This window comes from Rhyacophila brunnea, unplaced genomic scaffold (genome assembly GCF_057557595.1).
Source record: "Rhyacophila brunnea isolate RB1 unplaced genomic scaffold, BYU_Rbru_1.0 scaffold_2, whole genome shotgun sequence".
In the NCBI taxonomy this organism is placed as follows: domain Eukaryota; kingdom Metazoa; phylum Arthropoda; class Insecta; order Trichoptera; family Rhyacophilidae; genus Rhyacophila; species Rhyacophila brunnea.
Window position 1 is genome coordinate 365,963 of NW_028232859.1, and position 144,179 is coordinate 510,141.

Genomic DNA, 144,179 nt, shown 5'->3' on the forward strand with positions numbered 1-144,179 from the left:
ACCCCTACACTGCATGGATTTACTGTTAACAGTACGTATTATCAGGGCCATAAAAAAAATGTACATGTAAACACGTATTATCGTGCAAATTGCAAGATTGTATCATTAATCAAAAAAGTTCAGAAGCTTCTGAATTTTCACGAGATAATTGGACCGTGCAATATCTGCGCCTGCTCAGCAGAACGATAGTAGAGAACCTGCCGGAAAAAAAATGAACTACACCCAGAGACTCATTTTGAGACTAACCGATTTTCACGACCTGTCATATAGTAAATCTATGCACGCGTGTACAGGCGCTATAATCCTGAGATCCCAGGATTCGAAAAATTTCATTTCCAAGATATTCTAGTCCGGGCTCCTTGAAATTGAAATCTTAAACCGTAAATACCATTCGATTTCACTTGGATGATAAATGATCGGGTGAAAGCAATAACTATTAAAACAATTCATTTTTTTTACACACAGATTTATTTATTGGCAAAGATACAGACATGTAAAGCAGAAATAAACAACCCATAAAACCACACTAGTACAATTTTTATTTCATAATAATGTATCATTATCATTTCATAAATATTTTAAACAGCGGCATCTGTCAAAGTATTACTGACTTTTAGAATACCATATTATATGGAGTATAAAAAGATATAAAAATGAATGGTGAGATGTTAATCTGTCAACCTGACCTGATGTTAGCCTGACCGGTTTATGTATTGCATTGCAGAGAAGACAGTGTTTATATAAAAGAATACCCTTTTAAAAAGTTTTAAATTTTAAATAAACATAAATAATTATCATGAAGCTATTAATTTATTCGAAAGAGTAAATAATAAAGCCATGCATATTTATTTCAATGACAAACATTATCTACACTCTAGAGCAAAAATTTATCTGAGTATATTGAAATCAAGTCAACAACTTTAACAATTTTATTGCAGGGTTACACATTTACATAGTTCTAGAATCTAGATACACAGTGACAAGAAGGATCTTTACATAGAAATCAACAGGGAGGCTGTTAAATATTGTTTCACAGCGAACATTGAAGCGAAAGATATTCCCTTAAATAAAACCGGGAAAATTTAATTGATTCACAAAAACTTGCGTCGACCCCTTCGGCACCTGCATACTTCAAATATGCTTACAATTCGAGGTCAACAGGGTCACGGGGATATGTAATATTATGATTTTCAATCTGCCACGTAACATTAACGCAAAAACTGTCGAGCGATATGCCAAAGGGAGATACGCAGGCCAATCAGCGGCCGAACGTCTCACTGAGAAATTCATCGGGCTTCTCTCTGACGGGAAGCGGCAGCCGGGCGACATCGCACCATTCGGCGAATGAGGCGCACGGCAGAAACTGCTCTGTGAAAGCGGCCAAAATCTTCTCTGAACTGCGAAGCACCGCCTCATCGCCGTGTCGGATGGCCTCTGCCAGCTTCACCGGCCACTGGTCTGCGGGCGTCGATGACACCTGCTGCGAAGACGATAAACCAACAGATTATAAAAGTCCGCAGTCCTCTCGAAATATGAAATCAGACAGGTAATAAGGAAAATTTTTGAAAATCTAAATATGTAAATTCATCATTTTCTTTAGGAATTATTTACTCTACTTTTTTACTAGGTTATGGGTATTCACTAGGCGTGCGCCCGATTCTTGTAATCGAACATGTGTTATTTTTAGCTGACTACGAGAAATTCATTTCAATTTTTTTATAAATTTCCTAGTTTTGTTGTATTAAATTGAAATATGTAAGACTTATGAAAATAAAAAATCCAGCAAAATTTAATTTTGAACAGTCACTGCACAATGGTGGAATCAACATACCTCCAAATTTAGTGGCTTGAGAAAATTTATAAGCGGTAGAAAAGGCGAAACAAACCAAACATACATTAATAAATAAATAGATCCACAAGTGAAGTAGAATAGAGAATAGGCCTAACTCACCTTGAACATGATGTCATAGAGCATCTGAAGGAGAGAGAAGAACATCAGGTACGGCTTGTAGTCTCGGTACGGTCGGATTTCTCGATGCTGCGGCTCCAGCGTCTTGAGGGCAGGGCCCCCGGGGGAGACGGCACGCGCTTGCGCCAGCCGCAGCAAGCGTCGTAAGTGCTCAATCTTCTCTTCCGCCCATCTATTGTCGAAAATAAAACGGTCAGTCGACATCGTCCCGCAGAGCGGACAAAACAAATACATACTATGAAAGGTATCTCACATTTCAGGAGGCTGGAGAAGCAGAGCGAGCGCCGCATAGTAGAGCGGACCTTCGGCATCGTGGGCTGACTCCAGCTGCTTGGCGAGCGGCCACTCCATGTAGCCCTGGATTGCCGTCAATTCTCGAGCAGCCACCCGGGTGCTGCGAAATGATCCACATTAGTGTTTTCCATCCAGAGAACACAGTATAGGAGTGTAGGAGGAGGACGTCATATCGACACACAGTATCAGTATTGTATCAAAAGAAAAGTATCAACATTGCAATGCACTATTATAATAATATAATATACAACGTACTATTTTATAAAAGAAAACATCACTCAATGCAGGATGTCGGTCGGTCGGTTCATATAGATAAATAAGTGGAATGCGATCCATCCTGTAGATGTAGAGCATTCACAGAAATATTCAATAGATTACTATGTAATAATATTATGTATTTATTGCACGATTGCATGCCCGATAACCGACATCATATCATATTGATTGAAAAGTATCAAAGGATATTTTTCTGACATCCCCAGATGTGGAACACCTTCCGCCGATTGCATGGGAACGATACTCACGTGTTGATGACGTAGAGCGCCATGTGGGCGAGACAAGGCACAAGTTGCATGTTGGAGAGCGGGCCGCCGCCGCCCGTGTCTTCGTGGAAAGACTTCTCGCGGGCGAACCTCAAGAGAAGGAGCTTGAGATCGTGCACTGTGCACTGGTAGCCGATGTCGCGATGCCCTGTGCACTCCTGAAACATTGAAAATATCAAAACATCATGTCACTCGACACGCCTTGATCGGTTTACGTGAGACATGAAAATGGAATGGAAAACGGAAAGGTGGCAGACCTGCAGGTAAGTGTTGTGTCTGGCGAGGCAGCTGGCAAAGGCGGACTCGGGCACGTGCGGGCCCCACAGCGGTAGAAGTCCGTTGCAACGAGTGGACGCGTTCTGGAGGGCAGCACTTTCCCATTCGTCTCTATAATCGTAATGGTTAATTATCATTTAAAGATTTATCAAACTGCTCAAATACCCCGAACGACATTGAGCGGTTATTATGTGGTTACAGTAAGACCTCGTTAATAAGAACCCACAGATAATTCGAATTTCGCCGTAATTCAAAATTTTCGCAAAAAAAAGTCTCTTGAACATTATTTTCATATTTATTGCTCAAAATGATATTGCATAATTATAATCTTGAATTGCTTACTTACTTACTCTGCCAAGTTAGATCCTGAGAGGATAATATGGGCCTCCAGAGTGGAGGTTGTATTACCAGATTTTGTTTTTACGACAAATAGATGTCAGCCACTCGTTCAACCTATTAGGTCCATACAGACTCAAAACACAAATTTAAAAACAATACAGTAATTAATAATTTCATTTCCGATCATAGATGTGCCTACCGAATTCGGTCATAAAATCTCAGGATTATTTTTATTACCTTTATAAGTCATTTTTGATGTTTTAAGAAAAGTCTGTCACAATTTTCAATGACTGGCTCATGAAATAGTGTACTTTATTACGATTTATTGAATATTTTTATATGCCAGGACTCGAATTCGAATTAAAGTTTTGGTTTTATATGAAAAAAATGTTCAAGGGACTATTTTTTCAAGAAAATTTTGAATAACGGCGAATTTCGAATTATCAGTGTTCTTAGTAACGAGGTTTTACTGTATGTCTATTTGCCAGACCCACGACATTATAAGCCGACGCTTTCTTCATTATAAATTTTCTCTGATTCATTTATAAAGCATTTATTATTCAGTCTTTGTAAAGTCAAATAATTTATTCACTAGGACTAGAGTACCATTTAAAAAGTATATGGCTAAAACTGCACTCACTGCAATTTGTATGAAAGGAAAGTAGTATAGGGCAATAGTATGCAATATGTCACAAACGCTAGCTATATACATCAGGTGCTTCTTTGGGTCGGGTATGTGAAGTAACAGGGAGGATTTTTAATCTCCAGATTGACATGATGATGCCTCCGTAGTAATATAAAAGTCACACCATAGTAATGTATGTGAATTTGTAAGATTTCAACATCAATGATGTAACAAATATCACAAAAAATTATATAGTCACTCACCGAACACGCGCAAGTCGCACAGCAGCCATATGACACTCCACGTGAACCACGTTGAAATGAGTGACAGTGGCGTAACCAAGTGTTTTCCGTGGCTTCACTTCAAACTCATCCACGCCGCACCGCTTCGTAAACGTGTAAATGCCCAGCACCTAAAAGAAGAATGTTTACTTTAATTTCACAATTGTGTACGAGCAAAAACTGTCCTATCTCAAATGGCATTAGGACATGACTGACAAGAGAGATAATAAAAATAAAAAGCTGACAAATTAGCAGCAGTAGCAGGAAAGTAGGGAGTCACCTTGGTAGGCTGGTACTTGTAGCCCTCGCGGCAGATGCAGCAGACGGCTCCGGCCTCCTCCCCCAGCTCTTGCACCTGCTGCGTGAGGCTGCAGTGTGCGGTCACCTGCCCCTTGTCATTGGTGCGCATACCCAGTGCGCCCAGTTGCTTTTCGCGCATTGCCATGGCCAGCCGCTTCTTCTCCTGCCGTGTATAATCGCGCGCTTCGCGCACGCGGGCCGCCGCCTCCGGTTCCGATGCCAATGCCTCCAGCAGGTTCTCCGCCAGGCTTCCCACATGCTCGTCCGACGACACCTGTTCCAGCCGGTGGACGATCGGGATGGCCCTCTCGCACACCGCCATCTGTCGGGAACACAAAACAAGCCCGTCAGTGACCGGTAAATTTCACCTGGATATCCGGGGGCTGTTCTGAATGCTCACCTGCGTCGGTTCGTGGTGGGCAGCGAGGCCAGTCAGGAATCGCAGGACATACTTGAGTGCCGGCTTGGAGATGAACTCCTTCAGCTCGTCCGAGTCTGTCCGCAGGAGTGTCGGCTTCACGCACGGTGCGTGCATCTGAAATTCAATCGGACGATTCGGTCAGTTGCGCGGGGTTCGGGGCAATGGAAAAGGATGCACTGTTGAAATGTAAGAGACTCACAGTGATGTAGTGGAGGGCGTCACGGACGATGCCCAGCGAGATGATGTAGTCCTTGAGGGTTCCCCCGATTGAGTTGCGCTCGATGCCGCCACACAGCACGCAAAATAGCTCCAACCGAAATTCATCCTCTGCCCAACGCTCTGCGTCAAACTTGTTCAAGTCCAGTACCTGCACCGCAGTCGCTCATCATTAATTGCATTCATTTATAATGGAGTAATAACATAGAGGTAGTCAAAAACATTTGGCAACTCACCGATTTGAAATGTTGACAGAGGTGTGCCATCTTCAAATCGTTTCCGTAAACGAGGGCCGCCAGCACTCGGGTGAGATGCGCTAATGCTTCAGAATTATTACGGATACCTGAAATGGGTGAATTCTAGAATTAAAATTCATCATTGAAAGGTAGATAGATCTTGTATACAAATTATCAATCACACCTGCAGAGTACAAATACCGTTTTCTGTAAATAGTTACCTGGACATTCCGTGCAGTTGAGAAGAGCCTGAACGTACTCGGGCCCTCCGAAGGTGAGAGAAAACTGAAGGAAGGACTCCAGAGACTCGCCGGCTGCAACCGATAGGATGCGGTCCATTATCTGTCGACAAAGCATAATACGGTATCATTATTTACATATAGCACTTATTTCATTGCAATAGTGTGTTAAAATTAAGCGTCATCTGCATTCGTGTAGTCTCTCGTATTCTTGAAATTTCTCTCGAATCGTCTAGCTAGACGGCCTCGTCCACAGTAACAGAATTCATTTAGGCCAATGTTTATCTCTAAAAGTTTGGACAATTACTAGTGACCAGAGGTTCACTTTGAGCTACTAGTATTATATTTGTTTTGACGGTGTTTCCATTGAAAACATTCTGTGTTTATGAATTGACAATCAAAGAATACAAAGGTTGGCGAAGGATTTTTTTTTTTACTATAAACTACGTATTGTTTTTAGTCGCCATGATCGGCAGCCGTTTTGACATTACAGTATTACATACATCTGTGGTTTAGCGCTCATATCTATATGGAGATTAATAAAACCAAACCATTCACAACACATTCAAATTTCACTTTTGAGAAACATTATCTAGGCAATATCGGCGAATCTAATAATTTTTCGTTTTAGACAGATGAGGTGTTATTGTGTGAATGCAAATGAATACCTAACTCTCAACTAATTTAATCACATTCATATATTTAGACACAATCAATACAGAAAAGGGTTTCTACAACAACCTATGACTATGGCTTTTTTATTTGGCCGGAAAATTGTTGAGAAACAGACAATGTTTATCTTATTCTTTAATGGATTTAATGGATATTCTTGATATTTTTTTCCTTTTTCCCCATAGTGCTTAGTGCTTCTACTGATGTCCATATATTGGTACTAATCGAACAAATGAATTGAAGTGAATTGAGTGAAGTATTATCATTGCAATATTAGGTTGTCCCATGTCCCAGATATAAACACTGTAAAATGCTCAGGAAACGACAAAACCACAATTGTGATTGCCATTCAAAAACTAGTACTAGCCTGTACTATGTTTGATATTTGATACTTGTACAAATTGTTTTGTAATAACTATATTGTCTTGTATTTTTAAACAATTATGTGAAACCTATAATACCCTGTTTACACGTGCATGGATTTACTGCTGATAGTACGTATTATCGCGGAAATAACAATAAAATGCACGTGTAAACATGTATTATCATGCAAGTTGCAAGATTGCATACATGAATCAAAAAAGTTCGGAAGCTTCTGAATTTTCACGCGACAGTTGAGATTTGTTCTATACCTGGGTGGGTATGTTAGAACTTGCGAGTCGTGTGGTCGAAAACTGTGCGGTATGACAAGTTAGTATCGCCCGTTTCATACCGTATACGATAATACCTATTTTTGAAGCCACTCGCTACGGACTATTTTAACTCGCGAGTGTCCAGTTGGCAACATCGCCAAAACCGAGAAAATCGATGTCTATGGTACGAGATGAAACGTCAAAAATGAAATGTCAAAAATGAAATGTCTAACGAAATCATTATTTTTGTTGGTTATGTTTGTGTATAATTCCTATAATATTCGATTGATTTAGTATAATATGATATAGATATATGTACGTAGAATATAACCTTACATAAATGCGAAACCATATAATATTATTACACTGTAAAACAAGATTTAACAAAATAAACACAGTGTCTTCAATAACATTTATTTTTATGTAGGCATTTATTCATTACAAACCATTATAAAACATTAACATAATTAATTGAACTCAAGATAACAGAATATTAAGTAACATTGTGAATGATATAATAATTTGGCATCTTTATTGTTTATAAATTGGTAATTGCCGTGTTCTTTCCGTGAGCGAACTCCTTCATTTTGACGTTTTGATTTTCAAGGTCACTGTCACATACGAAACGAAATATCAAAATAAACATGGAAATCGGGAAATAGGTACATGAATTCACGTCATTTGTCGTGCAAAAGTAGCAAAAGAAAGGAGAGGTTTCAATTAAGTGATCTTAATTGAAATCAGGTAAGGTTATGTCCGTCTCAACATTATATCTACCTACGACTTTTTAATTCTCCATGGATATAAGATGATAAACGTCATAATGTGTCAAAATATAACATACATCTTCTGTCTTTGATTAATTTTAAGCTATTCAACCATATTCATTTTTTCGCATTGTAAACTCTTCACGCTTGTAGATAGTAACATTAAACTTACGATAATATACCTATATGGCGTGAGAATTTGTAAAATATATCTCACAAGCTCTTTGTTTACCCGGAAATTACCTATAAATAGTGCATCACTGAGTGAAAAAGCATTTTGACATAAGTTAGCATAATTATTTGATCTGTTTCGCGGATGATTACGTGATCCTAAAAGTGCAGCAAAAGTAACTATTTATGGGATTGACATATTTTACAATAATTGGGTGAACGATACAAATATATAGCAATGCATTGGCAAAATATAAAATAATAATATGTAGGTAATTATTCTCGCGAGCCCAATAATAAAATACTATCTTTTCGCAGCCTAGCCTTTCACTTTTATTTGACAGTTCAAAACTAAACTACGTTATCGGCGCGAGACATCAGTGCGCATGCTCACATACTCAAGTCGTATGAGCGACTATGGTCACGAGTGCCCTTTGGTATGGGCAATAATGTCGACACGGATTATGACTAATTCAGGTAGTGATAAGTTTCGACATGCCATATTTCGATAACCTACGTCACGTTCGCGAATAACTACGATGTTTCACACGACTCGCAAGTTCTAACACAGGGCCCCTGCGCCTGCACAGTAGAACGATGGTGGCGAATCTGCCGGTAAAAAAATTAACTACACCACGCAGATTCATTTTGAGCGGATTTTCACTTCCTATAAAACGACAACATCGTGTCTCGCTTACTCTTGAAGAATGAGATTGGCGAGATAGTTGGCACTTTTACATGTAAATATTTATTATCGCGAAAGATTAAAATACACACTATTACTGAAAGTAAATCCATGCACATGTACAGGCACTATAATGCTTAAATCGACTGGAGTTTGGGGCGGTTTAAGCATGTACAGTGTTTATACATGGCAATGGTTAATCATAATAATTATACAGTATGATAAACAATCTATCAAACAGAACACTGTATGTACATCCTATTTACAATAAACTTCTTATATTTTACAGCCGACAATAATTTTAGTGTGGGAAAAAAATTACAATTTTGTTTTTGACATTTAATCACATACCTACTGTTACACCCCCCAATGGTCCCCATTTGGGGATGTCTCTGTGTATCTGGAGAGGCCCGAGTCGGTATCAAACCAACATATAGTAAGGATTGATTGCGAAAATAAATAAATAATAAAACTGACAATAGTATTGTAATGTGTAATTTAACAAGAATGGCAACATACCATTTTGCGCATTGCTTTCTTCGCCGGATCTTGGCGCGCATGAGCAGAAGAGGGAAGAAGGATTTTGATAGTAAAATAAAAAACATGTTTATTCGAGCTCCTCAAAAGATTGAAATTATATAAAATGTAGCCCCAAATATTCACGTAAATAAACCTCGTCGTTTCCACCACAATTCCGTTGTGTTAATTGTCCACCTCCAAATCCCGAATCCAGACGAAAAACTATACAAAAATAAAAGTGACAGCATGTTTTCACAACCCGAAAATGGAGGGAATTGACACTACCTACCAATTTAATTTTGTTTACAAAAAAAGTTTAAAAAGATTTACATGCTTTTAAAACAAAATTAATAACAGACCTACATAACATTAACTAACCATATACATAACCATATTGATGGACTAAATCCTATACCCTATCACTTTAGCAAAATTTTCGCCTGTTTTGAGGCATTTGAGTGACAATTTTATTGATTTTTATGAGTCCAAGATTCTTACTTCTTATAATACCACATTCAGCATTAACATCAAGTATTTTTTTAAATCAAATTTTACTTCTCCATAATCATTCTTGAATTTTAATAATTTTGATCCTCTTGTAAACAATGCTTCCTGCTTCCACTACCAGAGACAACTTAAAAGTTTTCATCTTTCATTTATATATGTTACTACTAATTGACTATTACATGAAATGGGCAAAATTTTGCCTAAATCATGAAAAACGCAAGCCCGTTGCCTTAGTCATGAATTAATATCTGCCAAGTGCGTAAATTCAGCAGTAATTTTTCTGCCTAGTTCATGCATTGGACAAATTAGATAGTAGCGCTACGGTGGTGTTTCTTGCAACTAAACCAAATGTGTCAAATGCTCATGCATTGGTCAAAATAGATGGTCGCGCACCGGTGATGTTTTTTGCAACTAATCAAACTAACCAAATGTGTCAAATGTCATTGATTATATAAAAATATACCAATCAATAACTACAATGACGTTAATATCCATTCACTATGCCCAAAAAAAATCTAGAACTATAATATGATAACGGAAGAATTTTATTAAAAGGTATTTTCGCGATTTGATTCGTGCTTGGGTATCAATCGTGCAATGGTCGATTGTTTGTTTGTGATAGTATGATTTGATAGTTTGTTGACACTTGTTAGCTAACCTCAAAATAGACATTCAGTTGAATTCAAAATTACAAAACCTAACCTAACCTAACCTAATAATAATAATATTATATTATGTCCAATTATTTACTATTAACTTTAATTATTATTAATTATAATTAACTAATAAAACCATCCGTATTAAATTTACTTTTTCTACTGTCATGTTGACAGTTTTAGAATTCCATACCCTGGTGAATTCACGCACTCGGTAGATAATTTACCTAATTCATGAATAAGGCAATGGGCTTGACTATTACATGAATTAGGCAAAATTTTGCCCATTTCATGTAATAGTCAATTTCGCACATTCGGCGTAACATAATATACATTATGCTGTACAACAATTTTTATATTCTTATCTTTGATTCATATCAATAAATGATTTTGCCCATGTGAGCTCATATCCTGCATACATATAGTGTTCAAAATTAAATTACAAATTCAAATTCAAAGTCATGTTGGAAAAAATGGTTTATACAATGTTTCTACTTGGCGTATAGGACATAACTAAGAGCTCTACAATCCCTTCCAAGGAGAATTTATCTCCGCATTCATTAGACTCGATAGATTTAATGTACAGTGACCGATCGCCGAGGGGCATCCTAGATACCAGACCGACGGTCGAATATTGACTGGCAGACCCAGTCCATCTGGCAAAAATTGATGAAGATGATGATTATTATTTGTCGCAACTATATGATTATGTTTGATGAAATCTCATGATTATAAGTACTATTTTTACAAGTCAAGAATAATTACAGATATCCAGATATCCGAGCAAGCAAACATGGACGGGGTAAAAAACGTCATCAAATAAGAATCGCTCACCTCCAAAAGCTGACAAGTCAATTCGGGTCGGGGCAGGGTGGCCTCATCCTCGGCGGCAATCTGCGCGGCTTTGAGAAGTGCAGGCAGGGCGGCAGTGGAGGCTTGCGTCAGCAGCGCTACGCACCGCCGTGCGCGTGTGCAAAGCGACAACAAACGCAGCAACGTTTTGGCCAATGGGCGCGCTGCCCCTCCGGCTCCGCCCGCTTCCGCCAACCGCTCCAGCATCACCTCTAAGCCGCCTGCAACATTATTCAATTAGGTCACCGCCTAACTTCGCACTCGCATCGAGCGTAATAAGAAACCAACTGACTGAACGATCGAAATTCAACAATGAATGAAGAAATCGGTAGAAAGTGCCCTGTTTCTCATATAGCAATCTCATTAAGGACCGAATGAGAAAACAAGATAAATAATAATATCTTCAGCAAACATAGGAAATTGTCAAACCACAATCGGCAAGGACGTTGGCCATCTTGTAGAGCTGCTCGTCGTCAACCTCCTGGGCGCTGGCGGCCGTGAGTGTCTCCACGAACTCTTCTGTGGCGTCGCCCAGCAGTCCCCGCATGCGATACACCACACGCATTGCGTCGCCCTCACCTGACACTGCCCACACCTAATGTCAGAAAACAAAATTTTAGCTGTACTCAACACCGAAGGGAAGAAGGAGAAGAATCATTATTTTTTTAAATGATATCTATTTATGAAAAGAGAAACATATTGACATTATAACAAATATCAATTAATTTGGTTAGATATTTTTTCATTTTAGCCACAAATTATAAATTATAACCAATATAACCCTAAACACCAGTTTTTTCTCACAAATGAAAATCGTCAATTATCACAAATTTGGATAATATCCCAATATAAAACTAGACAGGTGTCAAGGTAAGTGGATAAAAATAAAAAAATGGCCCACAAAATTATAAATATATACAATATTTCATTGAAGGAGAGTGGTATCGCTCACCTTCTTGTAGACGTCTTTGACTGGTAGGTCGAGCGACATGATCTTGTTGTTGACCAGCAGTTCCATGCCATTGTCATCCTCCAACAGTGCCACCAGCTCGCAGTCAGCGCAGATCTTGTTCTTCACGTCGCGCATCAGCGGGCCCAGCCCTGCCTCCGCCGAAGAGTATGGGTTGCCCAACATGCGACCCTGAAATTCAACAATTTCACTTTGTTGAATTTCATACCTCACGAGCAAACAAAATTATGAATGTCTCCGAAAACTTTCCATCAACGGAGAGGTTCGGTAATAATTGAAGCGTTTCATATCACCTGCAAGAAGTCCTCCTGCTGAGGGTCCTTCTCCAGCGTGAGGAAGAACTCTCCGACGTCGTTCTCTTCGGGATGGATAATAGAGCACAGCCTCTCGAAAATGAACACGGGCGTTCGGAAGTCGCGGAGGGGGTATTTCTTCACAGTCTCTATGCAGACTGCCATGAATTCGGCCGTTTCCGCTTCCGTTCCTGAAATTACAGAGATATCGTGACATTTGAAGACGATTTCATAAAACTGTTTCGCGGTGAGAATATAAATGGCGATTGTGCATTTAAAATATGCACACATGCACGCGTAGCTCACCGGTGGTCATCTCTTCGAGCAGTTCCAGGAGCTTTTCCTGTGTGTCGTCGATGAGTCGGGTGCGTTGGACGACGAGGCGACGCAGCGACAGGTATCCGCCGAGCACCGCTCCCATCAACCGGCCTTTGTATGCCCGCCTCACCCCGCCATCCTCCAAGAACATAGCCAGCAACTCCGTCAGCCGCTTCAGCGCGTAACCTGATGCATAAATGTCATCATTTATCAATGAGGGTATTATCATTTATACGAGGATTCAACCGAGCAAATATATTGTAAAGGTCACCTTGAGCCATGTCGGAAGTGAGAGTGTTCTCTTCCAATTTGTGCAGATGATCGATCTCTTTGGTGAGCAGGTCGGCCAGCAGGGAGAGAACTCCCCGCAGAGCCAACAGTTGTTTCCAAGGGGCTTCCGATGCTAGACCTGCAAACATTTGAAGAATGTAGATTAAAATAATTAACCCAAGAGAATATTCCTGAAAGAAGTGGTTTTCCGTCGATGCGAAATAATGAAACGCATATTTACTTTGATAGAGTTGCAGAAACTGTTCGCTAGATTCTCCGGCGGCACCGATTTCCGGAAGGAAGTTTGTCAGAAGCAATAGAACCTAAAAATATTTTCCAAATATTCACAGGGCGATTTTATAGACATATTCATATATGTATGAAATTGTTCAAGATTTGTATTTGAATATTAAAAAGCAAAAGGTTTGAACTCACCGCTTTGGTCCGCTCGTATCCAGTGCAGAGGGACTTGACCATCTGGCAAGCAGTGTCCCGGGCCATCTTGCTGCTAGGGCTGAAGACCACGGGTCGCAGCCAGCCCCCGTCTCCCAAACTCAGGCTTCCCGACCCGTAGATTTTCAGAGTCTGCAACACCATCGAGATACCCATCAGATTGATAGTAGAAAATAAATACAGTTGTGGATATTTGCAAAACAAAACAACTGGCTATTTTATCATCATTATATAATATATACATATTATATCAACTATTTTGGCACACCCTATTTCTCATATACAGCAAATGAAAGAAGTAAAAGAATAGGATTTTGAAAGAAGAATACCTTTTCCCTCCAGCGGGCGGTGTACTTGAGTGCGAGACGCGCATCCCTGAAGTGGGCTGGGCCGGCAGATGCAGGTGGCGGCGGCGGGCGGGGCGTCGAAGTGAGGCGCTTCCACTCGGCGTACGACACCTTGCCGGCCAGCCACGCCCCCAGATCTAACGCTGAGCTAGCGCGCGAATCATCACCTTCCGCAGGAACACGCGCCACCTGCTCTTCTGGCTGCTCTGGGGCGGATGATTTCTCCTGCGGTCACAATGTTCATCCGTCGTTAACATAACACAAAATATAAAGGTAAGTGATGCACTCGATTATTATAATATATCATAACATTTGATGAACTGCGAATAGAATAAGTGTGAACGTGCCTTAGCGGGTGGAGGCGGGGGCAGGGCGGGCTGCATGAGGTGGTGCAAGTACTGCAAGCAGGGCAACGCCACCTGCTGCAGGGCATGAGGGTCCTGCTCGCGCTTCTCTCCCTTGCTCTCAGTCCCGGCGCCCAATGGTGCCGGGCTCCCTGAATCCTCCTCCTCTATGCCGCCCAGGGCCTCTGACAAATAAGGACAGCACCTGCAAACACATTTTCCATAGGTCATAAGAAAGTCATAATGAAAATAAAGTACATAATTACAAATTGAGTGTGCACTAAAGAGACATAAATTCTATTTCGGCAAGACAAGAGAATAAAAATGACTGACTGACGAGTGAAATTTGAAAGAAATATTTTACCAAATCCAAAGTCGGACGACGCATCTGAGCCTTACTTCCCAGCACTCCACCGAGTCTTGGATCTTCACCAGACCTCCCAGCAGTAGCACCAGGGGACGGACCTGCCGAGGGAAAATTATCAACTTATATTCATTGTCAAAGGTAACTTCCGAATGCTTGACGTGAAGGAAAATCGAGAGAACTCACAGCGTTGGTGTGGTCCTGAGCGGCGGCGTGCCCCACCAGCCCTAGAGTGATCCTCTGGGTGACGAGCCGGCAGAGGCTCTTGGTTGCTTCCAGGTTGTCTCTTGTTACCACGCAGATTAGCTGCCGCACCTCCTCTTGGCTCTACGCAATATTACAAAAAGTCATGTCACATGATAACTCATTTTATAAAATGGGCAGAGCGGGATGAAAAGGCAAGAAATATCACCTGCGGAGTACCCCTTCTGAGGTTGTGCTGGACGAGTTCCTGAACGAGGCCGAGATGGCACAGCTTGCGGCGGTGGTCAGGGGAGGAGGCCAGCGCCCGCAGCAGAGTGAGGCAGTGCGATGCCGCCGACAATGCGCACCCATAGCAGTTTCCGTCATCGGCTGTGATAGAGATTTGCATATAGCATTAGTAAAGAAATAACTCCATCGACATGGCCTGCAGTAATGAAAAAACGGGAAGAGAAAGAGATTACCTTCAGTTTTGACGGGTTCATATCTGAGAGACGCGCCGACGGGGCGGGTTTCTCCCCTCTGTTGCTCGCTCTGGGCGCGGTCATAGGCCACCAGTTCGCGCCTGAAAAGTGAAAAACGAATTAGGCGACCTATCGCGACAGAGGAACCATACTGGCAGTTCAGAAAGCCAGTGAATACATACCTGCAGGTGAGCACACGCTGGATGATCTTGGAGAGATCATCGAAGTGGTTCTTGCTATCCACGCAGTACTTGTGGGCGACATACTGAATGACCCGATTGACTTGTGCTGGAGCGGCCTGGGCCGCTGCCGCCGCTCCGCTTGAGCCTCCGGGAGGATCCTCAGCCCCGCGAGACATCCCCCCTTCCAGACGGTGTTCTGTTATCTTGTGGAGCATGTTCTGCAAAAGAGACGATCGTACAGGACAAGTTGACGAAATCAATTGCAAAGTTAAATATGAGATTGTTACAGACACTATTATTATTATTCCAAGATTATTTCAGGAGGTATTTCTTTGTTCATCAAGTTTTAGCGGTTATATCGTAAATATCGTCAATAATCGAAATATATCCGAAATATAAAATAGTCAAAAACATCATCAAAATTTTTCTTAAAACTGTTAATGTGTCGATCGTTTAAAAATTATTAATGGTTGAAATTGCATGTAAAAAACCCAAGGTTTGTGAAGTCACTAGGTACCTACCAGCGTTCATTACAATAAACAACTTCTTTTGTAGTTTGAATGCCATGCTTGTTTCAGGGAAAAATTCAAATTGTGTATTTTTGTGTTATGTGACCGCTCATTTAAAAATACCTATTCTCTGATATAACGAATAACGCTTATAACGAGCAAATTCAGTGGGTCCCATCTTCCTCGTAATAACCAAGTTCGACTGTATATATTTCAGATTTACTTCACAATTATATTAGACCCTAAATTAAAATGTAGCTATGGGTTTCTTAGCAACCAGTAGTATCCATTTGCTTCAATGATTTTGTAATAGGTCCGTCTTTCTTTTGTACAACATCTTTGTTATGAACTGGTTTCTTACTAATATGTCACTTGTACGTTATGATCCCAATGTATGTATGTATGATTATTAGGGCCAGGATTTATATGCTAGTGCATGTTTTGTTAGGGTGTATGCACAGTTATGAGAGTTGCACAGAAATCCGTTTTGAAAGACACAGAATCCAAAAATAAAATTTTATTGTGCATATAAATGCATATTTGAGACGATAGAGCATATTTGAGACATTAGTGCATATTTCATAAATATATGCATATTTAAGGGCTTTTGCATTTATAATTTTCGTTTTTTTAAATTATTTTATTGAAATATTACTAAATTAGGTTAGATAGTTTAGATGCAATTGCATGTTTTAACGGCATCCTCAAGCTGTGGATTTACCAGAAAACAGAAGTCAACTCGGGCACCTTAAATTTTGCGCAATCACAGGTCTGTGGACGTTGAGAGGTCGTTTTCCGCATATGAACAAAATACTGACAGATTTGCGGAAAATTTAATGCCAGAGCACAATATTGAAAAAAATATTGTAACCTTTTTTCGGAGAAAAAAAACAGTAAATAATAGTACAGTATAACCCCTATTTTACGTTTTTTAAGGGACTGAAGAAAAAAAACGTAATTGGAGGGAAAATGTAAAAGGGGGGTATTGAAAAAAAGAACATTTAAATTTTATGTTTCTAAAAAAATAATGTTTTATTAAAAAACAACATTCAATTAAATTTTTTATTGAAAAATCGTTCGAATGTCACGACCCAATCATTGTCAAGTGCGCGTAACTCGCATATTTTGAATATTTCCGACGTAAATCGCGGGAAAGAAAAACGTAAATGCGGCTATTAACCCGATCGCCGCGGATGGGACATATGTTGTTTTTTACATAAGCTCTGATACTGGGCGGATGTCGCAACAGTTGATATCGAAAATTGAAATTTCGGTAAAGTACGAAATACTTCACGCATAGTATTGATTTTTGTATTGAAAAATGCTCTGATTCGTGTTCGTACCGCCATATTGATAACTTTGTCAAAAATATGTTGTTTTAATTTCATAAACATCGATCTTTCGAACCCCCTCGATCTATTGAGATTCGCCGGTACGATTGCATCAGTTCAAATCTACGCGGTATTTTTCGCGGCTGCGCAGTAGGTATACAAAATATATTTCATTCGAGTTGAGTGTGCGCCGAGTATTTACCGTGTAAAGTTGAATATGCACCGCGATTTTTACATCATGTGCAAGAATACGAAAAAGACAACCAAAAAACGAAAAGAAATTAGTCGTAATATTTCTAAAAATGTACTTGAACTTGTGTTCTGGATTATGTCATTTATTACTCATGTGTCTCCCCAATTGTTTCAAAGTCATAAATCGAGCTCATTATTGAAAGTCGTAAATATTTAGTAAAGATGCGTCCACACGGAATGAAAAAATATATATTATATTTTAGAGGATTGCAAGTTTTACCAATAAATTACGAATTACTATGAAGGAATATATAAAACTTATAAATTTTTGATAAAAAAACACACGGGTAGGTATACAATATAATATATAAATCATGGAATATTGACTTTTCAACTATATTACATAATATTATCTTCGCGTGCAATTTAATGCTTATAAATTTTTAAAACCTTACCCAAAAAAAAGTTTTTATAGCAATATAAAAAATAAATGTTGTTTTTTTTATAAAACATAAAATGACAATCACTAACATAACACAATGCTCAATAAAACTGAAAAGTAATCTACAAAATCCAAGTTTCACTAAAAAAAAAATAACAAAAAAATTATTATAATATTTTCAACCAGTGTGGACTCACCTTTACGCTAAAATTAGAATGGCCCATAAAACATGTAAAATGCTGACACAATCTATGCCACGAAATAAAACTGGTGACTACCATCCAATTTTAATGGATTTGTCATCAATAAAACTTACACTAATTAACAATAATTCATAAGTAACCAATAAAAGCTATTATTTTCAATAATTTTTATGGCATTTTTAAGTGTTTTTAACACGAGTAAAATAAAATTAGTCAGTGATTAATGTCTTCATCGGCGCACTTGTTTTGAAGTCGAGTGGTTTGTCATCGAAAATGGCGACGAATTTATCGGAACAAAGCAATACGGTAGATTTTATTAAAGGAAACACAGCTAAATTCAACACTCCATTATGTGTTTTAGTGTGGCACTTGAATCCTTATGTATCTAGGCATGATAACAGTTGTACCCACAATTTTTAACTGCCGTATTTATTATAAAACAGCGAAGAATAACATTTCGAAAAACCTACCGCGGACAGTATATCTTTTGTATGGAAACTTTACGCGCCGATCGGGTTAAATGTACTGAAATACATCGGGACTGAAAAAAATACACGCAATTGCCGGGAAAACGTGAATTCCGGGCACGTAAAAACGAGGTTATACTGTATTTAGGAATAGTTAAGTGTGTCGTTTTTGTTTTTTACAGTTGTGTATAGTTTACATTGCATTTCTTATTCAATTATTTGTACTTGTAAACAAACTATTTTGAAAATTGTAATTGATTAACTTTATATTGATTATTTGTGTTTTTTTGCTGTTGTATTGAGATTATTAATTTGTTATTCGATTTTTTTTTCCATAAAAATATAAATTTTTAACTGCATATTTCTTTGGTTTTACTGCATATTTTAATGACTTTCAGTGCATATAATCATGTTTTTTACTCCCTAATGATTATGTACCCCTATGATCATTACGTCAAGAGTGATATCCATATTATAAGGTGCAAGATAATAGAAGCGAGCGCTATACCTCGATGAGGGGTTTGTTGGCGACGAGCTGTCGGTAGACTCTGTCGGCCTTGTCGAGCAGCAGGCCGATGGCGGCAACCATTTTTTTGCGGTCGTCATCGCTCTCGATAGCGTCCACAGCACAGCAGGCGCGTCCCGTCAGCGTGTATTCAAACTTAGCGTACTTGCAGAAGCCACACGCGTGGCACAGGAACGGGTCCTTCTCATCGTAGTTTATAGCTCTGCAATGCGACAATATCAATACATGACATTTGTCTCGAGCGCCCTCGACTGTGTCATAAGTGAACTAGTATACAAACCTAGAGATCAGTCTGTTTAGATAACACATTGGAATGCAATTTTATGGGGAAAACTAAAAGATCAGCTGAGCTGTTGGCATATTATTTTAATTAATTTGTGCATCTGGATTCAGTACGTGGACGTTTCCTATCTTTTCCCCCTCTATTGTTATCCTTTAAATGGGCGTTGAGCGAACAGCGTACAACCGATCCTCGTAAAACAAGTCTGTTAAATCACTTCAGACATACTGGGGGTCCATATGCTTTAAATCGAAGCATGTTACAGATGGGCACGATAGTGGAAACTTATTTCAATTATTGTAAGATATATAGAAAAGGGTGGCACCTGCACTTGTGGCACTGGAAGACGTTCTCTCCACAGTTGGCGCACACTCCGGGGTTGGCGGGTACGGCTGCAGAGCACCGCGGACATTGTAGAGATTCTCCTGCAAAACAAAAGCTCTACACATTAGCACTCGCTATCGGGTCGTGAGAAACTACCGATGCAAAGAATAAATTGCAGGCACTGACCGGAAGCTTGCGCATTCTCGTAGAAGTCGGCGTACTCCATCATGAGGTTGCAGGCCACAACCGGTAGCTGGAAGTCGATCCTCACCTCCGTCTGTCCCGACTGCAGCGTCACCTGTTTGGCCTTGTGCCACATTCCTGAAACGACACCCCAAATTTAGTGCCATCCCTCTAGTCAAAAGACGACTATAAAACATGATTTACAATAAAAATGGTCGATTTGTTGTACTGTTGTACCGTACCATGATAATTTATAAATTTTATTCAGGAATAAATGTTTAACATAAAATCGGAACAATACAATTTGACATAACTTAAAAAGATCACATTTAAATTTGTACAGGTGGTAGATGGTAGTATCAATTTATTCAGATTTCGATATCCAATATAGGAAGGGTGGCACAATAGTATAAAATAATTTACCAGGTTTATTCTTGAGTTCTTGAACAGCCTGAACGGTCCTGTTGTTGTAGAAGACGTTGATAGCTCTCACCATTTTGCTTCTCTTCAGATCCCCGATGCGGAGGCCGATACGGCTGATGGTGTGGCTGCCCACCAACTTCACGATCTGAGTGGTCGTGGTGAACTTCGAGTCGATCTGCCGCCAAAAATTATGCTAATTTATCTGAACCATTTTAAAGCCAGGCGCGGACATAAACTATCAAATTAATATCTGAGATATCTAGCATTTCAAAATATTACATACACTTTTAATGAATAATATAATATTGTAAAAAATAAATTATCAAGACACAGAAGAGTAGGTCAGGGTCGGCGACTCACCCTGACGGTGGAAAGCTTGATGGTGGCCATGGGCACCTCGGGATTGTTGCAGACGAGGCACGGCTCCGACTCCAGATAGTAGCCATCCAGCTCCACGTAGTTGGAGAGGGCGGAGTAGATAGGGCCGTTCCCGTGAGACATCAGGAGACCGTTCTGCTTCTTCAGCAAGTCCACGGCCGAAGCCAGATATCCCTGAATGGCAAAAACAAAGCACTCGTGAGCGTACCGCGCTGCCGGGTTGACATTTAAGATAATATTGCAATTGAAATGAGGGGACTCACGTCTAAAGGAGTATGGGGAGTCTTAAGAGAGAAGTATCCGAGGAGGTCGACAAACTGTGAGCTCTTCCGGCCGTACTGCGGCAATCGTGGCCACAATCCCCACATCAGATTCACAAGTCGACTCTGCTCCTCCGCCGTAGAGTTCCTAATAAACAGAACCGTTCATCAATATTACTCAAATATATTTCAAAGTGAAAAACGGTATATGAAAAGTGAAACGGAGGAGACACTCACTCGTACATAGCTAGGAGAAGGGCGTGGACTTGCCAGCGCACGGCGGTAGAATTAGTCTCCAGCAGAAATACCCGGATGAAGTGACGGAAATCTTCAACAGAAATCTGCAAAGGCTCAAAAAATATTAGAACTAGTTTCGTGAGGACGACCACGTTACAGCAACAATACATTAAGATAAATAGTATACCTGTCGCTGAATCTGGGCCACGAGCTGCGGCACGACGTGCTCTTGGAACTTGCAGCTTACCGTGACGGAGGCGTCGCTGTCTGCGCTGCGCTCCCTCTCACTCCGCTCCTAAAATATGTTTATATACTTCACAGAAACAAAACAAAATATGCATGCCTCCAAAATGATTACTCATCATGTTTAAAAGGTATTAAAAAAATCGTTACATTTGAGCTATTGATATCGAAATAATTTAAAAATTTTGTCAATATTTTGGTGAATGGTTCATTCAAACTCCACTCCAACACACAAAACAGAAAGGTGATCAATTATTTTGTTCCAAATATTAACTGACACATCTTTTATGAGCCCACACGCATAGTCGGCTGTTATAGTTATTTTCTATCTGTAGTATTCTAGGATGGAGGCGGTGAAGTCTACTTGAAATAAAATATACTATCAGATAATCTTATTTCAATCGCAATCACATCGATAGACACATATGCTTTGGTAGCTGTTTCCATCGAGCGACAAATAAATATCGAAGTTGAAGTCGGCCGAACAGCCAATCGCCCTTCAGACTTGTAAAAAAGAAAGCTGTCAAAAATGATCTTTGAAGGGAAAATTGGATCCTCAGAAGAGAAAAAAAACTGTCTAGAACCTGATTCTGAAGGGAAAATTCTCAATTGATCGTTCAGAACACACATTTTTCAGGAAAGAATCTTTAGGCAAAGTTTGAAAACTGCCTACAGGTGAATGTAAAAAAAATTTCTATTCAATATAAACACGCAACACACAATATAAAAAGTAGACTGACATTGTTGGCGAGCTGGACAGTGAGGGCTTTGGGCTGCGCAGGCGGTGGGTCAGGCGGGCCGGCAGGGGGGCAGAGGGCACACTGGATGAGCTGCAGCACGGTGGGGGCCACGCCCTCCTCTAGGATGCATGCGGCGCCCATCAGGTACGAGAGCGTGCCCGGCGCGTTGGCCGTGCACAAGTGCTGCCAGTTGCCGGTGCGCGCCACTACAATCTCCGCGCACGCCTGCACAATAAATCGTTTACATTTCATCTAGCAACAAATGGTGTAATAAGACAATAACAATTCAATTCAAAACAAATAAAACAGATCAATGTGCATGTTGCGAAACAGAAAAGAAAGAAGACCTTGAGATGCTCCATGAGCTGCACCATGCTATCATAGGAGAAGTGCAGCGTCTCCACCACGTGGTGAACGCCTTCCAGGTGAACGCTGAGTGCGTGCACGTCTCTCAGCTGCCGGTATCGCTCTTTCGTTCCGCACATCATCAAGAGAAGTTTTCTCACTTGCTTCCTGATTAACATGTTAACGAGCAAAAATTACTTAATTACATTTCAAAACAATGTGCAGTGTTTGTCCCTCAATGTCCTCAGTGTCCCTCTACGACTCTAATTGAAAAGAAGTGACCTTATTCCCTGCACGCTCACTTACTTTTCTTCCAAGTCTTTAGTAAAATATTTTAGTGCGATTAATAAAATGACATACTGCTGAATACAGTGAAACTCTATTAATTTGAAATCAATGTAATCAATGCAATTGCATTCTAAAGTTAGACATTGAAAAAAAATCAAAAGGATATTTTTTTTGTAATATACATAATTTGTGATGCAATTTCTTTTAAGTTGTAACTATTTTAACAATCTGACATTATGTGTACACATTAAAATGCAACAGTACTGATTAAGTATTCGCCAACTAGAGCAGCTAGAATTATGCTCAAAAATCAAAATTCTATAGAAAGGTTTTGATTTGAGAAAGTATTGCCTCGATAACAAGAAAAAATATAGGTAATCAAGCATTTCTGGTGCAATGGAAAAACTGAAAAACTTTCAATTCTATAGCCAAATTAATTGTCAACAAAATAAAAATGTCAATATCATTTTGCCTTACTAATATTATAATATTATACCTATTGCCTAATGTATATTAGGTTACCCACGTCGGCCTAGTTTATGAAGTACGGGTTTGCAGGGTAGAACCCGTGTCTGGTTGATAAAATGCATATTGTATTTTCAATGTGCGTTTCGAACCGAATGGGTCGGGAGAATGGCTAACTATTTCTCATAAAAAAGTTTGTTAATACAACCCCCACTCTGTGAGGTCCATGTGCTATACTTAAGAGCATACATCAGTGAAACGGCAAATAATTTTCAACAATAGGTGTAACAAAATTTCGCACTCGTTGCCAATCGGAGAGAGGTAGTCGAGATGTGAGCATGTCAATTTGTTTTGTGATGGCGTTGGGAGGAATATATTCTTAAATCATGTAAAGATGACTAAAAAACGTCACACATGTATTCGAAAAAGTAAACATGTCAATGAATATATTACTATTATTACTAATATAACAATAAACATAACATTAAATGGACGCATGTTGAATTTTTATGACAAATTATGTTTTGTTTATCACGTGTCGTTTGCACAATCTGCGCGTCGCGTCGTCACGATCTTTTTAGACCATGCCTCAGCTGAAGTATAGCCTTTAGCTCGATCATGGTACGTATTTCAGTTAACTATTTTTTAATGGCTAAAACAACTCGACTATCCTATTGAGCATGATCGAATTTTCGTGGCGACTGCCATTGATGTCATTTGTGCCTGACCCAACAGACATAAATTATTTGTTTTTTTGACATAATTGTTTTTTCAATCAATACGCGAATTGGGATAAGTTGATAATATTTTATCTTTTCCTTCCCTTGTCTTTTTGCACCTTAACCCGATCGGCGCATTAAGTTTCCATACAAAAGATGTGCTGTCCGCGGTAGGTTTTTCGAAATGTTATTCTTCGCTGTATTATAATAAATACGGCAGTTAAAAATTGTCGCTACAACTGTTATCATGCCTAGATACATAAGGATCCAAGTGCCACACTAAAACACATAATGGAGTGTTGAATTTAGCTGTGTTTACTTTAACAAAACTACCGTATTGCTTTGTTCGGATAAACTCTGTAGCCATTTTCGATGACAAAGCATTCGACTTCAAAACAAGTGTAAAAACAAGTAACAAAATACAAAAATTAATACTATGCGTGAAGTATTTCCTACTTTACACTACATTTCAATTTTCGATATCAACAGTTGCGACATCCGCCCAGTATCAGAGCTTATGTAAAAAACAACATATCGTCGGTGTTTTGTAAAAAGGGCGAATCAACCAAAATGCTACTTTACAGGAGGAGGATTTTTAACTTTTGACATTAATTTGTTTTTTACCTGTAGATGATTATAAATATCTAACACGTTTATAATAAAGCTTAGAAATAATACTGTCATTATAATAGGTATTATTATATAATATTTTAAAAGGCCTAATATGTCACATTTGCTTTTTATTTCGTAATTTTAATTAATTTAATTTTAGTCGATTATCGTTTTTAAGTACTTTCCTGTGGAGATAAAAATTCACCGTTTTTACACAACAAAGCTAGTGGGGTACATATTGTATTTTCATTAAAATCTCGATTTCGCCAAAATGGTTGATTCGCCCTTTTTACAAAACACCGACGATATGTCCCATCCGCGGCGATCGGGTTAAATAAGGGATCGAACAAATGGATAATAGCCAATTTTCAATTTCAAGTAGAAGTAGTAAATAGAGATAAAGAAATAAGTAAAAAAAGGCATACTTGAGGAAGGGAGTCTGCTGGTTCATCATGTACTCGCAGAGCAGGTGGTGCCAGTGGGGAGCGAAGGGTGAGGCAGCGGGGTCGCAATGTTTGTGCACCTGGTACGGCAGCCGCAGTGCCATCTCCGTCAGAAGGTGCGCATAGTTCTCTAGCACGTCCCACGCGTGACCTGTCCATTCACGATGTGCCATCATTAATATTTCATATCTCATTAATAGCATTCCTGATACGTGTGCGAGACATACCTTTGACGTATTGGCGCAAGAAGAAAGGCTGCATGTCGGGCAGGGGGTGAGGGGGTTGAGGCCTGAGCAGCTGGGGCTGAGCAGCGGGAGCGTCGGCAGCGAGAGGCGGCGCATTGCGCTGCAACTGCTGCTGCCTCCAGTAGGGCAGCAGAGAGCGCAGCAAGCGGCAGCAGTGGGAGACGGAACCGGCCGCGGCCATGGCGGCAGCGGTGGCAGCCGCCGTGCGGTATTCCAGTGAGGCGGGGGCTGGAGACGCGCCGCCGTTGGCCGGTGGCTTCCAGCGAGACATCAGGACGCCTGCGTGCCAATTTTATTTTTATATTTCCATAGATTAATTCGCAGCAGGCAGATGGCCGGACCCAGAAATTCCTAGGTGACTGTGATATTACCGGCTATATGCCACAAGCTCAACAAATCCGTATATGCAAGGCCAACCATAGAAAATGAGTGTGTAGACACGCTGTACTTTACACTCACTACACTAGCCCCGGTCGGTTGTTTTAAATAAATAAATATATTGTACACAATATACTGCCATCCCTTGTAATCATGGTGGCATTCTTCACCGATATACAAGTCTTTATGATATACTTTTAATATAGAAATTTGTGGCCCGCCGGGTACCTCCGTTCTAATACCTCCCGTATGATGACAGAAGATATTGAATTTGAGTGTTCGTCGTGAATAGACAATTAAAAAATGTGAGTTTTTAAGAAACATTCCCTAATAATCAATAGGAATAGATGATTACCAATTACAAGATTAAAATACATGTACAATATAAAGGACTAATCAACCGATGGGGAAATCGTTACAGATGAAGTTTAATACATCACATGACATAATAATAGAAAGAGAAAGTGAAGCAACCCGAGCAGTATTTTGTTATTATGCAATTTGTTGGTAGTGTGGGAGTATAATTGCGGACTGACTGAGCAATCTCATGATGAGCAGCTGCATCTCGCGAGTGGGGGTTCGCATCTGCACAGGTTGGGCCTCATCTTCGGGCGGCGTGGCGGGCTCGTCAGCCACGGGGAGGGGGTTCATGTCCAGCTGGGAGACCAGCGCCGTCAGCAGCTGGCGTAGGGCGGCCTGCTCCGATTCTATGGACGTGTCGAGGCCGTTCGCCAGCATCAACAGCACCTGACGAAAACATTGTGTCACTTAAATTGCCGTGTGAATTGAAGATTGCATTCAATATAATCGAGGCGAATTAATGTAAGTGTGGCACAAACGGCATATAAACTAATGAGGCAATAAAATATCTTATGACTTCCAATACATTGTCATTTTGAAGCAGGTATTTCTGATCATTAACCCGATCACTGCCAGATACTAGATATCTCGTCAAATGGTCCAAGTTCGCTACGCCAGATACGAGATATATCGGTAGTACTAATACTTCGGTCAAAACAAATAATTTCAAAATAGGATAGGACACATACTGACATCTATCGCAATGTTCATAAAACATTTTACCATATTAGTTCATGATTTTACCATCGATTTACTTTGAATTTTGTCATGTTACAACTGAGATTTTAGAGATGTCATAGTTTTTTGATTTTTTTTTCGCAAATTATATTTGGCCTGTTAGGTACTGCCAAGGCCTTTTTTTACGGCAGCCAAAAGGATAAGCGTTCTACATCTAATTAAAGACATCTAGTTAAAACAGTCAATACTTTATTATGAATTTAGCATACAGGTAACTCATTATATCGCCATCAATTTATAATGACATTTCTTCGTCACACAAGTGTCTGGAATCGCTATAATCAGATTATTTGACTATAGACGAATTTTACAATAGAAGTGCAGACAGACCAAACAGACAATGTAGGCTCTTTTTTGTATTGCCAAACAAAATAAATGTAATTTTTTCAATTTATTGCATAGTTATATTACTTATATTTTTCATATATATTTATTTTGTTTGTGTTTCATATTTTAAATTGTTTTGTTTTATTTCACTTATCGCGACTATGTCAAAAATGTATCCCCCACGATCAGTCTGTCCATAAGATGCATTTAGACACACTTGAAAAGTCTAAAGAAAAATCTGCGAAGCTTCCACAAGCAGCAGAAGTGAAGCTTCTTTGCTATTAGTGCAGAGATGACCAATGGTTGTAACCAATTTTGCTAAATCACATAAAACTTAGATTTTCACAACTTAAAAAAAAGAACCAAACGGTTTATGTTTATATAAACATTCTCAATTGAAATAGATGTCTTTTCTAATGTGCTTTTTAGCCAAGAGGTAAACAATGACAGTGGGCTTTAAACGCAGTGAAGTACTACCTTGTTCGCATACGCGAGTCGTGAGTTAAACGAGATATACACTACTACAGACCATCTACACAATCGTTTCATAAACTATAATCACGCCAGTGGGGATAAATGTGAGACAAACTCACATCGCGCGCCAGTACTAGAGAAGCAGGGAGTGTATTTCATGACCAGCACATTTCTTTCATTCAGGAGAATTATGAGACCAGAGTTTTAGTTCACTGCACATCAGCAGGCCAGAGTGAGAGAACAATGTATATATACCTGGTATATTCTTGGGTTTTCACCGTGTCTCCTTCTTCCTTCTTTACTCGACGTTTCGGGCTTGATTAATAGGGATGATGGATTACGGTTAAAAACGTCATGGCTTCCGGCACTATCAGCAAAATCTAATATTCGAGCCGGTATCCCCGGTCGTAATGATTGACAGATTACTCTGAGTAACGTTTGCTCTTAGATAATCGGATTCCTTTTGACATTCTAAGAGCAACGTTTACATTCACATACCTACACTACATTTCATAATAAAACATATCTCTTGATAATGGCCTCTGCAACGAGCCCGAAACGTCGAGTAAAGAAGGAAGAAGGAGACACGGTGAAAACCCAAGAATATACTACGATAAAAAACAACCGTGAAAGCCTCAAACATTATATATATACCTGCATGAAAGGGATAGTTCGGAGACCGGGCAGGTCCCTGAGACGAGGCAGCTCAGCCAGCAGGACTTTGAGAAGCTCCAGCCTGAGACGGCGGAGACGAGCGGCGGCCTCCGCTCCGGTGGCACCGCCGGGAGCTCCGTCGGCTCCGCTTCCGGACGGGCCGGCCCAGCGGGAAGAGTCGCTGGCTCCCGCATCCGCCGCTTGCCGGGCCACAGCTTCACCTTAAATGGAAAATTTTAAATGCATTGAAATTGCCCATTCTGATGCCAGAGATGAGATCCCATATGGGGTTAAAATTTTGCCTTACCGTAGGCCGAACTCCTGCCGGAGACTCCACCGATACTATCAGCACCGGAACCGCTCTCACTGCCGGCTGAGCCTGGATGTTCCCCGGGACTTTCAGGAGGATTGGCGCCCACGCCCGCTCCTTCCTCGTCATCGGATCCGGCTGCAGAGGCGGTGGCGTCGGAGGCGGCCCCACTGCGGGGAGGCGCACGTTGCTGTGGGCGGCGCAGGCGTCGTGAGGCCGAAGGTGAGGGGGAGGGAGCCGCCTCACCGCCCTCCTGCAAAGACAGCACAATGGCTAGCTCGACCATGGTCTCGTCGTCAGCATCCGCAGGTATGCCCAACAGTGCCTCCAGACCTGCTGCGTAAATGAGAAACTCTTGTTACACGTCCTGAGACAAATAAATTTCTCAGTATGTATAATGTAGTGACTTTTCAGAGATCTGATTTCTTCCTTCTCCACTGATACCCTGACCGGGGATCTAATTGATCTAATGTTGATTTGTTAAGGACCGTCAGAGTGACGCTCTGCACCCAGGATTAGTATAGATACAGATGTGTTATACGTTGTTGACTCAAAAATTATTTTTAACAATACTGAAGCATAGCAGATAAAGAAGTAGAGTTGACAATAGTCACCTCCGTCGGCTCCAAGAAGTCGGCTCATGTCAACAACCTGATCAACGTGTGCAAAATGTCCGGGTTCATTGTCGTTGTGATCAGCAGGAGGGGTGGCGGGAGCCGCAGCGGCCCCCGGGCTGCCCGGCCGTCCTGTACCTTCTGGTGCTGCGCCTGCACATAATACGAGACATAAAAATTGTATTTTAACTCATCTTAACCTCATCTGCAACTAAAACTGTTATATTTCATATAATTTCATAATAATTATATCTACATATTCAGCTTTGGCGCGATGAATGGGCGAAATTTTATTGCCAGAATTTCTTTCTCAGTCCATTATTCTGTGGACTATTATTTTGTTGCATTCGTCGAGTGAAGTAAATATTTACCGGGTGTCGCAGGCGGCGATGGAATATAAACTCTCCGCTTCTTGATTCGAGGGCGGAGAGCCCTGACGATGGCGGCTTTGGCTCCGAAGCTGACGACCTGGTCTTTGGCCAGTAGGAGCGACAGATAAATACGGTTGCCCATTTCCACCTAGAAAATATATGCATCAATTTCCACAATTATGTTAACTTGAAAAGATGCAAAAATATGTTTAGACCAATTCATCTCAGAAAAGAGCGGAGGAGTGAAACGAATCCAAAAGTACCGCTCACCGCTCGCCCATAAAAAGTTATGGTACAATGTATGAATCATAACAACTATTTATTATTGCAATGTAAATAAACATATTAAGCAATTATTGTTACCATAGCGTCATCAGAGTTGATCATGAGAGCGTGCATAACATCGACAAAGGCGTGCAGCACATGCTCGGTGTGGCGTAGGCCACTGCGGTCGAGGGGGGCGAGGGACGGGGCGGGGGCAGAGGGAGAACGGACGCTCTCCATACGCCACAGCACTCCCGCCAGCAGTGGTGCCAAGTGGCGAGGTGCCCCGCCCGACGGCTCCGCTCCTTCCGACCAACATCTGTACCATTCACCTGACAAACAAAATATTGATAGTTAATCATAACGGCTATTTCTGCAATTTTCTGCCGAGATAAACAAAAAGAGAAAACGACATTTGCGGAGTATTTGTCATTTATGAAAGAAGCATCAATAGTAAATATGCAAACTTTTATGGACATTTTTAAAGCAGTAATTAGATTCAAAAATTTAATAAAACTTGATAAATTAAAGCAGTCGAGTATAAGAGGCGAGTGTGCAACCTGTCTGCAAAGGGGTGCCGGGTTGAGGTCCGGCATACTTGATTAAGTTGGTAGGGCGGGAGACGGCAACGCCGCGTGCCAACAGAACCAGGCGGAAGAAGTTTTCGGGATCTGCGTTGCGAGGGTCTGATATATCCCAAAGCTCGCGCAGCTGCTCCGTCACATGAGACAACATCGCTTCATCCTGCAACATCAAATATATAGTCCAGTTTAAAACTGCCCAATTGATAAACACTATACAATTTGATTATCTTTTTAACGATACATTTCCTTTCACCAAACATTCTTTTAGCATTTTTCATTACAGAAATAAATTATAGCCAATGACAAATTCACTGCGGTAAAAACATACCCTGTGGTGATGGTAGTCAGCTCCCAAAAGCGCCCGCAGCAAGGCCTTGGCGCGGGTATGGATGGGTGGAGGGCAGGGAGCGCACAGCAACCCCGTGGCCACTTCCAGAGAGCGCCCTGTCTCCCCTCGCCCGCCCGCTAAACACAGCTCCAGGGCCTCCAGCAAAGAGCATGCCAAACGCTCCACGCCCGGTGGCGTCCAAGCTGACTGGCCGCCTTCCGCCTCCTTTGCATGCCCACAGTATTAAGACAGTTGCATATGTGAAGTGAGCTCTTGTATTAACAACAACAATTCAAATTCGATAACCGAAATCAACTGGATAACCATTTTGAAACAAATTTAATTCAAAAACCAAGGCAATGTATGGCAAAAAAATGGTCAAATTTAAAGAAACTAGTGTTTCTCCTTATTTAAAATTCTTTCCATTTCAGATACTTAACCCATTGGTGACTGAGTTTATTTTTGTATATAGAATAGAAAATTGACTTCCAACAATCAAATTATTTTGATTTTTTGAACATAAATAAAAAAAGGATTCTATAATATGATTTAAAAGACAGAACAGAAAAAAAAATATTTAAAGCGAGGTAGGGAGGTTCAAAGTTCAACAAACAAAAATTTTCATTCATAAATGAAGCACCTGAGCGACTTTCCCATTGGAGTTACAAGCTCCCGAGTCCTCACTCTCTTCCGGCCATCCGAATGCTTCTTTGTTTCTTCCGTACACCTGAAAATATACAAAGTGAATTTAAGCTAACCGGTGATGAAATAAAAAAAATATATACATATATCAAAAGAGGAATAAACCGACGGACCTTAATGGAATCGACCATGATGACCCCTTCGGGGTCCTGCGAGGATCCGAAGGTGATGGAGAGTTTCTTGTCGGCCAGCAGCGACTCCTCGCGGGTGAGCGGGATGTCGTACCAGCGGCTACGACTCACCGGAGTCTGCACTACACGCCCGCACACCTTAACAAATCATAGTCACATTAAAATTATAATTCATTCCCCACTCAAATTGACCCGTTCTCATTTCACCAACTCTTTACATACAGCATTCAAAACATTCAAAAGAAGGTACCATCTCCTCATCGAGCGAGAAGTTCCTAAATATGATTTATTTTCATTTACCAATTCATTGTACATAAATATTTTCTCAATCTCCCTCAAGGTTTCATAAATTGTCACTCGTATTAGTGAAAAATTTCATAAAGCCGAGAACAACCAGTGATTGTCGGGTGTCGGGTCGCAAGTGGCAAGAGAAGAACAACCATTGAGGTTAGGTTAGGTTAAGAGGCCAATGATTGCAATGGGTACAAATAATTAAAAAGTGAGTTAGGAGCAGTTTTATCATTACCACATACTAATATAGAGCTGTGTTGTATGAATAGTTATAAGAATTTTATTCCTAACATCGGATTATCCTATAGTTATGGTATACAAAATATTATTTTTATTTTTATAGCAACACATATAATTGATGTTTTGGTCTGACTCGTCCTCATCCAAATACTGACATTAACCGCTACACTGGACTAGGTTCGTAAACATGTATGTACAAACTAATTGAGTATAAGTTGTGTTGGATATTTAAACTATTAATCTGCCACTATTAATCAATAAATTATAATATAATACTTGGTACATATCAAAAGACATAAAGGAATATCACGTGTTTGTAATATGTAATGGATGATTTGAGAACAATTAATAACAATTACATTTACTTGAACTACTATGTATCGGTTGAAAAGTTATGTATAATTTACAATCATATAGGTATTTAGATTTGAAGTCGATTTACTGAACTCAGTCACCAGTGCACTCGTATTCGTATAAACCTCAGCATCTCAATCATTGTTAAATAACTCTATTATAATGGTAACAATAAAAACTAGCATAAATGGTCGCTTGTAATCCTAGAATACAATGATTCATTTCTAAGCCCAAAAATCAAGAAGTAGATGCAGATATAAGAACAGCCTCGGGCACCTCTATGTAAGCAGGAGTGCGGTGCACGTCTTGATTTCCGAGGAGAACACGGATTCCTGTAATGACGGCCGCGGGATCGCTGTTTGTAACTTCCACCACGAAACCGCTGGGCTTGGTGGACACCACGTATAAACCTGAAAATTAACCAAATAATAATTGTATGATACAAAAATATGCGCATGGCACACTTTTCTATAGTAACTCAATCATTTCTGTGCACATAATATATTTTTACTATATATTCAGTGACAATTATTATGATTCAAAAAGATGATAAATGAATAATGTCGGTACTGACTGTTGGTGTTGAGGCGGTGTTTGATCTGGGCCGTGTTGTATACCTGCAGCAGGTCATTGCCCCCGAACTCCACGTCGGCCAAGCCGGCACAGTGCTCGAAGAAGTCGATCGGGAAAGAAAGGGCCGCTCCAGGTTTACCTGATGACTACATATACACATATATTTTTGATAAAAGCTCGAAAGAATGAAAAGTATAACTAATTTTATCTATTGTTATTTCTTGGTGGAAAGGGAAAGATAGACAATTTATTATGTCCGTTAAATATTTTTATCTAAAGTCAATTGGTCTGATTGATAATAAATATAATATGACAAAACTGACAAAACTGGTCACTATACATTATATTATAATATGTGGAAAAGTTATTAGAAATAACTATGAACTTCCTAGATATTTATTATATTGGCACAATGAATAAATAAAAAAATGAGTGTGTTGCAAGCAAATGCAAATGCAACAGATGGCAATTGGGTACAGAATTATCACCATCGCTGTAATCCAGTCCATCGTCACTTCCGCTAAGGTTTTCCGCATACATATGTATGTATATACCAGTGGCGAAGGGTGGAGGTAAGCTGTTAAGATTCGCTATAAATAGTGCACACTAAACTTGTCATAATATGTACAGTCGAACTCGGTTATTACGATCACGGATATAGCGAGATCTCGGATGTAATGAGGAAACATTCGTTGACATTTTATTAGTTCATGATTTTCCCATACATTTATTCACTTTTATAACGAGCAACTTATCGGATATGCTGAGCTAAAATATCGTCAAAAATTTTCTTAAAACTGTTAATGTGTCGATCGTTTAAAAACATTTCAACCCTAAGCAATAAAATCCGACTGGACAGTATGCCGCCGGGATCGGATTACGTTTATGACACTAGTTAAGTATATAATATATTGATATTGAAAAAGTATCCACTCATATGGTTGAAATAAGTAAAAAATCCAGGGTTTTTGAAGTCAGTAGGTACCTACCAGCGTTCATTACAATAAACTTCTTTTGTAGTTTATGAATGCCATGCTTGTTTCGGGGATTTTTACGATGGTTTTAAGATTTTTTATTTTTTTTTCGACTTTTTGTGTTATGTGACCGCTCATTTAAAAATACCTATTCTCTGATATAACGAGTAACGCTTATAACGAGCAAATTCAGTCGGTCCCATCTTCCTTGTAATAACCAAGTTCGACTGTATATGTTTTTATTGAAATAAGGCTACAATTTACAGATGATGTTGGTTAGTTTTTAAAATTCAATTAAACCCTGCGAAAACCTTGCCATAATAGATAATAGTCAAAAAATACTCGTCTGTCTATAAAATATCGATCATCCAGTTCATTAGTCAGACATCTCCAAATAACTAGTTTTGAGATAATGGCAAAAGCAATATTCTAATGGTCACCAAAAAATCAAATATTATTGATTTATGCCCGAATTGTATATATTTTATCAACAGGTGTTTAAAGATTAGGTACTTTTAGAGACATTTAGAAATATTCTTTTAAGGCTATACTTCAGTTGAGGCATGGTCTAAAAAGATCGTGGCTATGCGATGCGCGGATTATGCAAATGACGCGTGCCGAACGAAATATAATTTGTCATAAAAATCCAACATGCGTCCATTTAATGTTATGTTTATTGTTATATTACTAATAATAATAGTATATTCATTGACTTGTTTTCTTTTTTAAGTACATACATAAAGTTTTTTAGTCATCTTTTTCACATGATTTAAGAATATTTTCATCCGATGCCATGACAAAACAAATTGACGTGCGGACACCTCGACTGTCTGTCTCCGATTGGCGCCTAGTGAGAAATTTCATCGCACCTACTGTTGAAAATTACTTGCCGTTTCACTGAAGTACGCTCTTAATGAACCAGACAATATCAACATTTCGTTGAATTCTTCAGAAGTTTATCAGCATTAGCATTTTTATGGTAGCATTTTGGAAATATCTGAGTACTGAACCAGGTTGAGTGTAAAATTTTACACAAAACTGCATATTTAACTCAAATTTAATTTTTTTGGTGTTGACTGACAAATGAACTGGACGATCGATATCTATAAATCATACATAACTTTGAATATTTTATAGATAGAATAATATTTTTTATCCATTATAGTTTGGTTTAGGCAGGGCTGAATGAATTTAAAAAAATGAACCAACAATATGTGTAATCTTAATCCAACAAAAACAAATAAGTATGAATGAAAAAGTGTGCACAAGTTTGTCGTATCGCCCAAAATACACCAAAATTATTATGGTTTGGTAGGCAGGGTTTAATTGATTTTTAAAAACTAACCAATACCATCTGTGAATTGTAGTATTAATTCAATAAAAACAAATGCGTACGACTAACAAAGTTCAATGTGCACATTTATGGCGGATCTTAACAGCCTCCCTCCACCCTTTGCAACTGGTATATCATACATAATTAATGTACTTACTATATCACTCATCATGTAAAAGACAAAATAAACAAAGCAGGTAACAAGTGTTATGATTTCGAATGCTTTGTTGATGTTCGAGTGCATGATGTACAGAATTTAATTGTCAACCGGCAATTTCTACTTTATTGTTGAAATTTTCATAGCTACATGAGCGTCGAAGCAATAAAGGCAAGGGGTCACCCGATTCAAAAGCAAAGCAATACACGTTATCTACCCTATCAAGTAACTGTGTGTTCTCAACAATATTCAAATATGCCATGGCCTCAACGGCTGACTTTTAGCACTGTCAACTGTCAATAAAAAGGTTTCGTTTTGATTTTTTTGCATGTGTTACGCCGAATGTGCGAAATTGAATATTACATGAAATGGGCAAAATTTTGCCTAAATCATGAAAAATGCAAGCCCGTTGTCTTATTCATGAATTAGACAAAATATCTGGAGAGTGCGTGAAATCGGCAGTAATTTTTCTGCCTACTTCATGTCTTGGACAAATTAGATACTAGCGCTACGGTGGTATTTTTTGCAACTAAACTAAATGTGTGAAATGCTCGTGGATTGGTCAAAATATACGTATATTGTCTATGGTCGAAATAGGTGGTCGCGCTCCGGTGGTATTTTTTGCAACTAACCAAATTTGTGTCAAATGTCATTGATTATAATATAAAAATATACCAATCAATAACTAAAATGACGTTCATGTCCATTTACTATGCGCAAAAAAACTAGAACTATAATATGATAACGGATGAATTTTATTTAAAGGTATTTTCGCGATTTGATTCGTGCTTGGGTATCGTACATGCAATGGTCGATTGTATTGTTGACACTTGTTAGCTAACCTCAAAATGGACATTCAGTTGAATAATTCAGAATTTCAAAACCTAATCTAACCTAACCTAACCTAACCTAACCTAACCTAACCTAACCCAACCTAACCTAATAATATTATATTATGTCCAATTATAACTAATAAAATCATCCGTATTAAATTTACTTTTTCTGCTGTCATGTTGACAGTTTAAGAATTCCATGCCCTGGCGACTTCATGTACTCGGTAGAAAATTTACCTTATTCATGAATAAGGCAACAGGCTTGACTATTACATGAATTAGCCAAAATTTAGCCCATTTCATGTAATAGTCGATTTCGCACATTCGGTGTAACACATGTAAAAAAGTTTCACTTAAATACTACTACTACTTCACCATGTTTGATCCTTGGAGGCTCATAATATGGGCCTCCTCAGAATGGTGGTTGTATTGACAGATTTTGTTTTTACAGAAATAGATGTTAGCCACTTGCTCAACCTATTAGGTCGATACTCTGACTCCAAACACAAATTGAAAAACAATATGTATATTTGCCAGACCCAGGATTCGAACCTGGGACCTAAGTCGTCACTCACCATCACTTAACACATTGATTGCCAACTAGTTTTACATAAAATAGTTAAAAAATGATTATTTGTTTCTAAGGTATTATTTGATAGGTTATGAAAGAATATAATGTTTTTTTCATTTTCGTCCCATGTGTCCGTCGCGGCGCCAACAAGTTAATTTATTATATTGCGCCGGGCCGGCCATTTCGCCGGTCACCTGTGTTGACGAGAGCATGGTGCCATTTTGAGGTTGAATTATATTTAGATTTAGATAGTATAATAAACAGAAAAGGCACAAAGACGGAATAAAAGTTTTCAAACTGGGTAGTATAATACCTGGTTACACATAAACTAGAAATTTACGTATATTATATACATCAGGGGGGGGCAAACTGCGGCCCGCGGGTCGCATGTGGCCCGCTGGGTATTTTTTTGCGGCCCGCCATCATTAATTGTACTTCTGATTACGAATAACTTTTTTTTATATATTTTTAAAAAAATATTGACAATAGATTAAAATTTGAAGAATTTCTTGTTTCGTAAATGTATTATCTCAGTACGTCTTCCTTGCGTCTCGTCTCACACTATGTAACCACTATTTTCTACGTTGAACATCGATTTCAATAGATATTGATAGTGTGCCGACAGAGCTACAACTTGAGATTATTGATCTGCAGTGTGACACTGATTTAAGAGAATTGCATCGTCGTGAAGAAATCTCCAAATTTTACAATGCCCTTAATTCAGACAATTTCGACCAACTTAAAGATTATGAAAGAAAAATGTTCGTTATTTTTGGATCAACCTATATATGTGAACAAACATTTTCGATCATGAACCTCAATAAAAAATCTTTACGATCAAATATCTCCGATGCCCATTTAGAAGCAGCTTTGAGAATATCAACTACAAAATTAACACCGGAATTTAAAAAAATGTTAAAAAATGTACATCAGTTTCATTCTTCTCATTAATTTTTTGTAATGTTTATTTTTCGTGATAATAAATAGTGTATATCTAAAAATGGTATTTTACTTGCGGCCCGCCGCTCATTTTTAATTTTTGAATTTGGCCCTCCATCCAAAAAGTTTGCCCCCCCCCTGATATACAATTTAATTTTTATTTTTATATCAATAAAAACACATTTACAATTTAAAAGAACTTTTTTTTCATTATGTACATTCTTTACATTAGTGAGTCTATATTTTGTGACTGGGAAGACATATTTTCAGGCCAAGTGGCAGTAATATACAGAAGGGCCATGCCGGTCACCGCATATTGAAAAATTCACTGCGCGCGTGCCCGCCGGCGCTGTAGAACAACTCTAAGGTTGTCTTCTTTGCCGGTCACCGGTGACCCCCATGGCGATCAACGTGTTAAATAAATACTCTAAAACACCTTTTAAAGATTTCACAATGGAAAGGCGTTGAAATTACCTGAGCGGTCTTGGCTCTGTGATGTGGAGGGTGGCGTGCTCGACGGGCGCGGGCGGCGGGCTGAGGCGCAGGGGGAGCGGCAAGCGCAGGCGGGGCCACTGCCGGTGACAGCCAGAAACCCGTGTGGTCGGGCGAGGCGGCATAGATGCGCAGACTGCCGTCCTCGCACAGCAATATCAGAGTGGTCTTGTGCTCCTGCTGGCCGGACGAGTGACGCACCGCTACCATGTCCGTGATCTTCGCTTTGGCCGGTACTACCTGCCGTCCGAGGAGAAACATAACAATGTCATAAATTTTATTTTTCAAATGAGAATTTATCTACATACGGATGAAAAGAGGATACGCACCTTAATCTCCTGAACGGCTACACTTCCAGGTTTGAGCATGATAACGACGGGATTGTTGGAAGCCTGAAGGACGGCCGTCACCAGGCCAGGGTGGCCGGGCACCTCTTGCCACTGGCAGAGAGACTGAGCTCCCTTTCCTCCCCGCGCACCCTCCTTCTGAGTCCCACCTACAGCCATCAGAGACACTCCTGCAACAGGGAACGGTCCACATTCAATATCCACTAGAATGGCACGACACACATACGATTTCATTTCAACTATCAATTCAATATTGATATGTGAGCGAGAAAAGCATACCTTTAAGAGTGTCTTCCACAGAGACTAGGGGGGCCATGAAGCTTTTGCCTTGCGCATATGAGAAGAAAAGGATTTTGAGAGTGTGTGAATAGTAGATGGACACACCGCCGCCTCCCACTTGACCAGTCACGTCCTACAAAGAAAAAAACTATAATAATGGCTCAACCGAGTAGGGCTTTTCATTATAACAATAAGTAAACAGACACAAACCTTGATATCGTTGTGCTGGACATCGACAGTATTGGTGATGTAGAAAGGTCCGTTGCTGGCGTGCGAATCTCGGTTCATGGCCTGCCAGTAGATGTGTCCCGCGCTACCCATACACAACATGAATGTGCCACTCTCTTGAGTCACAAACGTCACGTCTCTGACCTGAAAACGATAATGCGAAACACATTCATACAGGTTTCTGTCGATGTTAAAAAAAGCGATATTTCTTCAATTATAAGTCGAGTGATGACCTTTCCGCTGGGAACCAAGAAGTGATACTCGGGCTGTGAAGCATCTTTGGAGAGGTCGTATATTTTGACAAAATCAGCCGTGACAAGTGCCAGCGCGGTCTGCTCTCCGGGAAGCCAGATTCCTCGGATTATGAAGTTGCCCGGGTCGAGAGCGGGCTGCATCACCAAGCGGTCATACACCGAACCTAAAATGGTAAAGTGAAACATCGGATTCAATAGACTGCCTCGCATTAAAGTGGCTTGCTTAGATGGAGATGTTACGGAATGGGGTCTCACCGCTTCCATTGAAGGTGATGACGTGACACTCCCTCAATCCGCAGACGGCCAAGACGTCTTCGTTCCAAGGATTGGCGCTCAGAGTGAGCACCGTGAAGGGGATGGGAGCCGATGTCAGCCTGGTCAGCGTCAACTTTCTTTTGGAAGAATCGGCTTGCTTCAGAAGGGCTGACAGCTGCAGTATGGTTACTTTTCCTGGGACATATTACACATTGTTACATCTTGTTCTAATATTATTATATTCTTTCTCATATTCAGCCAATTTTGATAGTAATAACACCAGGTAATAGGAAATATTATGGATAGGCTAAAAATCATACGCAATGAGGCCAGCCAAAGCAGACTCGAGTAAAAGGCAAAGCATTCGGAAACTTGCCGACAACGAGTGATCCTACCTCTCCTGCCCCTCCCGCTGCTGTCTATGGGTTTCCTATCATTGTTCTATACAGTGCTTATACAGACGTGTCTGTTGTGTTCACTTGTCAGAACATTTTTATTGATTTCGTTAAAAACTGATTATTTTAATATATCTTGGAGACCTAAGAATTCATGTGATTTAGTGGTTCTCTGTTATTAATAATTGGAAGTGACAATCAAAGTAAGTAAACTTCTTCTGTGTATAATATCATAATACAGAAGGACGCTTGATAAATTGAGAGTCAGTTCAAAACGACAATAACTAATAACTTATTAATTCTCTTCAGTCTACATTAAAGAATATCAAACTGTGCTAGTAAGTATGTTATCAATAGTATGAGAAACAGAATAGATAACTAATATTATTTTCAAGTTAGTACTTTGTTACAAATAATAATAATATTTTATCGTATTGCTTTTCAAATTGACAAACCTCGTCACGCAGATTTGATTGTCAAACAAACAATCAAAAATTATTTAAATGAGTTAATTGTTAAATATACCATATTTTCAGCCATCATCATAACCATTTATCGGCAATAAATATTATTTTAAGATATTGAAGTTCTGGTAAAATTATAAATGCTGATGAAGTCAGTTTGAGGTAATGTTTATGAAGTATTTCAGAAATTTCACTAAATTCACCTTAAATGAAATGCGTTATTTATATAAAATATGTTGAAAATTAAGTAATATAATTTAATTTTCAATTGAGAACTTACTTATGTAATGAAATTGGATTTGAGAGTGTGTAGTTTCCTGTACCTACTCATATTTTTTTGAGAAATCAAGTCGGTCTGAACTCTATCACCATAACAGTAACCAGTAGATACAATAAGATTATAGGTAGGTGTACGTTACCTAGTTAACTGTGCACTAGGAGTTATTATGAAAATAAATACCTTCATTGGAGTAGAAGAAAAAAATATTTATTCCTACACTATTCATATATGTATGGATTACATCGCTAATAAAAATATGAGTTTTAAAATGCTATTGCAAATCGATATTTCCAGCTGTCTTGGCACAGGGAATGGTTTGATTTTGATAAGACGAGTTATATGATAAATAATACACCAACATTAACACACCTTCCACAAATGTAATGTATAACTCAATGCAATATGTATAAGACAATTTTTGCAAATCGATGTTACCACCGGTTTTTGTATAAAGGAATAGGTAGTAGTCTGACTTTGACGGCTGATGAATAACAGGAATGTATATTTATAAATAACAACATACAATACATTTCGATTTATGAAATTTTTATAATTCAATTCGAAACGAGAAAGGGCTTATAATTATGTGGTTTTGCTAATCAATATGTCAGGCAATCTGGGATCTGATTTTGATAGCTGAACAGTGACGGTGGGACCACTCGTTTGAGAAATATGCTTTGTATCTTAAGATGGAGCTGGGCCAGCGTTTTTGCGACTACACAGTACGCCGTCGTACAGATAAAATTCAATCCCTTTGGGAAAAAAAACAAAACGACTATATCAGTACAATACGAGGGATGGGAAAGAATAACAATCGTGTGTCTGATGAAATGTCAAAAATAAGAGTAACTATTTTGTCACCTTTCTCATGCGATACGGCCAGATTTTGTCGTCTTCCGTGAGGTAAAGCCAAACAGCACATGGCAACACGCCGCACCATATGAGCACTGATGAGCTGCCTGATGGCCTGCCCTTGCTCGCCCGTATATGACATGCGTACATTTTCAAACGCACCCTCTTGAGAGCCTGCCAAAAGAGATTAACACATGATACACGATAACCAACATTTTCATATTTACCTGACTTTTTTGAATAAATGAATACCGTGACCATGACACAATGATTGTTATGGTTTATGAAGAGCGTGAACTATCTTTCACCCATTTCAATATACTAAAGGTATGAGAGGAAAGATAATATCGTGGGTATTCTGCGAAAAAGCACTAAGTCAAAATTTTGCTGTTTTGACTTAATGATGAGGTAATCTTATTAAGAGTACGCTCTATAGTATACAAAAACACACACAGTCATATCTATAAAACTGGCGAAGATAATTTATGTTATAAGTCAAAAAGACATACATCTATTCAGAGAAAAGGCACTAAAGAGACTTAGTGCATTTTCTTCTCTCAATCCAGGCTATATTCACAAAATTCTGCCTGCGAAACTGCACTAAGTCATACTCAAAGCAATATCGCAGACAGGAATTTGCATTTGTATGAAGTTATTTTTTTGTCTCATTCGTATTTTGACCGTTGACAGGATAAGTGTATTACTGATTTATAAACGTACCTAGCTAAAAATGAGGTCACGGGCTGCGAAAATATAAAAAATGGCAAAAAAAAGTGAAATGTTGAAGCTAAATGGTAAGTTTCTTTTTCTTATTTTAGTGTGTAACTGTAACATGCTTATTTACTATTATGTGGATACATAACTTAAAAATGTTTATTGCGTTTACTGTTTTGTTGAATATCATTGAAATCTTTTGTTTTAATATAACAAAACTTATATTACATTAAAGTATACCTACTGTAATAATTATGTGATTGTTGAATATCTACATGTTGTTTTGTCAGATACATCATAATTTTGCTTTTAATTGTTTGTCATAAATGTTATATTATTTATTGTTAATACGAGTACTATCTACAAAATCTACATTATACTTATTTTCATTTTCTAGTGACAACTACTACTTTTACGGATTTATCACAAAAAAACAAGTTGAATGGTACCCAAAATAAGAAGGAAATTAGATGTAGCCAGCACCTCAATGGACTTGCCAATTAATGAAGATAGTTTGTTGGATGATAGCCAAATACAGTTTTTTACAATGATGGAAACATTAAATTTGTAGACTTTAGTAACGATGACATTGCTGATGAAGATTACATTCCAAGCCCATCTGATTCTTTGGATCCTTTAATGGCATAGAAGACAATAATTCTGGAAATGCTATTATTCAACCTGACGAACAACAGCATGATACTTACGTCTATGATTTATACTGCTGAAGACAATAGTTCTAGTGATCCGTCTATCCAACCTCAGCATATAGATAAATGTACCATTGAAAGGTGTCCAAAAGAAAATGCTCGTTGGCGTCAATCTAAGCCAAGTACGTGGAAGATAAATGTGGAGAAAAAAAACGAGATGATTACCTACCATATTTGGGAAAGCATGATATCTTAAAGCAAGCAAAGCTCCCTAAAACAATCAATTGTGCTAAATGCCGCTATCAGTGTTCTGCTAAATTTTCAGAAAATGAGCGTCTGAATGTATGTAAAATGTATTAGGCAATTGGATCTCATGAGAGAAAAAAGGATTTCATTTTACGAAACTTTTCTTTTGAACAAACATGTATAAAAAAATATTACTAATAGGGACAAATATGTTTTTTCTGATTTTTATACTTTTGATAAAATACGTTTGTGAAACCATTGTAAATATTGCAAAATTGTATGAAAAAAAATATATGACATAGTCACCATATACTGTGTTTTCTGTTTTTGTACTTTAATTTGTCACCGAAAATGCACTAAGTCAAGTACTACCTTCATATTTTTTCCAAAAAGTAGCAAACCTGCGGTTATTTTTTAGTACCACATTAAGAAATTTGTAGCCAATAAAACGATCTGCAATTTGAAATGCATAACTACATGACCTTTTATATATATAAAAAAAGTTAAGAGCATGCAAACTTTCAAACTCGATTATCTCAAAACTAGTATTTTTGACTTAATGCTTATTCGCAGAATACCCACGATATATTATATCAAAATATATTTCGAATTCACCGGACTCACCCAAGGTGGGAACCATCAACTGATCTGTAGTGTGAAACCTCTTGTCTCCGTGGTGCAACTGAGCGAGGGCACGACGGGCGCGGCCGTGTCGACCGACGGCCGCGTGCCTCTCACATGACGCCTTCACGGGCGCGGCCAGGGCTGCCAGCAGACGCTGCAAAGATTCCACAGACTCTGCCCAACGAGGCTGGCTAGCTATCCAGTCTCGGGCCCCTAACAGGAAAATAGATGGTTGTCAACTGAAGACTATATAAGAATATAAATACATTACTGGAAATGTCCTGTCTGGCTGTCAGTCTATTAATTATTTATTGTCATCTTGTCAATCTTAATCTAAGGAAGAAAATCTCTGACCAAGTGTATCTGGATCTAAACTACCAACACAGGTATTTGTATTTGTACCATTCTTGCAAAAATTTATAATCTAATACTATATAATATATACACCCGATCCTCTTTTAACACGGCTTTTTTGGACGGTTTCGAAACAATACGTTTAGAAAAAGTACCGATTATTTTTTATTTACACTGATTTTTTTGCTTTAACACGGTTTAAAAAATCTAAAAAGAATAAAAATACGTATGTATGTACATATTTATCAAAAAATTGCGTTGCAATGGACCGCACGCCACTGGTGCATACACATGTTGTCACCGGATGCCGCCCAGACATACATACGTACATACATGGCGCCACTAGTCAGTTACTTCGGGTGCGATACGAGAGACGCGCCGCGTGCTTCGGCGTCAGCGTCATTTAATATTTCCAGCGATGAGGGTGATTTTTCGCCAGCGAAAAACAGCAGTAAACGGGCACATTTATTGTGAAGTAGCGACACTGAATGAATATATTTCTCTATGCTAAATTTAATTTAAATTGAAAACTATGTATTTTTATGTAGATATAAAAGATTATTAAAGATTTATTTTTAAGTTCAAGAATTTCGTATTTTGAGTTGATTTTAAGTAATGGAACCTATCTACCATTTTTGTATGGGCACCTTATCTTCTTTTACACGGTTTTGTTTTGCACGGTAGTCTTTGGAATGTATCCCCCGTGCAAAAAGAGGATCGGGTGTACTATATAATACATATAATGTATTATCATAGATAGATTATGTGCAACACAATGTACGATAAGTGGTGTGTTCGAATTCCACTCAGTAAAAGGTTTTATTCCCAGGAATTTTTTTTCAATCTAAACAAAAACCATGAAAATTATTATAAATATTTATTTGTTCAATAATTCAATACAGTACAAAGGGAGGCGCGCTCACCTTGAAGATTGGAAGCGTATGCAGGTCTCCTAGCAGTGGGTGGAGAAGCGGAGCGAGGCGGGCTGGATGGGCGCCGCCTCAGAGAGGAGCACGGCGGAACCCTCTCCGAAGAATCTGCTCCACGCCGCGACAGAGATTGGGAAGAACTGCGCTTCACCAGGGCTTGGCAGCTGAAGCATATCAGGGAATGTCAATATGGAGGAAAAAAATCGCACTGTCTTTTGAGCCGGCTATGTAGTGATAGAGTATTTACCTGGAGTCTTCCTTGGCTCCGCAGTCGCAGAAGAAGTTGCCAAACTTGGCATATGAGACGTCGTGGGAACGATGGCAGACGAGCGCGCACACAGTGCATACGCCCACCCCGTCCACCATCTTGCACGTGTGGCAGTGGTACCAGTGCTGGTTCATGAACTCTCTGGCTGTTGTGGTGAACGTGCATAACTTTAAGTGCAGCATCGAGTCCTCATCCTGGTAACAAATAAAACAAATTATTGTCTATACGGTTGTATTCCTACAGGCAAATTCTGAATACTTATTTCCTTATTACACTAAATTTATTGACATCCAACAATATATAGCAAAAAGTTTTGATGGTTTTAGTTACGAATTATTATCAGCTAAATTACCACTATTAGTTATTATTATCCACTAAAATTTAAAACCATTAAGGCAACAATTCAAGAAGAACAAATCGGAGGACTTATATTATCATTTGATTGCCAAAAAAATTAGTTGTGGCGAAGGTCCCAGATCAATGGCCGTATTGTTCCAGACAACTGTTTTTATACAATTTCACAATAAACCATAGTACATCCAAAGCACTTCAAAACAAGAATTCTGTGTGCAGTCATATTTGGCGAGAAAACGAAAGACCTAAAGGGTCTAATGCTAATGAAATAACATCTCTGTATTTTCATTTCTTAATATCCAAACTCGATTTAATTTCACGAGCAGAGTTGTTTTGCGATGAGTGTCCTGACCAGAACAAAAACAACGGCTATGGTTGGTATGCTTAGCTACTGGCTGTTTAAAGGTTCCCAAAAACGTTAGTAGTTAGAAGTAAGTCTTATATTTCCGCCTTGACGGTCACCAGACCGTGCTTTTTGGCCAAATAGAAAAAGAAATTCGTAGAAAAGAAGTTATTGCCCAGTCACAAGATTACGACGTTACGTTACAAGCGACTGAAATTCTTGAGAAAAAATTTTGTGGTTAAGGTGAAGCCTTTACTCAGCCTTTCTAAAAGAGGCACCTAGCGGAAAAATACAAAGCTTGCAATTTGAAACATTTTTTTGATAATTTACAATTTAAACTGTATTAATTAATAAATATGTATCTGAAAACATTAAAAAGAAAAATATTTTTTATTTTAAGTCAAAGATAAATCTACAATTTATAAAATGTGTATTTGGTGCAGGTCCCACATTATTATTACATATTATTTTATAGTCATATTTATTATTAAATTTAGTTTATTAAGTTTTCTATTTTTTGTGACAGAGATTTTTGACTAATTCATAGTTTTACTATTTTTTAAATTCATTTTAAAAAAACATCTCTACAAGACGTTCACAAAAATTTTCTCAAACCGTCTGCAAAATGTACTAGACAAGAACCAACCGAGAGAACAAGCCAGATTTAGAGGAGGATACAGCACTATGGACCATATCCAAGTCAGAGAAATCATAGAACGGTGCCAGGAATACAAACTGCCACTATGCATGGGTTTTATAGACTATCGAGAGGCGTTCGATTCCATAAAGAAAGGTTCAATATTCGATGCACTCAAAAATCAACGAATCCCTGGGCGCTATATAAATATTTTCAATAATATATACAGTAGCGCAACAGCATCTGTCAATCTCCATAAACCATCGCTCAGATTTCCTATCAGCAAAGGAGTCCGACAAGGTGATACAATCTCACCTAAACTATTTACAGCTACCCTTGAAGACTTATTCAGGCAACTTGACGGGAATGACAACGGGATCCCCATAAATGGAGAATACTTGAGTCATCTGCGCTTTGCTGATGACATAGTAATTTTCTCGCAAGACTCAGAAGACCTCCAAAGCAGAAAGCAGGAACTCGCTGAAGTAAGCAACAAAATAGGTTTGAAAATAAATGTAACATGAAAGATCCTCATCAATGGCACTCAGCTCGAACAGGTAAAAACTACATCTATCTAGGACAATAAATGTCATGGAGGTATATTTGATGAAATTGTTCGCGAGTTAAACTAGGCTGGAGTGCTTTTGACCGCCTGAATAATGTCTTCAAAAGTGACCTTCCACTGTGCCTAAAGCGCAAAGTGTTGTGTGATTCCCGTAATCACATATGCGTGTGAAACATGGACTCTAAGTAAAAGAGAACTTCTGCGGAAGTACGTGACAGCACAACGCTCAGGACCGAGAGAAGTAGAAGCAGCTCAGGCTGATGATGATGATAAATAAAACATCCTGGAAATCACATAACTGGACGGGATTCTCTATTTTTAGTATTCTTACTATGAGCATGTTAAGACATCTCCCATGACAACACTGTGGTGCTCCAAATACTGTTTTTGATGAATGAGATTCTATACAGAAATTGAAGAAGACATACAGAATCATCAGCGCTGGTGTCATCATCGTCCTGAGCGTCATCAGGCCAGTCGGCGTCGAGCGGCGGGACATCTCCGACATCCCAAGCGAGTCCCGCGGGGACAGAGTGTAAAGCCGCCGGGGCAGGAGCCAAACCGGCTTCGCCACCCCCTGCCGCATGTAGCGCGTCCGTTACGTACGCCAGCAGGTGGCACGCCGCATCCAGGTGTGATCGCTGGGACGGGGACGCGCCTCCTTCTTCAAGACGGTCCAAGACATCGGGGGCGCATAGAGATTCCACACTGCCAATGACACATTCGATATTAATAAGGATTAATGACATCTTAAAATACAGACAAGCCACTATAATGACAATCCAATCCATTCACGTGCTACTTATATTATACTGACTATATGTCGCATCAAATTCAGGAGCGGTGGCTAGTCATCGGAATCAAACAAAAGATAATAAAGAAGAACTGACCAGGTGTCGAGCCATTGCAAGGCAGCCGGAAAGAGAAGCCTGTGCCCCAGGCCCGAGTGGGCGTCGGCCAAGCGGGCCGCTTCCCGAAGCAACCTGGGGAGTGGCAGGCCTGCGTGGGACGGTCCCAACGCTTCGCCCGTCAACGACACCAAGGCCTGCAGAAGAGCCAGACTCGTCGCTCGATCGCTGTAAATAATTACAATACAGGGAAAGATTAGTATTATACTAGAGTACTAGACTATAGCCAAGTGTTCGGTTACGATTACGAACCGGTAACAATTTGATAAAATGATAACAATTTTAAAACTACGATATTTGCTTTATTTATGTTGACTAACTCATCTTTTGGGAGTGGGTCTAAGATGGATTTGTAACTTGAAACAGCTGTCAACATGAACATAAATAACTATAAACAATAACATTGTAGAATTAACAAAAAAATTTAAAATCATTACAATGTAGTCCTACCGCGTAATAATATAATTAATAAATACATTAGTCGACAATATCATTTAAACTCATGATTGGCTAATTGTTTTTGTGAATATTGTAATGTAGGATGTTCAATGAATTCCAGAAGAAATTTGAATCAATAAATCAATTATTACCTCCTCAGGCTGTGGATGAAATTAGATACAGATACGGTGAATTGAACACATGAAAAGAGAGAGAGGATATCCAATCCTTGTCGGCTTTGCTTTTTGCCTTAGTCTCAAGTGATGTCGTGAGACACACCAAAGGGTTTCAAATGAAACTGGGATAATTAAAAATATTGACAAAAAGCGGGGATCTAACCAATGGGCGATGGTGTGCTTGGTGAGGTTGGCGAGGAGAGTGGCGTTGTCCGTGTTGTCGGCAGCGTCGGCCATGAGCGCCACAGCCACGCTTTCCTTGCTATCGCTCGCCCCGCCCGACCAGCTGCAACTCTCTGAGAATAAGACCGATCACATTTTCATTTTGATACTTAATTACTTATTCTTCTCTTAAAGCCGTTACAAGTTTCAATCAAAATAAACATAATTTTATTTGACTAAATTTGACATTAACTTGGTCAACATGATACCTAACTAAGGATCAGAGTTATTGTAACTATAAATCTTTTCTTTGAGGTGTAAGGAGGTTAAATAAATGAACAAGCGGTTCTGCTGAACGTAATTCAGATAGACAACATGAGATGGATGTTTAACTTACAATAGCGAAATCAGTCAACTAATTTGGGTGAGAACAACGTAGCATAATATTATTTTTATTACTAGGCCTTTGCCTTTGCGGAGGTGTGAAAAAGAACATATTGTTATAAAATGTTTATCTATTTTAGCTATGCAATCTTTTAGCAAAGTATGGTTCCGCGTTAAGTCATTTTAGTCATTACGATCTAAGATTTTGATTTCATGTTTTGTTTTCTTTTTTGGATATATTGGATAAATTAATAGCACAAATAAGTCGGACGACGCATAAGCATGCATATGCGCCACATGATAAATTGGCGAACCTGATTGTTGAGTGGGGTCGGCGTGGCCGTTTCGAGGAGCCGGCGACCTGAAATGAGAAAATACATTTATAAAAACATTTACTGAATTCAATCATCCATTTGGACGGCTGTATTGTATCTGACTTTTATAGAAATGGGAGGTTACTCACGAGTCGTCGGATCCTTCGTTGGGTTCTCTGAGATCTCTGTTAGCGGGCTGCGAGACAGCAACGGATGCAGAAGGGGCGGGGGCGACAGGCGGAGCAGTGGGAGTGGCGGGGTCGCTGTCGCTGGGTGTGGAAGCTGCGGCACGCGGTGGCAGGGCCGCGCCCAGGCACAGATGCGACAGCCACGCCGGTGTTAGGCCGTCAGCCACGACGGCAGCCAACTCCAGATCGGCGTCGGTCGCATCGTCTCCTTCGGTGCCGGGCGAAAAGTCAGGACGGGCAGAAGCAGAAGCCGCTGCGCTCCGGCAGAGTCCACCGCAAATGGGAGAGGGGACGCCGTCAGACGAATCGCATGAAGCGAACAGCTTGTTCAGCAGTCTGTGGAGATAATTTTATTAACAATATAATAAACTTTTAACAAGATACAGTGATACAGAGAAGCATAGAAATATATGACCGGAGATACTGACTTGACGACTCGAGCTGCATATGGCTGACCGGCGTCATGAGCAGAGACGAGGATGCGACCGAGGAAGACTTCCCCATCCGTGTGCAAACTTTCCAGAGCCGACCGCCCCGCTGGTCTTTCGAGGACTTTCTCCCAATACTTAACCTGAAAATGTATGCCTCGTTTAATTATCAAATTCAATTGAAAGTGAGAGAAAGAGCGATAGAATAAAGTGAACTCACCATGCTGCGCAGTATCTTCTCGTTGGCGGGAGAGGGGCAGTCCCTCATGACGGGGTACATGCCACGGAGCACCTCTTCGTGCAACGCTTGCTCCACACGGTGAGCAGTGGGCAGCAGCGCGGACAAAGCCGCCCACGCCGTCTTCTGAAGGAACTCCAACCTAGCGTCTACCTGCAACATGGACAGATGATAAGAGCACGCCCTTACCAAGGTGTAGAACTAACTTGCGTTCGTACTTCACAAGTGTACAATACCACACATTGAAGATGCCAACTGAAATAGTAATAGGTAAATAGATGTGGTTTACCAAATTGGCTTGTATATTGTTATGCCACTTGCTGGAGATGTTGTTTCATAGATTTTGAAGACAAGGACTGTTGAACCCATTCAGCACAGTGGGTCTATTCTATACACAAGGCGGATATTGACGGCTAGGGTGATAAATATTATCACTTTTTCATATTAAGGTGTTATAATTGTTACAGTAAGTTAACCGTCTAAACTGTCAAAACTGTCTATCTCGCTCTAAAAGTTAACACAGCCAAGAGGGCCTGTTAAAACATAGCACTTTTTGACAGTTTGGGCATTTAACTTATTGCAACAATTAACCGCCTCAATACATAAATACTAGCAGAGCCAGCTGGCTATCGCCAGTCTGTTTTGCTAGGTCTTGCAGACAACTTGGCGTCCTAATGACATGGTGTTGGATTTTAATAAAAATGTGATGTAAACCTAATAAAAAACATACGCATAGACGGCGCCGTAGTCTTCCCTACGGTATGGATTTTCACTCTTCCCAGACAATTTGACATTTCGTCAATTTCTCATATTAAAAATGTTCAGGTTTTGAGGCTGTGAAGATCTGACATAAATAGAGCACATTAAACTTTGTCAGGCATACGTATCATTGTTCATTGAACGAAAAATACAAATTGCAGATCTTGTTGGTAAATTTTAAAATTCAATTAAACCCTGCTTAAATCAGTTTTTTAATTTATATGGCGGCACTCTTGATCGCAAAAAGTAACATTTGCTGTGTATCGCTAAAACTAATAATAACATAACTGTCTACAAGTTCATAATTAGTAACACTGAAATCTTTATGTCCATAATATTGAAAAATAAATAAATTGAAATTAAAGGGACTCACGGTGGCAGGTAACAGGAGTGAGACGGCTCGGTCTCTGTCGGCGGCCCTCTCGGGGTCTAGAAGGGAGGCTACTCTTGCAGCCAGCAGTTCTACGGCCCCTGATGCTAGCAGCTGCAGAGGAGGTCCGGAGCCCCCGTAACTCATCAGCTGGCAATGCAGGGTCAACAGCTGGAGGACTGCACTCTCCGATGGGATCGCGTCGTTCAAAAACGAATTCTGTCAGGGAAAACAGGCAATTCATTAAATTGAGATCATCCAAAAACGATGAACTGATTATTTTCACCGATAGGACTTACGGGGGACATGTCGGCGGCGGGTGCAGCAGCAATGCGGTCTAACGCGCTGCGAGTTGCAGGGGGCAGATGGGCGCGTAGCCAGGGGGCACCTCGCGTTCCACAGCACCGGAGAACTCCCTCAGCTGTCCTGGCCTCCGCCGAATCATCCGCGCCGCCAGACTCGCGTACCGAGCACGTCCTGCAACATTGTTATTTATTCAATTTTCAAACAAATCAATAGCAAACATTAATAGTTATCGGTTGTCCTTGAGGATTCCTTGCAATAGAGATTTTTTTACATTTGTCACGTTTTTAATTACCGTTTAGACATTTTAATCTAATTATATTAACCCTTTTACTCCTACGGGGCCGATATTTCGGCCCACCATACCTATGCGAAAACTCCATCTGGGCCGATCCATCGGCCGAAAGTTTGGAACCAAATTTACGATTTATTCCAAAATTTTCCCGTCATATTTCGTCTCATGTAGACAAAGCATTATATTCACTCTGTGTTGGGCATGACTAATATTTTTTATTTTAGTGCCGCACTTGTTTATAATTTGGCATACCCTAATAACTCACAAGTCATAATTGCTCTGCTGTCGAACTCGAGACCAAAGAGGGTCATAAAAATAATAAAACATTATTTTTATGACACACTTTAAATTCTGATATTTCTTTTAGTTGTTTTATGATTCATATATCACATTACAAATGAGTTTTGTAATTTTTGAACTAACAATGGATGCCACTGTACTTTTTGTAAGATGGTGAAAAAATACATGAATATAAATATTATTATAAATGATTTAGTGCTTTGAGACTTATTTTTTGAAATTACTTCATTCCCATATCAGTTAGTCGTCGATACTGTATCGAATTCTCTTGAGATTTCGTGAATTGAATAATATTCTTGAATACCTTGGACACTATACGATTTTTTTTGATTACTTTATAAAAATTCTATTTCATAGATAAATAATAATTTGTTTATTTTTTTTTCTGTTACTACATCGCACCGTGAGTGTAAAACCAACGTATGTGCAAATTACATAGTTTGGAGATATAAGGGTTTGAAGTTTTCATTTGGTCAGGATAAATAGAGTTTCTAAAATAAAACGATAATATTTGGTGTATGTATACATTATGACATGTTCTTTTATTAATTTTATTTTTTTTCATATAAATCCCTCAAGATTACAAGTTTTAGCAGTTGCTATGGTTTTACACTTTCATGATGCATAGAAAATGTTGATATTTCGCAGTTACCTGAATTGCAGTAAGATTTTTATTGGGAACTTTGGTAATACCATTATAATATATTATATTATATTATTATTAAATAAATCAAGAATGATATTTACCTATAATATTTTGATATTTTAAGCTTAGTAACTATAATTTATACAATTTTAAACCAAAATAAAAATAGCAAATTACAATAATTGTAATGTTTTTATAATTAATTTTATCAACGTCAATTATTATCTGAATCTGTATTTAAATGTGTAGATGAAAGTTTTTTTTATAAAAATTATGGTGTATTTCTGGTATCACTTTTGATGAACATAGGGAAATCAAGTCATTTAATTTTGCTTCGGAGATCCGAGGTGGTTTTATAAATGCTTTGTGTAGTTGAGGTTGTACTGATTGACGTCCGCCCTGACGTTTTCTAATATTTATTACATCAAACACTTCTGTTTCATACTTATTTTTATAGAACAGGCAATAAGGATTGTTTTTCCTCACTTCAATAACGCAAATGTCTACCCAACTAACCTTTTTACTATTTTCGTTGAGTTGAAAATTATTGCCCATTTCATTTGCTAACTTGTGAAAATCAAAAATCTCGTCAGTGCCAATTTCCAGTGAATCACTGGAATCCACTGTATTGGTATATAAATTGGACCTGACTTCAAGACTATTTTTTTGTTTCTCTATGCAAGAGTGTTAAAGAGTCACCCTCGTTCTAGGTGTGTCCTACGACCAAAAAGTTGTGTGTGATTTTTGGGATATTAAAATTCTGGAGGTCGTATAAATACATTGCTGTAATAAATTTATTTTTATTCTGTCCGGCACAATTATCCGAATAAAAAATGACTTCCTTCCCAATTGATTTATCTTCCAAAAATTTTACAACACAAGAACCAATTGCATTGGCCCCTTTGTTTGTAGTCCCTTCATGCTAAACAAAACAGTAACAATTTTTATTATTAATGTGTGTAAGATGGTAAAATTATAGGTTGAAAGCTTTCTTTTATAATATAGCACTGATATCTGGGCATTTGGTGTTGATAATACGGCCTGCAGATTATAGCAACATACTATTTTATTCGTCTTTCGCCTTCTGTGTTCTCAATAATTGTTTATTTTTTTTGATGAATGTCATATATTATTTAACTTGAATTATATTTTTCTCTTCGCTACTGCAATTTTTATATTTTTCACAAAAGTCACATAGGTCCTTGTTTGGTTGAAAAAAGCCTATATTATAATGGGTATTGTTCCTCTTGCAAACCAGCAGCATCCTTATCTATATCCAACATGGGTTCTTCAGCATCAGGAAATGTACTTGTCACATTTTTGAAAATCTGTAACATTGCAAAAACAAAAATATCATAGATCTGATTGATATACTGTTGTGTTAATTGAAAGAGTTTATTATTGTAGGTGCATAAAATAAATATATAGGTACATAAGATAAGTCGATATTAATAAGTTTCATAACAATAATAATATTAAGGTTAGTTTTGTATATCATTTTAGTATAATATTTATCACAAAGTCTTACCTTTTTAGAAGTTTTTCAGCTTTAGAAGCTTTTAAAGCTAACTCCACCATCATTCGAATCCTTAAACTTATATTTGATAAAAACAAAATACACTGCACTACATTACTTGAATCAAAGGAAACAATAATGTGTTGTAGAATACGTCTGGATGCGTTATCAAAGTCTTAACACTGAATCATTTCAATAATTGCCTGCTATCACAATAATAAAAACAATGCCACATTGCATTCACCAAAAGAATGCGTCTGATGCTCGGGTTTCACAATTAGTCATGGATAATCATTTGCAGATACTATGGTTTTACATTAACAATGGAAGTAAATCTTTGTATTGTAAAACCCAAATATCTGTCTTTTTTAATGAAAATTTTTAAGTTTGCAGTAACTTCAATTTTACATTATCAAGTTTATGACTTTTGCAGTTGTTTTGCATTTAAATCTCGAAATTGAAAAATTTGCACTTGCTATGGTTTTACACTCACGGTGCGACATAAGGATAGATTATATTATAAAATTTGATAAATCAATTATAAATAAAAAAATGTTCTCACACTTGTTTTGTTGTTCAAACATAGTTTTATCCGTTCATTTCTAAATAAATATTGATACATTATTTTTTTCTTTTGTTTTATTGATGTAAACTATCAATATTATTACTTATTATTGCTTTATACACCATTGAGAACACACAAAAAAAGTTTCAAATTTTTAAAACATGTGTAGAATTAGTTATTTAAAAAAAACTAAATCGACGATTTTTTGTCAAAAAACGCTTGGGAGTTTTCGCATATGCTAGGCTAAATCAGCTGGGAGTAAAAGAGTTAAACAGACATCTCTTCTAAAAGACTTAATTTATAGTATAATACTAGGTAGGTACCTACATCAAAATGTATGCAATAATATATGTGAGAGGCACACACACACAGACATATCGATAACTTCTTTAGCTGAAAGGTGACAATTCTAAATAGGTACAAATAAACAGCTATGAAATGTAACAAAAAAATTTACACAAATAACACTAAATAAAAATATTTACAATTGGAATAAAACTAGAAAATATAAACTCTCAAGCTAAAAAAAATATCTGTATTAATTGAATACCTCAGAGTTTAGTTGTCCTCAGAATAAGTCAAATAAAAATCAAAATCCTCATTATAGAGGTTGGTTCTAAGCTCATTCATCGATGCCAACTAAAGCGTGATGAGTTATGATATTTTTACTGAAGACAACCGCTGATGTTTCCTGCAATTAACGTTTGCTTGTATAAATACGTACAGTAAAACCTCATTAGTAAGAACACTGATAATTCGAAATTCGCCGTAATTCAAAATTTTCCCGAAAAAATAGTCCTATGAACATTATTTTTATATAAAACGATACCTTTAATTCGAATTTCGTAATTCGAAATGATTTCAGAGTCCTGGCATATAAAAATATTCAATAAATCGTAATAAAGTACACTATTTCATGAGCCAGTAATTGAAAATTGTGAGAGACTTTTCTTAAAACATCAAAAATTACTTATTTTATGAAGGTAACAAAAATAATCCAAACAATTTTTGACCCACTTCGGTAGGCACATTTATGATCAAAAACAAAATTAATGAAAATCAAAAAAAAAAAAAATTTCAAAATTTTAATATTTTTCCTCCATACATTCCATATTTCATAATTCGAATTTTTTTTTTGATTTTCGGTCCCATGGAATTCGTATTAACGAGGTTTTACTGTATCTCACCGAGGACCGTTACCATTGTGAGGGAAAAATTATTGAAAGAAGATAGATCAGATCAGTGTCGATGCGTGGGGAAATAGGAAAACTTACCGGCAGCACTCGAAGAGTGTCTCCATGAGGTCGAGCAGGTGCGGCATAAACTGTCGGGTGAGGTGAGCATCCGGCTGGGCAGCGGCGAGTGCGGCCACCTGCGCCTCATCACACAGCGACACGCGCAGTCGCATAAGCACGCAGTCTACCGTCATCACGTCCCACAGACACGGCAGACCCCATTCTGCAGATCACACAGCACAAACTTAACTTCATATAACAGTTGAATCGAATAATACAGTTGACGAGAGACCATCACCGATGAAATATATATGATGTATGTATGGTCCTATTTTTGCACCACCAATGCTTTCAAAAATTCTTCCAAGATAATAATATGGATAAATTAATTACATAAATTGAAATTCCGAGACAAAGATGAGTTTCTTGGTCTTGGTAGTGTATGGTAGGGTCTTGGTAGGTACAGAAGAAATGCGAATAATGCAAATTTAGAATGTATTCCATGGTCAATAATTCTTCCATTTGACATGTTTACGTAAACAAAGTTTTTATGTTTGTGGATGTGTGATGTGTAATCAGCATTAAAAATAAAAAAAATGCATGTACCATATACCAATTGCATGGTGAATGTGAATGTGCTTACCCATCCTACTAAATATCTGCTATTTTTATGGCACCGTAAAACGTCTGCTGTACGATTATTTTACGGTGATCTGAAAACTTCAAAGCTAAATAAGTACTACAGTCGAATAAATAAAACCTGTACCTCCAATATTGTCTCTCAGGTGTTGGATAGTCTGCGTGGCCAACCACACTGTGTACGAAATGTTATCGCAAGACGCGGCCACTCCGCTTAAAAGATTTTCTGCACTCTTAAAAGAAACAAATACAAAACATATTGGTGAATTTCTTTTACAGTACCAAGACATATATGAAAGCGTGGCAGTAAGAAGACCTCACCTGGGTATACATTCCCTGCTTGACGAGGGCGTCCTTGAGCCACGGGCCGAAGGTCTTGTGGTGAGCGGCGCGCGGGGCCCATACTAGCGCGTGTAGCGGTTCTCTCCCCTCTGACATGCGCTCTACATGTGGTGTGGACGGCGGTAAGGTGATAAGCAATCTGCAAATGTACAATCCCGGTATGAATCCGATGAACGGACAATTTGGTAATGAGTAAACGAAACGAGAGTAAAGAAGTGGTTTCAATTTGTGTTTCAATTTCAATTAAACAAAATCTGTCAATACAAACCTCCACTCGGTGGAGGCCCATATGATCCGATTAGGATCGGACATGGTCGAAATAAAGAAACGGAAAGGAGAAAAAATTACCTCCAGGCAGTCTGGAAGCAGTAGTGGGCGGCACAGGCGGCAGGTAACGCAGGCGGTGGCTGACGATCACACACCCCCGCGCAGCGTAGCAGGCCGAGTAGGCCGTCCAGCAACAGCGGGTATTTCAACTTGTCGGGAGTGCCTAACACAAAGTTGCAGGCCAGGCCGTCCAGCTTGGGCGTCTCCTGCACGATAATAATAACATTTCGTAGAATTATTCAAGTGACCCACGCCGCCTGGGTAATATTGCACCATTAATATTCGCTGGACGCTCACCTGATTGCTGAAGGTAGCATCGGCGACCGAGTAAAACTTGGGCCTCATGGAGACATCAGCATCTTGAGACACCCTCCTCCTGTACGCCTGTTCGATGTGAGGCACGGAGCAGTAGGTCCGGGAGGGAGCTGACGCCCCGGGAGGAGTCTGCCCTGCCTCCACTGGAACCAATCCGGGGGCCGCGGCGAGATTCCAGAAAATCTATAACCAATAAAGAGATGAGATCCGTTGATTTTTATTCCTATTTGCAGTTCTGCATTGACAGTGTGGACCTTGAAAAATTATTTAGTATACATTTAATGCCACAAATAAGGCAAATTATGTATGTGACTGTTATAAATCACTGCGATAACTAGTGACTAATTAAACAATTTTTTATCCATCGATCCTGTTTACGTTACTCCAACTGGTTTTCGGCACCAGGTAAATTTTTTCCAGGTCGATTTAATCATCGGTGATATTTAAACAAAATAAAGTATAATCACCTGATGAAGCAACCACGGAGGGGCGTCGTAGAGGTGTTTCATGAGATATTCAAACAGAAGCAAAAGGCGTGTCGTCAGCATCAATTGATGCGGGGCGACTTGAGAGGCGCGCTTCCCGTCAGGCATTCCCAATGCGTCGCTCACCTGAAAAAGTGTTAATGACGCAATAAATAAGTCTGTGGGAGACTGTGGACCAGAAACCGACAGCTACCTAAAAAAAACCAGAATTGAAAGAAGTGGAATTTGAAACATTGCCTGGCATTAAGGAAGAGGTTCACTATTGAAGGTATAAAACCCTATGTTCCCTTGCAATTTAAAGTCCAGCGACAACTGCAAAGTCATCACTGTGAATGCGTGCACAATGGTGAAAGATTAACAAACAAAATATAGAATCAAAGTACCTTAATGATAGCGTTGGCGGTCATGAGAAGAACCGATTTCTTCTGCATGAGGTTCAATGAATGGAACAAGTACACCAGCAGCTGTGCATGCTCGACGTTCATATCTGAAAGAATCAAGCAAGTTGTTACATCGAGGCGCAAGGTAAACATTTTGAATCTTCAAATGGTGAACTATAGATTTACGAGAAGTGACCTTCGTATTCATGGTCCTGGGATGGCTGAGGCTGCAGCGCGCACTCCACCACAGTACTGACGGTCCTATTCCACAGGGAGAGAATGGCAGTCTCCCGTTCGGCCACCGGTTTTGCCAGGATCACTGCTCCTATCAGCTTCACTACTCGGCATCCCACCTGCGGTCATCGGAAACAATATATTAATACCATACACGGTCTGAGTGATTCCCATATTCTTCATTTACTATGATACTATTGATGAGTTTAACTTAAAATGTCATTTTGTATTCTACGGTGTTATACGGCATAATATGTTATATATAAAAAACTATTCACAAGATGTGTTTCAGATGAGCTATTATAGCATTTCACTTATTTTTTTATTGGTTTTTAATTTCAATATAAGAACGGGCGGGGGTAACCTGCAATGGCATCAGTCCCGCCTGTTCCTGCGGGGCGGGAGGTGCAGCTCCCAGGTGTTCCAAAAGAATCTGGCGGAGGGCTCCAAGCTGCGAGGAGCCGGTCAAAGAATGGAGATACCTTACCAAAGCAGCACTGAATTCTCCATAGAGGGCTCCGAGCCTCGCACCGAAGCACGGAGATATCGTACCTGGAAGAGGAATCGCAATAAGTGAACCTTCGTCTTAAGGCTCACGGTTCAGTGTTAGCCATATTAAAGTGCAATATTTATGCATGGCTGCATGTTAAACTAAAATAAAAGAATTACCCGTGTCAGTTCTGGCTGTCTCCCGGTCAAGATCTCTGACGAGGGCAGCGAGCAACGCCACCTGTGACTCTTGAAGGGTTCCACCCACTCGGGGGCCGCATCCCAGCACTTCTCCGTTCAGCAGTGAGAACACTTCTGTCGCCAAGCTTATGTACTGTAAACAGAAAGAATGATCATAAGTCAGCAGACAATAAGATATATCTATGAAACGATGATATCGCCAAATCGAAATGAAACTGATGAAATATAAGAACAGAGTGTAAAATGACAAGTAAACTCACAGAATATGGTTCAGCTTTATCGGGAACCAATCCAGGCTGGGAAGACCCTCCAGAGGGATCCTGGGAATCATTTCCAGAGTCGGCCCCTCCTCCGCCGCCCCCTTCCCCTCCGTCAGGGGCGACCAGCGTCGCCTCAAACCACAATCCTAAGAGGGGCTCGCTGTCTTCTGTCGCAGGACAAACCAAAAAGTGATTATCAATTGGGATGTATATCACAGAAATTGGGTAACCCTTTTCGGAGATTTTATTATGATATAGAAGGGAATGGGAGTTCCCGAATAAAAAATAAAGAGACGTTACCGTCATCTGTCTCAGAGTCCTCGGAGCACATGATCATGTCCTGGTAGTAGACAGTGGAGTCAGAGCGGTCGGCGTCCTGCTCGTGCTGCTTGTGCACCACGGCTCTCTTGAGAGATGTGGCTTTGCGGTAGCACACCACACCCAGCACCACCAGTACCTGTCGTAAAATAATCCATAACATAAACACTCCATTGCTAATGCTGCATATTATATAATGGATAAAGGCAGCAATATCATCCAAGAGGTTGTTACCTGATGCAGCGGCGCACAGAGGGCGAGACGGGCGGCCCGTTGGCCGGCACTGTTGGGTTGGAGGGGGTCCAGGTGAGCGGCTGCTTCAGGATGTGCGTCAGCAGCTCCGGCTTCCAATCGGGCGTCGGCCAGTAGGGCGCGAACCCCTTCCAGACAGCGGGATCCCAATGCCACCCACGTCACGTGGACTCCTTGTTGGCTGAGGACACACAACATAATTATAGCACATAAATAAAGCACTTTTCAGGTATTGTATTACCCAAATTTGAAGTTATCAAAAGATTTAAGCGGTTCTATTCCTTTTTTTGCGGAGTTTTTCATCTGACTTTAAACTCAAATTACTAGCCACTGTCGATTGATTTGCATAATCTAAAAAATTAAGCACAGTGCCATCTGTTTGAATAATTACGAAATATTAAGCCATGAAGAATTATGAATATTGTCAGTATTACAGCGATTTTAGTAAGAGCTTCGTTCTTCATTCAACGTTTGTCGTTATTGCAGGGTTATCACTATTTAGAATAAACGGATAGGATTCCCCTTTCAATAACTGGAACATTTTTCGTTCGGTGTAACTAATATTACATGACGTATTTCGCAGGTGGAATATTGTGAGTTTATAGTCTATTTCTTTCCTGTGTGTTTTTAAATCACTACTTATTTTATATGTGCGATTATGAAGTTTATGTCATCAGTCTGTGTTTGTGTATTTCATAAGATTGTAGAGTATCGGGATAAAATGCACTGTGTTAAACATTTAACTTACACAAAAAAGTGTGCATGTTTTGTAAAAATTTTAAATGGCGGCACAAACGACTTTATGATATTCGTTCAATATATTTCTATTATTATGCCTTTGTTTCTATTATTATGCTATTTAATTTTGTTAAAATATCTGCGGCGTGTCAGATACTGCCGTAGTAATATTGTGAGGCATAGAAAAGGCTAATGAAATACTTGAATTTGAAAGGTAAGTGAGATCTATTATTGTACTTAGTCCGGAGAGTGTCATGACCAAATTCCAAAGATTATGTCTCATGACTTCTTGTCAAAGCAAGCGTTCAAATATTTATTTCATTTTTTGACATATACAACCGTATAATTACTATAGTATAGTACCATCTATTGACGAGTAACTATTTTTTTAAATATATGTGTAATATTGATGTATTGAACAAAACTGAAATTTCATTAACCCTTCTAACGCGGCAACTGACTTTAGTCAGCCTAAATGCGCGGGTCATCCGCGCAGCAGCTGACTAAAGTCATATCGATTTTCGTTTGCCTAGTACAGCTTTCGTCCAGGTGCGAAAAATTCGAATATTGATTTAATTTATTCAAAAATCATCCTTCTCCTGACATCTGTCGATGTATAGCCTAAACTTTTGTTCTATCTAATTTAAATAAATATTTTTCGGGAGCGTGTCTCGGATTAAGAAAATATCACTCATCGGGTCACTTCAAATTGGCCGCGTATATTGATCGGATCACTACTCAGTGCATGTGCGCCCAAGACAATTTACTGACTCATTTGTAACTATACGCGTTCGCAACATAATTTATGTTATATTGTTTTTTAGTGATTGAAAAATTATTTGGTGCGTAAACTGTTAAATAGAATATTCAACAGTTACATTGATCAAAGTGAATTCACAAAACATTTTTACAAAAGGAATGCCTTTGGAGGTTGCATTCATTCGTCTAGCTGCTAGTATATTATCCGCGAATTAATAGTTTCAGAAAATAATTTGAACAAGGTGTAATTTAAATATACGAGTCCGCGATTTAATATTTCTCTTTGTTTATCGTTGATTTAACATTTTTAAATACTATTTTCTGGTTAAACTATTAGGTAAAACAGACGAAATTTGTTTATTTACCCTAGTTGTCAGTCATTTATAAAGAAAAGATACGCTAAGCGAATTGAATAAAGTGAAGAAACATTTTCACACAATCGAAAATTTCTGTATCGGAAAAATTAAAAACATTTTGTGATAGCTATGTATATTTTGCGTGTTCGATTTTTTGTGATTATTTTAAAATGGATATCCCTGCTAATTTGTGCGATGAAATGGGAGAAGCAATTCATGATCCTGATTCAGTTTATGAGTTGAGTGAAAATGAGTACTACGATGATTCAAATACTTGCAGTTCCCCATCAGAAAGTGCTACTGCCGCGGCGCGGCCTCTAATTCAAATGTAAATGGTAATGTTGACAATCTGTCTTCGTGGACTACTGGGCTAACTTGAACTAACGGTTGTTCACGAATTTGATGATATCTTTTCTGGAGTCAGCCCACACACAAATTTATCAGATAGCTCTAAAGAAATAGATTTTTTTGAACGTTTTTTAAATTCAAATATTATAGTGGACAGAATCGTAATCGAAACAAATAACTACCTATTATACAGAAGACATTAAAAGACAAGAACCGTCGCCGAAATCACGAATGCATAAGTTTCGAAACTATTCAAGATATTATCTGTTCCAAGTGCAATGTGCCGTTATGTGTATACCCGTGTTTTAGACAATATCATGAAAAGCTTAATTATTGAAGTGCTAAAAAAATATTATTACGTAGAACATTGGTGTTGATTTTATGTGTTCTGTTTAGTGTAGGTATAGTGTCATGATTAATTATCAAAACAAACTAATAATATTTAAAAGTGGGGTGTAAATAAAATATTTGTCGAAATTTATCAAGTGGTTTGGGTAGCCGGTAGACTATAAGAATACTGAACTGTTTATCATCTGTCATCGACGCACTTGTCCAGCGCCGTCACTGTCATTTTTTCTATGAAGCAATTTTGTTCCTGATTTCTTATCAGATTTAGGTGACGAATGTTTATTTTTATTTGCATAAAATATTAGGTTCCCTCATAATCATTTTTGAACTTGACACAGATTTTTTACGACTCTACTTGTGTATGTTTGACTGACATTTATTACGATTTATTGATGCTTGAAATCACAACGCGCACTCTTGTATTGGGATTCGTAACGCTTTGAAAAGGTTCAGCGTTGTATTTGACGTTCATTAGCTGATGTCTGTCACTAGGGTTGCCAAAAACTTCACAAAAAGTTGACGGGCACTTGCTGGTGAAATGTGGGCATGTGTGGATGTCCCGGTAACTGTTGTTCTTTGGTTATGAATTTCGATTGTGGTTCTTTTATGATGGATAGATTTCAAATTTCAAATGACATAATATTCCATACTTTCCTTATTTGATTCAATTCCATTAGAATCAATGTTATTACTCCATGTGAGTGCTTTCACACTTTTGGAGGATTTTACTCACAAAGAAGAATGTATTGGCCAAACAATCAAATCTGACGAGTGACATGGAATTCAAAATAGCTTTAGTTACTTAAGGGCATACCTCAGTTGAGACACGGTCTAAAAAGATCGTCGCTAGGCGATGCGCGGATTGCGGGTCGCGGGTGCAAATGAGGCATGTCAAACCAAATATAATTTGTCTTATAAATCCAACACGTGTCCATTTAATGTTCTGTTTATTGTTTTATCAGTAACAATAATAATATATTCATTGACATGTTTTCTTTTTAAAGTAAATGGGTAACGTTTTAAGTCATCTTTACACGATTTAAGAATTATTACGGCCGTCGCCATCACGAAGCAAAATGACATGTTTCCAGCTCTAAATTCTCTCTCCGAATGGGAGCGAGTGCAAAATTTCGTCGCGCCTATGGTTGAAAATTATTTGTCGTTTCACTGATGAATCACCTTAATATAATATGATGAGAAGATCAGAGAAGAAAATATTGTAGACTTCACATCGACTACCCATAACGATATGCTGACCAGCATTTCAACTGGCATTTCATTGGGACAGTGGACAGAAAATCAATATTAATGTGAGTATAGATATCTAATATGGGTAATGGGTATGCGGGAGACATATTTATTCCAAAAATAGCTGGCCTACAGTGATGACCTAGTAAAATTTGCCAGGTTGTGAAAAGGTTAAAATCGTGTTACATAAATAGCCAAAACTCACAGCAGCCTTATACGCCTGTCCTTCATAAAGTAAACATCTACTGAATGTAAATTATTTCAATCCTTTCAAACGACATTATGAGATATTCTCATAAGACCTAAATGTATCTTCAAACTTGAATTTGGTCATCCAATTTTCAGAGGGCTTTAGAAAGGTCCGTCAAAAGAAATATAAAAATTTGATTTATCTTTGGAACTGGAAACCTAAGAAAGGAAGGCTATACGTATATAATTTTTTAGGCTTTGAAATATTAATTTAAATCATAATATTATAAGTTCTGCAATTCTTTTGTTTTACTTGGAAATCACATCTAAAAATATATAATCTGATTTAGACGTACCTATCTATAATCTCATAAACACTGCTGGCTCTGTTGGATAGTCCACAACATTCTATCTTCACTGTGGAGGAAGAGCCGTTTGCTAAAGTCGTTCATGTAATTCCACATTCAACTATTTTACTTAGAAAATGCCTTTCTGAGCTAAGACGTCTCAATTATTGCATTGGTCATTCAGATATAAGAGAAACTGCAAAAAACTCACATTCTGGCTAGATTGTAGGGCCTGGAAGGCGCTCTGGCGGGACTCTTGGAGGTGTGAGGGGGGGTCGTTCCCTGAGCCCCTCCAGCTCCCATCAGGCTCTGGTGCAATCCGCTCAGAAGCACCCACGTTCCGATCATCAGGTGATTCTGGTACACCTGTGAAAAGAATATAGCAGTTTATATTTTAACCGATAACTTAATGTGACAAATATTATGACTTCGCAGAAAAGTACTCACATAGCCGCCGGCGCGTGTGGAATTTTTCAAAACCTCTCCAACGGTATTAAACAATCGGAGGGCACCTTCCACAAGAGCTGCAGCGAATGCTTCTGCCTCTTCATCCTTGAGGTGAACCGCCGCCTGCCAAACGACAATCATATCAAATTTAAAAACTACAAAAGGTCCTCAGCGATCAAACTCGCTTGACGGTGAGTAACCTCAGAATATTGCATTTAATTTCATTCAAAGAATATCAAAAATAATCAAAACATTTTAGCTAGCGTGAAAACAAAACACACATGGGCGGTCGCACACAGTAACCAGGCGGCACTGACGTCAGCGATGACGGCGACGCGCGACGCAGTAAGAGGCTCCAGGCACGGCAGAGACAGCGCCATCTGGCAGACCCCCACCTCGCTCACCAGCAGGGACACCCTGAAAACGAACAATAATTCTTTAGTCATCTCGTTTATTGACATTTGCAATCTCTCTGATGCAAACGGACCAGGATTTAAAAGGCAGAGAAGGGTGACTCACAGGGCGGCGTCGGCGGAGTGATGTTGGTAGGGACAGGCGGCAGCGCTGCCGTCCCGGGCCGCTCGGAAGCGAGTCAAGTGGCGTTGCAAGCACGGTAGTGCACCGCACAGCTCGATCAGAGTCCCTCCGGCTCCCAGCCCGCACAGGATGCTCGTGCACGCCTCCGTCAACCATTTCTGTAACGCAGAACGGTTACTTTTACTTTTCTAGGGGTAGTTTAAATAAAGGACACAATCGGCTTCTTAACACTTTACGGTCCGGGAACGCCACATTGGCGTCGAAGAGTAACATTTGACACTGATAATTTAAGTCCTAAAGCTAAATCTAAAAAATGTGTGGACATAACCATGTCGGAGTTGAAAAAGTGGTTCGGTTTGGTGATAATAATGGGCATTGTCAGAAAAGCGACTCATTCTTATTGGCCGACAAATCCACTTATTCCACGTAAGCGGTTTTTCAAATATTGCGTTATTTACATTTCACTAATAATGAAAAATGAAATTTCACGATTTTTTGTTGAACATAAAGTTTGGATCGAGGATATACAGACATCTGAATCAATTGATGTTGCGGAAACGCATGCACCTTCTACATCTTCTGATACAGATTCAACCCATAAAACCAGTTCACCTACTTCATTACAAAGACTCTCTGGCAGTGTAAAACAACCTCAAATATTTCCGGGGATTTCCGCAACTAATAAACGTTTAAGAAGAAAGTGTAAAGTGTGTTCCTCACATAAACTTCGAAAAGAACCTATTTACATGTCCAAAGAGTGTAAAGTACCTCTACATCTACATATTGGTAATTGCTTTTTTTCGTATCATTTAAAAAAGTGTATTAGTTGTTAGTTCATTTACATTCATAGTTTTATAAACTATTTCAAATAATTTCAGTTTTAGTGTTTAATTTGTTTTAAATCTACTCGTACACTATATTATTATGTGCCAATAATTATTTCATGCCTAGCCAGTTATCTAAAGGTATCCATAAGATTGAGTGTTGATTCAAATATTTTTGTGGAATATGGATGTTTGTTTTACAATTTATTGCTCTTAGATTTTGTTATATGATTTTTTTACGCACGCCTCTGCACTGTTATTGGATTGTCTCGATTCCTACAAAAATACCAAATTGTAATAAGCGGTAGGAATGTATATGCGTGCATTTTATTTAATTAAATTTACGGGAAAATATGCACGCCACTGCACTGCCTCTATCGCTAGGCCTCAGCCATAAAACTCGTAAAACCAATAAATCACTAAATAAGTATTCGTTCGGGAATGAATGTGCATTTATTTTTAAACACTCACAGTTTGTGTGAAGTCTTTGTTATTTTATTATATTTGATAATCAGAGATATGAGTAGTAGCGCTAAAAATGAATTGATACGTATTCTATAGCGGTGTAAAACATTTTGTATTTGAATATTTTATTACATTTTTTAATTAAAAATAATATATTGTGATTGCTTTATATCAATAGGCTGTTTCCTTTACATTATATTTAACAAATTGAACTAATCTAATAACATATAATAAACAATTTACGAAAATTTACAAATTATATACTTTACCTTTATGGAACGCGGGCCAGAGGTTGACAAGTGTTAAATAAATGACACAATTTGATGCATTGATATATTTTAAGTATTTTCTGAAAATTTTATTGAAATATATCAATAGGTTCAAAAGTTATAGCATTTTTAACTTCGTGATCGAAATTTGTTGATTTTCATTTAAAAATACCGGATATTGGTGTAGGTACGTCGCAAAAATTCGCGGACCGTATAGTGTTAATATATATTAAAATAGGGGGGAAACACAATAACTTACTGAATTTTATTAATTAATATAAAAGGAAAATAATTTGATGATTATGTACAGAGGAAAATTACTCTAATTCTCAATTCTCAATCTGATCCTCATAATTCAAAACAATTTATATATTTAATCCTACAATTTACAATTTTTCATTGATTATAAAAACTCAGATTAATATTTCAAACATTGGCAGACCATTTATCTAAGCTTGACCATTGTTTTGTAACAACGTATTCTGTGTGCTCTCAGCATTTTTTATAATATCACTTGCCTGTTGGACATGTTTAAAATCAGTTAACAATGCCAACTGAAGACAAATACGTGCAGTGTTAGAATATTGAGTCAGTTCCTGAAAATACATTACTTTTGGTGCTATTATTAGTTAAAAAAGTAGAATGGACTGAAGAACAAGTTAATAATTGTTCATGTCAGTGGGTACGTCTCCCCCCACTACCGCCTGCCGATCCGCGAAATTGAAGACTTTAATTACACTAACATTAATTGACGTAAATGCGGTTAATGACCCTAAACTGTTAACAACTCGAAAAGACTTGACGACCCGTGTTACTAATGCAATGTCTTGAGTAACTAGATCGCAAAAAATTACAGCAGATTTGAAAGACGAAACATGTGCGAAGAAGACATCATCGGGAAAGCAAGATGTCGCTCCGAAGACCTCAACGTTTCAGACACTTGAAGTGACACCGGTATCCGGAAATAAGGACGACTTATCTCTCGGTAGCTTCACTACCAGTGAATAATGGTCAACGGTAGTGAAGAGGAAGAGGACAGCCATTGCGATCCGTGGTAGCTTTGGTGGGGAGGTGGTTAAAAATTACCACTTCTACCCCATTCATCGCGACACTACAGTCGCAGAAATGAACAATAAATAAAATTTGATTTGATGGATTTAATTAATTGCACAAAAAATCATTCATCACGAGGTTCATTTTAATGTGGTGAGCGCACCTTAGTATCGAGAGCAGGTTGCGGCGCTGCATCAGCGGTGACCGTGACATCAGCGGCAGGAAGCGTGGTCTTGGCAGGGGGTGCGGGGTCGGCGGGAGGCGGGGCATGACGCGGCGGAAGGGCCGGGGCGGGCGTGGCCGCGGCAGCAGAAGCACGGGGTAACGGTCCCGTCAGCACTTCGGCCAGCCCGTCGGCTCTGCGCTGCGACGCTGCACGTTCGCTGCTCTGGCCCGTCGGTTTGCTTGCATCCCAACCTGACAAATCGCAACAAGCACAAATTTATATGATTTAATAAGTCTTTTTTTAACATGGATTCCTATTTTCCTTAAATAATTTAAAGGCCTACCTGAAGTATTATTGATGGGGACTTTGGATTCCTTGAGAAGAAGTGCCAGCACAATGATGTCGGCGTGTGACAAAACTGTATCCTCGGAGCCGCACAGAGATGCCAGTGGAATAAGTAACTGCAATAACAATAATAAAAAGACAGGGTGGTTAATGCATTAGCTCACTATTGTCACTAAGTATTAGAGGTGAGTTGGAAATACTGTCACCAGTTTGTGTACTCAAATCTCGGATGAAACTACCCATACTCAGTACGTTTGGCCGAATAAACTTGTTCGAACGCATGCGATGATATCATCACGAGTCGCTCGCTAGTTGGTAGACTTTCAATACTATTGACATTAAATGCGCGCAAGCGAGATAGCACTTGAATACAAGTATATTTTAATTTATTAGTCTATGCAAGTGAATGACATAATCTTATGTATGAACAATAGGTCAATTTTACCCCTCCCCTCCCCAATTCAAAAGCATATTCTACAATAAGTCAATGTTTCATCGCTGAATGAATTTCACTGCTCTCAGTAAAAAGGTATTAATAACATTGCTTCAGAATTGGACCGACTAATTGTCTCTTTCACATTTTTGCTAACAAAAATAATATCGAAAAGATTATTGCAAGAATACAAATTCGCGCGATTCAAATTTATCATGCGTAGCATTTATGAGAACAGTTTGAAATGCCGGAGCCCGCCTGAAAAATAGTCCCGGGAGGCCCACACAGTGCACTCCGACCTACTACACCATTGGTTATATGTTGTTTCTTATTTATCTGAAAATTAGTTGACTGGTACATAGGCTGACTTATTAAAATAAGAACAGATAATTCTACTTTAATTACCGCTGTCATGTTCTCATTGAACCGTTGTCGGAGATTCTCAGACTGAGAAATACATCTTCCCGGTCTTCGTCTTCTACCCTGTCCAGTTATTACTGTAAATATCAACTATGAACAATCAATAAATACCTGTTTGATAGAAATAGTCTGGGCGGGAGGTCCTTCAGGAGTGATGCCATTGTGCAATGCAAGCTTCAAGAGCAAATGGCGGATGATTACGGAGCTCGCTTCACGGAGCGTACTCAGATTTTCTGAACTCACTAAAAGCATAAAGTTAAGTTAAAACACAACAAACATAATAATAATAAATATGAAGAAATATAGTTACTAATGCAATACATTTTTAAGAAAAACATGTAAGTAACGTAAGTTATGGGAAGAAAGCAATTTTTTCCCGAGGGTTGGAATGGACCCATTTTTGAGTTGCCCCGCTCCGGGTAAAAAGTTTTAATAGGTAGGTATACAAATGTTAAAAAATAAAGTTTTAAATATTTTACTAGGTAGTAAATAATTATAGTGCTTTTAAAATAAGATTTATTATTCGTCATTATCATTATTAATTCTATTGAATAAAATTGCCTACAGCAAAGTGTTGCAAAATGTCAAATATAATATTTTCATTGGATTTTAGGATGAAAATTTAATAATAAAAAAAACATCTGGAGCAGTGGAGCACTACAAATTTTCGGTGCTCCGGCTCCGGGCAAAACCCCATTGCTCCGCTGCTCCTGCTCCGATGCTCGATTTATAATTTCTAAATTCATATTTATAAATTCTATAATTTGTTTGTCAGTTACTAGACGGTGTTGCAGTAACCGTTTAACCATTGTCAGTATCTCTAGTAAGTATGAAGAGATATTATGCTGGCATCTAGGAGATGGAGCTGTCAAATTTGTTAACCCATTGGTGTCCGACTTTCCGAAACACAAATTGGTCATTCAATCCAAGTTTATTTTTGGATATAGAACAGTAAAATGACTTCCAATAATCAAATATCAATAACTCAAAATATATAACCTGAAAACAATTGATTTTTGGAACATATATAAAAAAAGGATGGCCTACAAATATATTCAGTACGTGCATTTAAACAATCTATAATATATTTATTTGGTAAGAAACCTCGCTAACTAAAGTTTTATGTGGTGCAGAAATCTTATCCTTAAACTTATTTAATTCATTATTTTTTCGATAAATGCCTATGGACGTTAACGAAAACGTGCCTTCTCAGGCGCGTGAATTTCTCGTGCTTGGTACAAAAGACAAAAAAATGCCACACGTGAAATCCTCGTGCTTGGTCGGCTATGGGTTAATGAAAAAATTTGGTGATAAAACGAAGCAAGATCTCACGTTTTGGTGAAAAAATTACTCAAAATATTAGTAGCATAGACATTTCATTTGATTTCTGGTATGGTTCAGTTTCCTTGAAAAATATACAGTTGCATAGCGGCATTGTTTTATTGCTGCTTTAACATGATCCCTCTACAAATGGGGTAAGACACCGTAGAGCCGGTCTTAGCAAATGCGAGACCATATTATTGAAGTAAATGTGTGAATTCCCTGCTGTGAAGGCAAATATACTTAAATCTACATTATTTTAATATCTACTGAACAAAGCTATTTACCTATTCAATATATTTCTGTTGCCTTTTTATCAGAAACATTTATATTTTGTAGGAAAAAAGAAATTCCCAACTTCTTCAACAACGATCAACAGATATAATTAGAAGACATCATAATAGTTAGAACTTTTATTAGCCCAACAATAATATTGCTTTGTACAGCAATCTACAGATGCCAATGAGCTCACTTCAAATGTATTTTTCGTGTATATATTTATCAGAAACATGTTGAAGATTTATATTCTCAATGCGGTCAGATTCTACAGTACAAGTACCATGCATTAACCTGATAAGTGCCACAGATTGGCATGCATTAACTCGCCAAAGCAGGTATGTCACGTCAGGCCACGGACGAGTTAACTCACTGATCAAACATCATAATTATTTCTGAATAAACTATTTATGTATATTTTCTAAACAAATCATTTTAGTGTGAAAATATTCACGATAAACTCGGGAAACATGTTGATTTGGTAAATTTTCACAAATATTTATCAGTCTGTGTTTATTCCACAAATAGCTGGCCTACAAGTGTCTACCTAGTAAAAATTGGCTGGCAGTGATAATTAAATATTTGATTAGAATTTAAAAAAAAAAAAAATGTTCTTGTCTTTTCGCTCTTTTTTTTATTAAGTCATCCGATGCCGCGTAAGGCACGAGGCCCCATACTGTGCAAGACCCGACTGAGCCCGATCAGTCTGATCATCTTGAGACCAGGCCTGCAGGTATATTCTTACAATACAATGTAACTTGAAAATCATGCAAAATTGTGTTAAAAATGCTATAATGTATTCTATGCATTTAGTACGAAACATCAAAAATAACACTATAAATGGCAGTTCTGCCGGGCGAGTTAATTAGACAACCACTCGAGCTGTCATTTTATTGCGACACCAGCACACAATAGCACACTCGAGTTGCGCAGAGATGCTATTCTGAATAATTTTTTTCACAGCATTATTTTCCATATATTCAATTGCTTCATTTGTTAAAAATCATAGGAAATACTGTCCGACAAGAAGATCTAGGCAATAACCGAAAGTAGTCGAAGTGCGATTGAAACACACTGAACTCTCGTGTCTGCTGAACCAAATCGAATGTTAGTGATAGTAGAGTTATTACTTAAAAAAGTTAAAAAATTAGAAGAACGGTTGAACAAAACATGTACTTGTCAGTTGGTGTCCCTCCTCCGTCCCCGCGCCGCCCGCCGCTTTACCGTTCAAGCAGTTAAAGCAGACTACGTCGCCTGTGCGCCAGCATACACACTAGTTTGTTGACATAGTATCTAATTCAATCTTTATAACTTTAATCTGAGATGTTCTCACTCCAAATTAAGCACAATTTCTACTGGCTAACTAAGGTAATTTCACGGCACGTTTCAAACTTACAATATGAAGTGTTTGAAGCGATGAGATGTGCAGACAATATTGCCAATGGAGTGAAGAAGTTTTCTTGAGAGGCATCATAATCTTGGAATTCGGCATCACTGTAATTAAAATTAAAATGGCCAATAAAGTAGAATACAAGTACTTAAGTAGGGCAAGTTATTATCAGTCATTGTCCTATTTATACATTTCTCATTTCTGTATCTGCAGTTTCCATATCCGCTATGCAACCATACTAAGGTTATAGCGTGCCTTAGAGTTTCTTAACCTTTTTGAGCCGTGACCCAGATTATAGTAATGGTTTTCAAAATAACATCTCGCTCAATCCCAGGTGGATCATATGGGCCTCCACAGAGTGGAAGTTGTATTAACAAACTTTACTTTTACAAGAAATGGATGGAATAACACATAAGATACCAATTACATAAATTATGTATTTTTTATTAAAACCATCAACATTTCTCGACTCAAATGGGCTGCTCATATTCAACTAAAGGACCTGGGCTGACTAGTCTGGGAAGTTTTTGAAGCAAAGCCATCCGGGTGGAGTGTTGGAAGACCCAAATTGCAGTGGTTAAACGGCAGACGTTAGATTCACATAATTTTAATAAAGATCAAAGCCGGGATCGTAAACTTGAATCTAAGGACATTATCAACTGATAAACAGTCAACAATACAATGAGGATACTTCTGCGTTACAATGGTACCACCTATTTTTCAACCTAGAAGTAGACACCTACGTTGTAGTTCTAGGTAGTGTTAAGCCGGATATAGATGTCATTGTATCCTTGAGTGTTTATACTTGCACACAGGAGGTCCTCGGGCCATATTTTTCATATAATAAACCCCCCCCCCCAGAAATAGAATCAGAATTTTAATCAGTCAATTTAGCCAACAGATCATATATATTATACGGAAAAACATAAATTCATCTTTAAAAAACTGTCATACACGTGAAAGCGAATTATGGATACTAACGGCGAAAGCAGTGTAGCAGTGTGACTGATTGACACCTTTAGACCGAACATTTTGCATCGGATATATGGACAGACACATGAGAGAAAGTGGGTGTGGGAATCAGGTATAACGATGTAAGCATATACCAGGATTCAAAACTCCCTGACTTCGTAAAACTTGGTAGGCCATGTCCAGCGTACACCAGAAAAATATGAGTACCAAAAATGGGAACTCATGAAAGAGTAGGTCAATGATTTGCGTTCCTTATCTTCGCCCGTCATGTATTTATATGTAGCCTTCCGATGCCCTACAAATTGTATGAATAAAAAGATTTTATTGATTCACTCACATGTCTCAAGACGAAGCCGCATGGAACTGATATTAAAAAATCATGCACTGTGATGCATAAAAAAATAATTTAGATAATAAAAAAAGCATCTCGCCATTTAGTGTCCTGTGTTCCTATGTACTAAAACTCTGCCGTAGATGGTTAGTTAACAGTTGTATTGTTTAAATGTGGTAGCCGTACTAAGAAGAAAGATGATTTCTCAACACGTATAACATTTCATAGGTAAATTCATAATGATAAAATTGAGGTTCTATTGTGTGCATCATACATACATACAAATGCCCACTTTCTATTAATTGAGTCACCATTTACTAGGTAGAATGATATTATAAAAATTCTATTAAACTATTATTTAATATTATCGCTATGAGCCGCAGACACTTTTTTGTGTGCAATTTGACAGTCACATAGCACAAATATACATGAACGGTGTCGGTTTATGCTTGATCCATTGAAAAATGCAATGAATAATAGACTACTGGTTCAGACTTCTGCAAGTCTCGCAAGTACACACATTCAGTTATTATGTGGATAAGCGTCCATACGCAAGTATACCAGTGGCGAAGGGTGGAGGTAGGCTGTCAATATCCAATATAAATAGAACACATTAAAGCTTGTCAGTCAAACGTATTTTTTAAAACGTTTTTATTAGCTCGTATTCTTATTTATCCGGTGGTTGTTTATCCAGTACAAACCTTGCAATCGATTTTTAACTAACTTTCCCGACTAGCTAAACATTTGAAACTTTTAGAATATATCAGAACATAACGCCAATGCATTCTTTTAATACTTTTAGCTATCTTTAAGTAGAATTGAATTCATTTTCAGTTAATTCTGTTTTGTATGAAAAGTTATTTCGGAAGAAATCCGTAATCCAATCCACTATTATTGGTTGCTAAGTGGGTGGTCCTAGCAACTAAATTATTAATATATACATGGTGCGTTACTATGGAAATCAAAATGACATTTCAGTATTCTATATTTGTTTGTTTTTTATTTACTTCATATCAAGTACAAGTTTGAGCATATTGAGCATAATAATTCAACAGGAAAATTTTAAAACATTGTATATAAAAAGTTCTTTTTACCTTGTAATTATTTAAAATTCAATTAAACCCTGCCTAATCCAAGCCATAGTACATAATATTAAAAAAATATTCGTTAGGAGAATATTTTTTATCAATTATGGTTTGGTTAGGCAGGGCTGAAGGCGAAACGGCAAATAATTTTCAAGTATAGGCGCAACGAAATTTTGGACTCGCTCACTACTCGCTGGCATTCTGAGAGAGAATGTCGAGCTGGGCACACGTCAATTTGTTTCGTGATGGCGACGGGCGTATTAATTCTTTAATCGTGTAAAGATGACTAAAAACGTTACCCATTTACTTTAAAAAGAAAACATGTCAATGAATATATTATTATTGTTACTAACAATAAACAGAACATTAAATGGATGCATGTTGGATTTATACGACAAATTATATTTCGTTTGGCATGCGTCATTTGCACCCGCGACCCGCAATCCGCGCATCGCCTATCCACGATCTTTTTAGACCGTGCCTCAACTGAGGTATAGCCTTAATGTATTTTAAGAAACTTACAAACACCATCTGTAATATGTATTCTTAATTCAATGAAAACAAATAAGTACAACTGAAAAAGTGCATACTATTTTTATTGGATCGCCCATAGCAAACCAAAACTATTATGGTTTGGCTTCGGCAGAGTTTAATTGAATTTTAAAAACTAACCAGCACCATCTGCAAATCGTATTATTAGTTCAATGAAAACATATAAGTATGATTGACAAAGTTTAGTGTACACTATCTATGTCGAATCTTAGCTCACCACTGGCATACTGTATACATACAAAGTTTACTGTGCACTATTTATTATTATTGTTATTGGGCCCACGTTGGCCGCGCGGCTTAAGCGTTGGACTATAACGCCGTGGGTCCCAGGTTCGAATCCTGGGTCTGACAAGTACACATATTGTTTTTCAATTTATGTGTCAGGGTATGGACCTAATAGATTGAGCAAGTGGCTAACACCCATTTCTCATAAAAAACAAAATCTGTCAATACAATCCTCTACTCTGTGGAGGCCCATATGATCCCATTAGGATCGGACATGGTCGAAAGAAAAGAATTTATGTTGAATCTTAACAGTCTACCTCTACCATACAGTATAGAAATTAATATATTTTCATATGGCTTACAGTCAAAATACTCATGTATACTTGTGCGAATTGTGCATTTCACAGGTAGAGGTAGGTATACTGCACAAATATGAATTATGTTTTTGAGCCGGTGTTCGTTTTTGGTTTGTTTGCATGTCCCACGTCGAAAAATAAATGGACATCACAACACATGAAAAGTCCTGACTATTAAAATATTTAAATACCGACTACAGCATATTTTAATTAATATTAAATATATCAGTGCTTTTTACTGGTTCTCCATCGTCTTTATCAGTCAGTCGCCATTTTGGCAATTTTAGCAATCTTTTTGTCATCGAATTATAGTACGCGGTCCATGATATTATAGTATTTCGGCAAAAATTATAGGACGTGTTGAAAATGTAAGTTTTTTGTTTGTCACATAAACATAATGGAGAATTCGAGAAACCCCGATGCCCTGCTTTCTTAAAACATCTCTTACGACTGAAAAATGCTAAATGCTAACACTGGCCGCTGTCATTACTGTCACGTTAGTTTTTTTAGAGTATACAACGCAAGACTACGTCCATAGACTAATATCGCACACTGAGATCTTGTATTATTTATATTATATAGATTATACTTACTACGTCCCTCGCTTCACATTATTACGATTTGCTGTGATTGAAGTACGAACATTTTACGGAACTTTAAACATCAACAATATAGACAACTTTTAAACGCAATGAAATAAGCAATGGGGAATATTCGCACAACCGGCGAATTCAATTAATTCCATTTTTAACAATTGTGGTATTTTTGACGTGCTATACTTTTTTAATAGTACGCGAACCAAAATGTACTATAATTATAGTTCGGTTGGCAACACTGCGCTCACTGACAGATGACAGCGAGCGGTGGCGGAGAACCAGTAAAAAAAACCAAATATATCGACTGTTGAAAGACAACACATTGGCAAGTTTTCAGTAGAGCAAGAAAAAAAATCCTAACACAATCTGGAATTTGAAATCTATGTGATAATGTTGATTGACATGTATAAAAGCAAGGGGCGAAACAGTTTTGTGATTTGGTGCTACAAAACGCAGGAATATAGTGGTGAAGTGTGGACAAAAACAAAATATTCAATTGTGCTAGTTTGCCTTTAACAGTCGATATACAGAATACGACATTGACATCTCTCTAAATGTCTGGTAGCTTATCCTGGGACTATCCAATATTCAAGTAGCACTCAAGAGGTATCGACCACTTGAAGAGATGCAACAATAAATAACAACCCAACATTGACTCATCAGTTACGTGCGGCATGAGCTATTTATTATTGTGCAATTTGCTTAATGATTACAATTTTTTAAATCAGGAGTTCATAATGGAAACTCTAATTATATATAGGTATGTCCCCCAAATTATTTCAGCTTAAATATTACCGACATTTTTTGTGTAAAACGCAAAACATTACTGTGATCATGACCTGAGAAGAGAAAATTTCAAAGACACAACGGTACGAATATGTACTGTTTTGGAGACTAATATATACCGTACCTTTTAGAAAGAGCATGTATTAAATCGATTAATTCACTTTTACTGATATTCGTTCCTTGCAATATGGCTAAAATAGGTTTTATAGTCGACGACCAGTCGACTCCTCCACTTTGAGTAGCCATTTTTGCCGAATGAATGACAAGTGAAATTTTTATTTTTGGCAACATAATATCAAATGTTGCCATATGTATTATTATTAAAACAAATGAGCTAATTAATGGCCACTATTAGAAAGATTTGTTTTATTTCTCCTATTAATAAAATTTTAAGTATAGAAATTTCTGAGTGAGGATGTCTATTAATAAAGGCACACATTAAAGATTTTTATCTGTTTATTTATTTATTTAAGAATACAAAACATTGTGGACATAACAAATCTAAATTCAAGACGTACACAACATGAGATTTACATTATAAGTCAAACATTACCCTCACAAGAGAGAAGAAGCGAATATAGAAAAAAAAATATAAGTATTATTTATAATAACAAAAAAAAATCAAAGCATACTTAAGGGGGGGCTGAAGAGCCGATATAAAAAGGACCTCGGCGTCGTAAGCACGTCAATTTTATTTAAATCGATCCTTATTATTATTGTCGACAATCTTACATTATTATTTGATAAACACCTGCACGTGTCCGCCGATCAGAAAACTGGGCTGTCAAAATAATATAATATTTGTAAAATGTTAATTTCATCATAGTTTGTAATCAAACCTGTGCAAGTACATATTGATAATTTGGGTGGATATCGTAGCAAACATATTATTGATATATTATCTACGGGTATATTATTATTATAGCCCAATTCAAATTGAACATAGGTCGATACTTAAATGCTATTATAGTATCTTTATGATTTCGAGAAAATAATACGATGGTATATAAATAATCCATATCAATTATTTGAAAACATTACATTTGCATGTATATAATATAGTGAAAAGGTCAGATAACTGTTTTCTCTGCAAGATAACATCAAAATTTATATATACTTACCCACCTAAATGGAGAATTACATTCATGAGTGAACACGGCTCAAAGCTCTTATAAATGAAATATCTAATATATAAAAATTAATATTTGTGTGTTTGTGTGTTTGTTTGTTCGTATTTAATGCGCAGCCATACCGTTCATCCGATTGCGATAAAACTTTGTAAACTTATTGCTTGCACTTGCGGGAAGAGTATAGGCTATACTAATATATAAAAATGAATGTCTGTCTGTGTGTCTGTCCCGAATGCGTTCCTATACCATTCATCCGATTGCAATGAAATTTTGGTAAGTGGTTGTATGCACACCCATGAAGGTTTCTGAATTAGAAAAATCATCATCTTCTTCTTCTTCTTCTTCATTCTATCTTCTTTTATTCGTATGGTTCCTATACCGTTCATCCGATTGCAATAAAATTTTCGTCAATAACTGTGCCAACACCCGCGAAGGTTTCTGAATTAGTACAACCATCTTCTTCTTCTTCTTCATTCTATCTTCTTTTATTCGTATGGTCAGTTGTCATGCGCATGCCTACGAAGATTTCTGATTTAGAAAATCATCTTCTTCTACTATTCGTATGCGTTCCTATACCATTCATCCGATTGCGATGAAACTTTTGTCAGTTGTTGTGCGCACACCTGCGAAGGTTTTTAAATTATTATTATATAAAATACAAAGTTTGTTGTTTGTTTGTTCCATCCAATTTTGATTTTTTTTTACTACATATTAATAACATTAATAACGTTTTCATATTTTGGATTCGATTTTAATTTAGTGTTCTTATGTTTGACCTTTACTCCTATTAGAATTATTTTCATATTGCCATATTGTATTACACAGATATTTTAATATTAAAAAAATAATTACCTCTTATTATTTTTCAAATATCTAAGATAAATATAACCACGAAGCGACCCTGTGCGAAGCCGGGTATTTCAGCTAGTATTATATAAAAATACTGTTTGTTTCTTCGAATAAAAAACATGTGTACAAATCACGGCAATCAGAAAGGCCGGCAAATATGGCCGACAATGCATGATACACAAGCATAAAATACACAAAATTACAAACAGATACGAAGTTTCCCGCACACGTGCAGACCACGTGATATTTGTTTACGCAAAATCGTCGCTTTCCAAAATGGCGAATTTTGTTGCCAGTTTTTACTGCGATGAATCACTGTGTTACTTCCTGTATTTTTTTATTCGTAGTGACGGGGCCCTCTACTGCCACGGCTAGTTCCAAGGGTTTGGAAGCAGAGGTTGTCAATGCCAAGAGGAGTCACAGGCCAAGGTCTTCAGATGGTTGGTAATCAGAATAAAACTCATAGTCGGTAGATGGTCCATATATTGTTCAAGTTCACAAAAGTTCACAAAAGTTCACAATGGTTCATCATATTATAATTATTAGTGTTCAAAAAGTTAATATTATTCACATAAATGTTCGAAGCACGGTATACGGTCATCCGTCAAATGATAAAGTACATTAACACTCGTAACAAAGAAATATTAATTCGGAGAAAAGTTTCATATATTAAACTTAGATTGACAGTCAGGTTCATGCGACCCGATGAGCAGCAGTTAAAAGTCGAAAAGATTTAGGGCCTCCGTTGAGGAACCACTGTACGAAACTATACTTCTCGTTCGAAAATACTAAAGTACCAGATAGGTATTTATGTTTGAAAATTATTCGCGAAATTTTTCTAAGTCGGGGTTAGGTATTTATAAATGATTTCTCGCGCCGAAACGACAGAGTCCAACTTTAGGTATTTTACCCGCAGGAGGAAAGGGGGAGTTGGGTGGTCCCAAACTCCTGTGCGACTTGCACAAATATATGAATTTGTATGGAAATGTCAGACCGACGTCCTGCGTGGACTCGGTCCCGAAGGCAGTGGAAAACTGGATACAGGATTCAAAAATCCTGGGTTTTTATTTGAATCGGGAGATTTCATCCCCTAGGACGAGCGTTCCACGGGTCAAAAATCCGCATATCATTTTCACTATGAGATTTGGACTTAATCGATTGCCCCGCGAAACCGCAAGTCGCGAGAGAGCTGTAATCAACTTTACTGTATTCGGTGGGCGCGGGCTGCTGGTATAAATTCGTCGTCGCGGTATCCCGCCGAGCGCGCGATTTCACTTAGCTCTTCATACAATGAGTGCGTTTTTTAGCTTGTATTGTATTTTTAGATTTTAATTAACCAAGTGAAAACTCATCGCATCGAAGAGTGTGATACGTCAATCTGCTCGTCTCCGTTCAAGCTAGCATATGAGTATACACCCCGCGACGTAAGTCTCGCCCTGGTTGAGCGGCGGGAGCTACAAGTTCGGACCTATTAGTGGGCCGCCTACGCGCTACATAAACATTAATGACAAAAATTAAAATTATTAAAATACTAGGCCTTATTCTCTATGCATACATATAAATGTTATATCTAATTAACTTATATTTAAGGCGCTAAAATTAATCTTGTCCTGAGCTCTATATCTCGCGAACCTTTATGGTTACGCGTCCTATGGAATAACTGAAATCTCCGCGGTCCGTAGACGCGTACGTCATTTTAAATTTTACGTTGATCGGACACGCGCAGCTCTAGCTATCATTAATAATGTGTTTGTATGGAGATCTCGCGGCTGTCACAGATTGCGTAACAGGGACGGGGCTCCACACATGAGCGAGGAGGCTGCAGTCGCGGTCGGGATAGGGAATTGATCCAGTTGTGCGAGGGAGACAACTGTCCGGTTACCGACTGGCGAACGCAGCTCCAAGAGCCGGTCATATGTTACATACGACCCGCGATAAAAACCGCGGGGCAATCGCGCGCGAGATGCGTGGATTACGCGTATGATATTAATATGGAAGTGATGAAAATTAGAAGTCAGAGGTATTCAGTACCTCGTGAATGTTTTAGATGCTATGTAGATGCTATGTATGGAGCCCAGGTCTAGATCGATTCTCGTCTAACTAACTTAATTAAAATATTGATTAATTATTATCTAGCTTAATTTCCCGGGTCTAATTATGTTAACATTTATGGCTACAGATTTATATACTAATGTCGGTTTACAATTACACACGCTGACAATATCTAATCATCGCAGTTATACAATACAAGCTTCATTTTCATTTTAATTACGTTATTACATTTACTCGAAGTCCAATACAGTATTATGCTATTTTAACATTTATATACCTATCAACTATTTATTTACATGGCAAAATATCTATTACTAACATGAAATACCTATTACTACCATCTTAATTAGGACACATAATCTTTGTACTACGAGCGTAGTTATCTTATTAATTGGATTTTAATCAATACTTTATTATTACTCCGTCGTTATTTACATTCTTACCATCACTCCTCATGGTCCTTGTGACCGACTTATCTCATCTACAGTTCACCCTGGGGAGCAGTGGGACCTGCTGGGGCAACTGTAGGACTTCCTCATACATCATATATGGCTTGGCTTTGTCGGGGTCGTAAGCCTATTACTTTATAACCGGTGGTACATTGACTATTTTGATCAGATCGAGCGATTGGATGGTACCACTCCTTATGGGAGTGTCCTCTCAGGAGCACACTAATCGTGTTCGTGACAGTAGGTTTGTTTATGTACACCGAGAAATTTCCATTAATAAAATCGGAAATGAGTTGGAATATAATGCAACCAAAACTGGAAAAATTCTATTATGGGTGTTTAATTTTTGAATTAGTTGACGCCAGAAAAACATGTACATGCCACTACGTGAACCACAGTGGATATTAGATGACAAGCCAGTCCGACGGGCAAATAAAAAATAAATGTGTGTGGTGACTGCATGTTAATAATTATTTTTAGGCACTCATGATATAAATTATTTCGTCCATTGGCTTTACATACAATAATGGTACTACCTACCTATTGTTTCACTAGTTGTATAAAAGTAAAATTGCGCAATAAGTACCTATTATTTTTAATATGTAGGTCCTACACATTAAAAATAAATACTATTCATTATTAATGTTTTTTGGATAGCTCATGAAATAAAAATGTGGGTAGATATGTATTTCAACATCCTTCGTATGTTTAATTCTCGGACAATTTCAGGTTAAAAAGTTATTAATATAGGTATTATTAAGTTTATATTGTGGCAACCACATAATTGAAAATTTCAGCATCATATTGGTTGCAATACTTCGTCCCAAACAGCTGATTAACAAATTGAATTTAGTAACATTTACGTACCTACCTATATTAGAAGATATTATTTTTTGGTCACCTCATACTGTCTTCACGTCGACAGTGTTTATGATTTAAATTTAATTTAGAGACCATTTACATTTGACACAAGCATTGTCGGCGACCTTTGTATATTGCTAGTAGACCAACAATTCCGGACCACATATAAAAAAAATCATATTTTCAATTCTCAAGGGCAATTCTGTAGAGCTTACCCTTAAGTACAATTTAATACAGAAAAATATAATTTTTGATAACAAAAAACATACAATTTTATACAGAAAAATACAGTTTCAAAAACAAAATATGTTATAATATCAGCAAGATACAAAAATATAATATAAACTAGGTACCTACCTATTCACTTATTCAGCTTGATACTGCCGGAAATGACTTTTTGGTATACCGGTACATTGTAGTCTATAGAATAATTATTTGTTTACCGAATATCCATTTTTGTCGAAAACGACATTATTTTCATGCGGTTCGATTTCTTTTATCGAAATAATTTTAAAAAAAACCATATATTGTTATCTAGATATTAAAAAAAAAAAAAAACCCTGAAAACGCCATGTTAGCAACAATTACTACCTGTGCTGTTCTCCCGAACGTCCAACTATTCGTGAAAATGGCACACAGTAATGATTTCAAAAATACCTTGCAAATAACTCATTTATTGATTGTTTTAAAACATAAATTTGACTTTGGTCCTAATCCAAAATTGTTAAATGAAATTTTTACTATTTAATTTACGGCGGCTTGCTTGCGCTGATGTGAGTGAGCGAGTACCTTGCAGTCCGTAGGGCTAAAGCCTCTGCATGCCACGCCCCTTTGGGTAAGCCAATTCAATTTTCAACGGCTCGTGATAGTTTTAGTATGTATAATCACCACGCATGGTCCTAAGAAATATGCGTGATGGTATTGGTTAACGATTATATTGCTCAAAATACTTGAAATAAGGTAGGAGTAATGCTGTAAACCTAATGTATGTGGTACTGAGAAGTATGTACACGGGTGGGGGAGTGGGGTAAATGATACTCGTGTGGCACTTCTAAGCAGGTAATACGTCATTACAAAACTAGGTAGGTAATAATAAATTCAATATGTCGGTACTGTGTTGGCAAACGGTTATAGCTGCTGTTTATACAATTTTACAGGAGAGCAAAAACAAAATTTTGAAATCAGTCTCACAAATTAGTTAATAAGATATGTATGTACTTTGAAGTATTTTAAATCAAAATAAGCGGAATTAGAATCCCAACACAAACCTTTAATCATTTCTTTTAAAAAGATTGAAGTGTTATTGTTATCTTGCATTTTAATCAGATATATCTTTTTGCCATATCAACTTTTTTTCACATTTGGTCAGATGCAGATATCTTTTTGTAACAATAAAGTTACAGCTCTAATATTTTGCCACATCAAAGAATGTACAATTTGGAACATATTATGGAAGAAAACTTAAAGAGTGAAAAAATTGCAGTTATATCCATCTGCCATCACAGTAATGATATGCGGTAATTAGAGTAATAGTTATTAGGAAGATAATTTCACTAGGTAAACTATTAAATAGCGAAATAGGGGTAATGCTGTGGTACATATGCATCCAGGTGAGAAGCCTAAAACAATTGGAAATATACATTTTAAGTTTATGGATATAGGTTTTATATAACTAACTATTACTAACCGATATTAACCGAAAATAGCGAATTCCACATGTTATTACATTACCTACGAAATTAGGTAATTACGATCCTTCATACAACATAATTAGGTATTTAAATAGTAAAAGTAATTATCAACAAATTATCGTGTAAATAAATATAACATTTGAGGTTCATACTTCTTGACCACTCAATATTCTGTGGGCAGAGCAGCAATACGCTAGTCTTAAATACCGAATGTCTTTGTTCTGTCCCGAATATCCACTATTCTGAGCACTAAAAATTTCCCGAATATCCAGTGATTACTTGAAAATAAAACGCATTTTCTGTTTATTTAATGATTTATATCAGTATATTATTATTCTTGGTATCCATTCTTAGATAATATTGCAATCATAGTCTAGAAAGAATGATTGATACATCTACTGATATTTAAATATACGACAATGAAGTTTGTTTTTAGTCTCTTGGTCATTTGGGAAACAGATCCTATAGCGACGTTATTTGAAACTTACCAAAGCCTAAAACAACTTACCATAACCAGAAATAATAACTTTACTAATACTTCATTCTTTGCGCAGCTTAAGCGTTAGGATATAACGTCATGGGTCCCAGGTACGAATCCTGGGTCTGGCAAGTACACATATTGTTTTTTAATTTGTGCATGAATCATGAATATGGACCTAATTGGTTGAGCAAGTGGCCGACATCCATTTCTCGTCAAAACAAAAATCTATTAATACAAAACCTCCGCTCTGTGGAGGCCCATATTATATGTTCTTATTAGAATCTGACATGGTCAGATCAGAATATTTATTTCTTACCCCACCAAAGGCGTGTCTGCCCATAAAGCCTTGGATCACAACTCGATTTCCGCATTAAATTTAGTCTAATGGTTTAGTGCATAATAAAATTGTACCGGATGGCTGGGTATTTAAATCCTAATCATTATCCCAACCTAAAAGCGGTTATATCATTATTTAAATGTAAATATGTGCCTACTGTAAATTTAAAATTTCGCCATTCTCAGTAAAATTTTCAATTATTGGTTTTCTCATAACCTCTTTTTGCTTTTTTGGCTTCACTCGCATTTTGACCTTCCATACGAATATACAAATTTAAAATTCTTAATTTCTCCCAAGTTAGAAATAAACATAATTTTCATGCGATTATAAATGACTGTGTGTGTAACATAATATTTATAAGAACTGTTTGATGAGGTGCCAGAGTGCCACCGCCACCGCCACCCAGGTGCGTTCCAGTCCCACTACACCACTGATGTCACCATATTCACATGTATTCAATTTCTTTGCAGAATTTAAATTTCTCGTAAAGGAAGTGTTAATATGGCCTCTAATCTAAAAACCAACATGTCCTCTTATGAATCAACAGACTCTGTCCATGTCTGGAGATGGGTTGGTCTCGATGAAGTTGCATTCATAAATAATATACACTTACATTATTAATTCCACATAAATGAAACGAACATGGTACTTAATATACAAAAATTATTTTATTCATCATTCCATAAATTAGTCATTATTATAGTGGAGAAATTGGCAAATGGACTCAATACAATACTAAACTAACTTCAATTCAAATACATATTATATTATTATGTAGTCTGTTTTAAAAATAAATAAAATCAGTCATTATATTTTTGTAAGTTACAATAATATGAACTTTAAAGCTGAGTTTCCATGATAAAATTCAATGAAAACATATTCAATAAAGTATATACATGTTATCTGAAAAAACAAATTAAAATGACTTATCACTGTCTTCTTTTGTACCTTCAACACTTTGTAGACGATACATATTTTGTTTCTCCTTCATATATGTGTTTAGACAATATTATCTAAAAATTTTGTGGGCAGGGAACTTTCTAACTTCTGAATGCTATTGCATACATTTATGTACTTATCAAGACAAGTTTGATCACCCGATCACCCCAAGAAGGCTATTTGTGTAAGTTAGGAATACAGTTTTACTTTAGTGTGATACATAATATGAAAAAAAAAGCATTGAAGAATCATATACAAGAAATTCTAATGGATTTAAGTTTTGTACCATTCCATTTGAGCATAAAACTTAAATCCATTAGAATTTAAATTCAAATTCCACGGTTGATAGTATTAATAATATACAAGAAAAACAAAACGGTATTAGCATACGAAAATATAACAATAGGTACATAATAATAATATGTAACAATCATAAAATGAATCATGTGAGATTTGAATGTGCCCAAAAGCCAATTTGTAAAAGTAAAACAAATCTTAAACTGAAATATGTGTAGGATGGTTAATGGCTTTCTCCTTTTTTGCCAGCGACTCTTTTGAAATCGTCCATGTTAGTTGTACTAATGGGGGATCCGTACAGTGCAAAGTGATCAATGTGTGTCACCTCTGAGCCGCTTTGGTTATCTTTTATAAACACTTGGATGTTTTGGACATTTTGGAATTTTACAAAGCGCAGCTGGATAGGGCTTCCGTTTTCCAGCTCTGCCGGTGTGACCCTGTAACAAAAGCAAAATGTATGAGTACCCTGGAGCTTGTTCAGATTGTATAAAAATTTGTTGATCAGTGATCTTTCTTTCGCTTTAGACTCAATCTATATAGATTTTCTTTAACATCTTTCATTTACTTTTTGAATTGAAAATTGACAAAGTGACTGCGTATGCATCATTACAAGTCTTCACTTTTCACACAAGTCTTACAAAACGTTAGCAAACTGCCTTTTCACAATGGCCCAAGCGAGGCGAATGTTGACATCCTTTGATGCACTGACACTGTGTCGATAGACGGTAAACATTAGCCGGCCGTGGGCCACATGAGGCGAATATCACCCTCTTCAAAACGATGACCGTGTGACATTCGCTTCCCTCGGGCCATTGTGAAGAGGCAGTATAAGAAAATGATCCGATTTCTTACGTCAATTCTTGTATGGCCTGATTGGATGTGGCCATGTCGAAGTCCAGTGTTCGGGGTTGGTTAATGAAAAGCTTCACTGTTTTAGGACCTTCTGCTTTGGGACCCTTTATCTTCAGCGAATGGATTTTCACAGCCTATTGACAAAATATTGGAATTGATCAACACTAATTTAATTTATAGTTGCTTTTATTTTGTTAACTGTCAATTCATGGTGGAACTGCATTGTATTGTTATTTTAATTTAATAAAACGCAATTTTTTTTTTCTAGTACTTATTCCACTTTTAATCAATAAATTAGGACCGGTTTCGTCCGCCTCAGAGGGATATTTTCAACTGACATTTTCATTTGAAAATTCCCCTACTACTAGTCTAGTACCTAGTCCTGAGTACTACAAAAAAAAATGTGATTTATTAAATTAAAACAACAATTAATTTATAGTGGCAACGCAGACCAAACGAGTGAGCCGAGTTGTTATAAATAATATTGCAGCAAACGAGCAAATTCGCACCACTCTTTCTTACTTAGTAAATATCCGCTTTCGCTTTTATATTTTGTGGGAACACCCATAAGCCAAGCGAGTTGTTACATATTATTCATAAAAATATTGTTTTCTTGAACACAATAGATTTGTTGATATTTTTTTAAATCTAGGTAAATACTTAAAAATACTAAAAAAAAAAAAAAAAAACTTAATAAAAGCAATAATGCTGAAACTGAAGTTCAATGTCAACCTCACCTGATTAAAAGCTATGGACATGATGAGCTGTTCGTCGCAGTCACTTTCAAGGTGGCCACCTTGAGCGGAGAGGGCGTGGAGCATCGGGTGCTCGTCAGACTCGTTTAGACATTCACACTCACCTTTTGTGATGAAGGACACGAGGTCCATCTGTTAGGAAAAAGGATTTTTGTTATTTTATTAAATGGTAATCAATTAGTACCCGGTAACCAGAAATTATGAATTAACTGCAGTTGTCAATGAAATTTATATCGAATCTTTTTATGAAAATTTGGCGGTCACAGCTGAATTTTGATTATAATAAAGGTTCAGAAAGATATGAGTTAATCTAAAACAATACCTAGATTAAAACTTTTCACTGTGCTGTGTACATAAGTAAGGTATTAATTTTAATATAATTAATATCTAATGAACCATATTATATACATACATACTACATACCACATACAATGGTGTAAGTGTAGATTTGAGAAAAAAATGAATACAAAGCAGGAATGGCAGGAAATCTAATTCCTTCAATATGAGATTATTAATTACAATGTTTATTATTTTTTATGATACAAATGTATTACTGTAATTAGGTATAGGTAGACATACAAATAGTTGTGCAAAAGGATAAGAAATGCAAGTAAATAAATCATCAGTTCCAAGTTTCCAATGTATTCTGCTAAAGAATGACTGTATATTTTAAGTTAGTAGGATAAATAAAAATAGCTAAGATATAAAAGAAATCACCAAAGCAAAGCAGATATATTATTTGTGCTTACATATACTCATTCGCTGCTGACCAGTTAATTATAACAACTCGGTCAGTGCTAAAGACACACCTGGCGTGTAGCAATTAGCATGTTAAATGTGGTAATTAACTGGTCAGCACTGAAAGTATATGTATCTAATGGCAACACGCCAGGCGTGTTGGGTTAAAAATTTATGCAATAAAGAATGCTATTGAAATTGAAAAAGATTTTGTAACAATTTATTATAAGTAATGATATTGGATATAAGGTCTGTTTCTTCGTAGATGGATCATACTCACACCTGCAAGGGCACTGCTCATAATAATACATATGTATTAAATTGTTAGGTTACCATTTCCTGAATTGAAATTCTAATAATGTGCGGTGACATCATTTAAGTGCCTATTTAAGGCATCAACATCCATAAATGGATTGGGGTAAGAACAATAACAATGGATGGAACAAACAATGTCAATTAGATTTCTAATATAAACCAATACATATTTTTATTCAACATTCTTTATTGAATATACATAATTTGGAAACACCTCGAGAACAATACTTATTAGAAAGAAAAAAGTATGGCACTGACAGAACTTGAACCTGTATCAATCAAATTCCGGCCGATGTGCTTTATCAATTTAGCCACTCGCATTCTACCTAATTACAACATGATGAACTCAATTGAAATACTTCACTTGCGCGACTCTCGCATTACTGTAAGTGAAAGTGTAGGTGAGAAAACCTACCTCAGAAAAAAGTTGGACAGAGTGGGATTTGACCTCACATCTTTCACTGTTGACAGAAAATGAGTTACTTATCCATTAAAAATGTCATAATAATAGTGAACCGCTCAACACTTCTCTACAGATACAAAACGGTTGGCGTTATGCAAATAATGAGGTTCAAATTTTGGAATGCGATGTGAATTTATTCATTAATATTAGGCAATTTATTGAACACCCACGGTGGCAGCACGGCTTAAGCGTTGGACTATAACGCCGTGGGTCCTAGGTTCGAATCCTGGGTCTGGCTAGTACATGTATTGTTTTTCAATTTGTGTGTGAGTCAGGGTATGGACCTAATAGGTTGAGCAAGTGGCTGACATCCATTTCTCGTAAAAAACAAAATCTGTGAACACAAACCTCTACTCTGTGGAGGCCCATATGATTCTATTAGGATCGGACATGGCCGGAAAAAAAAAATATATATATATTTAAATGTAATATTGAGGATAAATGTTCAATGGGCCTAAGTGGATCGGTTCTTTCATGGAAAAAAATACCAAAAGAGTATTTTATAAATAGAAGCTGTCGATTGGTAAGGCTTCGGCCACACCGAAGTGCTTCGCTTTGTGCTAAGGTAGGTGCTATGCTTGTCTACTAAAAATACTATTGCCACATTGCACGCTACATACTTAGGTACAAATTCAGTTGACATTTGGGAGCGCACAAGTCAACAATGAAGAAAGAAATTATGATTCCCAAAGTCAACATTTTTTTTCTAATTTGTGGACTGGTCACTTTCTGCACATCGCCAGCCAAATTGAATGCAAATACGTATGTAGATAAAAAGTCTTTTTCTTACTACATATTATGGTGAATTTTGACGAATTTTGAATTTGATTAGTTCGACGTGGGAAAGCGGCGATTATAAGTCTGTCAACTGTGATAAATTAAGAGTCAACTGTAGGTGCTACTAAAAACCATATAGGTAGGTATATTAGTTTTATAGTTTTGATAACTTGTTAAAAAAAAAAGCATACATATCGATAGTGATCCAATGATATTTTTATTCTGAAGAGAAAACAAAATTTTGACACATGAATGGGGCAACATTATATTTAATATTAAAACAAAAGCTTTGTCTTACAATGGATGCATATAATGAGATCTTAGTATGGAGTATAATAAATATAATTATAATAAAATTATTCTTGAGTTATTGAATTTGCCGACAATCTCACAACTACAATGTAGTTATGTTCAAACAAAAGTACGAAATGAGATGCTGTAATAAATAATTTCAATAAAGTTGACAGATCTGCTAAGCAATGGAGCAGCAACTTTTTTCTTCTACAGATTTCTGCAAATACATACAAATAATCCAATGTAGAAATGTTATACGATAGCTACCTACTACTTATTAGATACTTAATGAACAAAAAATATTGCATATAAATTGGAAACTCAAGAATCCAATGGAATGTATTCAAGTCATCAGACTTATAATGGAATATAGTACACGTACACATCGTAAGACTATTACTACTTCTTATTAAAAAAAAAACTCTCGGGACGAGGGCTAATAATTTAAGTAGATTGTTTATTTCACGTATAAATCAAATTGGATCAGAGCATGCCTTCGTGAAATCAAAGTTCAACTACAAAGTTATGGTTTTTTATGATAGACATCGGACTATGTCTGCAAACTCATGATCCTGACAGCGAGAGGCTATTGTTAGCATTACATTGCGTGAGTACATTATTTAATGATGGATATAATCCAATAATCCTACATATTAATATGATAATAATAATGAGTAAAAAAATATTATCGAGCTTGAATTGCCAAAAAAGCGCCATGTGACGCGAGACCCGGCGAATGATTCGTATACAGGCCTAAAAAGGGCGCACGCACTCTTATAAAATATTGTTAAATTATTGTCAATAATTAATAGTGAAATTGTAATTCTGTCCCTGCACATGTCGAGCCTTCCGAGCGGGATTATGAGTTTTTACGACTGAAATAAAATAATAATTTATTGAATATAATGCACACGTCATATAAATAATACACATATTATTCAGTCTAATTTGACTAAAGATGTTATTTTAACTACGTGTTACATACCTCCCTGGTGAAGAACCAAATAAAAAAATGCATGCATAACAAAATAAATGTCGTGGGTAAAAAGTCACTCACAATTCACAACAGTTAATTATTATCATTACAATTTATAAAATGTGTTTCTAGTTATTGTTTTATCGGTGGCAGCTGTAAGATCAGTCAGCAGATCCCCGTGTAGGGATAGAGGGATACCGCTGGCTAGCCCCTACAATTCTATCGACGCAGCCATCGCGATGACCGAGGCGCGGTTGGCAAAAGTTTACACTTTAGGCACATCTCTTGCATATACACAACAGAAAAAAACTTGGTATTCACCAGATATTACAATTATTATTTACGTTAAATTATGTTCCACTTATGTATATGGTTTTAATAAAGTTTGAATACTAAATAAAAAATAACGAGTTTATGCAACGTTACAATTATTATTATCAATGCTATGTGGTGGGGGAGTAAAAAAGAAGGTGTTACCTACATACCACGTTATACCTAATCGAGTGGAGAGCGGGGAGCGGGTAAATGATATGCACATTTTATAAATTATCATGAATTACCAAGTAAACACCGAATCTTTTGAAAAGATCATTACAATTATTAATTTAATGACAATAATGACAAGTATGTGTATTATTTTCATTTTAAAGTTTAATATGCACATATAAGAATTTCAATATTCTTATAGATTTGCAATTTTATTGCTATCGGGTTGGCTTTGCTAGAAAAATTTACACCACTTGATAATAATTGGCCTTAATTCTTTTATTTTTTGGAAAGTAAAAGTAATCAAAATTTGTATGAATAAGACATATGAACCAATTTATTATGAATATATAGAAAAATGTGTTAACATACATGGCCAGCGACGGCATTGTCTTCGTCTGATCCGTCATCATTGCCGTAATATTGCCTGACTTTGCTTTCCAGGGTCGCCGAGTCGGCACCTTGGAGCCTGTCCACTTTTGTCTATGGACAAGGAAATACATAGTATAAACATTACATATAATTTATACAATAAAATGATTTCTGCTGGTAGATTTATTACCACATCAGAATTAGTAAGGTGTATGCCTATTTATTGTCACTCAATAATATGAATACAAGTGATACTGTAAATACATTTATTAAAATAGTGAACCAGACATAGTTGTAAAATATCACAAAACCCACTATAGTAGTGTCAGGCCGTGACACGAAACTGTAAATTTCGATCGTAGTGTTAGTTATTGCTCATACTTCCGAGTGTAATATGGTAAACTGTTTGTAGAAAAATATTAAAATAACATTAAATAAGGAAATAAATACAATCGAAAATTTTCATTGAAGTCCGTGCCCCGGGCTTGACAATATTATTGATCAAGCGATACCTTTTCAGAACATATTTGTCCTTAAATTCTGACTTGTCTAAAAATAAATGAATCAGCAATAAATTGTATGATAACATAGATAGGTAATGTTTTCTTTTGGATCCATTACTTTTCTATAATAACATTAAATAACTGAATCCAATTGACATATATTACTATTTATTAAACTAGTGTTTATGTGGTAGAACTGCATTATAATGGTATTGTACCAAAGTTATTTTTATTAATTCTACTTAAACAAATTTTAACAGAACCAATGTAATACGTAATTCAACATACATAATATGTACATCATAATAATATTATGAAAGACCTACTTTGTTTCTGTAGAAAATAAATGTGGGCATAGCGCTGACGCCCTGGCTCGCAGCAGTATCGGCACACTTGTCCACGTCTATCTTGAGGAAGACGGCGCGGGGGAACTTAGCCGGCAGCTGTTCGAAGAACGGGGCAATTCGCTGGCACGGCGGACACCTAAAGCAGATTTAAGTCCAGATATAATAAACAGAAAGAATTTGAAGTGACAAATAGTATGGATTTAAAACCCTCTAAAACGATTTTAGGTAATTTTAAGAAAAATGAGAAAAACTCATTTATTAAATCTGTGAACTTATGTATTTATTATTTAATTCGTACATTCTAAAGAGTATTTTGGCTTATCCATTTTAGGGGCATTTGAAAAGCACACCCAACTATTTTGAAATTTACCATAATTTTTGATAATACGTATAGACGGTTTTTGGAGTTTTATAAGGGTCAATCTTTGGCCATCATATTATAGGTAACAAAAATATCCATGAACATACATACTATCTAACCGTTTTAGGGGGATTCGAAACTAGGCGCTCCATGTCTACTTCAGTCTTCAGTTAACAAAAAGCAGTTAAAAGGTTAGTTATTTTGATTATGGCGACGTCAGGTATTCTTGACAGTTATTATATTATAAAATGATTGAATAATAAATTAATGCATTTGGTATGACATGGTACAAGTGACATGACAATTACAATAATACGACCAAGTATTTTTTGAACATCGACTTATAAGGCTTTACCTTGAAATAATCACTCCACGCAAGTTGATATAAAAGGTAAAGTTGCCGGGTTATACGTAGGATGTATGGTGTAAGAGTTCAAAGAATTAAAAATCATCATGCTCACAATACACAAATGATTTGCATATTTCCAGACACAATAAATTACTACATTGCCGTTGAAATGTCTATCTGAAGAGAAAATATCGTCACATGCTATTCCGAACACAAGTTTTTGGCTGATTCCCGGTGAAAGCGACAGAATAATATAAATTTTGATGTGGGTGTAAGAATTCTAATAAGGTTATGGTACTTTACCACGTAGCTGTGAAGTCGGCGACCACCAATTTTGTGCCAGCATTTGCCATTTCAGTCTGGAAATGGCCCTCGTTCATGATAATTGTTGCGAATCCCATTTTTGCACTAATAATCCAAATTTAAGTAGATAAGCTGATACAACTGAACTCCCGTCAAACAACCAAAGACATTTAGAATTAAATGGAAGTAGTTGTGATGTGAATGACAGGCAACAATTTGCAGCCAGTGTTGCCACTTGCGTAAAGGTTGCTTAACTATTATACCAGATGGGGAAAAATGGTGGGCTTTCAAAGAGATTGAAGACTCTGAAGGGAGGAGTCCAATCTCTTTGTGGGCTTTACTAAAATTTATTAATTAATGTGTTACAATAAAATTGGTGCTACTATATTCCTAGTTTTGTTGAAGTTATACTTCTTTTGGGGCGTTTGGAAAATCAGATCAGAGTGTATTTTTGGCGTGTGACATGTAACACATAATTTATTTTTTCACACAAAAAAACACACTAGGTCAAAGAGATTGAATCCAATCTCTTTGCACTAGGTAGATTGGATTTGAACCAACGATTGTTCGGTTATCATCCGAACGTACAACCATTTATTACGCGACACTACTTAAATAATTATTACCAAATTATATATAGACCACATTACTTTAAAAATAAAAACAACGATAAATAATTATATAATTATTTAGTAATAAAAGTTAAATTGAATAGAAATAAACCAACGGTGTTCCAATAAGCGGTCCTTTTTCTTGAGTGTGTGATTTAACAAGATAATTAAGAGCTAGTCGAAGAACCTAGTTTATCACAAGTTTAGTTTTGTTTTTGTTTTGTTACGCCAAAGAAGTATAACTTCTAACGCGCGTACATAAGTACACACACCGATTTTTTATTTTTCTTCGCGTTTTTAGTATTTAGTATTAGTTTTTAGTATTATCATCTTGCCGTTAATGAAACTATATTATTATTCTATTTAAGTATTACACACGGTTACAATATTATGTTAATTTTATTGTATGGGAGGTATGCAGTTCACCGTGAGCTTTTGTACCGATGACAGGTAGTTTTGAGTATATGGGTGCATTGAAACAATCTTACGGCTTTTTCTGTTTTGGCGAGCGATTGTGTGCTAAATTAATTGTCCTGTCCGATAGGTTAAAAAGAACCAACCCCGGATCGTTCTTTATTCAAAAATAAATGTGTGTATTTGAAAATATTTCTTCCTGATTTACTTATTTTAAGGTGTGTTTGACTGATCCTTAATAATTTACCATTCGTCTATTTAGAGACTATTTTTTACAACGCATATTATTATGGTTTTTTTAATGTATGCCACACTGAATAGATTATATTTTCCAACATGGTGGTCCATATTTAGATTTTATATTTTTTTGTTTTTAACATAGATTTTTTTATTTCATTTCAGAATGCCATTAAAGTTTATATAGGTATTCGGAATAATTTCACAATTACTAATATTTAGAAGATTTATTCAGTAGGTGCATTGTTGATACCTATTCTAATAAATTACTACCCACAGGGAAGTTTGTAAACCTTTTACTAGAAATTTTTTTTAGCCATTTGTCAAACTATCAAGTGGAAACAAGTGGAAAACTATGTCGTCATTTACTCATATAATTTTTATTAGATTTAGGTATTTCACAATTTTATTGTCACCATGTTATTAGGACGCCAAGCCGTCCATAGACCTAGCGAGATAGTTGGCTCTGCTATTATATAATTAATATTGTAGAATGTAATAATAATTACTATATTTTTTGTAGATTAAATCACGTACCTACCGTGTGATTTCTAGTAAAATATATTATATAATATTTTATTTAGTGATATAGGTAGCTACGAAAGGTTCAAATAGACTATAATGACGATCGGGCACATATATTATGCTAAGAGCGTTTTAGTGTATATGATCAAATCTATGCCATTCCGACATTTATACATACATATTGTATGACAGCTATAACATCGTATTTACACTCTGTGACACCCTGTGACACAGGACGCCAACATAAAAAACGGGTTTTTGGACATATATATGACCGATCGTCATAGAGTGTATTTGAAGCATAACTTATTATAGAAAATTACCGTACTTATACAAGGTTTTATTGATAAAAATACATCCAACCATAAACAACATAATATTGTATTTTCAACAGCGTGGTAACACTGCAGAAGGGAAATGAATAGTCCCGCGATTTTCAAACATTTGGAATTGTGTCGGTGTTCATTCGCAACCTCCTGCTCTTTCATTCTGTCCGGACATCTCATCCAAAGGTCCCTGTCTCAAGTCGTCATAAATTCCTTGAATTCTTAAACTTTTTGGATCGAATGGGGTCTTCAAATGGATCGTTGCTTTATGTTTTACTCCGAGACTTTCAATTTCGTATTCACCGTCTAGCAGATATTTATTAGTTACCGGGGTATCCTTTTCTTTATTACTAATATAAGAAACACCGATTGGCTTATCAAGGTAATACGCATAATCTCCTCGTCTTAGAATTCCACAAACTTCTCCATTGCGGTATACAACTTCTAAGCCAAATAACGGTTTCTGAAAAAAAAGAATAAACAACTGTAAATAGGGTAACCGGACAAAATGGAACATGACAAAACAGAGCAGCCAGGGGAAAAATGAAACATTAATTTTTGTGGAATCTATTTAGGTTAGGTCATTATTTCATTGTACCTAGTCACCCAATCATTTTGAACATGTTATATTGATTAAGATGAGAAATCCTAAGCTTTCCAGCAAAGTCCCGTTTATTTGAGGCTTCTAGCGATTAGGAATGCAGAAATTAGGTATATAATTTGATTTATTATAGCGTATTGAAAATCTGTGCTATTAAAAATCTATTAACATAATAGAGATAGGAAAATTTCAATATTAAATTTATATTTTTACTGAAAGGTCATTTTATCGTTGTTCTGTTATGTCATGTATGTAATACATTAATATTTTTTAAGTTCAAATAATGAATCGTCAAAATCTCTCGTCTCTATGCCAGAAAGACTGGGAGTAAATTTATTTACATTTACGCTTTATCCTACGACCTACACATTTTACTGCAAGTTATAATTTTTTTTAAATTTTGCAATTCATATAAAAAATGTTATTGAAATAATTCAACAGACCTACAAGTCGCGTGTTATGTTGGTAGGTATGGTCAATTATATTTTATGGATCATAAAAAATCTCAAGTGCTTGCCGCAAATGGATGCCGACTCATCAGCTGATATCTAATAGATAGTTATTATGGAGAAAGGTACTCGCCTTGACATCTAATGTGAAGAAGGCGTATTTTTTAAAAAGTCCTTCAACCCTTTGTCTGTCGATGCATTTTTTGCCAATGTATTCACCTTCCTTCCTGCAGGTGAAGCCGATCCCAGCTTCTAATGGTGTATCATCAGCTCGTATATCAGCGTTCCACAAATGATATCCTGAATATTAAAAGCAAGAGTATGTATACATAGAGGGATATTTATAACAGGGTTGGGGAACCTTTTTATGTGCGCGTGCCAAAATTTCACCAATATTATTTTTTGACTGGCATGAGTTTTTCACGAGATTTTTTTTTTAAATTCTATTGAAAAAGTTGCAAAAAGGAGCATTTTAACCACGCTACTTTCATATATTTCCCATCACTGAACGGTTTTACCACGTTTTTACTAGCTCGTATTCTTCGATACCACAGTTCAATAGGGGTACAACTCATAGTTTAAAGGTTTTGAGTTAAGAATGCCATTCGATGTAGAAAAGTCTTCTCTTTATAATTCAGCCAAAAAATAGTTAAAAATGTCTTTAACGGCCCACGTGCTCGTCGTAGGTCGAAATTGAGTTTTTATTGTATTTTCAAACCATGATCCTGGACACTCCTTAAACGTTGTAGATAATCTATTTATATAATTTTGAAGCCTTATTATCCTTTATAGTTATTTTAAACATTTATTTTAGTGTTTTAGAATATAGTCATATTTCGGTACATAACTGTGCAGTGGTGTTAAATTTTTTTACATTTATTAATTTTTAAACGCATTTATAAAACCATTAGTATAATTTATCACGAGATAATTTTTGTAAAATATTCACGATAAAATATTAAGTATATTGATAATCTCTGTGATCCCAAATTTGACAAGAATTAGGCATTTTATTATTCAAAAATCGGCAAGATTAACACATTTGAAGATGATTCTAAGGATACTTATTATAAGCTATGTTTTTGACCATTCAAGTGTGATATACATCTTATGAATAATGATTGCTTTATAATAATACTCCCTACTTCAATTATAGTTTGTCAATTTATGGCTACGGCCGTATGTTGTAGCTTAACCACTGGGGAATGACAAAAGAAATGGCGTATTTCAAAAAAACACTACCTTATTCTTAGGTCAATAATTATTATAAAGCAATCATTATTCATAAGATGTATATCACACTTGAATGGTCAAAAACATAGCTTATAATAAGTATCCTTAGAATCATCTTCAAATGTGTTAATCTTGCCGATTTTTGAATAATAAAATGCCTAATTCTTGTCAAATTTGGGATCACAGAGATTATCAATATAATTTTTATCGTGAATATTTTACAAAAATTATCTCGTGATAAATTATACTAATGGTTTTATAAATGCGTTTAAAAATTAATAAATGTAAAAAAATTTAACACCACTGCACAGTTATGTACCGAAATATGACTATATTCTAAAACACTAAAACAAATGTTTAAAATAACTATAAAGGATAATAAGGCTTCAAAATTATATAAATAGATTATCTACAACGTTTAAGGAGTGTCCAGGATCATGGTTTGAAAATACAATAAAAACTCAATTTTAACCTTCGACGAGCATGTCCCCCCTTCTGAGATTAATTAGTAATTCTGTTATACAATCAAATTTATTGGTTAATTCCTTATTAAAATGTATAATTTCATTGTGCATTGATGAATTCCACTAAATTAAATATAAAAAAATATACACTTTCAACGAAATCAAGGCTTTAAAATTAAAATGAGAATTACTAACAAAAAAATTCAAACGCCATTATCTTGGAACAATGTTCTATGAGTTGTTCCCCTATTGAACTGGGGGTATCGTCTTGTTTGTCCAGTACAAAATTTTTCTTGTTTGTCCTAGATTTGTATTGGACGATTGAAGATTTTTAACTAATTTCCCGACTAGCTGGACATTTGAAACGTTTAGAATATATTATCAGAACACGACGACAATCCATTCTTTTAATACTTTAGCCATCTTTAAGCAGAATTGAATTAATTTTCAGTTAATTCTTTTTTGTATAGAAAGTTATTTCGGAAAAAAATCGTAAAAAGTAAAACACTATTAATGGTTGCTAAGGGGTCCTAGCAACTAAATTATTAATATATACGTGCGTTACTATAGAAATCAATATGAAATATCAAAATGACATTTCAGTATTCTATATTTATTCAGTATTTCTATCAAATACAAAAAAGCATTTATTAATACATAGAATTGTCAAGTTTATATGATTCAACAGAAAAATTAAACACGTGGTATATAAAAAGTTCTTTTTATATTGTAATTATTTAGTGATTATGTTTCAGGCAAAATAACAAGCAGATATTATGTTTGAATATGTTATATTAGCCGATAAATTTCATTAGGTTTGTTGATTGAATATTTTTAATTGCCCGATCAATAAATTCTTTTTGTTCGTCCTTGTTTTTATGAAGGAGTGATTTATAGTTTGTCTCATAATACCATTTTACTGACGAGGTTCTGCATACAACCATTAACTGTCCCAAAAAATACATAGGTACTGATGTATTGCCTTCGGTAATCATGCCATACTCTTCACTCCACCAACGACTGTCGTCAACGAAGTCTCTGCTGCTTGATTATAATAAGTTTTGATTGTTTTATTTCCACTAGCCATGATATGATACATAGGATTTATTAAATTAAATAAAATGCATGCACTTGTCTTCATTGATACTTGCTGCGGTGAACATCAGTTGCATCTAATAATTTATTGTAACCAATAACCAGTGACGTCCCTAGATAAAATGCCGCCCCATTTTTTATACAGTAGGTATTTTTATCATCCTTCCATGAGTCCAATATCTAAGAAATGTGCTGTATGGATACATTACTAACAAAATATCAGACTGTAATTATTCGCAAATCTGCACGTGTCGTTTCTGGTTACTTGATCAAAATTTCATTGTAATCGAATAAATGGTATAGGAACGCATACGAATAGAATAAGATAGAATAGAAGAAAATGGTTGTATCAATTCAGAAACCTTTGCGGGCGTGAGCACAACACTTGATCAAAATTTCATTGTAATCCAATGAATGGTATAGGAACGCATACGAATAGAAAAAGAAGAAGATGGTTGTACTAATTCAGAAACCTTCGCGGGCGTGCGCACAACAACTGGTCAAAAGTTTCATCGCAATCGGATGAATGGTATAGGAACGCATACGAATAGAAGAAGAAGATGATTTTCTAATTCAGAAATCTTCGTGGGCATGCGCACGACAACTCACCAAAGTTTCATTGCGAATAGAAGAAGATAAAATAGAAGAAGAAGATAGTTGTAATAATTCAGAAACCTTCGCGGGTGTTGCCACAATTAGTGACGAAAGTTTTATTGCAATCGGATGAATGGAATAGGAACGCATACGAATAGAAGAATATAGAATAGAAGAAGAAGATGGTTGTACTAATTCAGAAACCTTTGCGGGTGTTACCACAGCAACTGACGAAGGTTTCGTTGCAATCGGATGAATGGTATAGTAACCATACGAATAAAAGAAGATATAATGAAAAAGAAGAAGAAGATGGTTGTACTAATTCAGAAACCTTTGCGGGTGTTACCACAACAACTGACGAAGGTTTCATCGTAATCGGATGAATGGTATAGGAACCATACGAATAAAAGAAGATGTAATGTAGAAGAAGAAAATGGTTTTTCTAATTTAGAAACCTTTGCGGGTGTGCGTACAATAACTGACGAAAATTTCGTCGCAATCGGATGAATAGTATAGGAACCATACGAATAAAAGAAAATATAATGAAGAAGAAGAAGAAGAAGATGATGATTTTTCTAGTTTAAAAACCATCACGGGTGTGCATACAACCACTTACCAAAATTTCATCGCAATCGGATGAATTTTATAGGAACGCAGAGGGGACAGACAGAAAGACAGGCAGACAGACAGACATTCATTTTTATATATAAGATATAGCCTATACTCTTCGCGCAAGTGCAAGCAATAAGTTGACAAAGTTTTATCGCAATCGGATGAACGGTATGGCAGCGCATAAAATACGAACAAACAAACAAACAAATATTGATTTTTATATTATAGATTATCTATTATTATCTAAATTATTATCAATAAAAAATACCCTTTTCGGCACTGAGCGATGTGAGCGCCCTCCATCCTCCGTGCTTCCACCCTCCGACCTTCACTAAGGAGGAGAGGAGCTTCGGCAGATCAGCGGCGGGAGTGTGCAGCTCCCAGCCGAGTTCGCCTGCCCAGCCGACCCTCAGCGCCCTGCACCTGCCGGACCCGACCGCCTGGTGCGTGCCGACGGGGAAAGCTCCATCGCTGAATCCTGTATCTGTCAGTTTTTGAAGAATCTCTTGACTGCACAATCAGTAAGAGAAGATTAGGTATGCACATTGCAAACACAAACTATTGATAACAAAAACGAGTAATAGATTCGGGCATGCAGAGTTTCGAGAAGTCATGGTAGCTTTACGACAGTGATGCTGTTTTAAAATGTGCGAGAATGACCTGTAGCCAAGTTGATCAAGCAAAGTTTTAAGAGCGTATTTCAGTGAAACGGCAAATAATTTTCAACAGTAGGTGCGACGAAATTTCTCACTAGTCGCCAATCGGAGACCGACAGTAGAGGTGTCCGCACGTCGATTTGTTTTGTCATGGCGTCGGATGAAAATATTCTTAAATCGTGTAAAGATGACTAAAAAACTTTACGTATGTACTTAAAAAAGAAAACAAGTCAATGAATATACTATTATTATTAGTAATATAACAATAAACATAACATTAAATGGACGCATGTTGGATTTTTATGACAAATTATATTTCGTTCGGCACGCGTCATTTGCACAATCAGCGCATCGCCTAGCCACGATCTTTTTAGACCATGCATCAACTGAAGTAGGTATAGCCCAACTGTAAAACTATTGTATAGGTCTGCTGTCCGTATAGGTATGCTTCATATGATAATTAGTGTATTGGTGTTTCATTGATTTCCAATTTAATGCAACAGATCAAGTTTCACTTTAAATTAGTATTCAGCACCGTAAAATAATTTTAATCATACACAATAGGTACATGAAAATTGAATATTTCTCCGCCATTTCGTTATTTAGAGACTCTTGTCTGAATTTTGATGCGGTTCAATAAAGTATCTTTAAAACGACCCTTAGGATATTATGCTTATTCATCATACGAAAGGTCATCGTTTTATACAATACCTAATGCACAATTTTAGTCATTGGATTTTCCGAGCTATGCCGCCGGGATAATACTTGTGATGGAATGTGCGTGATTTTACCTTTCGGGTCCTTGCAAAGAAATTATTCCTAGCTGTTCAGTGACGTCCGTGAGCGTCGCTTTAAGACCTTTTTGGTAGATAACTTTCTGCATGTGACTAAGAGTACTTTGGGCTGAAAATCCACTCGCAACTATGTAAAACCCTCGCCCCTGAAATCATAAAAAAATCACTGCCAATGTTTAAAAATCACGGTGGATTTTTGTTTTTTAAGTTGTTAAATAAAACAATGACACAATTTTCTATTTCAACTAGCGCTCGAAATCGAAAATTTTACGAACCGGAGCGCTTGATAATTTTACGAAAATATTAACACTGTTACTTATCCAATTATATACATATATGTACATAAAAAAACGATTGTGTTAGTTTTTTTTTTATACTATGACATATCCCGCTCAGACGGTCAAATTAATATTTACACGAGATGAAGCGATAATTTGGGAATTGTATGAACCGGAACGGCGCTCCGGTGCGTTCCGGTCCATTTCGAGCCCTGATTTCAACATTAAAAACTATGTGCGAACTGATTCTGAAATTGTGCGCAGTCACTCCACCTCGAAAAAAGGACTCGAGGTCGCCAACCTAGCTTACTGCAGTTCCACCACCACTGTTACTGATTTTTTTGATACTTTTATTATAACAATTTTTTTACATAATAACATTTAAATAAGAGGTCCATAAACGTTTTGTTCGAAATTTCTTATGCACAGAATATTTTTATTCAATGATTAATACTTTTTCTTTTATTGTGTTAACTGTCAATTCGTTGTGGAAATGAATTGTATTATTAGTTTAATTTAATAAAACGCATTTTTTACAGTACCTACTTTTTCTAATTTTAATAAATAAATCTGGTCCGGTTTTGTCCGCCTCAGAAGGAAATTTTCTAATGATTAATATATCAGATTTGAAGATATAGGTACAGACCTACAAATTTATCTGAAGAATGGGATGGGGGAGCCACTGTCGAAAACTACCAAATCGAGGCTCGTAACTGGACAAAATCTTACATTCGAATGAAATTTTCAAAATGGCGTCTTATGGTAGTTCGTAGTTCCATTTTTGGCCATGCTACAGATAACTTTGTAGGTCTGTAGGTAGTATTTTTTCTAGGTATGTTACTGAGCGTTTCAAATTATCTATATTTTACAACGTTTTTCTTAGGTCGTATTCTTATTTGTCCGGTGGTTGTTTGTCCGGTACAAATCTTGCAATCGATTTTTAACTAACTTCCCGACTAGCTAGACATTTGAAACTTTTAGAATATATCAGAACACGATGCCAATGCATTTTTTAATTCTTTTAGCTATGTTTAAGTAGAATTGAATTCATTTTTAGTTAATTCTGTTTTGTATGAAAAGTTATTACTATACCATTATTGGTTTCTAGGGGGTCCTAATAACTAAATTATTAAATAATATATACGTGCGTTACTATGGAATATCAATATGAAATGACATTCCATTATTCAGTATTTCAAGCACAAATTTTTTTGATCGTTTAAGCTAGTCAAGTCAAGTTTATATGAATCAACAGAAAAATTTAAAACGTTGTATAGGTATAAAAAGTTCTTTTTATCTTCTAATTTTTATTCTTAGTATAATATTCTCGTTGCATGATACTATTTGAAAGGAATTCTGTTAAAATTCCGAAAATTATTCTTTCCTGTGCATTCTCTGCATATGCGTAGACAACAAAATTTTGAGTAGATTATGTTATAAAGTTATAAGTGATTAATAATTGCCTTGAAAATGGGCTCGTGAAGATTTCCAGTGCCATTGTCCATGATACTCACTGTGAGATCTGCCTCAACACCACCTGCCTCATTTAATACACATGTGTATACAACTTTGCTGGAAAAAAAACACACACATAAAAATAAGTCAGTGTCTTAAGAGGACGTTCTACAGAATTGGCCTTGAGAATTGAAAATATGATTTTTTAACATGTGGTCCATAATATCTGGTCTACTAGTTAATATAAAAAGGTCGTGTCAAAGTTGTTTGTGTTAATAAATTTGCTCTGTGACTGATCCGACTCATATTTCACATTTATTTCATCAGGGCTGTCGAAGACATAAATCATAATATATATTTATAATTTTAAATTTTTATTTATAATATATATTATTTAAGTTTTGTGCATCTAATGCCGGGTCCACACTGGCAACAAGTTAATTTGCTGGCAACCTCGTTAGATTTTACGATAATTATTGTAAAATTTCTTAAGCAATTATGGTAAGTATCGTAAAATTTAATGAGGTTGCCAGCAACTTGTTGCCAGTGTGGAAATGGCTTAACATCCACTGTGGTTCACGTAGTGGCATGGACCTGGGCTTAGCTAATTCAGGAAGTCAACACCCATGATAGAATTTTTTCCAGTTTTGGTTGCATTATATTCCAAAACTCTTCTGTAAAAATCGTTTCCGAGTTTATAAATGGAAATTTCTCGGTGTACATAGTAAACAAACCTACGAATAAAAAAAGACAAAAAGGAACATACTGATTCATCGCAGTAAAATCTGGTAATCAAATTCGCCATTTTGAAAAGCGACGATTTTGCGTAAACAAATATCACGTGGTCTGTACGTGTGCGGCAAACTTCGAATGTGTTTGTAATTTTGTGCAAAGTGCGAATGTAATGTTTTCAAATAATTGATATGGATTAATTATACCATCGTATTATTTTCTCGAAATCATAAACATACTATAATAGTATTTGAGTATCAACCTATGTTCAATTTGAATTGGGTTATAATAATAATATACCCGTATATATATCAATAGTATGTTTGCTACAAAATCCACCCAAGTTATCAGTACGTACTTGCACAGGTTTGATTAAAAACCATGATGAAATTAACATTTAAAAAATATGAATGCTTAATATTATTTTGACAGCCCTGTTTTCTGATCGGCTTCATCTCGCAGGTGTTCATAAAATAATAATAATTCTCCGCGCGGCAGAAATTATCAGTAATAATAATAATATTTCTTGAAATAAAATCTCCGATGATTAGTGATTTTTGCGAAAAGATCGATTTAAATTGACGTAGTTACGACGCCGAGGTCCTTTTTATACTGAATTATATTTGAAGCGCGGGCTCTTCAGCGGGCCCTTAACAATAAGTAACGTGGCATCTATGTACACCCCCAGGGTACGTCACTGAATCGCAACCTACTAATTGACATTAACAATTGTATACCTAATCGACGTTTCGATCTGGAAATTTATACATACTAACAATATAATTGAAATGTCCATTTGTCATTTCGTTCGATTAGCGTTTTGACTATTAACTTCCATAGTATAACATGAATCTGTTGTCTCGTCTGTCTAGTTGCTCCGTTATAGAACCAATATTGATGGAACTTGCAAAGTCTATAGACTACATTATTGGTATCAATTTAATCACTCTATAATTTAAAACTCATCTTGACATGATATGGCTTCAAAGTTATAAAATAAAACTTTTCTAAAATAACGCTTTTACAACAATTCATGACAAGTAGGTTAAGTGGTCAGTTAACAACGATGGAGTGGTGAGGTAAGGTGCGAGTAGAGAGGCGCGACCACATCCAATCATTGTTTATCGTGCGGGCTAACTCGAGCTCCAAGTCGAATATTATGATATGCACTAGTGCAGTGCTCGAAATGGAACGGAACGCACCGGAGCGCCGTTCCGACTCGTGACATTTGTAAAATTATCGCTCCGTCTCGTGGAAAAAATATGTTGTCCGTCTGAGCTAGATAGGCCATAGAATAGAAAATCTGACACACTTATCTTTATAAAATACACATACGATTTGATTACAATGTAAATATCTTCAGAAAATTTGTCGAGCGCTCCGGTTCGTAAACTTTTCCATTTCGAGCGCTGCACTAGTGACTAGGTAACTGACGTGCTGGCTGGCGGCTGGGTAAAGGTGCACCCCTATATAGATCCAACCGTGGTATTCTCATTATCTTGAAAAAAAAAATCGAAACAGATTTCTTCATTTTGTATACTATGTATACACTTTGTATTTCCCTATTTCATGCGGAAGAAGTGCCGGGCTATTGCTAATGTATAATACAGTAAGGTACGAGTTTTCAGAGCAAAGAAATGCATTAATTAAATATACTTAGTTTTTAAATCAAAAGTGCAAAGTATACTATCTTTAGATCAATAAAAAGAAAATTAATATATATTTAAGTACTTATTTCCTTCTCTCTCCAGATTGGCGGTGAAAATCCAATTAGCAGCAATTTGCGCATCCGGTCCAGTGAGGTAGAATTTTCCGTAGTAAGACATGTCAAATAGGGTCGCCTTGGTACGGCACTGCATGGCTTCTTCACCTATCTTTATACCAAATTTAATTAGGTGCATTTATTTATTAACACTGTGTGCAAACTTGAAACGAAAAAAATCATAATATACATATTGTTGGAATTGATTTAAATAAACGTGCTGCGAGATGGAAAAAAATGGTATTATGAAAAAACAAAACTATTATCTTACTTTCAAAATAAAATCCAGTGTGTTTCCTAGCGATGTGTTTCAATCATGAGCCCCACACCTGAACCGGCCCCCCAGGATAGGATCTATGGCGGGCCCCCCTACCTATCGCTAAGGATAAAGGTGGTGCGACGCTCTACAATAGCGTTTTCCAAATGGTGTACGTGGTAAAATTAATGTGTATATTTAGTGTTTTTTTGCTTATTTTAATACATCCATTTGAATCATGGAGATGTCGCGTATCGATACACAATTAAAACTTTTATTGTACAACCACATAATTTAAATAATATCAGTATTGAAGGAAGCAGGTGACTTTTTTTTTACTATTAAAGCAATTTTGTGATGTGTGTTTATCTCACTTATCTGGTGGACTCGCCTCGCCGGGCCCCTCCTGAGCCCGGGCCCCAAAGCTAGAGTCCTGTCAGACCCCCCCTTGTGGGGGCCATTGTTTCAATGTTTTGGTTTTATTTCATAATCTAATGTAGGTACCTACTAGGTAGGTAGGTTGGTTAAAGATATCTATTTTGGAACTTACTTTACTATGGTGCTTTGAAAATCCGAAAGAATAATCTCCTTTCAGCATGTGCTCGTAGCGTCTGTCAGAATTCTTCACGTGGCCATAATATCCACCCCAATCGTATTTCGGCACAGGAATCTGGAAAATAAATGTGGTGAAAAAGGTGTGTTCAGCTTGATGGTAGATGTGGATACTTTATTGAAACATTGGACTGGCATACATAGCGATAGTTCCATGATTAGGATATTTAATTCCTAACTGGGTATCTTCCCCATTAATTATTTTTTTACTAGACTGAATAGATACCTACCTATGATATTGCCTCATTTTATAATTTTGACACTCCTGACAGTGAGCTTGAGCGTAAACATTATTCGCGAGTACCACGTAACTTCCAGTCGCTACAGGCCTTGCGTGTCGTAGAGTATCGAGAGGAGTGGCACCAACCCGTTGAGAAGGTTCCTCGATCCTCAGTCATGAGGTCTTGACGGCGTGGCAGAAGAATTATTATTCATCCATTCACTTAAATAATTTTTATTTCTTCCGTTCTTAGGGGTCCGGAGCCGAACAATGCTGTATGTCTACTTTTGTGATGACGTAATTACGCCACCGGTTCCCCACCACTACGCTAGAGTGTAGGTATATTGAAAGACTACATCTACCGATTACCTAATTGATTGAATAGTAAGGTTCATAATACATTTTTATAGAATGAATTGGCAATCTTACAATGTCGTTTTTGACATAAAATGCTGGTCTTTCCCAAGCTCCCCTGGCCTGCATGACGGCTCCATCCTTCACAAGCTCGTCATGGATAGGCGACTCCCTCAGCCACCTTCCAGCCAGACTCTCGTCGTGCGGGAACACCAGACAGTAGTTCTTTGCGTAGGCTTCGTGGCTCCGTTCCCGGGCCCAATCAAGGTTCGTGTTTTGCGGCGGCGAAAATCGCCGGACATCGAACGTGAACATCGGCAGAGACGGCCTATTTATAAATGTTGATTAGATTTACTTATTTTGTGGAAAATATTAGTATATGATAGCCATCTAAGTGTGATCGGTACCTACTACCTATTATTAATACTACCTAGGTACATGGGTCAATGAGAATTGGGACCAGTCTCAGGAAATAAAAACTAGAATTGAGATCGCAAGGAGCGCCTTTCTCAACATGAGACGCCTCCTTAGCAATCGAGATCTTAACCTAGGTCTGAGACTGCGCATGGTACGTTGTTATGTTCTCTCAATTATTCTTTTCTATGGTATGGAAGTATGGACGCTAAACCAAGAGATGTTACGGAGACTTGAAGCTTTCGAGATGTGGCTGTATAGACGCATCCTCAAAATTCCTTGGACTGACCGGGTGACAAATGTTGAAGTTCTCAATCGAATGGGGAAGGACCGAGAAGTTCTACGTAGTATCAAAACCAGGAAACTACAGTACCTCGGCCACAGTATGACAGGACAAAAATACAGCATTCCCCAACTTGACATTCAAGGAAAGATCGATGGGAAGCGTGGCTTAAGAACCTCCGTGATTGGTACGAGTGCAGCTCCACTGAACTGTTCCGGGTAGCAGACGACAAAGATAAGATAGCCTTGATGGTGGCCGACCTCCAATAAGGGATGGCACAATAAGAAGAAGAAGAATAATTTTTACAATTTTTTATTATTTTACCGAGCTCTCGACACCTGTAATTCTCAGCTCTACGCTGTATAATTTCGTGTGCACTCAAATTTGTGTGCAATGTCTTCCTGAACATCAAATTCATAATATAGTTGCAAATCGCTTCTCTCCATCTAGTGTCAATATCTGTTCAGAGGTGACTCGACAAACCAGGGCACCGGGCAGGGTGAAGGTAGTATGGACTTACTCGATCTCCCTCTAGGGATACCGTGATATAGTTAATAATTAGGATATAATTATATATAATAGGTACACACCGCCCTTTGAGAACCCAATCGGCCATTTGATCAGCGCATCCTGGGGAAAACATCATTCCGGCTGAATTGTAGCCACAATTGTGATAAAGCCCTGAAATGACAAAGATAAAACGTAAAATATGAATAAAGTGAATTATTATCAAGCCATGTGGAATTTATCTAAATTCGTTGGACATGCCATATCTAAAAAATGGAAGAGTTTAAAGCATACAAGATGCTCCTTAACATAATATAATAGAAGGAGACCAGAGTCAGCTGATCTATTCTGAGAGAGGTAGTTGGACCGCGTGACATGTTGGGGATAGTGAGACTAAAGCTGCATAAGGAGGAGTAATTTTATTATCTCAATCCGACATTTTCTACGATAAATAGCCACCTGTCGTCTTACCAAAGAGTTGTGTATCTTCTCCCATCAGTGGCTTGTGGTCAGGAGTGAAAGACTCCGGTCCACATACCGTGCTCTTGATGCCGGCTTTTGCAAATGCGGGACACAAAGCACTCGCTCCGTCAATATGGGAGCTGAAAGTTGACCAATCTAATTCGTAAAGCTGGAACTCGAAGTTTTCTGGAACTCCCTGTAATGAATGATCAATTAACAAATCTATTACTATAGCCATTTATTATATAATATAGCCATTTCATTACTTATTTTTTTATGAATTAATCATGCAGGTAGGTACTCATACCTACTCTTATATAGGTATAATATCTTGGCGCTACTAGTGCAGTTGGAATTGGCGTTCGTTATACCTACCGCCAAAAGTAGTGAATATTATGAATCCATTTAATAATATTATCAACAAGAGGCGCAGGCGTGCATGTAACCCATTTATATAAACAAACCCCACGAAATTCAAAAGACAAACAGCTCACTTTATCGAGTAAGTGAGGGTTTCCTTCGTAACCCCCCATGCAGAGGGAATCTCCTTGCACTCTGAAGTAGAAGGCAGAGTCATGGTCTCTGACGTTGGGCATTCCTCTCACGCCAGCCATGGTCTCCGAAACGACGTAAGCGTGCTTCATCGGAATCAGCGGCAAGCGGCTGCCCACCAGACGGGAAACGTTATCACCCCAAACTCCTGAAACCAATGAGAATTATTTCTTGTTTATGTCTCGTCACTGAGGCTTTAAGCGAAAATTTACTTATATGTCTGTAAGTATAGGTACGAGTACATAATATATCTATTAATTTCCATCATATACTTTCCAATAGCCAAAAATGGCAATCACATTCCAGAAAATTGGTTTAACCCGCCAGCTGCTGCTCAGTATTATTTAGTTAATCCACTTTTAATTTCGAATAGAAAAGTAATTGAAGAATTTGGAAGATGATGTGATAGCTACCGATGATACCACTGTTCATACAAATAAATATTGTACTGTACTGTTCATACAAAACATTATGCAATATGGGAGAAACGTATCCACTTACCTGAACAATTGACGACACATTTAGTTTCAATTTGGCCTTTTCCTGTAACCACTCCCTTCACCTCCATGCTGCCAAGACTGTTGGCACCAGTCAGGATTTGGAGAACGGGCGTATTTTCAAATACCTGATGATGATTAATAATCAATATTAAGCTAGGTAGGTACTAGTTATTTACAAAAAAATGTGTTGATTCAATATATGAATTTAGGTACCGATGATTTTATTTTTACTAACCTGACAGCCATTATTCTTCGCAGCTTTGGTTAGTGCAGCGCAGGCCATCGCGGGGTCGACGACACCGTCGGCAGGGCTGAGGAGTGCAGCGTGCATGGCGCTCCCATCCAGCAAAGGAAACCTCTTCCCGGCTTCTTCCCCCGACATCATTTCGCTCTCCACGCCGAATCCTTTGCCCAGAGTCGCAAGGCGCTCGTATTCGTCACTGCGAACCTTAAAGAAAATGTTTTGGCGCTTTAACGATTTAAAACTTTGGTAGGTAGGTCATCATCAATGGGGATCGAACATAATATTATGTTGTCGAAGATTTCCACTAGCCCCTTCCGCTCCCCTCCCTTTGTTGTACGCAGCATTTTCGGGGTGGTATTACATGATGTATCACTGTTCTTATTACTCACATTCTTACAGCACTCGAAATGGAAAATTTTACGAACCGAAGCGCTCGATAATTTTATGAAAATATTTACATTAGGTATATAAATATATACATTGATACATAGTTTTCTAATTTTATGTGTATTTAAAAAAATAAGTGTGTTAGATACTTTGTTATATGGCTTATCCACTTCAGACGGTCAAATTATTTTGTCCACAAGACGGAGCGATAATTGTGGGAATTTTATGAAATGGAACGGCGCTGCGGTGCTCTCCGGTCCATTTCGAGCCCTGCGATTCTTACATACAAATATTATATCATCATAAGCATAATAATTATGAATAACTTGATTAACACCTTTGTGTGAGATATAAATAGTCCGCCATTGTTGATCCAGCCCGACGGCTGACCAGTCTCCTGTTCGAGCCTGCTGTATACATTTCGCGACACTCCAAGCAGCTGGACTTCCACGTCACTTGGACGAAGGCTCCATACCAGACCTGATGGAAATACAATGAAGAAGACGTATGTTCGTGTATCTATCTCTAATAATCAATACCATTATATACCTAGGTACCCAGAACATGACTCGACTGTGTTTAGGAAAAAGGGCGTAACCCTCGATTTTTCGAAAAGTGCTTAACAATGTAGGTATACATCTAAATACACGTTCTATAAAAAGGAAGTAAGCCGCAAATGCCGAATTATTATCTAAATTCAGGTTTTAATCGAGCTTTAATTATGTTTGAATTTAAGGAAAAAAGCATTTACCCACAATTTTAATGATTTTTCTGTAATAACTTCTTTAATTATTATTAGATCGAAAATATATTACACCAAATCATCAATCATCATGCACCCAATGTATGTGCCTATTTTTTAAATAAATATTAAACTAACATCATTCAACGTTGTTAGCCCCTCCTTTAAAATTTGTTCTGTGAGGGTTACGCCCTTTTTCCTAAACACGGTCGAATGTTATAAGTTATAAATATATTTTTTGAATATTAAATTGTGACGTGTTTTCAATTGTGTGATTAGAACAAAATGTATTCGTGGCAATACGCAAAAACTACATACCCGCGTGTTATTCATTTCCACCAACATTGCTGTATATTTTAAATTTCTTCGTTTATCAAACATTCTACAATTATTAAAGAAAACTCGATTTCGAACCATTGTAATAGACTAATGGAGTTAATATAAAAACTCGGCGCTTTGCGCCTCGCGAGGGGGTTCCCCCCCTGGGCCCATAAGATGATGGTTACTTAAAAACACTGACGGCCAAAATTATTAAACATGGATACATGCTTTGCCAACTGATTCTCTGAATGCTGGTTGTCCAAATTCGAAAGAAAAAAATGCCAATCGCTATTGCTGACGAATTATATACGACTATTTACTTATTCATTAGTAGAGTATACGCTTTATAATTTTGCATTTTTTCACTTTTTTACTGTACTGATACGCCTCTTCGACTGATTACCTCGCGTTAAATTAGATCAAATGATATTCACCTGTATTAATATATGTAGTAATAAATAAATAGGTAAAACATATAACTGAGTGCAAAGATATGAAGTGACAACTCTACATTTATCATAAAAAATGTTCTAAATCGGTGTTGAATGTGGAAATATATTTTTTAAATTATTAATTGTAAGAGTACCTACATTATTCTCAGAGGGGATATCGGAAAACCATCTTGTCGAAGAGAACTTACCTTACATACTCGTACCTAATAAAAACTGTTCATGCACATTATCAAGACTACATAAATAAACGACTTGTCTCTGCGTAAGTATTAAAGAAAAATTATAGAACAGCTTGAACTTTGTTAATACCTACTACAGTGAACCTTTTTACATACGCGTGGCAAAATTTCCCAAAAAACCGTTTTCGACTGTCTGACGTGCCAAACAGTCGGCATGTTTTTTTAGGAAAATATTTTCGCCGCGGGCCGCAGGATAGGTTCGCCACTCCTGACCTACTATAACCGTTGGAGTCTCTAGCGGCCGCGCAACTTTTGTGACATTATTTCTCGTTACGCCTGTACGATTTTCGTAACGAATCCGCCCGGGGGTCAAGACAAAAGCATGTATCCACGCTAAAATACTGATAAATATTGTAAAAACATCTCAGAAAAATACGATTAATCTTGTAACTTTCACGAGATTGCAGGATAGGAAAAATAACCATAATGTTTTAATTTAATATTCCGTTTAACCTGACTTACGAATGAAGAAAGTTCTACATTATTATTAATGTGAATTTTCTCGGTGGTAAGTTCATTAGCATCACTAGTATGTTACTCGTACGGTATCTACGTACCGCACGTTGTCTAATCCCGGAACCTCGGGATTGAACATAGGCACGTGAATAAACACCAGTGATAATAATATACAATATAATATGTAATATATTATGTGGTAAGTATCTATATATAGGTACAATTGATATGTATTTAGTATGTTAAGGTACATTCCCAAATAATAAAATATTATTTGCACCCAATCGTATTATGTAGGTACCTAGGTACGACTTCTTTACCTGCCGTGTGCCACGTAGTGCCTGAAGTAATTTTGGCTCTTTCCAGTAAAATAGCATTTACACCCCTTCTTGAAAGTTGATACAGTGTGCTGCATCCAGCAATTCCTCCTCCTGAAAATCAAATATAATATCGTGTAAGAAGTAAATAAATAAACCCTGCATCTCTTCTTCTTGGTCGTACACTCATGGCTGAGGATCGTGATCACTTTTTTGCCATCATTTGAGCGACCAAGACTTTCCATCCTTCTCGATCTTCCGCTTCTCTCAGGGAAGAATGAATGGTGCCTCCAGTGGCCCCAGTCAGCACTTTCACTTGGTCGCTCCAGCGTGCAGGCGCTCTTCCCCTGCTTCGCCTTCCCTGGAGGCCACCGAAAACCACCAGTGTCTCCAGGTTGTCTGGTCCGCGCCGTACAATATATCCAAAAAATTGCAGAATGCGTCTTAGACATATTACGCTGCATACGAGTATTATAATGCAAAATCATAAAGTATCCTCATCTCATATTGTTTGAATGAAAGTAAATATTACTAAAATATTATTGTTTTGTTTAAATCTTCATGTGTACATATCGTATTTATTATTCACTATTCACTAAATAACAAACTATTATAGATATCTACGTTTTCATATCTTCCAGAGCCGACTCTGGCCCGTGACTCTTTGGTGACCCCCCCCCCCCCCAATGGGATAATGTTCATATCGTTAGTTCACTTTACAATGAAGGAGTGATAGGTAGCTTTTTTATTTAACAATGAGGCGTATGAAAACAGCAGGCCTGAAATATACAATAATTCGTTATTCGAAAATTTGTCACGCCTAAATCTAGGCGCTTCGGACGGCAGTCCGGCAAGCCGTACTCGCTGGACGAGAGGACGACCCTAGTTCCTCCGTAATACATAAAAAATAAACAACACAATGTGTGTTATCTTATCACAATAGAGGTATTAAATAAAGTTGTCACTGACCTCAACTAATTACCAAAACACGGCTAAGTACAAAATAATATTATGCATTACAATATCCACACATAAATAAAATTATATCCTAGTTAGTCGGAAATGGTAAAGTGGAAAATTATGGGGCAGAAAGTTAATGTTTTAATGTTGAATTATTATTTATTACTTTATACATATGGCATATTATTTTAAGTAATATATGAGTGGTTCACAAGCATAGTGAACTAAGTCCATTCGGGTTATTTTCGGGTAAGCTAGGTTCGAACATAAAATTGAGTATTTCTAATTATGTAAAGGTATAGGTACTTCCAATTCTGAAGTGTTACTTTGGGTACATTTAAGTTATTATCTAAGGGACATCATACCATTAAAGAATAAGAAATACTCAAATATTATGTTTGAACCTAGCTTACTCAAAAATAATTACAAGATTGTTGTTTTTATTTAATAAAACGCAATAAAAAAATTGCGTTTTATTAAATAAAAACAACAATACAATGCAGTTCCACCATGCATTGACAGTTAACAAAATAAAAGTAATTACAAGATAAAAAGAACTTTTTATATAAGTACCTACAACGTTTTTAAATTTTCCGTTGAATCATATAAACTTGACTTGACTAGCACGATCAAAAAAAAAATTGTGCTTGATAGAAATAATACTGAAATGTCATTTTGACATGTCATATTGTTTTCTATAGTAACGCACGTATATATTAATATTTTAGTTGCTAGGACCCCAGAGCCCTAGCAACCAATAATGGTGTCGAAATAACTTTTCATGCAAAATACAATTAACTAAAAATGAATTCAAATCTACTTAAAGATGGCTAAAAGCATTGGTATCGTGTTCTGATATATTCTAAAAGTTTCAAATGTCTAGCTAGTCGGGAAGTTAGTTAAAAATCGATTGCAAGATTTGTACCGGACAAAAAACCACCGATTAAATACGAGCTAAGAAAAACGTTGTAATAACCAGAATGGACTTGGTTCACTATGCTTGTGAAACACAATATGTACCTACCTACTTATAAATAATGTACCTAGTGATGCCAACAGTATAGCCCAAATGCTTATTTTTCGACTTTTATAATATACCTACCTTGACGATGGAGATTATTGAACATACATAATTCTGAAAACACTCATGTGAAAATATAGCCAATAGAAAAAATCTTTTTTGAAAAAAAATACGACACCCGGCAGGATCGAACCTGCGTCTCTTGGGTATCGCGCCCTGTGCATTACCACTATGCTACGACTGCCATGCTTAATTGCGACAAATTTTAACTATTGGCCTTTTTAATACCTGCTCATAAGCGCTCTCCAAATTGAGTTACGGTAGGCGATCGGTTTTTGTAAGGTTTTTGTATTCTAAATTAAAGTATTTATTACTTTAATTACTAACCGACGTCACGGATCACTCCAATATTTTCTGTTGTAACTTATTTGAACTAGCTAATAATTTTAAGTAGTACTTAACTATTTCTTTTATTCAACGAATAATTTGTAGTACTTACATAGTGGTAATGCGCAGGGCGCTTTACCCAAGAGACGCAGGTTCGATTCCTGCTTACTTTTTTTCAAAAAAGATTTTTTCTATTGGCTATATTTTCTCATGTGTTTTCAAAATTATGTATGTCCAATAATTAGAATTAATTGTACATTCTTAAAATCATGTGAATTTTTCATTCAATAAAAGATTGGTTATTATGTTATTAACATATTCTTTAGTCTCCATGGCATCTCAATTTATTTAGTAATATTAATTATATTAGATGGTATTGAGCCCTTACCAAGTATCACAACATCTGCGCTTGCCGGGAGTGAAGCATTTGACATACATCTTTTCGAGAATGTCTTTATTGCATGTTTATTTTTAACACTAAAGTTAGTAAAACGAAACATATTATTATTGAGTCAAACAAGTGCACAATATTTATTAAATGGTTACAATAAACTTAAATTAAAATTCCTATTGGCGTTACCGGAATAGAATTTAATGATGTTTTAAAACCAATGTGATCGTTGTCTCTCACCGAAAAGAAACGTGATAACAATAATTATCATGAAAGTATAATTTTATAAGAAAAATAATAGGTATATTGAACACAAAGAGTGGTGTAAAAGATTGTGTGGACATTACGAGACGAAAAGCAAAATATAACTGAATGATATGAGTTATTTATAATTTATTATTAGTTGTGAATACAGAGGCAAAATATTGACAATGTTTATCGCTTAATAACGTACAGTAAAGCAGTGGTTTCCAAACTTCATGTTACTACGCCTCCCTTTAAAAAAAACTAATCTTGGCACCTCCCCCTCTTTATTTTATTAAATAATAATACAGACACATTTTAAAATAGTCAACAATGTACTAATACAAAAATGAAAAAAAATAGATACAAAAATAAAGAAGGTTTTACTACTTATATTATATTCATTTTTAAATTAATTTGTTTGTCACTCGATGAATGTGCTTGTTTATTGGCACACTCAATCCAAGTTCATCATCGTTCATTGACAAATGGATTCTATCAATGGCCCCACATCCTGAAGCGGGCCCCCAGGACAACCACAGCCACATATTTAATAGCCCTTAAACCAGGGGAGGGCAAACTGCGGCCCGCCGGGTATTTTTTGCGGCCACCATCATTAATTGTACTTCTGATTACGAATAACTTTTTTATATATTTAAAAAAAATATATTGTCAATAGATTAAAATGTGTTTAGCAATAGTACGCGATCCATTTTCAATAGATATTGATAGTGAACCGACAGAGCTACAACTTGAGATTATTGATCTGCAGTGTGACACTGATTTAAGAGAATTGCATCGTCGTGAAGAAATCTCCAAATTTTTCAATGCTCTTTATTCAGACAAATTCGACCAACTTAAAGATTATGCAAGAAAAATGTTCGTTATTTTTGGATCAACCTATATATGTGAACAAAAATTTTCAATCATGAACCTCAATAAAAATTCTTTTCGATCAAATATCTCCGATGCCCATTTACAAGCAGTATTGAGAATATCAACTACAAAATTAACACCTGAATTTTAAAAAAATGTTAAAAAATGTACAACAGTTTCATTCTCCTCATTAATTTTTTTGAAATGTTTATTTTTCGTGATATTAAATAGTGTATATCTAAAAATGGTATTTTACTTGCGGCCCACCGCTCATTTTGAATTCTTGAATTTGGCCCTCCATCCAAAAAGTTTGCCCGCCCCTGCCTTAAACAAAGCAGCGCCGCAGGCGACTTTTTTACTATTAATGTGAAGTATATTAACAAACCAACCAAGAATTCAGTAAATAGATTTTTGTTTGCTTCAATATATCTGGCGTAGGAATCATTTAAAAATGGAGACATGGCAAACTCATTTTTTTTGTAATTTTGATTTCCAAAGCTCCAATTTTTATTCAAGTCAGTGAATGCATTAATGGTCCTTGCATTGATTTATTTACTCATTTTTTTTTTTAAATTTCAACCAAATAGACAAATTTAACAAAATTATCGTTCCTAAACAAATTTGCCTCATATTTCAACATTATGATTTGACCCTTTTTTTCACGAAATAGCCAGCGCGCTTCACAATAGTATAGAAGTGAGATAATATAAAATTAGTATCCATATTTTCAGACAGGTTAGCAAAAAACTTTTTATAGGACTGTTTTTTTGTGTAGCTTAGCGGCCGTTTTATAAACTGTGCATTTGCAAACTGCAAACCTGTGGCTACATTAATTATTGTGTTACTTTTCGCGCCTCCCTTTGGAACACTCCGCGTCTCCCAGTTTGGAAATCGCTGCAGTAAAGTAAGAGCTAGGTACTTACACAATTATAATTTTTGTTTGCGTAGTGTTGGGAGAAAATAATTAATTATCACTTCACTTCTGTCAGTGATAATAAAAAAATAATGATTTCAAATAATCCATAATGTTTAAAGGAAGACTATAGCACCAATCAATGCAATGTTATTAATAGTGCTTATGATCGGAACGTTAATACCATGAAAAATTATATTATTATATTTTCTTATTTAATCTGTCGTTGCTTAAGGCGATGTTTTACCTACTAGAGGCACCTAGCGGAAAAATATGAAGCTTGCAATTAGAGATTTTTTTTTTGATAATTTACAATTTCAATTAAGCATGTTAATTAATAAATATGTACCTATCCGAAAACATTAAAAAGAAAAATATTTTTTATTTTAAGTCAAAGATAAAGTTACAATTGTAAAAAATGAATTTGTTGAATTGGACCCCATATTATTATTACATATATTTCATGGTCATATTTATTATTAAAATTTAGTTCATTAAGTTTTCTAAGCATCACCTAAGAAATTTTTGACTAATTCATCGTTTTAATATTTTTTATATTTATTTTAAAAAACATCGATTTTTATAAAAAATATAAATGTGTATAACGTGAAATCATTTTTATTTATATCAAATCGAACTGCAATATTGGGACCATACCTAAATACAATTTGATATACTTAAGCAAATAAAAAGGATTTCAAGTTATACACATTTATATTTTTATAAAAAAACGATGTTTTTTATAATAGATATTATAAAAAAAATATTAAAACTAAGAATTATTAGTCAAAAATTTCTTCGTTTAAACATAGAAAATTTCTGTTTTCTATGTTATCTTCTGATTTGTGTTTAAAACTATGTAGGTACAAAGAGCTATACATTTTTTTCAAAATCTTGCTCCTACGTAACAGTATGACGTACATTTATATCAGTGACGTCCCTAGACAAAATTCCGCCCCATTTTTATACAGTATTTTTTATCATCCTTACATGACCCCAATATTTAAGAAATGTGTTGTATGGATACATTACTAACAAAATATATACCACTAAATCCAATTTAAATGCCACCTCTACTTCAATAAACAATATTGCAAGTCCACGGTTTCAGATACATTTAAAAATACAATTGACAACTTTCAAAACACGCGAGCTAGGTAAGTACCTATGTAGGTGCCTACCTATAATTCGCAAATCTACACGACGTGCCATTGCTGGTCATCAAGGACGTGACGTCCAAGGACAACAGAAGTAAACTAGACATCGCGAAACCGACGAAAACAATACAGTCCTGTTAAACATTTTATGTTAATTCTTAATTTCCAACCAGTGAGCTGATTTTTTAATCGAAGGATATTTTCGTTATTAGGTACTAAGTTTAGGTACCTATTTCTATATAATATACCTAATGAGTCTCCTCGATTTGCCGCCCTTCAAGTGACTGCCACCCCCAAGCAACGCTCAATCTGCCTACCCCCACGGGACGTCACTGATTTATATATTATATTTTTAAGTACCCAAGTACTCAACCTACCCGTTGATGTATTAAATTTAAGTAACAAATTAATGTCGAGATAGTAGGTATCTAATATTTTTTTATGAAAACTGGGCCAATGTATAAGATTGCAATAAATTGTTGAAAAAAAAAACAGTACTGGATTTGATAAGAATAACCTATTCTGAACTTTGTGATTTGATAACAATAAATATTATTAATGGCACGGAATCCGTCTAAAAGATGACAACAAAAGGCTACATATCACTTCTAATAATAATATATTGTTTTATGGGTACCTACCTACCGGTGGCGAAGGGTAGATCCGACATAAATAGTGCATACTAAAATTCAGTCATTCTAAAAGTCAGTTTTCATTGAACTAAGACTACAGTGTGTAAATAGTTTTTGTTAGTTTTTAAAATTCAATTAAACCCTGCTGAATCCAAGCCACAGTAGATAATGATAATAGTCAACAAATATTTTTTTATGTTAGAAAATATCTAAAATTATGCCACTAAACCATACCTATCATTTTAGATATTTTATATACTTACAGAAGAATATTTTTTATCGATTATGGTTTGGAAAAAAAACTAACCAACACCATCTGCAAATTAGTTCAATGAAAACAAATTTAATAAGTGGATATGCCTGACAAAGTTTAGTGTGCACTCTTTATGTCGAATCTTAATAACCTACCTCCCACCCCTCGCAACTGCTACCTACATAATACTATTGTACAACTACTATCAAGTAGGTAGGTACTTATAATAACCACGAAGAGACAATTCATGTGGTTGGTACATGTGTTCCGGATTCCACCAGAGAATGCGACACTCCGTACCCTTGCGGCACAACCTCAAGAGTTCCGTTGCCGTGGTCGACCCCTCTCACCCTGCAGCGGTGCTATAAAAGCCATCTACCCTCTTCAGGTATCACATGGCGGGAGGTGCGAGACGTGGTGATGGACCGAGAGAAGTGGCGCGACCTCATGCTTGCCCTTTGCCCCAACGCTGGGGGGTGACAGTGTTAAGTAGACGGATATTAATCGTTTTTTTTGCTCTACAATTTTTTTTTTAGTTTTCATATATTTAGCATTTTTTTGCCATTGACTTCTTTTGTGTCATCATCTCATCCACCGTCTTCAGTGATATATTTTACACTAAGGCCTAGGGTAGAAAATCTAAATAATCATATTTACCGACCATACCTATCCTGTCTTTTGGCAGCAAATTGGGTCTCGACGAATATCAATTTCATCTAACCGCGTATATTTAATTTATCTGTATTATTCCCACGCGGCATTAAATAGAAAACCATAAACCTTGTCCAATCCAGTATGGACAAACTATATTATTGATGGAATTAACGGTCAGATACTTAGGCAGGTAGGTATCTATTTTGTTTTAATAACTAAACAATATTATATTTTATTAGTTTTATTATGTCTAACCCTTCATAAAACTCAGACATAATGTCATAATTCAGCGCCGCATAGAAAACGGTTTAAAGTTTGTGACCTTTTGAACGTTGGAAGGTATAATAATATTTTGTGTAATTTACAAAGAGATTGAGTCCAATCTCTTTGGTAATTTATTTAAATTTACCGCCTGTAACAGAATAATAAATTATAGTAAACGTTATTTATTTTGACCAGCAGAGCTCGCTACTAGATAGTGATTTGGTGTCTATGACAGTGCTGCCAACTAAAATTTTCAAAATTCAGTAGATTTTTTGATTTTTTCATATCGGTAGAATGACAAAAATGTATGAAATTCAATGATTGTGTTTGGTGAAAGCGTGTATATTGACATAATCTTACAGGCGACGTTTAAAAAATCATGTAAAAAGACAGTGACTTTTATTCATCACAAAATAAATGTCATAATTAATTTCTTCTTTTCCTGACCAAAATTTCAGTAGATATGGCAACACTGGACTATGATAGTATCCACGTGATCACAGCAGCCAATGAACATCGAGTATTTACGTGCAGCCGGAAACGTCAGAAAGAGTTCCTTTTCGTACGGCCTGTGTAGCCGACAGCATATCGTTTGTTTGTATCGCGAATCCGTTCGTGATTTTGTGATCATTCATATTTAAGACCATTCAAGATGGTACAAAAGAAGGTTAGTAAGTGCTTTACGTAGGATGTATATTCATTTTCGACATAATCCTCAGTGGATGGTCATCGTAACGTTGTGATATTTGACTTCGGTTTCTTGGGGTTTTGCACATGTATCTTATTCTCATCTGTCAAATCTTGCAATATAAGTGTTATAGATCTCGTATAATATGTGTGGTGTGTACCAGTTCTCCGTAGATCTTTTGACTACCCTGTTTATACCACCTGCATGTGAATGTTTTACTTTGTATAGCTGACGTGTGTCTTAACCTCAAATCCAATATTCGACCGACAAACTAGTAAAGCAAGTGAGTGTATTATAGCCATACAATTCGTATTTCAAACAACTCCGTTTGACGTGAAGGATGACAAGCGATTTCGTTAGTGACAGTTGCCGTCTTTCATCCAGAAATTTTGTTGAAAGCTGGTATACATTGTCAATGTTGACAATATGACAGCCTCGTTATATCGACCTGCTTCCACCTTTTATGTCCACACTTGTCGGCTTCGCAGTGTTCGAGTCTAATGTGACAAGTTTATATTTGAATACAGAATATTCAGAAAACTATCACCCGATTTCTATCGACTATTTCTAGTTTTATGTCTCTAATATATTATAATGTTTATGGGTATGCCAAGTGAATTGAGCAAATAATTATAAAATTGTTGATCAAGATGGACACTTCGGCATTCGGCAAGATATTTATATTTCATTCATCTAATATCTCAATACTAATATAATTTATTTTGTCAAAGGTTGAGTCATAAAGGTGACTACCATTTAAGGAGATGCCTGTGTTCTCAAAAAGTGTATACAAGCCCTAGAGCCCACTGTCACTAATGACTACCGTGAAATTAGCTCCACAATATTGATATCAAACCTCAGTTCTTGTCTGTCAAGTTATGTTGGTAATTGTGCGCAGATGTTGCCATGAGATTTTATGACTCGTTTTAGACCAAACCAAACCATCTAATCTACCCCAACCTAATATTACCTAATATAATTTTAGTTTGTGAATGATGCATCAAAATATATGAAAATTTCAAATTTTCAATTAAACAATTATTGGATCGAAAAGCCTATGCGCCGACGGAAAAGAGTATTTATTAAAATTAATTGTCTACATGGAATAAACTGTTTTCATAAAAAAAAGTTGTAAAAGCTCACGACAACATCTGCGGCACAATTACCTTCTTTTTTTTTTACATAAAAAGTTTATTCCATGTAGACAATTATAATAAATACATAGGGTCAATAATACATCTATCATCATATATCATCAATAAATACATCTCGTGCGGTCTTAGCGTTATATATTTTAATATTTGGTTGGACAACGTTACTTTATAGTCCATTACATATTTTGTTTTTACAATTAGTTACGCAGGTCCGTACACTGTTTACAAAGGACGCTTACTAACTTTCTTTTTCAAATTCCCCGTACCCACGCCGTCCAGCAAAAAGGACTCTCGTGATTGGCCAAATTTTATCGCGTGATGCTTTTGATTTGACAAATCACGAGCACCACCCCGGCACAGGCGCGTGGAGGTTTTAACGTTGCCGGCAAGCGCGGCCGAATTTATTATATATGAATACTTATATTTAGTCATAAAATTATCTCTTTCATCCATCATCATTTATACTTTAAAATCTATCTTAATTACACCTCCGCCCAGTAAGTAATTTTCACACACCGGACGAAGGCCTTTACTTATGAATAAAAAAAAAATACTTACGTAGTTGAGCAAGGAATCAGATTAGATGTTTTATGAAGCCGTTTCTAGAGGTCAGGGTTACGTTTCGACTTATGACTACTAAATGATTATTTTACATCGAGAGAAGCCCGGCTGTAACAGGGGTGTATCATTATATTAGGTTAGTTTTGGTTTGGTCTAAAAATAGTTATAAAATCCAATGACATCTGTGGGACATTTTCCGTTAAGTTAATTAGTGGAAGCCAGCGGTAAACAAATTTTGAAAATAGGTCTCTTCACAGTGACCCAAGCTAGGCAAATTTAACACCCATGCGCGTTGAAACGCAGACACTGTCGATAGACAGCAAACCTTTGCCGGCCATGGGTCACACTATAGTAACCACGTAACATTTGCCTTGGGCGATTTTGAAGTGCAGATTTACGCGACATATCTAAATCATTCTTAGATATCACAAACCATTAACGTAATAAAATCTTTGCTGTTGGGTAAAAGTGTATCCTATATTATGATATATCAATAGGTTTGTGTCTGAAAAGTATAAAATGATGCCCATATTTGCTATCCTACAATGCTATGCGGAAAATGCTTCTACCACCAAAAGAGAGCATTACTGATTCTACACATGAAATATTATACAGTAACCTCTTAAATGCGCTAACTTATATAGTGTTCGATTAATGGGATGCTTTTGTTTGTTGATAGCCCAAGAAGAAGTCCGGCAAGAAAGTGGCAGCGGCGCCCCTCGTCGTTAAGAAAGTCGAACAGAAGAAAGTCGTCAATCCTCTCTTTGAGAAGCGGACGAGGAATTTCGGAATCGGTCAGTATTTAACACATTTACTCTCAAATATTACGTCACTCCGGTCTCGGAGCATAATGAACGAAAAGTTGTGGTGTCTCCCTCAGTCTGGTGTTGCAGCTTCTAAACATATATACGAATGTCTCCGAGTACGCGGCCCCTGAGACATGGTATTTTTCATACTGTTTTAAAAATTTAGTTCAATACATTTTAATAAAATTAATAATGGATCACCATGATGAAAAATGTACCTGAAATCTACCATGATTGTTTTTGTACATTAACGAGCTTTTTAACACTGATGTGATACTATCTATATATAATATATTATTGAATGTCTCGATTTGACATACTATGGTATTGACAGAAGGGAACGTTTGCAGGTCAGGATGTCCAGCCGAAACGTGACCTTTCCCGGTTTGTCAGATGGCCTAAATACGTACGCATTCAGCGCCAGAAGGCGGTCCTGCAGCGCAGGTTGAAGGTCCCTCCCCCAATCCACCAGTTCCAGTCTACGCTCGACAAACAGACAGGTGAGAATTTTTATGATTGCCTTTTTAAAAGTCAGTGTGTTTATCCAATGAGTATGTGAAATGATGCCTATATTTGCTATCCTACAATGCTATGCGGAAAATGCTTCTACCACCATAAGAGAGCATTACTGATCGTTTGATTTCTTTTGGTTATATTGGAAAATGGAATTGTACATTGTTTTATTCCGATTTTTTTTAATATTCTAGCCAAGGGACTCTTCAAAATTCTGTCAAAATATCGTCCCGAGAGTGATCTCCAAAAGAAACAGCGTTTGAAGGCAAAGGCTGAAGCCAAGGTGAGAGACATTCATTATCGTATTCTATATTTTTATACCAACATTGGATTCATGTCGTTCTTATCAAAATACGTATGATTAATGTACAGACCGTCTAGTGCCCGCCATTCTGTTTTTATAGTGTTTACAAATGATGAAAAAAAGCTAATGAATTATTGTGATTGTAACCACTTAAGAGCTTTTTAACTCTGATGTGAACACGCTCCTCTTCCAATTGGAATATAAAAAAAATAACAATATTAATAAATTGGTTAAAATCACTATCTGGACACCCTGACTAGATGGAGGTTGCTACTCTACCTTAGGATCGATTTGAAGGTTTTTAGCTTGAAACAACCACCAACATAAATAACTCGGATATCATAAAAATTAAAAAAACTGTTTTTAAAATCATCCTAAATTGATTGTTCTGCATCATGTCTTATTTGCATTTGTTAACAGGTGGCCGGCAAGGAAGAGGCTCCCTCGAAGAGAGCGAACACAATCCGGGCTGGTACTAATACTGTCACCCGGTTGGTAGAAAAGAAGAAGGCGCAGCTAGTCGTAATCGCTCATGACGTTGACCCTATTGAGGTGAGATATTCTCATGTACCTACCGCGTATTATCACAAATCTTTGGAAGTGTCAACAAGTCCCACCTCAATTGCTTATCTGTTTAGCAATGATGTTTTGAATTTCTTCGACTGAGGTGAGGGTAGTGACTCAGTCGACCAAAGCGGTTACCGAGCGCCCCTCATTCACGGATGTCACTTGACTCTGAGCTAAACAGACGCAACAATTATTGCTTTGACAATTATTCTGTAGATGTCACTTTTTTTATTCATTTTTTATGTACTTATCTCATTTTTTCCGTGACAACTTATATTGGATAAATTTAACTTATAGTATAATGTTGACATTTTAAATTGCATTGGAGAAAGTATGTTTAAGTTGTCGCAATTTAAAGGAAGTGCAGTTAGGTCTTAGGTTAGTCTTATCTGTGTACATAATTGTAACACTACTGTCCGACAATTAGAAATTGGCGATAACAGGAAGTCGCCGTAGTCATATATATAAGACTGCTCAGTGAAGTACCTGTCATGGTGACAACGCGTGCTAGAGGCGTGTTTAAGTAATGTATCGGCTCTCCTTTTAAATGTGACTTTTCTTCGCTATGAACCAAAACTTAACGAATAATAATTCAAACATCACTCTTGATCGTTTAAGACATATTTTTCTTATAAAAAGCTTCAAATTACATAAATTGATACATCCGTACAGAAGCGTAAAATGAAATGATGAATTTTGGGGCGTTCCTCATTTGAAAACGGAAATGCGATTAGCTGCACTGGATTGCTAGTTCACAGATTTAAGAGCATACTTCAGTGAAACAGCAAATAATTTTCAGCAATAGGAGGAACGTAATTTCGCCCGCATTGCCATTTGGAGCGATAGTCGACCTGTGAGCATGTCAATTTGTTTATTGATGGCGTCGGAGGAATTAATTCTTAAATCGTGTGAAGATGACTAAAAAACGTTACGTATTTACTCTAAAAACAAAACATGTCAATGAATGTATTATTATTACCATTACTTAAATAACAATAAACATAACATTAAATGGAGGCATGTTGAATTTTTATGACAAATTATGTTTTGTTCGTCACGCGTCGTTTGCACAATATGCGCGTCGCGTAGTCACGATCGTTTTAGATCATGCCTCAGCTGAAGTATAACATTAACACGCAGACAAGAAGTCATTGTTCGCCAATACTCAATTTCACAAATAATGAGATTTCGTTTAGTACAGCTTTATACGACCCAGTTCCTATGATAACGAATAGTTCAGCATTTTGTATGCTTTGTATTCCAGCTGGTTCTCTTCCTCCCCGCCCTGTGCCGTAAGATGGGAGTTCCATACTGCGTCATCAAAGGAAAGGCTCGCCTTGGAGCTTTGATCAGACGGAAAAACTGCAGCGCCATCTGCTTGACCAACGTAAGAATGCTTTCATATCCGGTTGTAATTATTTTGTCATTGCAGATTCTGATTTTTATAAATATTATTGTCAATACAATAGAAGTGTATGAAATGATGCCTATATTTGCTATCCTACAATGCTATGCGGAAAATGCTTCTACCACCAAAGAGAGCATTACTGATTGTACACTTTGACAATACAATTGCACTATTGTAGTGCAATTTTTTTAATTTCATAATTTACACTCAAATATATGGAAATTCACTAACGAATATGACGAAGTGTTATCTATAAACTAAGTACAGTAAAACCTTGTTAAGGGGGGACATGCTCGTCGAAGGTCAAAATTGAGTTTTTATTGTATATTCAAACCATGATCCTGGACACTCCTTAAACGTTGTAGATGATCTATTTATATAATTTTGAAGCCTTATTATCCTTTATAGTTATTTTAAACATTTGATGACTGCATGAAGTATTTTTGCTACATAAAATAGTATTCTTTTAAACCTCTCGCACTAATGTTTTAGAATATAGTCATATTTCGGTACATAACTGTGCAGTGGTGTTAAGATTTTTTACATGTATTAATTTTTAAACGTATTTATAAAACCATTAGCATAATTTATTACGAGATAATTTTTGTAAAATATTCACGATAAAAAATTATATTGATAATCTCTGTGATCCCAAATTTGACAAGAATTAGGCATTTTATTATTCAAAAAATCGGCAATATTAACACATTTCAAGATGATTCTAAAGATATTTATTATAAGCTATGTCTTTGACCATTCAAGTGTGATAAACATCTTATGAATAATGATTGCTTTATAATAATTATTGACCTAAGAATAAGGTAGTGTTTTTTTGAAATACGCCATTTCTTTTGTCATTCCCCAGTGGTTAAGCTACAACATACGACCGTAGCCATAAATTAACAAACTATAATTGAAGTAGGGAGTAAAATGATATTGACGCGCGTGTTTGAACATGTACCGTTTAAAAAAAAAATTTAAAAAATTCAGTTAGGTACATGTTCAAACACGCGCGTTAACATAATTTTACTCCCTACTTTAATTATAGTTTGTCATTTTATGGCTACGGCCGTATGTTGTAGCTTAACCACTAGGGAATGACAAAAGAAATAGCGTATTTCAAAAAAACACTACCTTATTCTTAGGTCAATAATTATTATAAAGCAATCATTATTCATAAGATTTTTATCACACTTGAATGGTCAAAGACATAGCTTATAATAAATATCTTTAGAATCATCTCCAAATGTGTTAATCTTGCCGATTTTTTGAATAATAAAATGCCTAATTCTTGTCAAATTTGGGATCACAGAGATTATCAAAATAATTTTTTATCGTGAATATTTTACAAAAATTATCTCGTAATAAATTATACTAATGGTTTTATAAATGCGTTTAAAAATTAATAAATGTAAAAAATTTTAACACCACTGCACAGTTCTGTACCGAAATATGACTATATTCTAAAACATTAGAGCGAGAGGTTTAAAAGAATACTATTTTATGTAACAAAAATACTTCATGCAGTCATCAAATGTTTAAAATAACTATAAAGAATAATAAGGCTTCAAAATTATATAAATAGATTATCTACAACGTTTAAGGAGTGTCCAGGATCATGGTTTGAAAATACAATAAAAACTCAATTTTGACCTTCGACGAGCATGTCCCCCCTTAATAACACGGTTAATTTGAAATTCACCAATCTAAATAATATGTATGTATTCTATTCGCTAAGATTCTTTCAAATTTTACTGTTTTTTTTCATTTTGTTTTTTTTTTCCATTTAATCCTTTCTATGCTGCAATTAGTTAATTTATAGTAATTAATATAAGAATAGGTGTAATTAAGGCGTCCAAAGACGATCTGGGCACTTAACCAGTTAAAGTCAAGACATCAGCAGTTAAAGAAGGGAGAACCAATGTAAATTTAAAAGGATACATAAAAATATTACAGAAAAAGCTTGAATAAAGTAGGAAAGGTTTGACAGTTTAAGGTTATGAGATTATTATTTCAAGTGGATTTCAGTAGTGCTGCGTGCGAAGTGTCGGTCATTGGTCAGTTTATGAGTTCCATCAGCAAACAGTACATCGGATTTTAGTTTCTCCATGAGCGAAAGGCCTAAAATAAAAAAAATGTGAATCATCAATTCACCCCAGTCTTATTAATTAATTTGCAGGTTGAATCCGGTGACCGCGCTGCATTCACAAAACTCGTGGAGGCCATCAAGACCAACTTCAATGAGCGCTACGATGAGCTCCGCCGTCACTGGGGAGGCGGTCTCCTGGGATCCAAGTCAGCTGCGCGGATCACCAAACTCGAGAAGGCCAAGGCCAGTGAGCTGGCGCAGAAACATGGTTGATGGATTTACACTATAACGTTTTATTATTAAACAATAAAAAAAAAACAATCAAAAAATTTACTCTTGTGTTTTTATTTGGAGGCAGTCATATATCTTCCTGTTGAAGAGTACACCTGATTCGATTAGACAGGAAAAATAAGTTCTGTTCAAGGCCTGAACTAAAATGAACCATAAGTATGAGTGAGAAAGCATTCGGCACGCTTATTTATATCTCCGCAATATGCGTTCAAGTAAGATGGAATTTCTACGGCAGAATTAGATATTTTTGTACACACCGGTAAATATTGATTTGGATGACTAGTCATTTGAAAACTGCGAGCATGTGTTGCTGAAATTTGTTGTTTTTGTGTTGGATATAAAGTTAGTTAAAGCCGTACTGAGAAGCAACATGATGGTACGTTTCATAGTTAAGTTAATAATAAAATTGGGGTTCAGTTTCATTTTACTGAACAATACCCACTATAATATTATTTTTCGACACTTCCCCACTGTGGCCAGTGACAAATTAGAGAATGGATAAATATAAATGGCCCTTTAAGGTTGTTCGCGAATGACACATGTACCCCAAAATATGGGAACACTTACTGAGATCGTGGTGGTTGAAATCGCCTAGGTAGACCTGTTTGCCCACCTCAATTCCCAGATCCAAATCCTGCGTCTGGAAAATACGTACTGAAAAGACGTATTGCAAATTGACTTTTTATACATTATAGAATAAGTGCTAGAAATTGTTGTAGATAGGTACCTACTTACCCTTCAAAAAATGTCCATTTTTCATAACGCCAACCCATCGTTAACCGAAATTGCACACAACGCGTTATAATTTTTTGTAAATTCAGTCCACTTTTCTTTCTTTGCTTTTTGAAAAATCATCAATCACACGATTATAAAAATTGTCTATTTTTCCCACATATTTTTTTTCAATACTGAGCATTGCAAGAGCGGTCAGTCTATCTTGGCCCATCGTATTGCGTAGAAAGGTTTCTTTTGACAGTGGAAAAACATCATTCACTTTCAACTGTTGTCATTGGTATGACGCAAATAAACTTGTAAGACTCGGAAAATGTTTCGTTGAAATTATTGCTGAGTAAAAAATGTAGAAGAGAAACTGTACTAATAGCGCCATGCAAATCATCTCGTTGATAAAACACCAATAATTTATTTTTTAACTTGGTTATGTTTATTTCTTCCAACAGTTTTACCAAATTTACTTGACTTGTGGGAAAATTATTTTTAAAATCAGTAATTTTCTTTATTGAACAAATCGGATATAATGAGATGATCGTTGGATGTGAATCGTGCTTCCATTTCCACTATAATTGTATCACACTTCAATTGCTACTGCGTGCGTACTAACTGCTTCACAAAAATGTTATAAATCACTAAAAACCAAATGTGTGTATATGCAATAACTGCACCAGAAACTATTTACATATGATTAAAATAACCAAAGACATTCGTCGAAACCTGTCAACGTATCCGAACCGCATACACAATTGCCGTCTTGAGACCAATTATCCAGTCAACGTTATCATTCTGTTTCATTTAATTAGGTGAAAAAACCTTTTGTCTCACACTCGGGCATTGCCGATATCACAGTAATTCAAGCACCGTTGCAAGCTTCGATGTCGTATTTTGTGTTATATCGATCTCTGTCTTATGTGTGAGAAATGATAGAAAATTTTATAAAAATACTCAATTTGGGTCAAGTTTCAAATTGCCGGCGAACACAATATTTTTGTTCGGGGAATTATCGCCCAAACAAAAAAAAACCCAATAGACCGGGTCGACACAATATCACGCGCCCTATAATTTCAAATCCACCGATTATTATTAATATTATTATATATGACATTGCACATATTATTAATATTATTATGTCGATTGTAAGGTATTTATTTTGGGAGGTCATTGACTGAATGACCTAAGCAGCGGGCTGCCACTGCATACATACCTATGGTTTTTCAATTTGTGTTTGGAGGCACAGTATGCACCTAATATATTGAGCAAGTGGCTGTCATAAGAAACAAAAAAATCTGTCAATATAAACTTCCACTCTGTGGAGGCCCATGTTACCCTAATATCCAGGCACTCCATTGGCGAGCGAAAAGTCCGAAGACCTGGTCCATGTATCTGGATCACCCAATGTTGAAATTTCAACTTTTTTGGGTGCATTGTTTGTGTACATATGTTTGCGATATAATTTATGTACATTTACAAAATATATTAAAAAATGAAAAAAATAAGTAGTTTTGAAATAAGGATTATTAGTCGTCCTTTTTATTATTAATTCAATTTAACAAGTGGCAGCAAATCGTCTTTCATTATCTGCCCCTCTTGTCAAAAAAGTGAGGTTATTTATCACTCGCCAGTGTTGCTGTATTTCAAATAATGCCAGTGTTACAAAGTGTCAAAAATATAATATTTTATTGGATTTTAGGACAAAAATTTAATAATAAAAAAACATGGAGCAGAGGAGGCACTGCTAAATATAACAAAGCATGCTGACGGCACTCAATATCGGATACCTACGCGTAACAATTACGTAAGTACTTACCTAACAAACTTTGATGCATAATCATAATATTATTATAGACGTAATTATGGAAAATAATTTATTCTAACAGGTATTTAAGATTATCCCATACTCCCAAGCCAGTCCCCATTAATTTTGTGTTTCCTGGTTATAATTTCAGCATTATCTATTTGAAATAGATTAAGTAGGTAGTTACCTACCTAGGTACCTAATTGTAGAAAATCAAAGAGATTGAACAAATGGATGCAAAAGTTGATACGAAATGAGAATGAAAGGAGTTTTACTTACCTACCAATTAAACTTTTAATATTCATGTTCACTTCCTACAAGTCCGAGTTCACGTACTTGAAATAGGGCTTGCTCTTCCTTTTTCGCGCGAGGAGTCAATTATTCTACTACCTAATAAATTTATCTCCCCTTTTCTTGTCGTTGATAATTCTATTTACCATATACCCAGGTACACGAAAGGATGCAAAAGTAGATACGAAATGAGAATAATATTATGATATGCATCTCTGTAATATCGTACTGCCAATACTGATGATCTGGTTCATTGCCGACTCAAGTAGAAAGCCGACACATTCACAACGACTGGTCCTACTTTTCCGCCCCTTCCGTTGTTGTCGATGGATGACTTGTCATTGTTCTACAGAGTGCTCACACTGACGCGTCTGTCGTGTTCTGGCATTTTCGCCAAAGTTTGTACATTACGTTTTTGGCATGTCCCATGACTTCAATAGATTTTTTCATAGTTATATATTATAGAATATTCGAAAGTTATGTATTTTAACATGCAAATTTATTAATTTACTTTATCAGTTAAATACAACTGTCTGACCTGTATATATTTTTGATTGATTATTTAGATCAAAGGTAGTGTGTTTTTACCATGTTCAAATAAATTCAAATAAACAAAGTTTGATTTCGTCATTAATTTTGAGTGTGTAATATTAAATTTGCAGTGTCTTCAATAGCTTACATTATATATTTTTGGAAAATATACAGTATTTTTAATAACCAGTAATTTGGACCAATATTGAAAGTACCAGGATATTTGAAAAAGTAGAATTCCACATTCCGTTAGGTACCACGATGTTAGAATGACTGCGAAAAATTTCCACTATAAATATGTATTTTTTTAATTTAGCAACACTTTTATATTACACTGACCGCCATTTACAATTTAAATTGTTGGTGTGTCGGTATCACTTCGGAACAGGTTGATTTCTGGGTTGTTCATTTAAGAAGTTCCACTACTGTTAACACGATTTGTAAGGTAAGAAATCACATATTTCTATTTCACATACTATACATAATCCATATTATGGAGCTTATCTTTCATACTATAGATAGGTATAATAAAACATTTCTCAGGTTTAACAATAAAACTAAGCTAAATTTTGGCTTCAAACACTTCTGAAGCAGAATCCGTTACTTCCATTCCGAAACTATATTGGTGGTAACGTATATGTGGAATGTAAAAGTAACGGAATGGAATGCATAAAGTTGTGTTTACATTGTGTGTTTAGTTCTTCATAGATTATAAATTTTTTATTTTGTCTGTTCGTACGAAAAACAAAAATATTTTCAGTAAAAAATATAGAAAATAACCTAATAATATAATAGATATTATGCATTATTTTCTCTTTAAAAATATTTTTTTTTTATTTAGTTGTACCAATTCATTTTTTTAGATGCCGCTCACTCCTGCTCAGAAAATGAGAATTTATAGGAAGATATTAAAACGCGATCCAGCAAAATATGACCAATTTAAAAAAATATTTAATGAATAATGAATAAAACCCAAAATTAAAAAAGTATGTGATATGTCTGAATACGCAAAACTAGCGCAGATAAAAGTATGGAGAGATAAAAAAAAGCCGAAGGAAAAGAAAAAACACCAGACTGAAATAATTGCGAGACATCGGCGAGTCGAAATTCCAAAAGTTTTACAAAAACACGGGAATGGGGGGTCGCTGGCAGTTTGAACCTGGCAGGTCTAAAACTGTCTGTCTATGGGCGCAGCAGATTATCTTCCAAAGATAACTGTATGGCTGCCATTACGTATTAACTGACATGGTCAACCTGTTACTAAAACTGTACGTCTATGGCGTCCTATTGGCTTCATCAAAACCAAAGAAGAGTTGATAACACAAGAAGCAGCTTCAAGCCAAAAAATAAATAAAAAAAATACAATAAAACCTTACGATATACAATTCTGATATTTGGGGGATACAGTTTTAGGTGTTGAATCGGACTGGATATGTATATATATTTCTGTTATACGCCACCAAAATTTTAAAACTTCTCCATACATTTTAGGCATAGAAATTTATAAAAATGAATGAAAAAGTATTTTTTTTGTCACGTTTAACAGAAACGTGTACCCTATTAGATTTAATACCTGGAACTGTAGGTACTCGCGAAATGTCAGAAAAGTTAGTCTTGATTACAAATAACCTGTATAGCTACATTTTAAGTTGATGAATACAAGTTAATCGTACAAGACAACATACAGTCGAACTTGGTTATTACGAGGAAAATGGGACCGACTGAATTTGCTTGTTATAAGCGTGACGTGACTACTATATATCAGAGAATAGGTATTTTTAAATGAGCTTTCACAAAGTCGAAAATAAGAAATCTGATAACCATCGTAAGAATCCCCGAAACAAGCATGGCATTCATAAACTACAAAAGAAGTTGTTTATTGTAATGAACGCTGGTAGGTACCTACCGACTTCACAAACCTTGAATTTTTCAACCATATGCGTGGATACTTTTTTATTATGGCGAAACATTAGGTAGGTACTTAGACACTTAACTTGTGTCATACACGTAATCTGACCCCGGCGATATCCTGTTCGATCGGATTTTATTGCTTAGGGTCAAACTGTTTTTAAACGATCGACACATTAACAGTATTTTAGCTCGGGATATCCGATAAGTTGCTCGTTATAACAGTGAATAAATTAAATGTATGGAGAAAATCATATACCAAAATGTCAACGAGTGTTTCCTCATTACATCCGAGATCTCACTATGTCCGAATTCTTAATAATCGAGTTCGACTGTAATTATTTTCGTAAAAGTTTAGTACTCCATGCCGCGCTAGGAACTCGCGTCCAAAATCCCTTGCTGATTCCATTTTTTTCATATAAGTATTAACAATATATATTTATTATATTTATATAATATTATAATTACCTACTTATATTATAATTATAATTGTAATATTATATATTATATTTTGCTCTAAAATATTTTTTATCTGAGTTACAAATAATATAAAGGCCAAATTTAATAAAAGTTATGGTAATTTATAGTGTGTCAAAATTATTACCTACCAAAGAGATTGGATTGGACTCCTCTTCAATCTCTTTATTACCTACCTACCATATTTTACTAGTATTGTGAAATTTATTATAAAATATGTCGATTTTAGTGATTTAGTTTAATTTGTTTTGTTAATGTGATGCACTATCAAAAAATTCAAATAAATTTCATAAAACAAAAGATTGTTTTTATGGTCACATGTAACTTTAGCTTTACAAATTCCATTCCGTTACCACTCCGTTTCATTCCGAAAATGTCCCAAAAAAGTTGGACGTTAACTATTTCACAACGTTTTTATTAGATCGTATTCTTATTTGTCCGGTGGTTTTAATCAAGTACAAATCTCGCAATCGATTTTTAACAAACTTACCGACCAGCTAGACATTTTAAACTTTTCGAATATATTATAACATGATGCCAATGCATTCTTTTAATACTTTTAGCCATTTTTAAGTAGAATTGAATTTATTTTCAGTTAATTCTGTTTTGTATGAAAAGTTATTTCGGAAGAAATCCATAATCCAATCCACTATTATTGGTTGCTAAGTGGGTGGTCCTAGCAACTAAATTATTAATATATATGTACGTTACTATGTAAATCAAAGTGACGTTTCAGTATTCTATATTTATTTACTTCATATGAAGTACAAGTTTGAGCATATTGAATATTGAGCAGAAAATTTAAAAACGTTGTATGTAAAAAGTTCTTTTTATCTTGTAATTATTTCATTTGATTATTAAATAACGAAACTTATGTATTTTTCCGATAAAATTTAGTAAAACTGATTAGTCTTTAAAAAAAATAGCAGAACGAACACTGATTGCTATTTTCAAATACTAAAGGAAAAATGCTCTGCCATTATAGACATAGAGTAACGGAATGGAACGAAATGTGCTCAAGAATTAAAATTCAATAATATTTTTTGACTATTTGTAGTTTTATTTTAAGTGTATGGTTTTTTTAATCTAACAGAGCTCTTTTTAAGTTATAAAAAGTGTCTCATTCATGTTTAATAAGTTTAGTTTCGTGGTCACGGAATAGAAAGTTATTATGCCCGATTTCATAATAAAAATGATATAAGCATTGTATTAATCAATATTTTGCTGAAAAATTGCTGTCACTAATTTAGCAATAGAACAAGGAATCTGCTAGCTATATAAAAATGGTTAATTTGAGTGAAAAAATAATATTAGGTACCCAAATTTCAAACACGTACAAACTTTGGCGAAAATGCCCGTTCACACAGGGAATGGTTTGATTTGGATAGATGAGTTACATGAGTAATAATACACTAACATTAACACACATTCTACAAATGTAATGCATAGGTCAATGCTACATATTTTTTGGAAATCGATATTACCACCGGTTTTCGTGTGGAGGACTCTAGTCTGACTTTGATAGCTGATGAATTACAGGAATGTATATTATATATTATTAATAACAGTGATAGTTAATATATTTAATCTGAGAATTTTTATAATTCAATTTGAAATGAGAAAGGGCGAATCATTATGTCAAGCAATCTGGGATCTGATTTTGACAGCTGAAAGTGGACCACTCGTTGCTTGTGCAAAAAGTAAAGATGCTCAAGATATATTAATCTAAAGACGGCGGTGCAGTGATGCCAACCGTACTATAATTATAGTACAATAATATAATTTTGATTTCGCGAAAAATGAAAAATACTATAATTTTACGCCAAATATACCAAAATGAAAATACTATAATTTTAAAGAATTCAAGACGAAAAATGTTCCTGTACTATATATTTTTCAGAAATACTATAATTTTTACGCCTTTGTACTATAATCAGCGTATAAAAATATGGCAACACTGTGGCGGTGTCTGGCTACATCGAAAGCAAGTGTTGCCCGGATTCGACAATGTTTTGACGCTCTCTAATCTACGGTTGAAATGACTCAATACGTCGATTCACAAAGTGACTTTTGTCGGTGGAATCAGTTGAGTCGTTCTGGATGTAAATAATACCAAATTTAATAATGAACTCAGGAAAGGGCAGGCGGGTAAACCATATTTGGAAATATTTTACGAAAGCTGAAGATAGAAACTCTGCGAGATGCGGCGTTTGCCTAAACATTTTGAGCATTAGAGGAGGGAGTACAAGTAATTTAAATCGACATATGAAGATGAGACACCCGTCAATTGAAGTGGAGCCACGATTCTCATTCAAATCCAAAAGACCAGATCGTTGTAAGTTCCTATTTATATATTATTATTTACTCTTACAACTGTTTACTGTTACAAATTTGCCGCTTCGAGAATGAAGTTGTGATTGACTCAAGTATTCCATTCACGGCATGTACTGATTACTGATCACTCAGAAAGACTCGAGTCTTTTTAGCTTCATTTCTACTAATAAATAATTATTGTCCGCGGTTCCTGTTATCTGTGTGCGGTCCTCTCCGTTCTCTATCTCTGCGAATCTGCAACTTACCAAACTATCCGCGAAACTACACTGAACTACGACAATAGCCACAATAGTGTATATTGTAATTATTGTTTTAGTGAAGGACCTTGTTCGATCTGCAATGGAGTGTCGTGTATTTCGCGACTGTAAAAATACGTGGTTAGAGTGCAGGGTTGCCAACTGTCCCGGTTTGTCCGGGATCCCGATTGAATCTCAACCGGGACATACAATGTCCTGGAGTTTTAGAGGCCACCGGCCAGATTTTGCCTGATCAGGCGTGTCCCTACGGAGTACCTGGCAAAATTGGAAAGGAAAGCTAAATGAATAAAAAAGGATGACAAAATATTTCATTGGAAAATAAATTTTATGAGGATTATGATGATTGTTTTGGGCCCAAAAGCTGATGACACTAGGGAAAAGTAAAAGAAATGAAAAGCTCAATGGTCTGAAAAAGTCTAGGTAATATTCGATAATAACACAACTTTTAATGGTACCCAATTTATTTTTTACTTGTCCTGAAACTGTTAACCCTCTTAGAGGGATCGAAAATTTGCTACCCCTGTACACTGTATCGTAAGAACCAGTTTTCTTGAACATTTTAATAAGTCAGTCATACATAATTTTCAAAAATTATCATGCAAAGATGACCTCCATTTCATTCCATACACCTCTTCGTGGATCAGTTCTTTCAGGCCCTTGACTGCAATTAATGGTGGTGTGTGGAAAACTTGTGTTTTCAATTATCCCCAAACGTAGTAACCACAAGTAACGAATCACTTACGTACTTTGGGATGACTTCATGGAATCTTTATGGTGGATCCACATTCTCGCCAAGACCACTCGGGCAGGGACGAGCGCGAGAATGTGGTAGATCCGCTCGGCTTTCTATTTCTCCCCAGTGCTCGCTCCTTTTGCTTAGATTAAAACCATAATGACGTACAACCGATCATCTTTTTGCACGGTTTCGAAATAACATGGTTTAAAAAAGTACCGATTATTTTTTATTTACACTGATTTTTTTTGGTTTAATGGTTTAAAAAAACTAAAAAGAATAAAAATGCATACTTATGTATGTACATATTTATCAAAAAATTGCATTGCAATGGACCACACGCCACTGGTTCATACATATCGTCAGTGTTTTGTAAAAAGGGCGAATCGACCATTTTGGCGAAATCGAGATTTTAATGAAAATACAATATTTACCCCACTAGCTTTGTTGTGTAAAAACGGCGAATTTTTATCTCTACAGGAAAGTACTTAAAAACGATAATCGACTAAAATTAAATTAATTAAAATTACGAAATAAAAAGCAAATGTTACATATTGGGCCTTTTAAAATATTATATAATAATACCTATTATAATGACAGTATTCTTTCTAAGCTTTATTATAAACTTGTTAGATATTTATAATCATCTACAGGTAAAAAACAAATAAATGTCAAAAGTTAAAAATCCTCCTGTAAAGTAGCATTTTGGTTAATTCGCCCTTTTTACAACCGACGAATGTTGTCACCGGATGCCGCCCAGACATACATACGTACGTACATGGCGCCACTAGTCAGTCACTTCGGGTTCGATACGAGAGACGCACCGCGTGCTTCGGCGTCAGCGTCATTAAATATTGCCATAGATAAAAGTGATTTTCCGCCAGTGAAACACAGCAGTAAACGGGCACGTTTATTGTCAAGTAGCGACACTGACTGAATATAATATATTACATATTATGTATTTCTCTATGCTAAATTTAATTTAAATCGAAAACTATGTATTTATTAAATTCGATTTATTTTTGTGTTCAAGAATTTCGTATTTTGAGTTGATTTTTAGTAATGGAACCTATCTACCATTTTTGTATGGGCACCTTATCTTTTTAACACGGTTTTGTTTTGTACTGTAGTCTTTGGTACGTATCCCCCGTGCAAAAAGAGGATCGGGTGTATACAATTTATCGGAGTATATAGATTTGACCCTTATTACAATGCCAAAAGATTTTTGTTTGTATGTATTGTGTACTGGTCATTATGAAATAATAGCAGACTAAACGTATGATGTCATTTGTCTACCATCTGCCATCTGCTGGTCATCTGGAGGTTATCTGAGTTTGAGCTCCAAACACAGTAGAATGAAACGACTATCACATGGCAGTGGATTTCGAGCAAATAGTCCTGCAAACGATCGGATATTAATTAATAGAAGTTGGACTGTGACTTTGGCGATTTATCGAGGAGACTTTGATGTCGTGTCACCTCGGGGTGTGGCGTATTATTAATTTGTTGTGCCCATTCAAAAATTAATTACGTCAGCTCGCTTGTACACTACGATGAATATATCTTGCCAGTATTGCGTGACCTGTTAAATCTCAAAGGAGCCGCATGTCATGTTTTGAGTTGTTAGTCCTCTTTAGTGTCATTTTAGAAGTCGACACCATTACGGTGAACATGTTTTCTTTGAAAAGATATAGGATCAATTAAAAAAATGCTTCATAAGAAAAAAAATGATTTTACATATTTATTGTTAAGTCATTTCAATGCGTTGTATATTTATATACGAACTGAAGATTTGACAACTTTAAAAATTTAAATGATGCATAGGCACTAGAGAATAAATAATAGAATGCTATGTAATGCTGATTTACACGCGTAATGTTATAACACTTGAAAAGGACGAAACAAACATTTAAGTGCGATTAGAGGGAACGTAGTTCACAAGGTTTATTTCTCGTTACTTTAATTAGTTACGTTACATGAATTAGAATGAACGCGGAGGTGTGGCAGGTTACAGTTAAATAAGTTTGGTTGATGCAATACGAAAGAGAAGCAACTGAAGCGAATGAAACAAAGGGAGTGACAAAATTTACCGCCATGTGGCGAGCGAATGCTTTATTATTGCCACACGTTTTGGTACACTTCAATACATTATCTCTAGAAAAACGAAGAACATGTGGATGCGGTGACAACACTGACAACCCAAAAATCTATTACAATATAAATAGATAATATACTAAGTTGCCATTATTTTCTCTAATTTTAGCTTCTGATAAAAGTATAAAAGAAGAAAATGATGACCAATGTAACAAGCCTACTAAAAATGTTGTCCCGAAAAAATTACATGAAATGACATTTGTATTGCCATTGCCACGAAGTCAAAGGTATTTAATATTAGTTATTATTTATATATTTAACACTTTATCAATTTTTGTTACATTTTCCTATATTATATATTTTCACTATGATAAGTGCAAAAATTGATAATTTTGATATGAGAAAGTTATTTAAAGAGTTATACCTACTTAAGTTTAGCCAATAGAAACTGTTGAAATATGAAATTATAGTTTTATAAAAAACCACCAATGCACCATTGTTTATTTTCTTGTAATTAATGACTAAATACCACAGACCACAGATTTACATATATATATATAGTAAACATATACATTTTACTAAGTGTTTATTAGTTAGCTTTAGGTTATTTAGGGTATTTTTACTAGGTACCCTTTCTCCATATTTTTTCCTCCTATCTAAATAATTGTTACATTTTTGAACCTCTGTCATTCATTGCTAATAATTGATTTCAGTATTATGTTCTGATGGAATATTTTATTCTCGTCATTATGACGTCATGTTTTCTAAAACCCTACCTATCCCCTTCATCACAGATCATCACAATATATCAGACCTCCTCCTCGTGATGCCATATATAGATAACCCCTTACCTTATAAAATACTACTGAAAACTCAACAGTAAATAAAAATAATTATTATGTAACATTTAATGTTTATTTGAACTTACTTAAGAAATATGTTTAGGGGGCAGGCATTCTAGTATTACAAAAGCACTTTGGGGGGGGGTATCGATTTTACGTATTTTTGATGACAAAGGCGCTGGAGGGGTCGAAAAATTCTTAAGGAACATTTTTATTACATTGGATTTATTAACTCATTTAGTGCCAACACCATGACTGGCGTGTTTGGAGTAAATGGCCATTAATATAATTAACGTATTATTTTAATGTGGTAATTAAAAGGTAATTAAAGGTCAGCAGTGATTGTGTTTCAAACATAAAATAAACAATAAATTAATATATTATAATTCTAATCATATTATTTGTTATAGTGAAAGTATACTAAGTACTTAAATTTTATCATTATTAAATGAAAAAAATGTCTTCACGTAGTCACTATCAATATCTCAGAAAGGTACTGAGATGAAACAAAATTTAAATTCAAGTTCTGTAAGTATGACTGTTGAAGAGTGTGCGCTTTTTCGGTTACCTGTCGCTTTCACAAACTTGGTAATCCATCAACTGCCAAACTCGCCCAGGGTACACGATATTGTATGCATTCATTATGAATCAGGGCCAATAAGGAGCCTTGTTTGAATATACGTATTTACTCGCAAGTAATAAGAGTGTTGTCTTATGTATTCCATTGCGAGGGGTTCAGCAGATACTTTACCAATTGACTACTTTACAGGCTCATGGATGGTCGACGACATCAATAATTTTGATTAAGTTTTGCGGCGACTTTAGGAACATTGCGGTCAGTCACCGCGGGGCTCGCTTAATCAATCTCACTGTCTATAATACTAATTGTTTATTTTTTTTATTTTTTAGGAATACAAAGTCAAATGACTCTCTGGAGTCGAATGATAATAATATAATCATCCAAGAGATTGTGCATTCGGAT

The 144,179-nt window shown here is 36.5% G+C and overlaps 5 protein-coding genes and 2 non-coding genes across 8 annotated transcripts in view; 4 read left to right on the plus strand and 3 right to left on the minus strand.

Moving 5' to 3' along the window:
* Positions 1-455: 455 nt before the first annotated feature.
* On the minus strand, positions 456-78,190 carry poe (E3 ubiquitin-protein ligase-like protein poe). The gene is made up of 91 exons (XM_085946834.1): positions 78,063-78,190; positions 73,042-73,139; positions 70,161-70,291; positions 69,195-69,312; positions 68,849-69,102; positions 66,057-66,232; positions 65,819-65,954; positions 65,538-65,660; positions 65,302-65,456; positions 60,740-60,938; positions 60,488-60,644; positions 60,188-60,354; positions 59,907-60,060; positions 59,602-59,789; positions 59,200-59,356; positions 59,007-59,110; positions 58,606-58,749; positions 58,121-58,321; positions 57,845-58,029; positions 57,476-57,635; positions 57,282-57,387; positions 56,555-56,738; positions 51,955-52,132; positions 51,659-51,874; positions 50,509-50,679; positions 50,289-50,431; positions 49,822-50,196; positions 49,673-49,719; positions 48,976-49,108; positions 48,181-48,366; positions 47,719-47,998; positions 45,371-45,585; positions 45,118-45,287; positions 43,841-44,053; positions 41,616-41,780; positions 39,616-39,810; positions 39,340-39,524; positions 39,089-39,250; positions 38,879-39,011; positions 38,582-38,769; positions 38,235-38,492; positions 32,955-33,099; positions 32,657-32,790; positions 31,478-31,633; positions 31,303-31,389; positions 30,663-30,887; positions 30,311-30,494; positions 29,850-30,082; positions 29,487-29,634; positions 29,116-29,268; positions 28,499-28,837; positions 28,192-28,412; positions 26,175-26,385; positions 25,243-25,539; positions 24,998-25,166; positions 22,491-22,656; positions 22,144-22,368; positions 21,348-21,455; positions 21,161-21,264; positions 20,927-21,071; positions 20,646-20,837; positions 20,286-20,460; positions 19,866-20,000; positions 19,681-19,780; positions 19,058-19,277; positions 15,406-15,623; positions 15,224-15,324; positions 14,971-15,131; positions 14,745-14,885; positions 14,559-14,659; positions 14,198-14,399; positions 13,833-14,075; positions 13,486-13,635; positions 13,292-13,373; positions 13,052-13,189; positions 12,769-12,966; positions 12,463-12,653; positions 12,152-12,340; positions 11,629-11,794; positions 11,182-11,420; positions 5,721-5,841; positions 5,500-5,606; positions 5,247-5,414; positions 5,027-5,161; positions 4,607-4,948; positions 4,309-4,457; positions 3,063-3,192; positions 2,788-2,963; positions 2,223-2,363; positions 1,952-2,141; positions 456-1,480 (listed from the first exon to the last, which is right to left on the minus strand). The coding sequence occupies exons 1-91, from the start codon at positions 78,182-78,184 to the stop codon at positions 1,259-1,261; spliced, it is 15,705 nt and encodes a 5,234-aa protein (XP_085802960.1). The 5' UTR covers positions 78,185-78,190; the 3' UTR covers positions 456-1,258.
* Positions 78,191-86,434: 8,244 nt separating this feature from the next.
* On the minus strand, positions 86,435-95,142 carry Txl (Thioredoxin-like). The gene is made up of 6 exons (XM_085947665.1): positions 94,916-95,142; positions 93,882-94,038; positions 93,053-93,163; positions 88,614-88,763; positions 87,877-88,010; positions 86,435-87,461 (listed from the first exon to the last, which is right to left on the minus strand). Exons 1-6 carry the CDS (start codon positions 95,011-95,013, stop codon positions 87,248-87,250), a joined length of 864 nt encoding a protein of 287 aa, XP_085803791.1. The 5' UTR covers positions 95,014-95,142; the 3' UTR covers positions 86,435-87,247.
* A 1,820-nt stretch (positions 95,143-96,962) lies between these two features.
* Sardh (Sarcosine dehydrogenase) lies at positions 96,963-118,200 on the minus strand. Its single transcript, XM_085947140.1, has 16 exons — positions 117,828-118,200; positions 115,075-115,185; positions 112,882-113,024; positions 112,149-112,361; positions 111,915-112,038; positions 111,356-111,561; positions 110,871-111,057; positions 110,483-110,573; positions 109,271-109,523; positions 108,560-108,679; positions 107,723-107,865; positions 105,268-105,376; positions 103,524-103,672; positions 102,345-102,586; positions 98,212-98,378; positions 96,963-97,491 (listed from the first exon to the last, which is right to left on the minus strand). Exons 1-16 carry the CDS (start codon positions 117,937-117,939, stop codon positions 97,165-97,167), a joined length of 2,697 nt encoding a protein of 898 aa, XP_085803266.1. The 5' UTR covers positions 117,940-118,200; the 3' UTR covers positions 96,963-97,164.
* Positions 118,201-123,377: 5,177 nt separating this feature from the next.
* Positions 123,378-131,245, plus strand: RpL7A (ribosomal protein L7A). Its single transcript, XM_085947141.1, has 7 exons — positions 123,378-123,489; positions 125,905-126,019; positions 126,382-126,531; positions 126,739-126,827; positions 127,269-127,400; positions 128,680-128,802; positions 131,003-131,245. Exons 1-7 carry the CDS (start codon positions 123,475-123,477, stop codon positions 131,183-131,185), a joined length of 807 nt encoding a protein of 268 aa, XP_085803267.1. The 5' UTR covers positions 123,378-123,474; the 3' UTR covers positions 131,186-131,245.
* LOC147071647 (small nucleolar RNA SNORD36) lies at positions 126,229-126,306 on the plus strand. The gene has a single exon (XR_015070730.1). It is a non-coding gene; the product is annotated as a small nucleolar RNA SNORD36 (small nucleolar RNA).
* Positions 126,952-127,025, plus strand: LOC147071648 (small nucleolar RNA SNORD36). Its single transcript, XR_015070739.1, has one exon. It is a non-coding gene; the product is annotated as a small nucleolar RNA SNORD36 (small nucleolar RNA).
* Positions 131,246-138,990: 7,745 nt separating the features above from the next.
* LOC147071649 (uncharacterized) overlaps positions 138,991-144,179 on the plus strand; it is a 7,116-nt gene continuing 1,927 nt past the window's right edge. The window contains exons 1-3 of one of the 2 annotated variants that reach the window (XM_085946300.1): positions 138,991-139,272; positions 142,525-142,642; positions 144,107-144,179. The exon at positions 144,107-144,179 is cut by the window's right edge and continues 1,927 nt beyond it. In XM_085946300.1, coding sequence (XP_085802426.1) covers positions 139,062-139,272; positions 142,525-142,642; positions 144,107-144,179 — 402 coding nt within the window. In that variant the 5' untranslated portion in view covers positions 138,991-139,061. Of the gene's footprint in view, positions 139,273-139,447; positions 139,949-142,524; positions 142,643-144,106 lie in introns of those variants that run through there. The other variant, XM_085946301.1, reaches the window with a different exon arrangement.

Coding starts and splice junctions, on each gene's coding strand:
- Sardh (XM_085947140.1), bottom strand. CDS start 117,939: ATGTTTCGTTTTACTAACTTTAGTGTTAAAAATAAACATGCAATAAAG. Junction 112,362..112,881: donor TATTTATATCTCACACAAAG/GTGTTAATCAAG, acceptor ATTTTCTTTAAG/GTTCGCAGTGACGAATACGA. Junction 111,058..111,355: donor ACCCTCACTTACTCGATAAA/GTGAGCTGTTTG, acceptor CATTCATTACAG/GGAGTTCCAGAAAACTTCGA.
- Txl (XM_085947665.1), bottom strand. CDS start 95,013: ATGGGATTCGCAACAATTATCATGAACGAGGGCCATTTCCAGACTGAA. Junction 94,039..94,915: donor GCCGACTTCACAGCTACGTG/GTAAAGTACCAT, acceptor AATCTGCTTTAG/GTGTCCGCCGTGCCAGCGAA. Junction 87,462..87,876: donor CAGGCCATACAAGAATTGAC/GTAAGAAATCGG, acceptor CTTTTGTTACAG/GGTCACACCGGCAGAGCTGG.
- poe (XM_085946834.1), bottom strand. CDS start 78,184: ATGGCTACTCAAAGTGGAGGAGTCGACTGGTCGTCGACTATAAAACCT. Junction 60,645..60,739: donor TCTGTGCGCCGCTGCATCAG/GTAACAACCTCT, acceptor ATTTTACGACAG/GTACTGGTGGTGCTGGGTGT. Junction 59,111..59,199: donor CCAGGACCATGAATACGAAG/GTCACTTCTCGT, acceptor TGATTCTTTCAG/ATATGAACGTCGAGCATGCA.
- RpL7A (XM_085947141.1), top strand. Junction 126,020..126,381: donor GACGAGGAATTTCGGAATCG/GTCAGTATTTAA, acceptor GAACGTTTGCAG/GTCAGGATGTCCAGCCGAAA. Junction 126,532..126,738: donor TACGCTCGACAAACAGACAG/GTGAGAATTTTT, acceptor TTAATATTCTAG/CCAAGGGACTCTTCAAAATT.